A 133,135-nucleotide genomic window follows, 5' to 3' on the forward strand; every position below is an offset into this window, starting at 1 on the left:
TTAATGTCTTGTTTAAAAATGCTAACATTGCAGAGACTGTCTCTTCCTATTATCATAAACTTCTTATAAAATATTTTACTGTCTGTCCAATGAGTCTTTTGGTGCTTATGCTATAGATTACATAGTGATTCACTGCCTGCTGTTAGTCTTGTCTGTTTGTTTAATTCTTGGTATTTCTACAATTCTCCCAAAACAAACAAACAAACAAACAAGCAAGCAAGGAAAACCAAAGTTCTCTGTGGATAAAAATGGCTTTCTTTGCTCCTCTTTCCTACATTTTCTTCTCTCCATTCTTTCCTTGAAGATTATTTTTACAAGTTCTTGTTTGAGACGTGTTATTCCTGGTTAAAATGGAAGTAACGCTTTTTAAAGATTCTAATGCATACTGTCATTTTCTTTTAAAAAAGTAAATATAAAGTATTTGTCTTAGGGTTTCATTGCTGTGAAGAGATACCATGACCAAGACGACTCTGAAAAAGGCAAACATTTAATTGAGGCAGGCTTACTAATCCAGAGGTTCAGTCCATAATCATTATGGTGAGAAGCATTGCAATGTGCAAGCAGACTTGATGATGGAGGAGCCAAGAGTTCTACATCTTTGTCCAAAGGCAACCAAGAGGAGAGTCTCTTCTGCACTGTGGGGAGCCTGAGTATAGAATCTCAAAGCCCACTCCCACGGTGACACACTTCATCCAAGAAGGCTACACCTCCTAATAGTGCCACTTCCTGTGGGGCAAGCTTATTCACACCACCACAGTATTACATTCTTATTAGCAGCATATCTGAATAGGCTGTAAAAGTAAAGCTGTAATACAGAAATTTTTTCCTTTCTTCTTTTTTAATTTGTCATGTTCTTTTTGAGCATATAATTACATAAGCTGCTATCTTGTCACAGGTGAGACAAAACAAACATTTTTATTTATATACAATTTGAAAAGTTGGTCTTTGGGGGTTATCTACTAGTAGCCAGCTTAACCTGACAGTTTTGAGAAAGTTGTCAGCCTTTCTCCCTTTACAACTTTGTAAAATGACAAATTAAGCCAGGTGGCTTGTGAAATTTTACGTATATCAGATGAAGGTGTGAAAAGTCCCCACCCTCCTTTTCTCTGTCTTTGTCTCTGTTTCTCTGTCTGTCTGTCTGACTGCCTGTCTATTTGTCTCTGTTTCTGTGTCTCTATCTCTGTCTCTGTTTCTGTCGTTGTCTCTTTCTTTGTCTGTCTGCCTGTCTGCCTGCCTGTCTTTCTGCCTGTCTGTCTGTCTCTGTTTGTATATATGTTTGTGTCTGATATGTATCTGAAAACATACTTCATTGTCAGAATGGTGTCTGAGCTATATTTTGTGAGGCTGTGTAATCATCATATGATAGTTTTAAAATAGGCACAAAGTACCTCAGTTACCTGACACCAACAGAAAAAGATAATGGAAGAAATAGGACAAAATAGTCACAGTCTTCTAAACAAAACAATTTTAATTCCCCCCCAATGAAAGATGTATTAATTTTAAACTTTTGCCTATAAGGCTACCTTATTTCTAAATTTTCTGGTATCCCAGAAATATTCTGCCCATTTCTTTTCAGTGTAAACATTTTTCTCATCCCCATCAGGCATCATGCTAGGGTCTTTCATTTGCCTTTTCCTATAAAGTATGTAGTCAGCAGTGGGCTTGCTTTTCTGTATGCTGTATGTAGGACAGTGGTCTATGACATTTAGTTCTACTGTTGGTGCCTTTGGCTAAGTATGCACCTGGATGAACATTTTTGGGAACCTTCCCAGTTACAGCACAAAGTAGGTAGATAGGTCCATATTACATTGTCCCTGCCAATCTTTATCCCCCTATTAATGGCAACTGAGGCAGGGAGACCTTAAGAGACTTTCAGTTCTTGAAAGAAACAAAGACTAGCAATGTCCAGGCAAAGGCTGACCCCAGTGACTACAGGTGACAGCAAATTTACCTCCTCCACTTGCCATAGATGAGATGAATCAGCAGCCCTCCTTGGAAGAAACACTGTAATGCAACAGAAGAGGTACACAAGCATATGATGGTAAAGAAAACAGGAGTGTGTGCAAAACTTAAGAAGATAAGCTTGCCTGTGAGACAGATGTAAATATGAATTTCACTACAAAGTATTGGGTAAATTGTTTAATTTCTTTAATCAACTGAACCATCTATAAAATGAGTATAAAATGCATTTATGTGTTCATATAAATGCTCAGTTTGTAATGTATACACAACTAATGTCACCTTTTCTTATTATGTCAAGCTATTATTTATTAAAAGAGTAATTTGAGATTTATTTGCATTTAAATAGACATTGACATTATTTTATATAATATTTATATGTAATTGCCCTAGTACTTCTGGCTTTATACTTAGTCTCAGATTTTATTTTCTACTACATTTTAGGGTCTTTAGATTTACCTTCACAACATAAATCTTTGTCCCTAAAATTATCTTTCAATCTCTAGCTCTGTATCATATCAGATGTAGCAAATAAAGTTTTATGAGGCAGTAACCTGGAGGAGCCTTGTCAATCTATGTTGTCTCGGGCGACCATGGGAAGACAAAGACAAGACTTTGTTATTAAAGAGAGTATGCTACCATTCTATAGGGTTAAAAATACAACTCAAGTCAAGAGCTTCAACATATTTAAAAATTCACCATTTCACCTATTCCCCAGGATGTACAGCTAGTGCATAGATGAGTGGCAACTGACCTTCTTCTCTAGATGAATGTGATGTTTATAGGGGGAAAAATAGAATGAAGGTCATGTCCATTTAAAATCCAAGCGATTATAAACTTCAGACATGAAAATCTTCCTGCCTCCTGTCTTTTAATGCATTAATTATAGGTGATGAATTTTGAACAGAATCAAGTCAATCAGAGCCCATGGTGACTCTCTACAAAGCTTTAGAGAGTAGCTGTTTGATATTGAAGAATTTAGGGAACAGTTTAATTAATATTTAGATTAGCTAATATGTAAATATATTTATCATATTGTATTACAACCAGACATATTAATAATATGTGCAATTTAATAAATAAATATTAACAAATTTATTTCCATATGTGGCATGAAATACTACATGAAAAGCACCTTTTATTTCTCAGGTCCTTCATCTCATGGCAACATATTGGACAACTAAAGGAAAATATTTTTATAAAGTATTCAGCTGGTTTCTATGGCAAAGGTCAGACAGTAATAAACTGAGAATTTGACTTCCATTGGACTAAAAGCTAAGGAAATGAATTGCTATCTCCATTACCGTAAATCTACAGAGGTGCTAGCCCCAGAACCTAAAACAAATGACTACTTTCCATGGCCCACGTCAAGCATGGATTGTTCACAGGTGGCTGCAGCAGACATTTGTTTCTTGCTTCTATTAATACTCAAAGAGGGCCCCAGTTTTTTCTCAAGCCTACTTGTCCCCATGGGTTTACTATTTGACTCTTTTATAGATTTCTTGAATGCGATCAAATGACAGTTTGATGAATAACTTAAACAAACCTCTCAGTCTAAATCTTATAAGTCAATTGCAGGGTTCCCACAGCATGAGATTTCTTTTTTTGTTGTTGTTGTTAATATATCACTCAAAATGGAAAAATAAAATCGTACATGATTTATATTTTGTGGCTGCTCCTGATTGCAGTCGTACTTAAGAATGCCTGGATTTAGAATCACCCAAGACCCATGCTGGGAAGTCAAAATCTCCTTCCCTCTAGGTTGAGAGGTTTTTATTCTTGAATGGAACTAAAAATTTGAACTTTAGCAAGTAGTCAAGAAAACGTTTTTCCTTGGATGACGTGAGCCATGTCTTCCATTGTTTACACTGATGTCTAGAAGAAAGACAGTTGAAAGTTGGTCACGTTTCTAGGTCAGCACAAGCACTGGGTTCCTGTCTGCCAAACTTCTTGTGTTAGTTTTGATGAAAGCATCCTACACGTGCACAGTGGTGCCCAGATGCTTAACAAATCAGCAACCTCATCGCAAATGCCTGTCTGAAGTATAGAGAATTTAAGGAAATGAATGCCTTTTCTTTTCAAATATACCTATGCATAAAAATTACTTGACTTTCCAGATTGTTTCCTCTGAAACAAAAGCATGGTCAGTAAAATTTTGAAAATTTCTAATCAGAACTATGCAAGAGGTCAGTCTGGCTACTCTCTTTCCTTCAATTCTAGAGAATAAATTATATGATATTTAAAATTGAGCCAAGATTGCATTTAAAATTTTCCAAGTTTGTATTTACTCAAAGTAAGGAAATTAAAAAAAAATTTTTTTTTTCACTTTAATCCTATTGCAAGCCATTTTCCATCCTGTTTATCTCCTATTCCATCTATTCTTCCTCTTCCTTCTTATGTTCCTTCCTTTAATACTTGTGTTCTCTTTGTATTTGTGGTCTCATCTTCTTTTATCTTTTCCTCCAGTTTATATACCCATATGGTGTCAACCAGTTAACCAGCCAGAGACCAGCATTCAGTCTGAAGATAATTCCGTGTTCACAGGGACACTGCTATAAAATCTCCAGGAAGTCTGGTCTGGGTGATTCTTCCAATTAACTAATAGTGTAAATGAATGCAGATCTCTCCGCTTTCCTTTTATCTCCTCTAAGTTCAAGTCAGGGTCATTCCTTCCGACTTCTTCTTATCTGTCACTCAGCCACAGCTCTGTGCCCTCCTAGACCTGATCTGGTCTCTCTGGAAGGACTGGGTGATGGGTGGTCCTGTGCTATTCTGATACTGAAATTCATGTCTCCATTCTTTCCAATGTATGAACAACCCCACCTGCCATCATTCAGCATAGTTTTCCCTTCAGGTACACATAAAATTATCTCCTTATGGAAAAAGCAGCTAATCCTTGCAAACCAGATGCTGTGTGTCATCTTTTGTCACGCTACACTGACCTTGCTTGGTATGGGATTTTTTATGCCAACTCAAAGTGTTTCTTCTTTTCCATACTGTTAAGTGTTGAAATTCTTTAAAGATGCAGATAAATACTGGATTGACAGCTGAACTGATTTAATGTCTTCATCATGGGGTGCAAAATGCTTCTTTGTTATACAGAATCCATGCTAAATGGCCTGTCCTATAAAAGAAAAAATATATTCGTGAGGGAAGCGGATGATTCTAAAAATCACGCAGCAATCACCATGCAGACCCTTTGGAAGTCATCCTGCAGGAAGTACAATAGCACAAAGCTGAGTCAGCATCACGTTCAAAGGTGAACAGAAGGGACCATCACTCGTCTGCCTTCATTGCTAAAAAGATGGCTAGCAGATAAAGAATTTCTAATACTACACTTAGAAGTTAAAGTAAGGACATATTCAATAATTTAATTATGAAGTTAACTATACACTTTAAAAAACTGTTCTAACATTCTTTTTTGAATCATAAATAGAAATACACTGTGTAAATCAATAAAATAGTTATTTATTTTTATTATCAACTATTATGAAAATTCTGTTCTTTCATGCGTGCCACCTTGAAAGTTTCAAAGCCAGGCACTGGAGAGTCTTAAGAACTGCCTTTAGCTAACTAACATCTAAATTGGTGAACGCGTCTAAGCTGTTTATATGGATCATAAAGTGCTTTATGGATGGATGGGCTGATATGCTACAGAGGAGGCCATGTTTGCTGTTGAATATTTTGCCTATTCATCGTTTTTTATAAGTCTTCAGACACTAACTCTTAGAGTTAAAAGACATGAGTTACAGAGGGCTATAAAGTTACCCAGCTGTTCTCAGAAATGTTTTATGCATGGTGGGTATTTATTTCTTTAATCGCGTAGGAAAAGTTGTCATTGTAAGAGGTCAGCCAGCTTTTCTTTGTCTCCCTTATGACAGGCTATTGAGCTGATGAAGACTTTTGGATGATTACATATTAATTTACTGTTTGGTGAGCAATACTAGGGTTTGGTTCCTGAAAAAATATCTGTACACATATTTAACATGTCCTGTTGTAACAGTTTTAACACCATCTTTTCTTGGATGAACCACAGCATATGTTTCTTCTAAATTCCAGGACACAAAATTTAGTTCAATTCCTTTTCTGTATTATACATGTATAAGAAAATGAAGCAGCATTTATTGTCATACTTTGTACAACTAGATCCCATTTCTCTATTTAAATGGGTTACCTTCTGTTTTATCTTATTTTAAAATTGGTTATTTTATTTATTTACATTTCAAATGTTATTTCCCTTTCCAGTTTCCCCTCTGCAAACATCCATCCAATCACTCCACTCCCTTTTTCTATGAGGGTGCTATCCCATCCATCCACCCACTCCCACTTAACTGCCCTAGCATTCCCCTATCTCGAGGCATTGAGACTTCACAGGACCAAGGGCCCCTCCTCCCATTGATGCCAGATAAGGCCATCTCCTGCTACATATGCAGCTGGAGCCATGGGTCCCTCTGTGTGTACTCTTTGGTTGGTGGTTTATCTTTTTTAAAAGAATATTTTCAAATAATGGGTTACCTCTGTTTTGTCTTCTTAATATTTTCAGTTTCTCAAATCTTTCTGATGCCTTCCTTTAAAAAGACACATGCAATCTGACTTTTGGTTTTCTGAAAATATCTTAACCTGAAACTCAACAGATGCTGTGTGTATTAAGCATTAGTAAACTTGTGTCTTCCACATCTAAATTACAGTGCATTAATTCAAACACAGAGTAGCCGGCATCTGTAGCTAACATTTATATTTTAGATCTTTAAGCCAAAGGTTATGCAGAAAGTCACATAATTAAATTACAATTCTTTAGGACAAGGAAAAACAAATATATACTAGCATTAACAATGTCATAAAACTGCAAGGAACAAAGACGGTGTAGAGGTCAAGGGCAATAGGTTATAGGCCATGGGAAATAGAACCCCCAGGGAAACATAGTTTACTTTGAGGAAGACCACTCACAGACATGGTTACTGTTAACTCTTAGTTTATGCTTCACTCATGACCCGGGCAGAGGAACACTGTACGTGATGACACTCATGCCTCTGCTCCTTTTCAGGACTTTCCCTATTCATCCGTCCTCTGATGTCAAGTGTTTTAGGAGCAGTCAGACGGCCACTCTGATGACCCTTCTAAATCTTCCAAAAGGAGTGGCTAACATTTTTTTTCTCCTTTTGTGAACACAGAAGCTGGATAGGAAGGAGCCAAAGGAAGAAGAAGCAATTGAGTGACTCCATGTCAGGAATGGGTCAGTGCTTGTGTTCATTCTTTCTACTCTGAGAAGACTTCAATCCTGTCTCCTTCCTGGCACTCTTTCAGCACCTCTAGGTCTCAAGTCATGCTGCTTCCTTGAAATAGATTTTTAGGATGTATTTTTTCCCCAACAAAAATGATTTGCCAGGTGTCCTGTCTGTCAGGAGAATTCTGTAGGAAATCTGTAATATGACAGTTGGCCAAATTGTTGTTACTGTATCGTTCATCTGTCCTCAGAAAGGTGTTCTTCAAATGAACATCTTTCCAGAAACACACCACTGCATACTACATCAAGTACTCCTGTTCCCTTCCTCCTGCCCACTGAGAACCAACTTGTGATATCTTCTTGATTTAAGGATCTCCTGGCCTAATCCCCATCAAAATTCCAACTCAATTCTTCACAGAGTTAGAAAGGACAATTTGCAAATTCATCTGGAATAACAAAAAACCTAGAATAGCATAAACTATTCTCAACAACAAATGTACCTCTGGTGGAATCACCATCCCTGACCTCAAGCTCTACTACAGAGCAATTGTGCTAAAAACCGCTTGGTAGTGGTACAATGACAGACAGGTAGATCAATGGAATAGAATTGAAGACCCAGAAATGAACCCACACATCTATGGTCACTTGATCCTTGACAAAGGAGCTAAAACCACTCAGGAGAAAGAAGATAGCATTTTCAACAAATGGTGCTGGCTCAAGTGGCAGTTAGCATGTAGAAGAGTGCAAATTGCTCCATTCTTCTCTCCTTGCACAAAGCTCAAGTCTAAGTGGCTCAAGGAACTCCACATAAAACCAGAGACACTGAAACTTATGAGGAGAAAGTGGGGAAGAGCCTCAAGGTATGGGCACAGGGAAAAATTCCTGAACAGAACAGCAATGGTTTGTGATGTAAGAACAAGAATTGACAAATGGGATCTCATAAAATTGCAAAGCTTCTATAAGGCAAAGGACACTGTCAATGAGACAAAAAGGCAACCAACCAACTGGGAAAAGATCTTTACCAATCCTAAATCTGAAAGGCAGCTAATATCTTATATATATATATATATATATATATATATATATATATAAACACAAGAAGTTGGATCCCAGAAAACCAAATAACCATGCTAAAAATGAGGTACGGAGCTAAACAAAGCATTCTTAACTGAGGAATACTGAATGGTTGAGATGCACCTAAAAAATGTTCAACATCCTTAGTCATCAGGGAAATGCAAATCAAAATCACCCTGAGATTCCACTTCACACAAGTCAGAATGGCTAAGATCAAAAACTCGGGTGACAGCAGATGCTGGCAAGGATGTGGAGAAAGAGGAATAATCCCCCATTGCTGGGGGATTGCAAGCTATCACTACCACTCTGGAAATCAGTTTGGCAGTTCCTCAGAAAATTGGACATAGTACTACCAGAAAATCCAGCAATACCTTTCCTGGGCATATACCCATAAGATGCTCCAACTTGAAATAAGGACACATGCTCCACTATGTTCATAGCAGCCTTATTTATAATCACCAGACACTGGAAAGAACCCAGATGTCCCTCATCAGAGTAATGGATACAGAAAATATGCTACATTTACACAATGGAGTACTATACAGCTATTAAAACAATGAATTTATGAAATTCTTAGACAAATGGATGGACCTAGAGGGCATCATCCTGAGTGAGGTAACCCAATCACAAAAGAACACACATGATATGCACTCACTGATCAGTGGATATTAGCCCAGAAACTTAGAATACCCAAGATCCAATTTGCAAAACATCAAACTCAAGAAGAAGGAAGACCAAAGTGTGGATACTTTTTGATCCTTCTTAGAAGGGGGAACAAAATACCCATGGAAGGAGTTGCAGAGACAAAGTTCGAAGCAGAGACTGAAGGAATGACCATCCAGAAACTGCCCCACCTGGGGATCCATCCCATAAACGACCACCAAACCCAGACACTATGGCAGATGCCAACAAGAGCTTGCTGACAGGAGACTGATATAGCTGTCTCCTGAGAGGCTCTGCCAGTGCCTGACTAATACAGAAGTAGATACTCACAGTCAACCATTGGACAGAGCACGGGGTCTGCATTGAAGGATTTAGAGAAAGTACCCAAGGAGCTGAAGGGGTTTGCAGCCCTATAGGAGGAACAACAATATGAACTAACCAGAAACCCCACCCCCCCCCCCCACCCCCGGGACTAAACCACCAATCAAAGAAAACACACAGCAGGACTTGTGGCTCTAGCTGCATATGTAGCAGAGGATGGTCTAGTTTGCCATCGATGGAAGGAGAGACCCTTGGTCCTGTGAAGGTTCTATGCCCCAGTATAGGGGAATATCTGGGCCAGAAAGGGGGAGTGAGTGTGTTGGGGAGCAGGAATAGCGGGGAGAGGATAGGGAATTTTCGGAGGGGAAAATAGCAAAGGGGATAATATTTGAAATGTAAATAAAGAAAATATAATAATAATAATGATGATGATGATGATGATGATGATGATGATGATGATTAATAATAATAATAGTAGTAGTAGGTCAGAGAATTATACTCTTAAAAAAATTTCCTGGCCTGATGGACAAAGATTCTTAGGGTTAAAAGTAGAATTTTGAGTTAATCATATGTAAATTATTATTTTATTTACTCGACGGGATAAGATAAAAGCCCTACCCTAACAGTGTGGATACATTACATTGCTGGGGCTGAGCGTAGAGCATTTTTTTTTCTTTGTTGGAACTATCCTAATGTTTAAGCCTTGAAGCTTCTAGCTTCCTTACAATCTAATCTTCCAAGTTGATTGATTCGATCCAGCTTCTCTCAGCTTCTCACTGAATTGCTCTACTCAGCCTCATACTAGCATTAGCATTATGTTCTAAACTTTACTTGACCTCATACTAACAAGAAATAAGTTCTAATTATCTGGCTTCCTCTCATTCTCTGGCTTGTCTTATCTTCACCCATGTCTAGCTTGCTCTCCCTGCCACTTGTCTTTGTAAAACTGCCTTGCTCAAACTGCCACACACCTATTCTCAAGCAGCCTCTTCTTCCTGTCTGTTCTCATGAGAATTGCACATACCCCATCTCTGACTTACTCTGTCAAATCTTTCTCTGATTTGCCACTGTTTTCCCCTCAATTAGATGTCACTTTCAAACATGGCTGCTTCCTTCTACGAACTAACTTTACCTGCATTGTTAGGGATCGAGGTGTGTATTAAGGGTGTGACTGCATTCCAGCCAGATCACATAACTTAGAAGGCCTTTGGACCCTTGCCTGAGCAGTTGTGCTGCTGCATTAAAATTCCTCTACAATCAGAACAACTTCTGTGACATTCCTTAATGTATTTGCCCCCAAATTAACACTATACCCTGTTCCAATGGTACATAACAATGTTACCCAGATGAATCATGCATGATATGGCCTGAGTCATGGAACAAGTGAAAAAGAATTCTTTTGTGCTCCATTTGCAAATAGAAAGAGCTCAGAGCAGGCAGAAGAAGAGGTGCGAAGCTTGCAATGTATCAGATCTGACCTTTAGGCCTAGTTCTTTTACTTCCTAATTTATGTGCCCTTTTATTTATATCATAAAACCTCCTGGACTGTCCAAATATCTGTGAGCATATATTAAGACTAAATGGTATTTGGTATTCCAATGAAGGCCTCTTCATTCTCAATAATACCAGCCCACTAGTAATAGTAATAAATAATAATAACTAAATAATAATAGCAATAGGACCTACATGTCCGTATCACATATAAGGTAGAAAGGTACTCGTTACACTGGTAAATGATTCAAGTGGGGACCACAGGATGCAGAGTGGGAACATCACCATGAAGTTTTAATAAGCAGTCTTATCACTGGGCTCTGAACAGGATCTTTTGATGGTGTTACTAGAGCCCAGAGCTGAGTGGGTTTCTCATTTTCAAGACGGGCAGGGATTAGACAGGTGTACAGATAGACGAGGCTTTCTTTTCATTTAATCTGCAAAGGTGTCATTTCCAGATCAAAGGACAGGATGACACACATGAAAAAGTTATTTCAGATGAGAGAAGAGTTTAAAAAAAATCTGTATGAATAAAGTCTCAGGTTTTCAAATGCTTAAAACACTTGCAGTCTCCCTGCTTATCCACAATGGTGCAGAATTCACAATCTTACATTGAGCAATTTGGTGCTCATGAGATCCAGTTGTAGAAGGAACATGAAAACACAGAATAAGGACAGAATCCTTAATATTCCCAGAAACTCTTTTTAAGACTTGGCATTAGAGGTGAAAACAAAATCCTTCTTCATAGAAAAATTCAAGCCAAAAGATATTTTGAAGTTGTTAAAATAACTACATGAGCAGTAAACATCAACATGGTTTCCCTATACTGGAAAAATATGCTGAGTAGGTTAGATACAATTTTGTATTGAGGACTAGGGAATTTGCGGTGAGTGACTAGGGCCTATTCAGCAGGGAAAGAGGCATAGAGAAAGGGACCTATGGGCTTCAGCATCAATTCTGACTGTGTTGAGGGTGTCCTGGAAGAGGAGGGTGACAGTCCTAGCTGCCAGCTGGTCCTACAGGTTAGTGACCACATAAAAGATGTCCTTATGTCACTCTTATGGCCTTCTTATATGGGTGACATCATTTTCTGTATGAACAGAGGGAGGAAAACAAATGGTCTTCAATGGATTTAGAGAAAGGAGAAAGAGAATTTAAACCTGGCTTGACATCAGCTTGTTAAAATGTTGTTTCGAAGACCATTAATTACACCCGTTTTGTGAGCACCATTTAGAAGATTTTAAGTATTGGTTTTCCTAATTACATTAGGCCTTACAGACTTTGAAGACAGTATTTAGTTCTGAGTTCTTTCCACCCATCCAGTAACCTAATAAAACAACAAACATAATGGAAACCCCCTTCTCTCCTTCCTTCCCTCTCAGTAGTACAATTACTACTTCATTTTCTTGGGTCCATGTGGTATTAAAAATGAAGATGTAAATAGAGAATTGCTATAATCTAAAAGGAATTAGGTGGAATTTACACAACCCAAATCCTTATATCTGAATTTAGAGCTCTGTAGTAAATATTTATTATGTACTAAATGTTACATAAAAGTGGGCTAATTAACACAAGACTGTATTTTCCAAAGGTCGGAAGGCATTCTTTCAGATCCATGCAGCTGATGTTCCGTTTCATTTAACTGTCTGCTCGGGGTCTGCTGATTTAGGGATTTATGTAATTCTTTAATTGGAATCAAATCCATCTTTCTTTAGTTCCTCTAATGACTTTCTGTTCCCAACTACTAATTTGCTGCTAGTGTAGAGTGATTTTTGTTATTTCTTTCTTTTCCTCAGTTTGTATAGAGTTCTGTTTTTGCTCTCATTAAAGGGCATTTTTTAAAATTGATTTAAATGATGTAGGTTGCTTCCACTTTCTTTTTCTGTTGAAACTGTGGATGTGTTTATCATAAAACTCATATCAATTGTTGATCACTTCCGACATGCTGTAGGAGAGACAATGCTGAGCCCTGCACTTGCTTATGTTACCTCCATTCATCTTCCCACTGACCTTGGCTGTGCTGTTGTGATTGTTCTCATTTTATAGGCAGAGGAAAGAGCTATGCTAACTTGCAAAACCAGGATTCATTCCACCCCCACTCCCACTCCTGGGCTCTTCTCTAACGTTAAGAAGCTTTCTGCTTAAGTTCTTTGTGCTTCCTCGGTTATCATGATCTTTGATAGGGATACAAAGCTAAGGATTGAACCCAGTGTTTCGAATGTGCTAAGCAAGTACCCAAGGACTGGACTGTATATAGCCCACACCCCAGCCCATGTTTGGGGTTTTTGCTTCAGATAGGAATTATGTGATTCTAAGCCATGATTTGTTGAACCTGAAGTTCTCTGAAACTCCAGCATCACACCTGCATTCTTTTGGTTGATGCTCCCGTGGAAATGGAGGAGGCAGAACTGTTGCTTCCTAGTGCTCCATAGTGAATTTCTGTCAGTCTTTCTCCTCCCTTGTCAATATCTTAGTATTTCTCCTAGTTCCTCAAAGCAAACTCATTGGTCTTTTAAAATTCCCTGTTCTCTCTCAGATCCATGGCCAATCAGTCAGCAAGTACAAGCTTTCCTTGTTCAAATAGCTTCTCTTTTAATCAGACCCATATTACCATTTAATATAGGATTTCTTTGTGTTTTTTCAATTTAAGACAGGAGGCTTCAAATACACCTAAGTTCTATTTCTTTCCCTCAAATATGTCACAACAATAATAATAGTGATGCTCTACAATTATGATTACATTATGATTATACCTCCACAGTGGGTTTCTATGACACTTAGGCCAGAATCCCTTTTTCATCATGTTCTCTTCTGTATTATTCTTACCATCCAGATCTTAGGCCCAGTAGCATTCCTTAGTAACATCATCACTCCTAATTCAGTGACAAGCAAGTCCCCATATCACCTATAGAAGCCGTGTCCCTTGATAATTTGCTTTACATTTATTTATTTTTGATCTTTTTGCTACAATATAGATGCCACGGAACAAACATGCAGCCCATTGAAAAGGCACGACGTTTTTGTTGTCCTTTTTCATTCAGTACAAGAGTGGGGCTGATGCTTCTGTAGCACAGACAAGATAGCCACAGAAAAGCAACAGAAGTATTTTTAAAACTGTATCCCCTATGTGGTAATACAAGCCTGTAATCCCTGGACTGGGGAAACTGAGGCCAGCTGATTGTTAGTTTTAGGTCAGCCTGGATCACAACAAAACTTTGTCTCATAAAACAAGTAACAAAGAACCAAAGAACCCAAACAAATGGTTTTGTTGTTGTTGTTTTGTTTTTTTGTGGCATTGGAGTTCAGAAATAAAGAACTAAAGTCTTAGACAAGGTCTTCTCTTTTTGTGCTCAGATGTGCTGAAGAATGAATGGGCAGATGTGACTGGACATCCAATCACATGATAGGAAGAAGCAGAAGAAAGGCTTTCCACTAAGGTCTTTCGTTCAGATTCTCTTTGGTCTTTCTTGTTCCATCCTCTGAGCTGTGGGACCAGTCCTCTCTAAAATTCAGACCTTCAAGACTGAATCCTGTGACTTGCTGTGGAGAACAGTGATTCTAGGTTTTAGGACTTGCCTTGAAGAAAAAAAAATAATCTGCTTGTTGTGGTTCTCAGGGGAGAAAGAAGACAGACAATCAAAGTAAAAGAAGACCTAAGAGACCTTGTTCCAGGAGTGTTTCCAGTGTTTGCCAGCTGATGATCCTCTGGATACCAAGTCTTCATGCTTTGGGGAATAATGAGCTGATTTCCAGGGCCAGTTTGCTTATTTCTGTACTTCAGTACCATATATATCTTAATAAATAAAACAGAATCCTACATTTCAAAATTTAATCTCTTAACCAGCATTGCCAATTATAAACATATTTGTTTTCATGCTTTGTTAGCAGTAAGTTTCTAGGCTCAGCTGGGAAGGTGCTTGCCTGGGATGCATGAAGCCAGTGCTGATCTTAGTACATTAACCAGGCACGATGGTGTATGCCTGTAATCCCAACACTCAGGAGGTATAGGATATAAAGAGATACATTTCTAGAAGAGAAATTACTAGAACAAATGGAAACCATATTTTATATGTTTATAGATATTGTGGAATTGACTTCTAAAAATTGCAACATCTACCAACAGTGGAGGAGACTTTCTGTCCTTCTGTTTCCTTGACCTGAGTGGATATTTTAAAGTTTTCCCTACTTTTGCTAGTCCCCAAAGTGAAACATGGTATTTTTGTAACCTCTAAATCTGCACTCATTCATTACTGTGAGCTAGAACATAATTTCAGAATTTATTGCGATTATCTTCTTTCCTTCTACGAAGTGCCCTTTCATACTCTGAGGCCTGTGTGTATAATATAGACATTTAAATGTTTATCCAGTGATTTTTAAGCTTTTAAAATGCTACTGCCCCTTTCTTAAGTCTTATGCACAAAGGGAATCTCCCTTTCCAACATTTTAAGGAGATTAACTGGTATTTTTGTCTTTTGTCTTTTAGATGTTTAGTTTTTAGTATTCTGAATCATTTTGTGCTGGGGTGCATGAGGTAGGGAATAGTCCACTTCATATTATTGTTTTTAGGATTAGTTTTCTTGCTGTTTTTTTCTTTTTTTACCTCTTACTAACTAATTCTTTTTTCTCTACTTCTTTTCCCATAGTCACATAGGCACATATGATTGAATACTACGATCCTATTTGTACCAGTTTGAGAAGGATTAGGAGGTGTGACCTGATTGGAAGAGTGTGCCACTCAGAGTGGGCACTGAACGTTCAAAAGACTTCCACCATTTACAGTGCATTCCATGCTTCCTGCTTGAGGCCGGAGATATAAGTTCTCAGCTGTCCCTGCTGCCTTGACTGTGCTCCACCAGTTTGGAGGGTGGCCCTCTAGAATCATAAGCCCAATTAAATATTTTATTTTATGAATTTCCCTGGTCACAGTATTTTATCATTGCAATAGAAGAGTAGTTAATGCACACGCCATTAGAGAATAAAGCACATTGTTTGCTTTTGTGTTTTTTAGAAATTATTTAAAACTTTTTATTGGATATTTTCTTTATTTACATTTCAAATGTTACCCCTTTGTCTGGTTTCCCTTCCAAAAAACACCCACCCCCTATCCTGTCCCCACTCCTCCTGCTTACCAACCCACCCACTCCTGCTTCCTGGCCCTGGCATTCCCCAACACTGGGGCATAGGGCTTTCATAGGACAAAGGACCTCTTTTCCCATTGATGACCAACTAGGCCATCCTCTGCTACATATGCAGCTAGAGCCATGAGTCCCACCATGTGTACTCTTTGGTTGATGGTTTAGTCCCAGGGAGTTCTGAGGGTACCAGCTAGGTCATATTGTTCCTCTTATGGAGCTGCAAACCCCTTCAGCTCCTTGGGTCCTTTCTCTAACTCCTCCATTGGGGATCCTATGTTCAGTCCAATGGATGGCTGTGACTATCCACTTCTGTATTTGTTAGGCACTGGCAGAGCTTCTCACGAGACAGCTATGTCAGGCCTCTGTCAGCAGGCTCTTGTTGGCATCCACAACAATGTCTGGATTTGGTGATTGTTTATGGGATGGATCACCAGGTGAGTCAGTCTCTGAATAGTCATTTCTTCAGTCTCTACTCCAAACTTTGTCTCTATAACTCCTTCCATGGGTGTTTTGTTCCCCCCTTCTAAGATGGATTGAAGTATCCACACTATGGTCTTTGTTCTTCTTGAGTTTCATGCGTTTAGCAAATTGTATCTTATATTTTGGGTATCCTAAGTTTCTGGGCTAATATCTACTTATCAGTGAGTACCCAAGTACATAAATAGTGGAGAAGAGCCTTGAACATATGGGCACAAGGGAAAAATTCCTGAACAGAATATCAATGGCTTGTGATTTAAGACAAATGGGACCTCATAAAATTGCAAAGCTTCTGTAAGGCAAAGGACACTGTCAATAAGACAAAAAAGCCACCAACAGATTGGGAAAAGATCTTCACCAATCCTACATCCCATAAAGGGCTAATGTCCAATATATACAAAGAACTCATGAAGTTAGACTCCAGAGAACCAAATAACACTATTAAAAATGGGGTACAAAGCTAAACAAAGAATTCTCAACTGAGGAATACTGAATGGTCGAGAAGCACCTGAAAAAATGTTCAACATCCTTAATCATCAGGGAAATGCAAATCAAAACTACCCTGAGATTTCACCTCACACCAGTCAGAATGGCTAAGATCAAAATCTCAGTGACAGCAGATGCTGGCAAGGATGTGGAGAAAGAGGAACACTCCTCCATTGCAAGTGGAATTGCAAGCTGGTATAACCCCTCTGGAAATGAGCTTGGTGGTTCCTCAGAAAATTGGACATAGTACTACCTGAGGATCCAGCAATATCACTCCTGGGTATATACCCAGAATATGCTCCAACATGTAATAACATGTAATATGCTCCAACATGTAATATGCTCCAACATGCTCCACTATGTTCTTTTTGTGTTTTTATCTTTTTCAAAGTATGAGAAATCTAATTCTGTTCTCACCACATAGAAAATTCCACTTAAGTTAACAGGGAAAGTGATTTAAATTTTTTTTCTGTGCTTCTGTAAGGACCTAATTTTATGTTTTTAATTTAGTTTTGTTTTTTGTTTTTCTATTTTATTCCTTTTATTTACAGTTAAAAAAAACCTTTGTATTGATTCTTTGTAAGTTTCACATTATGCACCCCAATCACGCTCATCTCTCCATTCCTTTGTATCTGCCTATGATCTTGTAACCCCCCCCAAAACCACCAAAAAACAAAACACTAAAAACTAAACCATAGAAAAAATATCATCATGAGAGTTGTAGTGTGTCACAGTGCATCCCACAGTATATCCTTTTGTCTATATATTGTTACTTGCAAATGCTCATTGCATTGAGTCATTGGTCTAATTTAAGACCTCTGGTTTCTTTTCCACCATCAGTACTGGTTCCTCACCAGGACTCCTCTCAGAAATCCTGTTGTTGCCAGGTGTCATGGAAATTCTGCAGCTTTAAATATGAAGGAGTGGCTCCTTCACATGATCCACCAGTTCATAGATGAGTTAGATTTTCTGATGGGCCAACTGAAAGCCCTGGAAGACTTGGTCAGCCTACCAACTCTTTTGGGCAAACACTCCTGCACTGCTCCAGCAAGCTCACCCAAAGGTGCATCCAGCAGAAGGCAGGGTCAGCTCTCTTGCTCTTATGCCCTCAGGACTGGCTCATCTGCACCTCCCCACAGTACCAGAGCCAGCTCTACTGTGCTGCTCAGGTAAGGTTGCGAGCCTGTGTTCCCTGGTGCTGCAGGAGGGGGAGGGCAGGTTCAGCTCTCCAGCTCTTATGACCTCAGGGACAGCTCACCCAACTACCATAGGTGGATGGGAACACCACCACCTATGGGCAAGGGGCCAGATGAGGAGGACATCACCTCTGTGCCTATACTACTTCATGTCAAATGAGTGATGGGGCCAGTTATCCTCTGATCACATTCTCATGGCTGGTACACCTACAAACATACCACCAGGGCCAGTTCCACTGTGCTACCCAGGTGAAGTGCAAGACCTAATCTCCTGAGTCCTGCAGCCAGTGTGGGGCAGGGACTACTCTGCATAGCCCTTACACATCAACATGATCCCAGAAGGCAACCTAGGCCAGGGTTTTGTCTTAAAAAAAAAAAAAAAAACTACCTCATGGCCTTTGGTGGTAATATGAGCCATGGATATCAACAAAGAACCCTGTTGATACATGGTCATGGACCCTGACATGGCTCTCAGTGACAGCATGGACTAAGACTTCAACATGACCTCTTGGTGAGGCAAGCAAGCTACTTACATTAGGCTATTCATCTCTACCCTCATGTCTCCAGTTTCATCTTTCTTCATAATGCCAAAAGCTACATTGCTTACTCTCCCATCTGTCCACCACATACTTGCTCATTGTAGTGACTAGCAATGTGGGTAGTCCCCATGTTTTCTGGGTCTCTGTGTTTTCTCCTTTGCCCATGTCTTATGACATCCAGTAGACAGACCTCTGGATGTCTCCCTATTCCTATGCTGCATTGCATAATGGCATACAGAACGTTGGGTGTCTTCTCCCACCTGTGCCAAGTGACATGGTGGCAGGTAGCCTTTCTGTTTCTATAGTTTGCCAGTGATGTGTGGTGGTAGGCAGGTCTCTGAGAGTACTCTTGCTTAAGTTTAAAGTACCAAGTTCTTGGGATAGAGGTAAGGTTGGGGGAGTGCTTATTTAACATGCATGATGTTTTGAGTCTAAAACACAATACTACACCAACCAGACATATATATGTTATCAATCTTTATTGGATGTTTTATTTATTTACATTTCAAATGTTATCCTCTTTCCCAATTTCCCCTCCAGAAACCCCCATTCAGTCCTCCCTCCCTGCTTCTATGAGGGTGCTCCCCCTCTCACCAACCCACTCCTGCTTCTCTGCCCTGGCATTCCCCTACTCTGGGACATTGAGCTTTCACAGGACCAAGGACCTCTTCTCCCATTGATGTCCCACAAAGCCATCCTCTGCTGCATATGCGGCTGGAGCCATGGGTCTCTTCATGTGTACTCTTTGGTTGGTGATTTAACCCCTAGGAGCTCTAGGGGGTCTATTTGGTTGATATTGTTGTTCTTCCTATGGTTTGCAAAACCCTTCAGCTCCTTCAGTGCTTTCTCTAACTCCTCATTGTGAACCTCATGCTCAGTCCAATGGTTGGCTGCAAGCATATGCCTCTGTATTTGTCAGGCTTTGGAAGAGCCTCTCAGGAGACAGTTATATTAAGGCTCCTGTCAGCAAGTACTTCTTGGCATCCGCAATAGTGTATAAGTTTGGTGTCTGTATAATGGGATGGACCCTCAAGTGGGGCAGTCTCTGAATGGCCTTTCTTTCAGTCTCTCCTCCACAGTTTGGCTCTGTATTTCCTCCACTGAGTATTTTCTTTCCCCTTCTAAGAAGAACTGAAACATTGATACTTTGATCTTCCTTCTTCTTGAGCTTCATGGGGTCTGTGAATAGTATCTTGGGTATTCTGAGCTTTTGAGCTAATATCTACTTATCAGTGAGTGCAAACCATATATGTTCTTTTGTGACTGGGTTATCTCAGTCAGGATGATACTTTCTAGTTCCATCCATTTGCCTAATGTATCCATTCCTCTGTTGAGAGACATCTGGGTTCTTTCCAGCTCCTGACTATTATAAATAAGGAATCTATGAACATAGTGGAGCATGTGTCCTTGTTATATGTTGGAGCATCTTTTGGGTATATGCCCAGGAGAGGTATTGCTGGGTCCTCAGGTAGTACTATGTTCAATTTTCTGAGGGAACACCAAACTGATTTCCAGAGTGGTTGTACCAGCTTGCAGTCCCATCAGCAATGGAGGAGTGTTCCTCTTTCTCCACATCCCTGACAGCATCTGCTGTCACCTGAGTTTTTTATCTTAGCCATTCTGACTGGTGTGAGGTGGAATCACAGGGTTGTTTTGATTTGTATTTCCCTGATGATTATGGATGTTGAACATTTCTTCAGGTGCTTCTCGCCCATTCAGTATTCCTCAGCTGAGAATACTTTGTTTAGCTCTGTACCCCATTTTTAAAAATAGTGTTATTTGGTTCTCTGGAGTCTAACTTCATGAGTTCTTTGTATATATTGGATATTAGCCCTTTATGGGATGTAGGGTTGGTAAAGAATTTTTCCCAATCTGTTGGTTACCGTTTTTTCCTATTGACAGTGTCCTTTGCCTTACAGAAGCTTTGCAATTTTATGAGGTTCCATTTGTTGATTTTTGATCTTAGGGTATAAGTCATTTGTGTTCTGTTCAGGAAAATTTTCCTTGTGCCTATGTGTACAAGGCTCTTCACTACTTTGTCTTTTATTAGTTTCAGTGTATCTGATTTTATGTGGAAGTCCTTGATCCACTTGGATTTGAGCTTTCCTCATGGAGATAAGAATGGAACAAGTTGGATTTGCATTCTTCTGCATGCTGACCTCCAGGTGGTGGTTGAAAATGCTGTCCCCCCACCCCACTGAATGGTATTAGCTCCTTTGTCAAAGATCAAGTGACCATAGGTGTGTGGGTTCATTTCTGGATCTTCAATTCTATTCCATTGTCCTACCTGCCTGTCTCTGTACCAATACCATGTAGTTTTTATCACTATTGCTTTGTAATAAAGCTTGAGATCAGAGATATTGATTCCCTCAGACGAACTTTTATTGTTGAGAATAGTTTTTGCTATCTTGTGTTTTTTGTTATTCCAGATGAATTTGCAAATTGCTCTTCCTAACTCTATGAAGAATTGAGTTGGAATTTTCATAGGATAGGTATCTTATAGATGATGGTTTTTTGTTTGTTTGTTTGTTTGTTTTGTTTTTCTCTGTGTAGCCCTGGCTGTCCTGGAACTCACTTTGTAGACCAGGCTGGACTTGAACTCAGAAATCTGCCTGCCTCTGCCTCCTGAGTGCTGGGATTAAAGGCGTGTGCCACCACGCCCGGCCTATAGGTAATGTTTTAATGCTGAGATGAAAACAGTAATTGATTACATATAGCACATTTAAAATATTGCCTAGTTTCTGTAATTTACACACACACACACACACACACACACACACACACACACACACACTCCTAACAGCTCAGGAAAGTGACATAGTCTTTTCCAAAATGTGAACTTAATTCAGTTAAGATTTTACTTTAGTTGTCTATGATCTACAGAATGCCACTCATTTATGATCTAAAAATCTTTGAGTCCTATTTTTAATTGCTTACTTACTTGATTGTAAATACACCAGTCTGAACTGAATGGCATCTCCAGACAGAGATGGAGAATACCATCCAGTGTAGAGAGTATATCTTGTGTATTTTATGGATGCATCACCTTTCAATTAAAAAGCCTATGGCTTAGGCAGGAAATTGAGGTGGGACATCTGGAAGAGAGAAAGGATTCTGGGATAGAGCCAGGTGGGAGATTTGGCATGAAGATATGATGAGATAGATGCATGGTACCTGCACATTGATAACCAGCTACTTGGCAGAATGTAGGCTAGAATAAATAGGATATTTTTCTTATGTATAGTCAGAAAAGAGCATAGCCAAGGTATTTTCAGTCTGAGTCTTATTTCTGGGAGCATGGGGCTGGGAGGAAGAATCAGGTCCTAACTTCAGCAGTCTAGTGTGGTAGAAAGTATGCTGAATCAGAGTCAGAAGCCCTGGACTCTAGTCTTTCAATGATCTTTGTAAGAGGATGGGCATGGAAAGTCACTCTAAGTGGAGATTCATCTGTTTTATTGCCTTCTAATGAGACTTAATGGGATCAATAGGTTTAAAGAGGTTTTCATGAGTTATAATGATATTGTGAACTGAATGAGAAATGCCTACCCACACCATACAGTTTTGTATTTGCAATCTTTGTCCCCTATGGGTTGTGCTGCTTGGGGTGGAAGTCTTTAGAAGGTAAAGCTGGGCTGGAGGAAGTGTATCACTGGGAGGTGGGCTCTCAAGAATGACAGCATTGCCCTGCTTCCTGCTCTCCCTCTCTGCTTCTTGTGTGTGTGACAGACAAAGGATCTTACTGCTTCCTGTTCTATTGCCATACCTTCCCCATCATCATAGATTTCTTCTTCCTAGAACTGTACGCCAAAATAAACCTTTGTTTCAAAGTCACTTTTGGTCATATATTTTATTACAACAACAAAAGTAATGAGACAGATTCTTCCCCGAGAATTTATAGTGTGCTAACATGAGTTCACCGGATTCTGACCACTAGAGCGAAATCCTTTAATATTTAGTAAAAGTCAAGGTTTCCCCCCCTCTTTTGCTAAATCTTTGTCTGTGCTTTGTTTTGTTTAGTATCTTGAACTTTAGACAGACTCATACTTTGGTGTAGGCAGGCAACATTCGTCAAGGGCCCTACTGATGAAAGAGAAGGAGGCCCAGGAAAGGCCAACCAAGAAGTGGCTGTACTTCAGGAGTCAGCAGGAAAGCAGATGTTAATGATATTGACAGATCTCTAATTAGTCAGGTGACAGAGTTGGCTGTATCATCTTCACCCACTTCTTTGATGAAATGCCACAGTGTTCTTATTAAACACAAGTAACATTTGCTTTGATCTTGGCAGTGGGTAAAGAGTCAGATTTTGAATGAAAATGAGGACTTTTTGAAGATCACACTCGCTTTAGGAATCCCGATGCTTAGAAATAAATTTTGATTTCATTAAGTTTGGACTATTTAAAGTTAATTTGATTTAATACTGAAAATCATTACTAGATTTTAACTTGATATTTAAAGTCAATGGTAAATAATCAAGAAGAACAATGATCCATTTACCTAACAGCAGTGTTAAAGTACTTGAACACATCCTATTGGGAAGCAGGAAGCACGGAAATCCAAAAGGATGGCTTGTTTCCCTAAGATTGAAAGCCACAGGGTTTTTGATGTTGTGTATGTGTTCTGATATTGGAGAGAAGATGAAAATTCAACCTTTCACCTAGTTTACTTGTCATGAAGAAAGATAAGAGGCATTACATTAACGCCTTTCTCCTTTATAGCTTACCAGAAAAGAATGCTGCCTAGGCAAGTGAAATGCTATACGAATATTTCACTTGCTTCCCATACTCACTGATCCTTCAGTTAAATTCTCATTTAATTTAATTTCAATTTAAATTCAAAAAAGGAAATCCCACCTTCTAAATTATTATAGAAATGTAATATAAAAAAACGTGATGCCATTTTTAACCAAATTTGTACATCAGCAGCGTATTATTTTGCATGTTGTAATGACATATGAGTAGAAAAATACAGGACTCAAAAATACATTAGGGCATTCTAAAATTGTGACACAAACATTTGCAGCAAATTTATTAATACTTCTTAAAATTTTTAAGGAAGGGTCTCACTAAGTAGCTTTTGGCTGATCTTCAGTTCACTGCATACACCAAACTGACCCTGAACTCATAGAAAGCCACTTTCATACTGCATGTTAGGACTCAAGGTATTCACTTTCATTTCCAGCTCAAGATATTTAAAAAATACATATTTCTAAAAATCTAATAATCTTTACATTTTTCATTTGATACATACTTTTGAATGCTATATTTTATATGTTAGGTACTATAGAAGATGCTAGGAATATAATGATAATTAGTTAGAATTTATATAAGTAATAAATAATCTAAACAGTTTCAACTTTTAACTAGGGCTGGGAAGGGAAGGAAATCAGCAAAGGAATGGATTGTGGGCAGGCAGAGAACTATTTTTCTACTTCATTTTAGAGACAAAGGTGTTGAAAGAAAGCAGTTAACCACATGCTGATGGCCCCTGGCCAGCTGTGGCCAGCTGTGATTAACCCAGGATATCAGAACTAAAGCTTATGTAACATTACAGTACATAATGTCGCCAAAAAGTCCCTGAAGGCTTTCTTAGTAAATAGTAGGAACTAAATATTTCATTTAGGGAATTTAGTTAGGTTAAATACTTTTGTCAAGTTTCATGTTATTATTTAGAAAAACTCATTATTCCTGTGAGCTCATAGATGATAGTGTATCAATAAAACAGAAACAGAGCCCAGAAACAAGCTTGTTGTGTGAGTTTGATATATACCCTTCACAAGCAATCACAAAAGAACTAAATATACAGCGAATAGTGCTGGACAGTTAATTATTCACATAGGGGAAAAAAACGACCCCAAACTGGAATCCTATGAAACGATAAGTCCCCAAAGTGTAAAGGACATTGTCGTCTTCCTGCAGCTGTGATCAACTCTCTTGACATAAGCAACTCAGGGGAGGATAGTTGTGGTAGCTCATAACTCACAGTTACAGTCCATCATGGTGGGGAAGTCAAGGTGGCAAGGGCATTCAAGGGGCTTTGAAGTCAGAGAGAAGACGACAGTGAGTGTGGATGCGTAACTTTCTTTCCCCCTCAAAATTAAAGGTCTAATTTTCTTGAGAATTTTATTCAGGAGTAGTATATTTATAGCTGTGTAGCATATATAAATATGTGAATATTTAATATATTTGTTATATCATTAATATAATTTATATTATTTTATATGTTTAGGATATATATATATATATATATATATATATATATATATATATATATATTTAAGTGAGTACTGTATTTATATCACTTCTAGACCTCTATCTCCCATTTTGATTTTTCCTTTTGCCTCCTTTCTCATTCTCAAATTCCTGGTCTCTTCAATTATATATAGATGTATGTGTATGTGTCCATATGCATCTCTGTCTGTCTGTCTCTGTCTCTCTGACTCTGTGATAGTTTGTATATGCTTGGTCCATGGAGTGGCACTATTTGGAGGAGTGGCCTTGTTGGACTAGGTGTCACTGTGGGTGTGGACTTTAAGACTCTTCTCCTAGCTGCCTGGAAGCCAGTATTCTGCTAGCAGCCTTTAGACGAAGATGTAGAACTCTCAGCTCTGCCTGTGTCATGCCTGCCTAGATGCTGGCCTTCTCCATCATCTTCTGATGATGATAGACTGAACCTCTGAACCTGTAAGCCAGCCCAATTAAATGTTTTCCTTTATAAGACCTGCCTTGGTCATGGTGTCTGTTCACAGCAGTAAAACCTTAACTAAGACAGTCTCTCTCTCTCTCTCTCTCTCTCTCTCTCTCTCTCTCTCTCTCCCTCCCTCTTTCTTCCCCCTCTCTCCTCTCTCTCTCTGTCTCTCCCTCCCTCCTTCCCTCTCTCCTGCCTTCTCTCTGTGTGTGTCTCTCTCTCTCTTTCTCTGTGTGTGCAGATGCATGCATATATCTACAACCCACTGAGTCCATTTAGAGTTACTTACATGTACATGTACTTAGAGATGACAACTTGGGACTGGAACGTCATCCATAGAGAAGACTGATTTACCTTCTCTCAGCACTGATTACCTGTAATTTTCCATTCATGATGGGGAGCTTTGTGAAATCTCCCCTATCCAACTTCACATGTCATCTGGGGCCTTATTTAGGCAGCCAATTTTTTTTTTTTTTTTGAGATTTCATGGGTGCAGCTTCCCAGTTATATACAGAAGACACACTCTCATGAGATGTTCTTGTCCTCTGGTTATTAGCAATCTTTTGAGCCCCTTTTCTATAAATTTAGCTGAGTTGTAAGTGTAGCAGTTGTGTTATAAATGTATTAATTATATCTGAGCACCCCATGGTCACCTGTTCTCAGTTTGGCCAGTTAGACCTTTCTGCAATGGCCTCCATCTGCTGCAAAAAGTTTGAGGGATGAGAGCTAAAATTATCTGTAGGACAATAAGAAGTACTAATAATATCTTTAGAAATTATACTGACTTAGGAAAGAGGCAGCGATAGGTTCTCCTGTATGACCTGACCTGCCACAGGAAGTTGGTTATGGTTAGAGTGCCAGCCATAAATCCCGCTGAGAAGGCTTTAAGCTCTATTTAACAGCTATTTGCTACCTGTAAGGTGAAGGTGCCACTGTTGTACTGTTGGTGATGTCTTGTCAGGCTGGTCATTGGTGTGGCTCACAGTCTTTGTGTTAGTTACCTGTGTCAACTCAGCATAAACCAGAGTCGTTTAGGAAGAGGAATTCTCAGGTAAGAAAATGCATTCATAAGATTGACCCAAGTCTGTGGGCCATTTTCTTAAGAAGTGTTTGATGTGAGAGGGTCTAGATCCCTAAGGGGTATCACCCCTGACCCAGTGCTCCTGGGATTTATAAGAAAAGGGGCTGAGCCAAATATAAGGTACAAGCTACTAAGAAACATTATTCCATGGCCTCTGATTTAGTCCCTGATTCCAAGACCTTGCCTCTAGGTTACTACCCTGACTTCCCTCAGTGATAGAGTGTGAACTGACATCTACTGGCTAAAGTAAACCCTTCCCCCCACCTACATCGCTTTGGTCATGGTGTTTGTCACAGGAATAGAGACCCTAAAGCAGTCTTTTTTTTTAAATTTACTGGATATTTTATTTATTTACATTTCAAATATTATCCCTTTTCTTAGTTTTCCCTCTGGAAACCCCCTATTCCCTCTCTCCTCTCCCCGCATCTATGAGGGTGCTCACCCACGCACCCACTCCTGCCTCCCTGCCCTCGAATTCCCTTATACTGGGGCATCGAGCCTTCACAGGACCAAGGGCCTTTCCTCCTATTGATGTCCGACAAGTCCATCCTCTACTACATATGCTGCTGGATCCATGGGTTGTTCCATGTGTACTCTTTGGTTGTTTAGTCCCTGAGAGCTCTGGGTGGGGGGTCTGGTTGGTTGATATTGTTGTTCTTCCTATGGGGTTGCAAACCCCTTCAGCTCCTTCAGTCCTTTTCTCTAATTGCTCCATTGGGGATCCTGGGCTCAGTCAAATGGTTGGCTGCAAGCTTATGCCTCTGTATTTGTCAGGCTCTGACAGACTTTATAGCTGAGTAGACCTATTGATTGCCTTTATTTTTAAAGCAGCATCCATGGCACCTTTAGATACTGTGAAACTTGTCCTTAGGGAGGTGGCTTCTTGGGCAGTTCTAGTTCGATTCTTTTAAGTCCTGTGTTAAAAGTGTGTGGTGTCTTCAATGAAGGGCTCTGCATCTTCAGGGAGGCAATTAAGGACAACAGCAATAGCTTATATTGTTTTGGGGTCTTTTTGAGGCTTAACAATGCATGGAACTGGGGATTTTGTTACATAGTCGATGGTTCTTGGATGGAGCATTAATATTCCTTAACTCTCAAGGCATAATTCCACTTAAACCATCTCTATCTATCTATCTATCTATCTATCTATCTATCTATCTATCTATCTATCTATCCATCTAAATATATTCAAGTATGTTATATATGTATATTTAAGTAAAAATAAAACAATATGTTTGTCCGTGGCTTTTTCAAATGACCTCAGTGTTGTTTATCCTTTCTTCTGACCTTCTCTCTATGTAACTACCCCTTCTCTTCTTCATTTGTAACCCCTAAACCATTTTTGCAATTTCCTTTCCTGGTTTCTAGGTAACCACATCTCTAAGCTCTCTTCTAAGTATCCGCAGCCAGAGAAATAAGAGAAACCAAGTGACATTTGCCTTTCTGGGTCTGAGTTACCCTACTCAGAACAATATTTTCTAATTCCATCATTTACCCGTAGGTGATGGCTTTTATTGACTGTCAAGTTAGCTACATCCAGAATTAACTAAAATTTAAATGGCTAGACACATTGGTAAGAGATCTTTTTTCTTAATTTGGGAAAGCCTACTTCTAACCTGGATCTTTGAGGTTAGAAGATCTACCTTTAATCTGGCTACAACTTTTTGCTGAAAGTCTATGTAGAGGCCCTGGAAGAAGGAAGCTTGCTCTCTCTTTGCCTGTTTTCCCTCAATCTCTCAAGCAAGTAAATTCCTTCCCTGGGATAAGAGCTTGCTTCTTAGAGATTCAGGAGTATACTGAAGACCAGTTGAAACATCCAGCCTCCTGGACTGGACAGCTGCTGGATTCTTAGAACTTTCAATAGTAGACAGCCATTGTTGGACTAGCTGGACCAGAGGCTATAAGCCATCCTAATACATTTCCTTTCTCTGTATATATATATAGATTCCTGACTAATACATTGCAAGTTTTGTGATTTCATTTTCTTTACAACTGAATATATTGTATATCTGCATCACATTGTCATTATCCATTCGTCAGTTGAGAAACATTTAGTTTTTTTTTCCCCACATCCTAGCTACTGTGGAAAGAGCAGCAATGAACATCGCTGAACAGATATCTATTGAGTCCTTGGGGTATATGTGGCAGAGGGGTAGAGCTAGTAATAATCCTTCTTTACTTTTAACTTTCTGAGTGTCCTCCAGAGTGGCTGTTCCAGTTTGCAATTTCACCAACAGTAACTGAGGGTTCCCTTGTCCCAACATACTCACCAGCATTTTTTTTAATCAGTTATATTCTTGATCTTAGAAACTATATTATCTTCAACAAATAGGGATGAAAAAACAGTCTCTACATTGAGAAGAATGTCTTTAGACTGATGGCTGTTACCCTGCTGAAAAATCAGCTTCAAATGTAACAACGACCCTAATGTGAAACCAGAAATGCTGAAACATCTAGAAGAAAGCATAGGCAATACCTTCCAAGATAGAGAGGCAGGAACTGAGTTGCTGAATCAGAATTAATCTATTAGTTCACTCCGAAGCTAAGCCCATTAATTGACAAATCAGGCTTATGAAACAAGAAGGCTCCGTATAGCAAAAGAAACATCCAACCAAGTAGAGCCGAAGTCCACAGACTTGGAACGAGTCTGCCAGCTGCATCTTTGATTGAGAATTTTGGACTACTAAAAATCTCATAAAACAAAGAATCGATAAAATAAATGACCTAGTTAAAATGGGCCATGAATCCATGTAAAAGAAAAGAGAGGAAAAGTAAAGTAAAGAAAAGAAAAGAAGAAAAGAAAAGAAAAGAAAAGAAAAGAAAAGAAAAGAAAAGAAAAGAAAAGAAAAGAAAAGAAAAGAAAAAAAGAAAAAAAAACCCAAACAAAATACTTTGAGGTTTCATCGCATTCCCTTTCTTATTCAGTGTAGGATCCAAGCTCTGGTTAACAGTGTTATATAAAGTGAGTGAGTCATTCCTCCTCAAGCAACCTTTTAAAGATATTTCCTAGACATCCAGTGGCTTTTCTCCCAAGTTCTCATCAACTTCACAGCTATTCACAAGAATAAATGCCAATTTCAGTATCAATATTTTAGGGAAAACATGTTCTATCTTGACCTTTAACAGAGTAACATGTCTCGAGACCCTCCCCACCTCCAAATGATGAGGGAAAGTATTTATTCTATGATTATATCAAGAGTTTTTTATTAAATGGTGTAGTCATTTATTTTTACATATATAAGTACACTGTAGCTGTCATCAAACATACCAGAAGAGGGCATCTGAGCCCATTACAGAGGGTTGTCAGCCACTATGTGGTTGCTGGGAATTGAACTCAGAACCTCTGGAAGAGCAGTCAGTACTCTTGACTACTGAGCATCTCTCTAGCCCCTGGCTCAAGAGTTTTTCTGTTTGTTTGTTTGTCTATTGATTTCATTGTGTGTGTGATTATGTGTATGATTGTGTGAGTGTGTATGTGTGTATTTGTGTGTGAGCTTATACACCAAGGTATATGCAGTTTACACTTTGCAGAAATCAGTTCTCTCCTTCTATCATGAGTCCCATAGATCAAATTTGGGTTGTAAGGCTTGGAGACTAATACTTTTATCCACCAAGTCATATCTTGGGCCCTGGATCAATGATTTAAAAAAAATCAAGTTATAGACTGGTATTTAATATTTATAATACTTACAAGTGAATTAAGTCAGAATCTAAAATTGGTAAAGCATTCTCACAAAGAGGGGAAAGAGTCCGCCCTGAAGAAACAGTGACAGATTGATGTTACAAAACACGCTTGACTTCACTAGTCAGGGAAATGAAAACTCAAGTCACAGAGAGATAGATTGTGAACCATCATATTGAAAAGAAACCTGGAAACATTAAGATTGTGAAGTCACAGAGAAACAAACTTGTTGAGATGCATTATTCTATCCATCAGAATAAGCTTTGAAGTATTTTAGAGAGCCATTTGGTAATATCTTGTAAGACTGACCAAGCATCATAAACGACAGCAGTTAAACACACAGCCTCATTCTGCAGGGACTCAGAAGCAACAATTAGGCCCCTGAGCTTCCAATTTTCACCAAGGAAGGTTTTCTATCTTCTGCATTAATTGATCACTGGCTCTGAGTATGGTGTGGGCAGAGGGTAGTTTATCATAGTTTCTTTGGCACACATGTATGTATATGTATTCTTATATAACATTGTATTTTATAATGGGACATTAGAAACAAATCCCATCAATGAAATAGCAGGATTGGAGAGATGCTGCAGAAGTGAGAGCTCCTCAGATCAAATCCTGTTAACACATGAAATCCCAGAACACCCAGGAAGAACCCTAGAAGCTTTCAGGCTGGAGCACCTTGCCTGGTATATGCAGAAGCAAACATTGAAAAGATCTTGGCTCACACAAGATAGAAGTTGTGAGCTAACATCCTAATTTGTACTCTGACCCCACACACTTGCATACACGGAAGTACACATACACACATATATCATACATACTCACACACAAATAGGGAGGAGAAAGAATGACTAAATTAGAGGTATTTATAAATGAATAGCTAGTCACAGATGCCAATATGGTTTAATTTGAAAAGATAAGTTTAAAGAAAACAAGTCTACCTTTATCTAAATTTATATTCAGATGAAAAAAAACCTTTCCTTTTAATAAAATTTAGTGATTTTTAGTCTATTTATGTACATACAAGAATTCATCTAGGCCATATATGTATGGCCATAAGTGTATGCTGTTAAAAGACAGTAAACTATTCACATTATTTTCCTAGATAGGCATAGTCTTACTTGGAGTTTTTTCTGATGATAATGTGATCAAGAAACTTAGAAAAAATGTTGAAAATTGTAATTGTAGCACCGCACACAGACATGGGCAAGAGATGAAGAAAAACCTCTTTTTTTATATTTATTTTTTATTAGGTATTTTCTTCATTTATATTTCAAATACTATCCCAAAAGTCTCCCATACCCCCTACTCTTCTATCCCCCCACTCCCACTTCTTGGCCCTGGTATTCCCCTGTACTGGGGCATATAAAGTTTGCAAGACCAAGGGGCCTCTCTTCCCAATGATGGCCAATTAGGCCATCTTCTGCTACATATGCAGCTAGAGACACGAGCTCTGGGGGTACTGGTTAGTTCATATTGTTGTTTCACCTATAGGGTTGCAGACCCCTTTAGCTCCTTGGGTACTTCCTCTAGCTCCTCCATTGGGAACCCTGTGATCCATCCAATAGCCGACTGTGAGCATCCACTTCTGTGTTTGCCAGGCACCGGCATAGCCTCACAAGAGACAGCTATATCAGGGTCCTTTCAGCAAAATCTTGCTGGCATATGCAATGGTGTCATCATTTGGAGGCTGATTATGGGATGGATTCCCTGGTGTGGCAGTCTCTAGATGGTCCATCCTTTCGTTTCAGCTCCAAACTTTGTCTCTGTAACTCCTTCCATGGGTGTTTTGTTCCCAATTCTAAGAAGGGGCAAAGTGACCACACTTTGGTCTTCGGAAGAAAGACCTCTTTACTACTTCTTTTTTACTATGCCATATATTGGGTAAAATTCATGTCTTTTAACATAACTACTAAGCATTTTGATACAAGGCAGCATCAATGAAAAAAAAATTAGACCAAAAGGCTACAGCTTTTCAAATGTTACACATTACAATAAAAGCCATAAAAAAGCTATCAATTAGGTGTCCTAATTACTGAAAAAATATTTGGGAAAAACCATTTGAATTTGTATTTACAGTAAAAGAGCTAGTGATGTGTTTTTGTGACTGATGCTTATTAAGTAAGGTATAAGCTGAAGACAGTCCATTTTTGCATAAAATTCTAAAGACCATGATTTTACCCCAAATATCTTTGAAGTAATGGAATTATTTGGAATTGTTACTGAAATGTGATTGTGGTAGTTTTAGATTTCACATAATATTGAGCTATTAGCTTTTTTTTTTAAAGATTTATTTATTTATTATATGTAAGTACACTGTAGCTGTCTTCAGACACTCCAGAAGAGGGCGCCAGATCTCGTTACGGATGGTTGTGAGCCACCATGTGGTTGCTGGGATTTGAACTCTGGACCTTCAGAAGAGCAGTCGGGTGCTCTTACCCACTGAGCCATCTCACCAGCCCGAGCTTTTAGCTTTGACATTCAAGTTTTTTTTTTCCATTTCTAATGATGAGAGGGCAGCCAAATGTTTGTTCAGAAATGATTCCAACTAGGCTGTAGGTCATGGTGCTGCCTCCAAGGCTAACCCACTTTATTCGAAAAGGGAAGTCTGGCAAAACAATCATGTTCTGCAAGGAGCTAAGAGTTCCAAGCCATGTGCTATTCAATTTCCACTGGGGAGAGGCAATGTTTACTCCTGAGAGCAAAGAGAATATAAAATACCCACAGGGTAAGATGTAACATAAGCCAAAGTTTATGTTAGCATAAACCAAAGGTAGAGTGACCATAGTTCCCAGTCACATGTGATATCACATTGAAAAGGAAGGGTGTGGCAGAACTGCTCTGGTGAAGTAGACCAGGATAAGAGGATTCACAGGAGAATGAAATAAAGCAGGGCTCCAAGGCTCAAGGATTCAAGATAAAAAACGCAAGACTGAACTTCAAAACTAGACAAAATCTGACAGGACTTTTCAGACTTTGTTTTGCATAAAAATTTGCTTGACAACACAGACATTATTATATATCCTTTACTGTGATGCGACGAACTCAAAATCCTCAGCATGGGATGAGGTTTCTGTATCTCTTTAAAAAAAATGGGCTGCAAGCAATTCTAATACAAAGAAAAGTTTGTCAAATTTAGGTTGGGGTTGGATAGGCAAAGATATGGCTAAGCAGGTAAAGGACTCTGCAACCAAACCTGATGCTCTGATTTGATCTCCAGAACTCTCATGTTGGACAGACAGAGCTCAGTCCCACAAGTTGTCCCCTGTGCCATGCACCAGGATACACACACTCCCACCTTCACATACAAATAAATAAATGTAAAATAATATGACAAGCTTGGCTCGTCAGAACTCTCAGTTGTTTTATATTAGTAAAGCCTTCATCTAAGAAGTAAGCAATGTCTTTACCAAGTATGTCATAGCACACAGATAATGAAGTTCTGCTCAGAGGATTCTGGGAGGCATGTAAGCTTATATAGTGGGGTGTTCTACAAGTAGTGAAGGTAGCATCAATTAATTGGCATGCTTGCTTTCATTGATTAAGCCCTGTATTGTTTCCAAGGTTTGAGTTGGACTTAATGTGATTAGAAGCTTGGTGTTGAATGTCCTTCTATATTAACTGGTTGGTTTTTTATTACAGACAAGTCATTTAACAATTTAAGCCTATGATTTACCCTCACTTCTATTAATGAGATAAAACCATTTCCTCCTCGCTTTCTTTTCAGTGGGAGAGATTCCTTTGACAAACCATAAGTATAGAAGTTTACACTTAAAAGCTTAAATCTTTGCAGAAGTAAAAGAAAATATGTAGTTGAATTTGACATTACTTTAACCTAAGTTCTCTAGAAATAATCTCTTTCTTGCATTCCAGTATAGTTAGTTGCTCCCAAGTTTTTGTATATTATGTTTTGTATATTTTAATAGTCACTTTTGTGAAAATTCTGCATTGTTCTCTCTTATCCCCTCAGTTCTGAATATCTTAATAGGAGAAATGTTAATGCAGTGTGGGCTGCTGCTCAGGAGGTGTCTTCTCTGAGCTATACAATTTACTGGGAGTGTACTACTATTAGGCAGTCTCCTGCATCTCATGGTCTATACTGGCAGCTGCATTTGTTGAGATATAAATTGTCTGATACTGTTATATTGTACTTGTTCTGATGTAGGCATGAGTTCCTTAAAACTGTCCTCAGCCTCCTTAGCCTTTGATACCCTGGTGTTCTTGCTCTTAGAGGCAGCCAACTAAGCATGGAGTGTTTTAGATCCAAGAAATTAAATTGAAGTTGGGATTTGTATGTACATAATTTTAGGAAAGCACTATCTAGAGAGATTGATAAAAAGTTAGGATATGGGTATGGGTCGAGGGGAGCAAGGATTCAACATCTCAGCCTGCTTTTGCTGGACTTCAGGAGCAGAATCTATAGTGCTGAATTTTGGCTTGATGCCACAGAAGAACTCTTCTTTCATTTCTCCCTCATTGTTGGTGAGGCAGGGGTTAGAAGAGAATGATTAGTCATAAAGCCCTTTGCATTTCCAGAATCTAGATGACTACCAACCTTCTGTAAAACCCAAAGACTCAGCGTTCAGTAGAACATTAGAAGCTAGGGTGTAGATGCCAAGGGCTAATGACGCATGGTAAGATTTGGGCTCTAGCCATCAGATTTCATGATGCTTCATTTTGTACTAATTTTTTTATGAACTTCAAGACTTTTTTCAAAATCTTAATTGTATATTCTTTTCCCAGAAGAATTTCCAAGAGCTTCAGTGTGACAAGTTTTAATCCTTGCTGCCAACATGTCTGAAGTCCCAAACCAATTTTGACAAGTTCTCTCCTCAAACTTCAATTTTAAAGTTACCTTTATCTGGTATTTCAGTTAATAGTCAGATAGAGAGAAGTGGACAACTGTTTAAGGAATGGCCACTGCATATTTATGATTGCTCTAAGAGTTCAATGTTAGGAAAATTGTAAATATATATATTAGCTATTGTAAACCCACACATGCACGCACACTCGCATGCACACGCACAAAGATTATTCTCCTTTTACCCAAGTGGCCTTTCCTTTAAAAATGAAGTTAGTTTAGCCTGTCCCCCCTGCTGTAGTTGATTCCTTCTTTGGTGTTAAAAGCCTGGTATTTCCAGGCTTCCAAAAGAGACAGAGCACCAGTGACTCTCCAGGAAACTCCCATATCTTCTATGCCAGATTGGAAAAACTGAGGCGTCTACCCTTTTAGACTGAGCAACTACTGTGTGCCTCTCTAGAGTGAGACAGTCATTGTGGGGCTACTTCCTAATGTGGCAGTACACAGCTTCAAAGACTCCATGACTACTGGGGTCTTAGCCCCTGAGATATGTATGAGAAAGCTTTGCTACTATTTCAACCATATTGTATAAGCTGATTTAATAAATCCATTTATGTAAAATATATGTGACTTACATATGACATATATAAATATATACATATATATGTATATGTGTATTTGTGTATATACACATACATAATACACACATTATGTTAGGCATGGAGATTTCATATTTCATTTCCACACATATATCCACTTTCCAAGCCTTATTCTCTCTTACTCTATTCTGTGCCAAGTCAAGTCCTGTATTTTCACATCAATTCACATGGATCATTGTTATTTTACAACTGAAAGGCCAAGAACCATTAAAGAAACGTCAAATCTAGCTCAGAGAGCCTTTTCTCAGAAGTTAAGCCCTCAGTTAGAACACTTTATCCTCATATCAGCATATTTTCCCTTAAGGTTCATGCCAGGGCACACTCTTTGAGTTTATGTTGATATGAATTGAACAGGCCCTAAAGGCAGTTTGTTCTGGAATCTTCCTCCAGTAGGCTAGCTCTTTTTCATATGGGCCATCTTTACAAGAAAAGGATGACTATACTCTTGATGAGCTCAAAGTGTTCTGATAAATTTGGGACTCCATGGTTTTCATTGCATCTACCACATAACTCCCACCGTTGGTTCCCATCACTACCCTACTAGGGAGCAAACACAATAGTAAAAGACAAGGAGATTGTAATTTCCTTTTTTGGCCTTATCCATAATCATAGTTGGTGCTTATCTTGGGTGCATCTTGGATACACCTTGGATGCTTTCTTAAGTCCACCTTTTTCTCTAAGGTAGTAATGGGATAAGTATAGAATCTCATTTTCTTTGTCAATGTTACTTAGCAACAATAATTTCAAAATCTTCACAGGTCCTCTTTCCCTTATGTCTCCCAAATGCTAAACAATTTATTTACCAAAGTCAGTACATTCCTTTCTAGCTTTTTATCTTCTTATTAACCACAGATGTCCATATTGTTGCAACATGACCAGAACTTGTCATGGCTTTCCTGGTCACGTACCACTAGGATATGTCACTTATTCCTTTCTATCCTGCATGCAGTCTCATATATAAGATCCATTCATAGCTTCTCGATGGAGAACCGCTTCATAGCTTCATATATCAACTGTCTTAGTTTTCCCGGAAGTGCACCTCAAGCCAAAGGTTGTAGCATACGTGATTTATTAAGAATAGTGCTCCCAGGAGAGAGCAATAAGGGAGCAGACTAGTTCTACTGAAGGAGGAGATAAAATACTCTATAATTTCTGTGATGCTCCAGGCTTAGATGATCCTATGGGTCATATAAACTTCCCCTGGGAATTTGTTTTGTATCCAGAAACTTTTCTGCTGACTAGAATCACTATGTCCTAGCTTCTCTGAAGAAAATGTACAGTTCCCGACACCCTTGCCTCATCACAGATGCAACTCACTGAAGAAGGAAAGACACAGACTGCTGCACATGGAGTCTGGGCACAGTGGAATGAGACAGAGAGTATAGAGGTGTGGCCTCAAGGACACTCACCGTGGGGCATCAGTCAGTATAGCAGAGAAGTAGGGTTCCTGAACACAGTACCTTTGGACTTTCTCAAACCAAATTGACTGTGCCAGGATTTCTCTACTTTTACGTTCAACCATGAGTTTGGAAAGAAGCTAGTATTAGACATCACCATGCTCCAACAAAACCTTTGCCCTTATTGTATTTCTCTCTTCTTACCCCCCATAACCAAAATGGCTCTTCATTTCCTCTTAGAAATTAGTTTTTGTCTACTGTTGTATATTGTCTTCCATATCCTCTAACATAGAAAGGATCTGTGACCATAACTCCTCATGGCATGATGTTATATTTTCAAGATGTTCTCCCTTGTATTTAAAACCAATTTCCCTTTCAGGAAATTCCATCTCTAGAAAAATCAAAACCTAAATGCTTATCTCAACCGGATTCCTCACATTATCCTAAAATATTTTCTTTTCAAACTCAAGCCAAGAACTGACCTTTCTGAACTTAGAGAATATTAGTGCACTGTGAAGCAATGGATGACATTGGTGGGAAAGGTAGTATTGCTCGGGGCACAGTGAGATGGACAAAACATTGTTTTTCATCTTAATAATGTCATCTTTGTCGGGCACATTATTGTAGTATTATAGAGCTTTCTCAATGCTTCTAGGATATGCACCATTCCTATAAATATTTCTATGACGTACACTGTTTCTCTTCCCTGTTCACTCAGGCAGAAGGATTGCCTTTCCTCTGCCCACCCTTTTCCGTGTGCTTCCAGAATCTCTGCCTAACTCTCCATCCCTACTCAGCTCTCTCTTAATTTTGTGACCTAATGTTTGAGCCTTCAATTCATGTATGGTTTGTCCATGTATGTTCAACACACACATAGGTATGTATGTGTTGGCCTGGGCCAATTTAATTAATTTGGATACTGTTTAAAAAGATGATTGTGTTAAAGTTATCACAAGTAGAATCTTTCACAAGAGGGACAATTTTATTCCAAGGATAATAATGTTATCAAGATTGCTCTATGTTTTATTTATTAAAAGGATTTAGGAAAACCCTAGTACTTGCCAGGCCATTTTAATCGAAAGACCTGTAAGTTGTTTTCTATGGCTCTAAAGGTTTCTATGTGCTATGGAAAATAAGCTTGGGCAGAGAATTAGGGAATATGAAAGTTACCAGAAACAAGAAGCAATGTTCACATTAACAGGCCATGTGTGAAGTTCATTGACTTTGTGGGATCTATAGCTTTCAATTAACCAAGCCACACTGGGACATCTGGTGCTTCGAGCGTGTTACTTCACTGCATGCCTTTCTACATGGGGCACTGCTTTTTCTTAGAGATCTCCTTGGAGAGAGCCTTTCAGAGTCACTACTAAGATCAACCTTGCCAAAGTTTTAGCAGGCTCATCTATTTTTTCCTCCATTCATGTGAGAGAAACTATTATTTTTACACTGAATTGACTCCCCTGACTCCTATGCACATTTAGGTAATGGATAGAGCAGAATATGTTTAGATAGTTATATGTCTACAGGAGTCATGACAGTGGGTGCTGACGTCTCTTTAAATATGTGATGTGTGTGTGTGTGTGTGTGTGTGTGTGTGTGTGTGTGTGTGTGTGAGAGAGAGAGAGAGAGAGAGAGAGAGAGAGAGAGAGAGAGAGAGAGAGAGAGATATTTCTGCACTATATGTCATAAGGCTTCATGGTAGTCTCACTTCACTGGTAGCAGGAGTGCCCTTAAGAGGACTGCCTAGGAGTTCCTGCAGGTTCTTACAGATTATTGATATTTCCGTTGGTTGGTTGGCCATGGTTGTCAGAAACCCTCTTTCTTCGGGGAGAAGGATCAGCCCCCTCTCTCCTTCCTGCTTCTGCACTTCTCCTCTTTGCTTCTAGCTGTGAGCTGAACCAGCTGAAGATGAGATTTTTTTCCCACTCCGTGCTTCCACTATTTAAAGATGTCAATGATGTCTTTGTTACCATGAATGAAAAATCCAAGACACCAATGAAGGATGTTCCCACAGACCCTCATTATTTGCTTCTGACATACCAACTCATCTTAATCTCTTCTGCAGGTTTGGAGGTTAGGTTCTAGAGAGAAGGTGGCATGAGGCACAATTTCCCTTTACTGTTTTTCCGGTCAATTATCTATGGGATTGAAAGTACAGGGACAGGAGAATATTGATGTTTCTAGAGAGGCTTTCATGGTTCAGCCCAAAGGCTTGAAAAACAAAGCATATTTTAATGGGAGATCTAAGCATTCAGTATGAGAGATGTTTAAGATTGGTAGTGTGTATTGCTATTAATGTGGGCATTAAAGCATTTATTTTGGTTGTATTTCAGAATGAAAAGCTGGTTTACCCTTATTTGTTTTTGAAAGTGTGGTGGGTTAGGAAATGCTTTCGTCTTCACAGAAGGAGCCATGCAGAGATGAAGTACCTGTCTGACAGAGTCCAACCAGGAAGTAGATTAGTAGAATTCCACCCACTTTGCAACTTTTGTTTGCTGTAAGGGCTCAGCAAAAACAGATGCATGCCCCGTCCCACCTTCATGCTGAGATCTAAAGGCATTAAATGTGAAGGAGATGGCACAGCAACACAAGCTTAATGGTGCACCTCTGAGGAGAAGCTGAGTAGTGGGTCACTGAGTTCAGTCTGCTGAGAGTGAGCTGAGCTGGAGAGGCTGGGGTGAGCAAGTAGGAAATGCTGTAGCAAGGGATGTTTGGACACACCCTCTGTGAGTGATACAGATCATTCACTTCACTGAAGCAGCAATCCTTCCGTCTCTTGTCTGATGCATCCAGAGACTTTGAGACTTCTTTTAGCAGCCACACACAGCTTTCCCCATCCACAACTACATTTTCCTTCCTCTTTCCATCTATGTTCTTTCTGTTTCTTCTGCTGCTTTTGTAATTTTCCACTGTGGAGTCTCTTACTCTGTCTTTTTTTTTTTTTCCCTTCCAGTTTCTGGTTGGGAAAGACGTTTCTGTTAGAAGGGAAAGACAATTTAGTTCTTCTGAAGGGTTGAGATGGATCTGCTACATTAGCACAATCGCAGGACATGCGTGTAGAGGAAATGAGCACCTCTACGCTTGATGATCCATGACGATAGAAGCAGGAAACCTTGGAAAGCGTTCAGAACTGTGTCGCAGGAGTGAAGCCCGGGGTCCATTCTCTTAGATTTACTCAGGTATTGTTGGAAAATAAAGATCAGGTTTCCTGAAGTTCATGTTGTTTGAAGGAATAAGTCATGGGCTATCTTCACATCGTCAGTGTGGGTGTACTTTGCTGGTTGCTGAAGAATAGCCTCTCTTTCATACATCCCAGCGGCTTGTCGCCACAATTATCACTGGGATACATCCTTTTGTCTTTGCACTACTGGTTCAAGATTTTTCCTTATCAGGTTTAAGAGGATTGATTTTTTTTTAGTTCCATGGTGTAATGCTCAGCACTGTGGACTTTAAAAGACTTATTTGTACTTTGTGTGTATGAGTGTTTGTCTGCCTGTGTATATGTATATTGTATGTGGGCCTGATGTCCACACAGGACTGGAGATGACATTAGATCCCTTACAGACAATTGTGAGCCACTTTGTGGATGCTGGGAAATAACTGGGTTCTTTTCAACAATAGCAACTTGATGAACTTGCTCTTAACTCCCAAGCCCATCTCTCCAGCACCAGGTTCGAGCTTTTCAGCTCTGTCACTCACGTGTATTTGCTTAGTTCTCTGTCTGAATTGCAGGTCTCACTTTGAACATTTCCCAGTCCAGAACTAACCTACCTTTCACTGGTTGGGTTTCTTCAATCTAGAGAAATTTTATTTGGGCAAGTAGAAAACAATAATTATCATTTAAATGCACAGTAGATGAAAGGGTTGAGAATAAGTTACTGTTGAGTCCTCATCCCTAAGTGAGACATTTATATCCACCACGGCAAGGCTCGGGAAACATTGCAGCACAGTGGGCAGAAGGAATGCAAGAGCCAGAGGATGAGGAGGCAAGTTGCCCTTGGATGTGACGTGACTAATGCATTCATGAACTCACTGTAGTCAAGACCTGCATGAGATCAAGCCAACAAGATCAGGCAACATTACAGCAGACAGCGCTAACTAGATTCAGTGGTGAGATAGATGATCGATCTATAGATAGATAGATAGATAGATAGATAGATAGATAGATAGACAGATGGTGGTGGGAGGGGATTTATTGGGGCTGTCTGGGGTGCTGGGAGGGAGTGGATAGGATCTAGATACATTGAACACATATGAAATTGTCAAAGAATAAACAGAAGATGTTTTTACAAAAAAAATAAGGAAAGTATCTATTATAGTGGTAATTAGAAGAGGACAGAGGCTATAGGTGTTAAAAGCGGGTGCACATCCATCCCATGCTGGTACAGTATTGCATAATCTTACAAAGTGAAGGCACAGAGGGAGTTTTAAAGGAAACTGTAATCTCTAGACATCAGCGTTCTTGTTGCAAGTAGCATTTCCAGAGTGCTAGCTTGTCACAAGACACACTGTTGGGAGAAGCTCAGCTTGGAAGGACTTTCCAGCCTTCTCATCTGTAATCTGGATAGCCCCTCTCTCTGCCTCAGGAGAAAAAGGAGATGGACTCAAGCCTGCCAAGACAGTAAAAGCCTTTTCAGGACTGTGATCTGTTAGATAAACAATGTTCCTTCTTTCCTCCATCCCATAAATAACATGCTGACTCTGGCTTATTTCTGAGTGTATCTCAGAATATAAAATCTTTTATTAACCTCAAAAGTAATGAGGCCTATTCATCTAATTGATTGCCTTTCCACAGGACAAATACTGGAACATTTAGGTAAGGAAAGGCTGGCAGAACTGAGAAAAGATGAGTGGAGGCCCTGGGTTGATTAAATCAGTCAAACACCATTATATTTGCATTTGCAAATAACATCTGCATTGTGATTAAAACACTAAAATATTAGTAGAAGAGCTGATAATGAAAATTAGTGTTTTGAATTTTGGTGTTATTAAGAGTACCCTGAATGTTTTTAAACCCTAAGATTTTTACCTATATTTAACTGAGGCCAAGGAAAAGGGGTCCAGAGGGGAAGAAACAAGAGATCTAAGGAGTACACATTAGCAAAACAAGCAGGTAGACTGGGCTGGCACTAATTCGTTCTCATTTTATAATCCCATTTTTAAAAAGTTGCAAATAAATAAAAGCAACTTACACTAAAACTATAACCAAAATTAGCGTTTATGCAATTCAACAAACTTCGATGCATTTATCACAGGGGTTTAGAATCAAAGCTATGGAGCTTTGGATTAAATTCTATGCTTTCACTATCAAATATATTTTAAGTATGCATCTACTAGCAAGATCAATAATAAATAAATAAGTAGATCAAGAAATCCACATGAGTTAGAATTAGAGAAACAATTAGCTATGTGTCCCCTTTCATAACTCCTATCCACCATCTGTAGGCAGTCTTTCCTAGTTCCTAGTAATTATATTTGCATGTATTATTGGTCAGGTTACACACAAGAGAGAAAATGCTCTTTATTTCCTTCTGAGATTGTGAGTCCTCATTAAATATTATTAATATTATACATTTTAGGTCCACTCCTTCTCCTGCAATGTTTAAACTTCAGTTTTCTTTGAGCTGAATATTTCACTATCTACCAAGGCTTCATTTCTTCCTCATTTGTTGATGGACAACATGGGGGTACTTTGGTAGGGTGTGGAGCTCTCTGGCTATAAGCCAGAGACTGAAAAAACCAGGACATGTAATAGTTCTAATTTTATTTTTTTGTGTTGAAATCTAGACTGTAATCATTTTTCAGTTAATAAATGAAACAATAATAATGGTTTAGAACTATAAATTGTTCCTTCTAAGAAGGAAAATCATGGAAAGTAATAATTTTAAAAATGTCAACCTTTGTAGAGCAGAAAGAGGAAAACCTATTGGGAACGACCAGAAAAAAGAATGTCAAACAAATTCAAAACCTCACTGAATTCAACAAGACAAACCTACACTGACATAATACTTATACAGTTATTATACAGTTAATTAGTCTAGGCCACCATTGAACACTGTTGTGGACACTCATCAAAACCTGGCTTGATCTGTTTCAGTAAATATGGTCACATTGGGACTGAGTCCCTGTCATTTATCTGTGTTTCCTTTACTGTTGCTTTTGTTCTGAAATAGCAGAGCTCAGTAGTCAGTATAAAAACAGTATGGCCTCAATACCTACAACACTTACCATCTGGCTTTTGACAAGAAAAGCCTGTTGACCTCCAATTTAGACTTAAACTAAAAGGAAAGCCAAATTATTAGATAAAATGAACCTACTCAGTTTTCAGAATCATTTCCCACATCCCATTTGTGAAAAACAAACAAACAAACAAACAAACAAACATTTCCTGTTGATGAAAGAACACTGTAAATGCCGCAGGATCACCATCAACAAAGATAGAAGATAGATAGATAGATAGATAGATAGATAGATAGATAGATAGATAAATAGATGATTGATAGATGATAGACAGATAAAAGATAATAGATCCATAAATATATAACAAAGACAGACAGACATATGATGGATAGATAGATGGATAGATAAATCAATACACAGGTAGATGACAGATGGATACACACATAGATGGGTAGATGATAGATAGGTAGATAGACAGATGATAGACAGATGATAGGTAGTTAGGTAGATAGATGGATAACAGAAGACAGAAAGTTAATAGATGATAGGTAACAGAAGACAAACAGATGATAGATAGATGGTAAGCAGATGATAGAGGATAAAGAGATAGATGAACAGGTGATAGACTTTTGTCACAAAAATAGGATGGTTAGACATTTCAGATTTGTGCTTTAACAAAAGCACTGCTGTATGAGACACAGAGAATGGGTCAGCTGGCTTCCTTCATGTTAAAATATGAGTGTTCCCATCCATCCATGTCAGATCTTTGGAATTTTCACTTATTCTTGCCATTATCCTTAAGAAGATGCTGTTTCATTCGGCTTCATAAATCACCCAAGGAAAATACACTCAAGCAAAAGGCTTGCATTATGGACTCATTCAATTAGACATTCTGGAGGGCATGATTGCTTTAGGCCTGAAAGTAGAACAGCATCTCAGTAGAAATTAAAAACATAAAGGAATGTGTTCAGGTAATTGCTTATTAAATTTTCAAACCCCAATGACAATAACAAGTTTAAATTGATTGCTCAATATGTTTAAACTACATGATGTGGAATATATAACCAGACTGCACCAGCGAGTCCTAGAGTAAACCTTATTGAATAGTTAAGTACAGCAATATCTTCTTGCCTCTGGGACTTGGAAAGAATTCAATAAGGCTGGCTGGGATAGTGCAAATTAGATTGTTACTAGCAAGTACAACTCTTTCTAGTTTGTAGTGACCCTAGCTCACAGGGTATCAAATCAGCTTTTTGGCCTCAGTAATAGGAAGCAAAGATACTGTCCCTGTTTCTGGAGTACAGCCAGTATCAGTTGGAATTTCCCTCAGGAATCTGCCTGGCTTCCCACTTGTTCGCCTCACTACCCATGCATATGCTGGAAACCTACCTGAGTTTCATCATGTAATGATGTTTTCTGGTCTTTGAACACCTAATCAGGCACATGTATTGCCTTCAGGGGAGCTGCAAGATATTATCAGAATTTCTTCCACAAATATTCCACTTAGAATTTGGGAAATTCCTATGTCAATTAAAATGTAAAATGCTTCACTTAACTAGAATTTTTAAACATAAAACTCCCCATTTTTATCATGAATTCAATCAATGTGCTCTGTAGTCTGTAAATGATAGACAGATTTTAATATCTGAATTTTTAATTTTCATTCTGCTAAGAATGTCAGAAATTAAATGGTCAGAAAATCTCTTACGTTTCTTCTCACTGTGTCTGTTCATGTCTCATAGTATTTAATAGTGTATGGAAATGTGATCTGAGGACTTTTGATCAAATATTTAAACAATATATTACAGTACATATTCACTGAAATCTACAACATAAAGTTGGGAAGTTAAAAAATGAGTTCATATCAGCTCTAGAAAGCAAGAGCTGATGAGAACTAAGTTCCCAAAGCATTGCTCCCCTTGGTTAACCTGGGACTTAGTCCTATAGAGTTTTCTCTCTTATTTTTATACCCAGGAGAGACTGGAAATTAAACCGTGATATATAGGGAAGGCTGCCGTGTATATAGTCTCTGTGATGGGGAAGTTTATTGCACACTCCCAGAGACTCTTAAAAACTGAGCAGTGAAAACATATCACAGGGAAAAGGAATGAGGGCTGGGCTGGAGAACAGTCATTAGGAGGAAGGGACAATAGAAAAGAAAGGACTGGCCCAAATTTTACATCAAAACTGTATTTGTTGTAATCTTTATATATATATATGTTCTGATCCTGACTACAAATGAAATATAAGTGAAATTCATGATTTTCTTGGTAAAGAGCTTAGTTTTTTACTACTTTTCTTGCAGACTTTTACGAGTGTTCAACAGTAATCAGTGGTTTAATTAGGCCTTTTTTTACCCATACACCCCTCTCTTGGAAGCTGCACGTCATACCATTTATATGTTGGTTAGACAGTCTTATTGTGCAGTGGCAATAAGCAACTTCCAAAAATAAGTGATAAAGTCACGAAGGTTTGTTTCCTTCTGGGGCATAGGTCAGTTGGTACTCTGCCTGGGATCCATGCTATTTAACACAGCATCTATCTGGACCTTGTTGGCATGTTACACTCTGCCTCTGTAGATTCAAATTTTCCCCAAACCTACTTTTAATAAGGGTTCTCAAACTCCTGCACTGGCTCCATTCTAGTCTACTATCCAAAAGCAGGGGAGAAAAGATGGCAAATAGGACAAGGTGATTTGGACTACTTAGAAGTAGTCTTTGGGGCAATTCCAATCTGTGTCAGGACCCCAGCTGTCCAGTTCAGTAGTGTCAGGATACCAACACAAATCAGCAGTGGTGACATGATCTGAAACAGCCAGGACTCTGCAAAATTGGCACAAATCAACCAGAACCAATGGGACACTAGGAGAAGTTCTCTGCTATACCTCTCTCAATGAAGTGAATATCGGCTAAGAGTTGAAGATGTGGGACCAACAAAGTATTGCAAGGCTATCAATGCCAGCACCCAATTGCTGTCCACTGAGTTCTATTTATGCTGTCTTCAAACATCACATGTCTTGTTACAGGTCTTGCCTAAGGAAAACACCATGTGAGTGTTGATCATGTGACACAAGCAGAAACTTTTACTTCATGACTCTTAAAACTAACCAACTAACTAACCAACCAACCAACCAACCAACCAACCAACCAACCAACCAAAAGCACCTCTTTTCATACTTTAATTGTCATAGCTCGTATATGGTCATGTCAAAATAACAGAGAGACATTGAGTTGCACTTGGTATTCTACTCAGTCTGAAATGTTTGATGGTGAATAGAATTAACTGTTCCATTTACTAGCCCTTTACTAAAGGCACTAGGGAAGGACCTCACTTTTGATTGGCTTATGACTCACATCAGCTGATGAAAAGAACTTATATGAAAATAACAGTGTGGTGAAGTTAGTAAAATTGAAACATCTCAAAGAAATCCCCAGAAGGATTTGGTATAATGAAGTGATTAATGGTTTGAACCCACTATGTCCCTTCTACTTAATAGTTGCATGGAAATATTCATAGGAAACTTACCTATATGGGTGAATCAATGTTTTTATTCCAAAGAGGGGTGACCTATAAAGATTTCCAAGTCACACATATGCAAGATAATGTGTAAACCGTTTTCAAATCATATTTTTTATTAATGAGAGTAAACTATTGATTCATAGAGTTATCACAAAGGATCTTGCATGACAATGATTTGCAGAGTAAGGTGATTTGACTGCTGAATGTGTTTAGCAAATAGGAATTGAGAAGAAAGTGAATGGAGTCTAAGATCCAGGCTGTGACTATAGAGGGGTGGTTGAAGGAAGAGAAGAAAACCTGGTGGTTATACCAGGGGGTTGTGGAAAATCCTTGTCTTAGGACAATCCAGTATCCCATGGAAGATTTTACACATGAGACTTCAAGGTAGAATATAGGAAAATCAAGTTGACAGAAGTGTGTGTGAAACATCGGGATGCTACAGGTTAGAAAGTGAACTATGTGTGTAACAAGAGGAAATGGTGGGAGAAAGAACAGAAGATCTAGAGGATGCTTTACCTAAATAGGAAAACATGAAATCTATTTAAGTGTGGTTAGCTGATTGTAAGGTAATGAGGAGAGATGCTGAGGTAGAAAAGAGTTGTGAGGACACAGCTATCTAGTATTTTATGCTTCAATACTTAAACACAACACAGCATGCTAAAGCTGACTGGTTACTCTAAGTTAATTTCCTGTCCTCAGCTGATATATCAGCCCCACATAGTGCCCAGATGCAGTTCTCCCTGTTCCTTCATCCTATTCAAAAGTCAGAAGGAGCGCATTAAATCATGTTTCTTGTCTATTCCTTGAAGAAAATGCCAAGTAAGTAGCCATTCAATACATATAACCAAAGCTATGAATGAAATAAAAACTAGTGTATTCAGTAAAGCTGATCAGCTGGGAGTGAAGAACCGATGTGAAGACAGTTGCTACAGCAGTGATTACTCCATGGTTGTGAACATAATAATAACCGGGCTCACTGGCAGGCAGTTGAGCTATCGCTGCTGTATTTAAAGCTGCTTTCAATTAGAATGTAAAGTTTAAACATGGATTCCTGGAACATTTTAATGGCAGACTAACCTGTGTAGTCACAGGATGCCTTTCAACTAAATTACAGATTAATTTAGGGAATAAAAGGTGCTAGAGCCTGCCTTGGTCAACAAGGACTGAAGACAAAGTCTAGTCACTATACTTCTAGAAAACCCATGATGGTTGAACTAACGAGTTCCTAAGTGAATATGAAAGAAAGAGGTACACTTTTTTTTTGAAGCTTCATGCCTATAAGAAAAAGAACACTCTGGTTTGGTGATTATTTAAGAGCCCTAAACAGATTTTCTTTATGAGAGAAACAAGTTGACATCTCTCTGTTTTGTTTCTCTTTGATAAAGGAAGCTCTCTTGAGATTATTTTCTTGCTTTTAAAGCTGACAAACTGAAGGTCAGTTTGATGACTCCACTAGTTAAGATTTGCATAAGTAGTTCCAGAAAATAGTCTGATACTTTTATGAAGGCTGAGAGAATATATATAATCAATGATTTGTACGAATTAAAGAATATCTAAGTGCGTCTGAAAGCCTAGGCTCTTCAGCTGGAGAGAACAGTTGCTAATTCCTTAGTGTTTACTTGATTTTTGAATGTTTCTGCTTCTTAAGCTTCTTTTATTATTATTTTTTATTTTTATAAATGGAGAATTTTAAATTCTCTATTAAACACAAGTGGTTCTTTGCTCTCTTCTCCTTGCTTTGATGTATGATCTGAGAAAACAACATTGTTTAGTGTTCTCTAACCTCCCAGACTCCTGGAGCAGCATGATCCTTTGTCCTTTAAAAAAAAAATGAAGACAGTTCCTTGTCAATGACCTAACCCTGCTTGGGTTTCTCTCTTCTGTGGTGCACACAGCAGAATCAGAGCTGTCTTCTCCAACAGGTTCCTCTTGTTCTTAGAGGCACATATTTAAATTTCCACTTGACTTCATGCTCTTGTTTCTGCATTCCATTTAAACGAAGAGAGGTGCTGTAATTTTTGTGATCTTAAGCTCATCCATTTAGTGTAGTCTGTCTCTTTCACAGTACTTGGGGCAACATGCATTGACCTCATGGGAACAGTTTTTGCTCAGTCGTCAATATCAGTTTAATTGTTTATTGCCTAATGTACTCATTTCTCTTTCTCATTCTCTCTCACCCTTCTTCCCCTTTCTCTTGCTGCTCTCTCCCACACTCTATCCCTCTCTCCTTCTCCCTCTCCTCCCTGTTCCCCTCCCTTTCCCTTAGCCCCACCTGCCTCTCTCAGAAGTGCTCCATATATACAGGTGACCTTGTAGTTTTCATTCTGTTGCCTCTACTCCTCCAGTGCTGGGGTTCTAGGATATGCCACCATGCCCAGTTTATAGGGAACTGAGAACTAAACCCAGGACTTTATGGATCCTAGGCAAGTACAATACCATTTGCATTATATCCACAGCCCCTTATACCTTTTAAATGGTGGTACCATATAATTAAGCATGCAGATGGGAACACATCGACAGAACAAGTGAATATGCGCAAAAACTATGTATATACACACATATATGTAATAATATACAAATATGCATCCATTATTTGAATTTTTAATATTAAAATATAACTAAGAATTGCAATGAAGTACAAACCTGTAATCCATCTACTTGAGAGGATGAGTTAGATGGATAAAAATCCCAAGGCCAGCCTGGGCAATTTAGTGAGATCTTGTCTCATATTAAAATGTAAGAATTAGGACAGATAGTTCAAAGATGCAGAACTAGACAGGCATGTTTAAGGCCCTAGGTCAAGTCTCCATAAATATAAGAACAAAGAAAATAAAAACCAACAATATAAAGTAAAGGACAAAATGTGTGACTCCAAGACTATTTCAATGGAGGAGTGGAGATAAATGACTCCTTAGCAGTCCTAGAGTTCAGTGTCATTTTCTAGGATACAGCAGAATGCAGATTAACCACTTAACCATTCAGTGTTTTCAGTTTGTTATTTGAAGTTTATCTACATGGTGTATACCAGATTCATCTGGACCTATGTTTATATATATGTTGCATATGTATATGTAATATATATATATGATGTATATTTTATGTATATGTATGTTCAATACAGAAATATATGTATATATGTGAGTGTATATATATATGTATATATATATATACATATATGTGTGTGTATATATATATATATATATATATATATATATATATATATATCCACCAAAGGAATCAGGAGGCTTGAGTTACAGGATAGTACAGTCTCTCAATAGCAACCTTCCAGAAGTGGTACATTCTAAACGCAACTGCATCTCTTTGTGATATGTAGTATGTGACGTATAGAATGGCCCCCAAAGTCTCTGTGAGAAAGTAATCGTGTTCCCCAAATTACTGGGACCCTTCCCTTCAGCAACTGAGAAGATAAAAAAAAGAAATATATTAAACAAAACAGGATGTTGCTGAAGTGCTAATGAACTGTCATTTTAAGGTGTCTGTCCTTTAGGATAAAATCCAGGGGAGAGTTTGTTCCTTCTATGTGTGGCATATTCTATCAATTTTTTTTTCTTTTTGCTTATACTTTTTTGACATGTTTCTTTTTTTCCCCCAGAGCCATTTTTACAAGTGAAATGTGAAATTTTGGTCCCAATATGCACAGCAATTGTACAAATCCATCATTTCCCTAAGAGAAGTAGCTTCAACAAATATTTAAGGGTAAACACCAATTACAGTGGAAAAATGCTTAGTGGAAAGATTCCTTTCGTCTGGATTCCTCCTAAGTCTGCATTCTGGGTGCAGAGGCAGGTGAGCTTTGCAATACACTCACAGTTAATTTATGTCTTCTCTGCTTAATGTGAAAGATGTTTTCTTAACATGAGTCCAAACCCTAAGACACAGGCCAAAATAAATACTGTCAGTATTCCTTAAGCAAAACTAAATTGTGTCCTTTGGTCTTGTGCTTTGGTCTTGATTGGCTTCATTCTTTTCTGATATAACAACACAAGTTCCCTGTCTGCAAACAGACTGGATGGTGGTTGAAAAGGATGGCCAGGCAGGCTATACAAAGCAGGATCTGGTAAAGATGCGAGGAGAATCAAAGTAGGGTAGAGAGTAACCCCACTTGCCTGAAACCTCATGGATAGCAGGTCAGATAGTATTTTGCATCCTCCCACCAAGATAACTCTGGTCTACAGAGTTCCCTCACTATTCTCTACTGTTTGTCATATGCTATCATGACCATCACATCAGAAAGCAACCTCTGTTGAACAGAAGACTTCCCCCCACATGTGCCTGCCTATGCACTATTATATGGTCAATTTGTTTCTGTCACCCAGAGATGAAAACTTAACTTATATATCTGCATAGGGAAAAGGGATAGATAGAATTCCCAGTGGACATAAAAGGAAATTGGTTCTCCAGACATTCTAGTGGCCTACAGTTTCAAAATGGCAGTATATGGTTAAATTAGCTTTTGCTTGTTTTAAAAACAGAATGAGAAAACTCCCCACCAGGAGTCCCAAAAGCTCTCAATTGCCATCGTAGGGTTTCTCATTGCAGGCAGCAGCAGGAGGGTCACCCCATGCCAGGCCCACAAGGAGATGACAGTCAGAAACAAAGGAAGAGAAAAATGGAAACTCTGTTGCAGTTTTGAACACATTATACACATACTGCTCTGGGTTTGGAATCTCTCTCTCTCTCTCTCTCTCTCTCTCTCTCTCTCTCTCTCTCTCTCTCTCTCTCTCTCTCTCTCCCTCCCTCCTTCCCTCCCTCCCTCCCTCCCTCTCTCTCTCTCTCTCTCTCTCTCTCTCTCTCTCTCCCTCTCTCTCTCTCTCTCTTCATGATCTAAAGAATCTGCTTTTAAAACTATTCTAAAATATATTTCCATTAGTTTTGTTTGAAAAGCTCAGTGCTTTAGACTTCATATAAATTTCTGGCTACAATAGGCAGAGGGCTGAAAATACCTGCTCTGTATCCTGACTGGCCCCATCTGTTCAAGCTTGGCAGGTCTGAAGCCATGTTTCTGCTTTGTTATTACCCCACAGGAGGGGATGGCTAGAGAGTAGCAGACAGATAGGATCTGGCCACACAGAGGCCCAGCCCTTTCATATGTAAGTCTCTATTTGTTTATTTCTTCTCACTGTTCATGGTTGTTCTTTTCTCAGTCTGGTAAAAAGAAACTATTTCTTCCGTCTGTTTGGGACCATTAAAATGTGAAATTGAACTCCCCCAAGGAGGGATCAGACACAGCAGACAGTGTGAACTGTAAGCCCCACCACAGGCTTAGACGGAATGAGATCAAGTATCTTTGACATATGGTGGGAGGATTTTCTGGTCCTGATATTAGACATGTTAGCAAGGGGGTGTGTGGGGACAGGAAAGAGGAGAAGGATGCAGGAAGGAGGTTTTTTGGTTACAGACAATTTGTCACTCATGTATCTGAGCTTCAAAATTTCTTTTATAAAGTACATTAAAAAGTATATGGCATTTGATTAAGATCCATGGGACAAGGGAAGAAACAATGTCAGAAATTACGAAAGCAATTCAGTTGTGTGTTTTAAAACTTAGAGAGAAAATGACACATGAAGAAAGGGAAAGCCAGACAGATTAACTGGAGAAATGAGCAAGGTGGATGGTGTGAGCTGCCACTGTGCATCCAGGAATGGGAGGAGACTGACTAAGTACACATTAGCAACCCTAAGGAGTGGATAGTAAGATGTTGAAAACATGTCATCCTAACCCTAACCCTAACCCTAACCCTAACCCTAACCCTAACCCTAACCCTAACCCTAACCCTAACCCTAACCCTAACCCTAACCCTAACTATGATCACTTAGGACTTAATTAGGCATAAAGAGAGGCACATCAAATACCAGTACAGCCACATCAGGACAGAGCCTACATTGACTCATTCTGTTAAGTGAGTGTGCCTGCACAATTGTCAAGGAATCTCACAGATGTTACAGAGTGCACCCCCTTCCCATGTGTGCATGCAACAATCAGGAGCACGTGCATGCATACACATGTACACATGAACACACACACACACATGCACACACACACACATGCATGCACACATCTTTTTTGTTGTGGCTTGGCTTTTGGATTATACTTTAAAAAGAAATACACAAAAAGTAAAGATTTAAGATTTAGACCCCCCCATGGCAAGTTTTTCACAACATTTTAAACACATGTAGAAATTAGCCTCCCCCACACCTAAGATTTCCATAAAATTCTTAAGACAAGTAGAGACAATGATGTAAAACTACAAATCTGCAAACTCATTTTACAAAATAAGTAGCTGCATATGAATAGATATCAACATTTTTCTAAATCCAAATATCTTGATGAAACTTCTAAGAAGTGGTTATTAGAATACACATGGTGCATTGCAATTTCTCATCTGTCCAAGCAAGGCAGTGAATGTCTAATAATAATATGTTAGAGATAACTTTTCTCAAGCTAGGCCTGTGGCTTCTGTTGATGACAGTAGCAATTCTTTTCTATTGTTTCCAGTTCTATAGATTTTTTAGACTTTAATTAAACTAAGCTGTTTTTTTTCCTCTCTAATTTTCATGTTCATGATAAAAACTTTCATAATGAGATGCTGATATTTTCCCCCTTTGGGGGTGGGCATTAGGACTCAAGGATTTGAAACTTAAATTGGGCTTTTAGAACAATTACTTTGTCTATTGTAATAAACCCTACTGATTTCATGCCTTCTTTCATCGAAATCATGTATATTAGGAAGGAAACAGGATCATCTTTCAATATAACACAACCTCATGATGACAACTAGACCATTTTCTAGGTCTGACCTTTCAAGGGTCACAGTTAGTATGGTGCTCATGAGTGATATTTAAGAGATTTAATAGCCAATTCAGCAAAAGGTCTAACCAATCAGAGAACACCATCACCTAGTGTAGAAGCTGTTGGGTCACTGACATAGCAGGTATTAACTCATAAGCTGCTACAATGACTGTGGTATACCAGCCTTTTGAAGAGGCCCCAGCTAGTCAGCAGGGTTACTAAAGCACATGGCTATTCCTCTCTTTCTCTCTCTTTTTTTTGGGGGGAGGGAGGGTGGTTTAAGACAGGGTTTCTCTGTATAGTCCTGGCTGTCCTGGAACTCACTCTTTGGACCAGGCTGGCCTTGGATTCAGAAATCTACCTGGCCTCTGCCTCCCAAGCACTGGGATTAAAGGTGTGCCCCACCACTGCCTGGTGGACATGGGTATTTCTCAATCACTCTTCATGCATTATTTCAAAATTGAAGTGAATTAAAGGCTGATGTATGTCATCCTTGATATCTCCTGAGAGATCTTTTCTTTCCTTGTAGGAGGCCACAGATTATGAGTGATTTATCTCCTAGTTTTCCTAGTGTGAATTTTTTTTTCTGACCAATAACATCACACCATCACTTGGAAATTCTTAAATAGACATATTCTCGGCACCATCTCAGATCCACAAAACCCCAAACTGCATTTTAACAGGATCTTCTGGTGAGGCCTGTGTAATTAGAGTTTAAGAAAGTTGGATAGCACCTATATTCTGTCTGGCCAAGGGGTAGATAAGAGTGGCATTAGAAGTGTTTAGGTCAGACTACAAATTAAAAAGCACTTTAGAAATATATAAGACTAGAGTTTGTCTTATATGAATCTGCTTTAATCAGTTTGTAGTGGGACTCAGGTAGTACCAGCATCCTTTAAAACCTCATTTGGTGACTATTTTATGCATACAAGGATAATTTACATCTCCACCTGTTATAATCAGAATAAGTATATATATATATAAACATATATATATATATATATATATATATATATATATATATATATGTGTGTGTGTGTGTGTGTGTGTGTGTGTGTGTGTGTGTGTGTATTTTTCTCATTGCAAATGGATAGACACACCTGGAAACTACCTATTAGGAAAGCTGAGTAACTAGCAGACAGGACTCTTATGAACAGATATTTATAAGTTGTGATTTTATGCCAATTTTTTTACAACCACAAAAGCCTATGAAATACATAGAGATCTGCTATCACTTTAATCTGATAGTGCCAGTAATGAAGGGTTTCTTTTATAATGAATATCTGACTTATGTTGGACTTTCATCATATGCCATTAGAGCCCATCCATTCATTCTTCATTCATTCATTTAATATTCCGTTCAGTACATGCACATCTGTTGCCATCAGCATGACTGGCGAGAAGGATCTGATTCAGTGACTACAGTAAAGTCTGTAGTCTGCTGTTTTCCACTCTCAGGAAGAAAACGTGACAGTTCCTTCTCTGTTCAAGCTGAAAAGGTAGGCTGCGCAAATTATAGCACAATGTGTATATATTCTTTAATAACAGAGAAACTTATCATGCATCAAAGTGAAATTCTTACATAGCATAGATCTTTGTCCTGTTTACCTAAGCATTTCTCTGTCAGCTTTCTGAGATGAGATACAGAGAAAATCTGCCCAGCAGGCTGTCGGTCACACTCTATACTTCTCAGCTGCTGGAACCTTCCACTGTCTATAGGGGAAGAAAAAAAGAAATGTGTTTTTGCCAACACTAAGGAATCAACCAGCAAAAACAATTCACCTTAGATGTGAATTTCTGAGGCTCTGCACACAGTGTGTGGTCCCCAAAGAGGGAGCTGTCATACACGTGCAGATGGTGTCCAATTCTCTGAACTCCACACAGGCATGCATTCTGCAGACTTTTATTGGGAGTCTAAAGTGTGGGATGAATTTTGGGAAATTCAGTGAAGTCAATCAAGAACTGTTTCTTACTTTCATGGCTTTAGAGCTGAGAACACTTCTATGAAAATTTTAGTGCAATATATTGTAATTAAATCTTTGTTTGTCTTTATTTCATCAACCAGGCTACAAATCTGAGAGCAAAGATAGTCTTACCAAGGTTTCCTATCCAAGTTGGTTCTCAGTTCCTTGGAGTTCCAAAGACCCTATTTTCCATACAGATACAGTTGCCATTGGTAACTATGAACTAGTCAGAGATACCTAGAATCACTGCTTGATCTCAGCATGGGATTAATTCACACTGATAACATTTTCTCATATGGATCGTGGATTGTGTCTCTTAATATACAAAAAAAAAAAAAATCTATCAGTAATCCAGAAAAAAGAAAACCCAGCAACTCTATTGTGGGAAGAGGACTGAAGTTGGCACATGTGGGGGTTGGGGTTGGGGTGTTGGGAGAAGCAATGGAGTCATGTGATGAATCCCAGTAATCAGACCAGAATCAGGGTGCAGATCTGAATTTATTGTGCAGTGTGTAAGATTAGATACAGTGTTTGAGCCGAGCCCAAACCCCTAAATGCTTGGCCAGTTGTATCTCACTCCACTATTACAGTGCCCCCAATGAAAGCCCTGTGGTGGGGGTGAGGGAGGTGAGCATTGTCATCTGTTAGGACTTCTGTGAAGATAGGGGAAGCAACCAGCTCCATGGTTGCCTTTTTCCATCTCACTGGCATCCCAGGAGCCATCTTAGATCTCATGTCGTGAGCAGAAGCTGGTCAGGACTCTGAGGAGTGGCAGTAGCCTGTGGCACCTCTCTCTCCATCCCACTTTGCCCTTCACAATGTTGAACTTCACGGCCCTTACATTCTATTTCCTTGAAGAACATCTAATTTTCTTTCTCATATTCATAAGATGACACCCAAATACCGAAAACTCCTATAAAATGACCATCTGATAAACTCATCCAGCCTTTCTTTTCTTTCTTTTTTTTTTTTTTTTTTTTTTGGTCCTCTTCCAACATGATCTTCAGTTATTGATTACACTAGTTCCAATAAAAGGTGTGAACCTTTACTTTAGCTATATTTACTGAGGACACTGAAGCTATCTGTGCTTATACAATGAAATTTAATCCCTAAAATACCTGTAAGGGCTTGCTATAGAAGCTCCTGTTTTGCATATGTTCAGAGACTATCTACACATTCCCAGATACTCTTAAATGACAGAACTGGTATTCAGGGTTTTTGTTGTGGCTGTGTAAGGAACAGTGGGCTAGCCTTTATTCAAAAAATTGTTAGTATGGATATTTAGTCTGCCAGTTTTTCTATCTATTAAGTTTGCAGAAGAAATGTAAGAACTGTAGCCTAGTTATTCTTTTCTTCCTATCAAGAAAGTTCAAGACATACATACAGAAATGTACAGATTGAAAGGCCATGTGTTTGTGGAAGCAAACTTACCTCAGAAGTCTAGAGTTTGTTTTAAGTACTCAGATGCTGTAAATGTCAGCTCTTTGGAGCAGAGGGGTGGGGGATGGATCTTCAGTGCCTATCCTGTCCCTTACTCACGCTGTCACTCAGAAGCAAATTAGTTCCTTTTTGGGCCTCAGTAGGGATATAGTAAAATGCATCTGAATGTGCTTCATAAATGTTAATGGCCTATGCATCCTAAGACTTGGGGTAACTTTTTCAGGACAGGTAATTTGAATATATACATTTGGGTTCTTTGCAAACACACTAAGCATCCATTCCAAACTCGGAAAGCTGGTGTGGAAATAAGAGCTATCTTAGCACCTCCTTCACTTTACCCTCAGTGAGCAGCCCACTCAAAGTTGTATTGATTTTAATCTCCAAATCGCTCATTTTGCCCAGTGCTCTTCATATGTACTGTCAGTGGCTGCTTCAACCTGTGACCTGCTGTATAGACTCCAGCAGTAGTTTCTTAGGCAACGCCCTGCCAACAACTTGTTTCACATTATCTAGGCTTCAGACTATAGCCAGAGTGAGATTTTTCCAATGATAAATGTTGAGATGACCCTACTTCCATCATCACATAAGAAGTTTGAAGGACATGCCATCGCCTTTGAGCTCTGTGGGGCATTGTCCCTATCTGTGATGCTCTACTCTCCCTTAGCTCCTTCCCAGTCCCTTATCCCTCATCCTTGAAAATGATGCGTCATAAACCTGTATCCCTGTGTCCTTCTGGCCTGGAAGATTCTCCTTGCCCTCTCTTGTTGGTTAACTCTTCCCTCATGAATCCCCACTTCAAAGTTCCCCGTTGGCCCCAGAGTTGCTTCTTAATGTTTTACTCTCTCTGCTTCACAGCTCCACATCTCTACATGGGAGTTTTGGAATTGGCATCTACTTGGGGCTTTTTGCTTATCTTTGCATTTCCTCGAAAGGTGACTAACTACTTAAATAAATGTTTCTTGGCTGACTGAATATAGAAATAAATGTAATGGATGTATGAGCCTGTTTCTCAACAGTCTTAACAAAGAAAAGACATAGGTGTAAATAAATACTCAAACTTTAATAATGAAATAGCTATAGGTGACATTTATTTCATATTTACTGTGTTTATGGCATTGTGATAAATAAGCCCTACAGAGCTATCTTACTTAATCTGAGACATAGATATTTTTATGTTACACACTTATCATTGAGCAGTATCTTGGTCTATTTTCTGTTGTTATAACAACATGTTGGAAGTTAGAGTTTATAAACAACAGTGGTTTACTTAGCTTACATTTTTAGAAGCTGGAATGCCAATGACCACAGATACATGGAGGTTGAGGTGCCAACATGCAGAAACTCTATGTGCCAAACAAGCCACCCCTCAAGTGTGCCATTCTTCAAGCTGTTGGTAACTTCAAGGGCCTCTAGGATGTCAGACTTGGGCAAGCTGATTAACAGCTGCCAGAGTTTACAGCTAAGAGACAAACCTCAACATTACGGAAGCTTAAAGAATAATGCCATGACACTCAGTGACTTTTCCATAACCTTCCTGTCTTCATGAAATCCTCTTCTATGGAAGGTCACAGCAGGGGAATACCTTACCGAAGCCGGAGCCATCTATTTAAGGGCAGCCTTCATTAAGCAATGGGCCTTTAAAGGAATGTACTGTGCAAAGACAAAGAAGGCCTCTTAGGCAAGGTTTTAGGGTCTAGATTATCCTAAGGCATTTGTGCAGGGTCAGTTTAATCCTGATGAAGAACAAAAAGATCTTCCTATGCCTGAATATACAAAAGCCTCAACATCTTCTCACACCTGTATCTTAGAAAGTGCTATGAAGCAAATGAGCATTAGTGTAGCCCGGGCATGAACTCAGCTGAAAGAGAAGTTAATAAATAGATTTCGCAATTCAGATCGAGATTTTTTTTTTCTTTGAGCAGAGGCTGTTCTTACTTTCGTATGTAGGGAAAGTCATCTCTCACTTCTAATACAGCTTAGAGCCTCACCCCTAGTAAACCATCAACACCACTAGATTTTAGGAAAGCAGCCATACAAAGGCTGCTTTCTGACATCTGAATCACACAGGACTTGGCATGTTTCCTAAGTTTAAGTCTGCTGTTTGACAGCGGCCGATGTTTCTGGTTACACCCAGCATGTGCTCTCTAGGGAACCTGGCTTTTCTTCAGCCTGGGCTTATCTGAATGTACTTTTCTACTCAGTACTTGCATCTTTGCAGTCTTTCCTGTCTTCGGTCAGCTCATCCAACCTGGGATGGTACACAGCCCAGTGACTGAGAAAAAAGAAGGAGTAGAAGAAGACGCTTAGACCAGTGATTGAGCAATGAACATTTCTTTTCCCTTGGTTTTGATTACTTTTCAATGGCATGCTACAAGGTAGGTATCCCAAAGATGTTTGGTGTAGAGTTGGGGAAGCCGGGGAACAGTGGAGGGGGGGTCTGTTCCTCCTGATCTGTTATTTCCATCTCTGCCTTAGAATCAATCATTTCTCAGCCAGATCAACCTAGGCTTGGATCAAGGACCATATCTGCACCTCCTGCACGTCTTGTCCCTGTGCCTGTTTCAAAAGAAGTATCCATGTAAACAGGTCCGGAGCCAGGAGGTTGAAGACTGTGAATTGCATGAATCACACCTAAAGTTTCACAGTGGTTTCTCTTTGTTGTTGTTGTTGCTGTTTTTCTGGTTTTGTCTTTTTTTTTTTAAACCAGTTCTCAGTTTTATCAGTTACCAGTACTTCCATACTTGTAGTGTGTTATTTCTCTGTTTTTACTATATTCATTCATCTTCATAGCCCTCTATGGTAATGACACAGTGCTAGACACCGTACACTGCTAGGCTACAGGTGGGAAGCACTGGCTCTAAGGCCAGCTCCCATGCCCTGGATGCTCTCACCCTGCCTCCTATTAATGGCACTTACATCTCAACAGCTTAAGAATTTTGAAAGTTTAATTTTGACGTGTCCTTTGTCAACTGATACACATTCTGTTCAGAGATGATGTTGTTGAAGATAATTCTTAATTAAACCTTACATATCATTTATGATTGGTTATTTAAAAGTTAGATTTGATGTCTATTCTAGTTTTTTTTTAAAGAGTTTTAAAAAGTGTGTATGGGTGTTTTGCCTGCACACACACACACACACACACACACACACACACACACACACACACACACACACTGTGTGTGTGTGCCCAGTGTGTATGGAAGCCAAAAGAGGGTATCAAACCCCCTAGAACTGGAGTTATAGATAACTGGGTGCTGAGAATCAAATGCAGTGTCCTCTGAAATAACAAGTGGTTTTAGTCACCGAGTCATCTCTCCATCCATCCTCAAACTCTGCTTTTTTTTTTTTTAAGACAAGTCCTATTTTAGGTTTAAGACTGATTGTTCAGCTATTCCACAGACTTTTTTCCCCAAGGACTTATCTTATCTGTTCTCCTAGTATCTCCAGACCTACAGTGCATTCTTTTCCTGATTATACTATAGTTATTCATCTTTACAGCCCTATACGGTAATGACTCGGTGCTATAGTACAGTGCTAGCCTACAGGTGGCAAGAACTGGCTCTAAGGCCAGATTGCATGCCCTGGACGATCTCACCAGGCCTCATGCCTACAGCCTGCTCACTTAAAAAGCAGCAGCATCGGTCATTCAAACCTCCGGCACCTCCCAGCCCTAACATTTAATAGGCTGCCGGAAAGAAAACATTTAGTGCACATTTTCAAGAGGGGAACAAGTCCTTCACATGTTTAATCTTTTAATCCGTATAACAAACCTGTGGGGTTGGTATTGTTGCACCCATTTTTAATTAATGAGTAAGTATGCTCAAAGGGATTACACTAGCTGCCCTGTAGCACAGAACTAAACTGTTCTGGGCTTTGATCTAAATAAAAGACAGTTGAAGCATTATGCTTTCTAGAAAACCTCGCTTGATCTTTTAGTCTGGCCTGAATTCCCACCCCAATGCTATAATAGAATTTAGTTCGTTACATTGAAGTTAACCATATACAGTCTGATAGTCTTTGCTAATAATACACTTTTCCCTGGTGTAATGACAGTATTTTCACCCATATTTATAACATCAAAACTAGTGACTGGTTCATGGGAGGCATTACTGAAGTTTTTAATCTGAACTAAGCTCATTATATCTTTCTCTAAATTATTGTTATTAAGATGAATATCTTACTTCCATAGGACCTGGCTATTTTATTCATCAAGTACTTTCACCATCTCCTGTGTTGTGATTCTTTAGGAAAATACATGATGCCCAATTGATTGTTTTTCCTTTTCTGAAACTGGCATCTTCTCTGGGTACTTTTTATATTGGGCTGCTTCACTTTGCTGACAAATGCCTCTCAATTTCTCCACATACTTCTTAGCATGTTTCAGAGAACTTGGATATTAGATTGGGTCCTTTTAATCCAGAAGCAGTCTTGCTCTTTCTGAGAAAGAAGGCAAATTTGGCTTCCAGAATCCCCTTCCCCTGTAAGCATTTCATGCCTGTGGCTGTCTTTGCTGCAGCCATGGTGTGAGTGTAAAACTGTTAACTTGAAAGACAAGAATCACCTGGGAGATGGGCCTCAAGGCCTGGATATGGGGAATTAGCTTGACTGTATTAATTGATGTGGGAGGACTTATATTAATTGTGCTTGGGAACATTCCCTGGACAGAGGAACCTGGATTGCATAAATTGAAGAAAACAAGCTGAGTATTAGGATTCATGTACCCAAGGCTCATGATTAATGGGACCAGATGCGTGTTGTCTTGGCTTCTCCACTGTGATGTTTCATGAACTGTCAACTATAGCGCCAACCCTTTCTCCCTTAAGTTGCCTCTGTCAAGTATTTTATCACCACACAAGTAGCCAAGATGGCCAAGATGGCTCCATCTGATGTTATAGCACCTTGCTGGCATTCACCATGTGCTTGCTTTTCTTACGGAAAAGAGGCAACCCGTGATGTCTGGCTCTTTGATGTAGGTCAGAGCAGGGTCCACTGGGTAATTGTAGAGGTTGTCTGTGTGGATCAGAGCTTCAGTTGCATTTCTGTGCATATTTTTTTTTCCACTTAAAGACGGAAGCTTCACAGAAAGAGAGACTGACCTTCAAGCGGGATAAGATGACCTAGCATTGGCTGCACACACAAACTGAATGATCACACTGCTGTTTTGCTGACATTCAAACAATAACAGTACTGTTCTGCGGATTACCTTTCTACAGAGTATTTTAATAGCAGTCACAGGGGGAAAAAAAAAGAAATACTGATAAACTTGTATAATTTGAAGAAAAGAAGCCCAAGGATATCTCAAATGCTGCCACGGAAAGGGCCTTTATTTGTCAGATTGCTGCCTGCTGAGAAATCTTTTTCAGTCTTTCTAGGTGCATTATGAAGAAGTTAATTACATTCCTGAACAAATGCCCAACCTTTAACCAGAAGCATTACCTCTCTTTTGTGGCTGTTTGTTTATATTCAGTCTGAATTTTAATATTGACATGGAAGTGATGTTTTCTCACAGCAGAATGTGCTGACGTAAAGGACAATCTTACCCCTCCCTCCCTCCTTTGTATAGACCACCACACTCCCAGGGAATCTAGAAGAGCTTTTCTCTCCGGGATAGGGAAGCATGGAGAACTTCACCTTACTTCCTGTGCCTGTTTAGTGTGGAAATGACTTGAATGATGAGCGATGTGGCTTTGCCGGAAACTATGTCCTTGGTTACTGAAGTTTCATAGATCCCCACAGCATAGGAGGATGTGGTGTTTTATAAAAGGCTAAGAGTCAGATTCAGTGATCCACTGCCTCCTTTTAGCCGCAGGCGTTCATAAGTCCGAACTCCTAGGCACAAGCCCTTCAACCCCTGCTAAAGCATGGACAAGTGTACAATTACTATTCTAATTTCCTCTATAGGCAAACTCCATTTGCTTAATAGCAGTAGGGTCTTTGTTCACTGATATTATCAGCAATTACATGGTGGACAAGGAAGTGGAAATAGATACTGAAAAGATACATTACCAGTGGTCAGATTTGGTCATTTGCACTTGCTAATGATTTTTATTTATTTCACTATTTTAGAACGTATGTAATAATCTAGTCCTCTTTAAGACATTTGTTGCTTAATGAATAAGCACCTAATATTTTGTTGTTAGGTTTCTAGTTTCCCATTATTATCTGTAGTAATAATAACCCCACCAAATAATAGAAAAAAATGCTTTCTTTAAAGAATGCCATTCCAAACCCAACACTTTTTGTGGTTACTCATTTGCTCTTTTAACAACATCTTTTATTGACTTTTGTATGACTCACTTTTGTTTTAATTAGGTTTTATTCTTTTTTCTTTTTTTGGTTTGTTTAGTAATATCGGGGGCTCAACACTGCTTAGAGCCAATAATGTGACATTTTTTTATCCAAATTAAAACAAACTTAGTGACAGATAAATCTTTAAAAATTAGAGCTGTATTAAGGACATAGCTCAGTCCTTCGAATTGATCAAAAATGTGAACCAGTGTGGTAAGGTCTATGAACGCTACTATGTGTGCTTGCACCTGAAGGCAAGATGTTATTCTGAGCCCCCTTCCAATCATAACGTCTGTCATGAACCCAGCACACTCTGGAGAATAGGGTACCACCCACATGGACAATTCATTCCTTATGTGTGGACTCCTCTGTACCCTTTCTATCCCTGGACATCCCAAATTCCACTGTTCCACTTGGTATCCCACTAATGTCCAGCAGCATGATCACAACCCATGTATGAATCAGAGAAAGAATTTATTTTTAACTGGTCAGTCCTAAATCAAAAGGTTTATTTGATGTCAGAAATTCTGGCCATGGCCTCGTGCATAATTAGTTGCCTCATCCCTCAGCACTAATGGGATAGGTTTGAGACCACAGAGAGATTGTTTATAAGAAATATTTCCTGCCTAGGTCCTTCACCAAAAGCTATCTTTCTTGTCAGGGTAATTGTCAGGGTAATTTCTTCTCAGGTCTTTCATAGAAAAGGAAATATTAAATTGATGAGAGAGAACCACCTTATGCTTAATCAGTGTTGGCTGCTTTGAAAACCTTCCTGGTGTTATTGGCCAGGAAACAGAGAGGAGGGTGAGGATAGAAGAATATAAATAAAGACGCTCTCCTAATTCTTTCAAAAAATGTACAATAAATTAATGCGGTAGCATGGTGATCGGAAATTGTGCATAACTGAGCTGAGTGATGTCTTTGCTAGTCCCACTGAACAAGGCAGCCCTCGATTTCCCATGAGTCCCCTTGCCTGCTTTCTTCCAAATCAGATTCATCTTATTCCTAGAGGCCGCTGTTTATAATGAAGTGGAAACAACCTTCTGAAGCTGATTACTTAAATCAAGCTCAAGTTCTTTAGGTCTCTTCCGTGATTCCCCTTTGATAGTAAATATAATCAAAACTTCAAAGGATAGCCTAGGGAAGAGAGAAAATTATCTGGGAATGTGTGCGGTGTAAACCAGGGAAGTCATCAGACATCAGTCAATTAAGTTTGAGATACAAAACAAAGGAATCAAAAATCTCTTCCTCCTGTGTCTGGTTCTAAAATAAACATACATCTATCCCTAACAAATTTAGACTGTTTGAAATGTCCAAGCTATGAAATGAGAGTTTTATTTCACAGCTCACTTGCCTACTGCTTTGCTATTGCCAGTCTTTACAGTGATAGGCTTCTCTTAACTCTCTTGTGCCTAGGTGCCTCCTGTCAACGGTCCCGTGGAGATCTCCATGGCCCTACTTCTACTAGTAAGGAAAATTCTTTCTTCTCAGGGAGTGTCTGCTTCCCTCAGGATTACTCATTGCAGATGGCTATCCCTTGGCTCTGAGGGACAGATGTCATATTTTTACTTACCCTACTCTTCAAATCTCTTCATGTGCCCTGCCTCATGGATAAATAAATATGTACCTACAGATGTTCTTGCCTTCCTTGGACCTCAACTTTGTTTATGGTCCAACTCTTTTCATGCTGAAAGGTGTAACCTAAGACCTTAGCTGAAAACCACACTAGTGATGCCTTACCTCTTTCCTTTGTGATATTGTTATAAGCATCTATAGACTCTGTAGTCCCCATCTCTTGAGATGTTATATATGTAGCTACGTCTGTGCCTGACTGTGGTAGTAAGTGGCCCTCAGAGTTACTTTAATTTCTCTTTACTTGGAATTTACATTTGGTACTTCAGGACTCCCCAAACAGTCTATTGTTTGTTCATCTCTGCATAGAATGAGTGTAGATAATAAGGAGTTCTTTTTCCACAGGCTTTGTGAATGATAGTCCCTGAACTAAAACACATGCATTTTGCATGTGTTCTTGATCAACATATCTACAAGTGTGATCTTCTTCTGTTTCTAGTCTGCAACTACAGCTTTACTTTTTAATAATGAGATGAGGAAATCATATCAAGATGTCAACCTACACACTGTTTCCTTCCTTGAGACAAGAAGAAGAAGAAAAAAAGAAGGAGGAGGAGGGAGAGGAGGGGGAGGAGAAGGAGGAGGAGGAGGAAAAGAAGAAAAAGAAGAAGACAATGATGAAGAAGACAAAGATGAAGACAAAGACAATGAAAAAGAAGAAGGAGGAAGGGGGGAGGAGGAGGAGGAGGAGGAAGAGGCAGGGACAGTGGTTCTAGATAGCTTTAATTCCAGTACTCAAGATGTAGAGTCTGGCCACTCTCTGAGTTTGAGGTCAAACTGATCTACAGGGCAAGTTCTAGGACAGCTAGGGATACACAGAGAAACCCTGTCTGGAAACTAAAATGTGTAGATGCATCTATAGTAGTTTGAAATCTGTCTGATCCTTGCTTTTAATATCTTACCATCTTAAGTTTTATATCAAGATAACAATATGAGACAAATTATATATGTCTGAGCATGTAATCAGACATATAAAATTCATTATTCTGTGTTAAATAAATAAAAATGGTAGGAGAATTATTCTCCACTTTACTGTAAAACATGAAAGCCTTGTAATATATTAAAGCATAAAAGTGCATTATTATGGGCTGTTATTCAATTTATCATTTAAGTGAGCCCAGCTCTTTGCTGTGGTAAGTCAGACCAGAAATTCTGCTTTTGGATGTACATTGCTGTTTGAAGGAGATGAAATGGATTTTTTTTTCTCATCTGATGTTTTCATCTGCGTGCTTATTTCTTTCTGTTCTGACATTGTTCAAGTCATATTAAGAGCACTGTCAGAATAAGATCCTGGAGACTAATTTGGCTTACTAACAGAAGCCATTTTGTATAATTCTCAAATTATCTAATATTTGAACTGAAAATACCATGTCAAGTCTCTGGATACAAATGACCTACTTTTTCTACCATTGCCTTTGTGTGGTGTTTCTAATGCAGCTGGCATGGATGACTGACTCTAAAGGAAAAGCCACAAAGTTTCTTGGCTGGATGTGAGTGAAGAATTCTCTCCTATCCTCTACCCTCATTCTTACAGCTTTAGATTACACATCTGTCAACTTGAGGGTGCCCAGCACACACCTCTATAACATTCATGCCAGGCTAGAAGAGTACAGAAGCCACTATTTCTTTCTTTAAAGAACACTCATGTCAGGTACCACCCTGAGTGTGCCTGATCGCAGAAGCCAAGGAGCAGTGGGCCTGGCTGGTATGTGAATGTGATATCACTCTCATTCTTTAGCCCCATTCTTCACCTGCATGCTGATGTCTGCAAATACCATTTCTTTTCTCAATCCATCTAGAGTCACTGCCCAGTTATTATTATTTTTTTCTTAACTACTGTGTCTGGTTATTTTCTTCCAAATATTGCTAGGGTGTTTTATTTTATTTGCTTATTATGTGTCCCTTTCTGGATGTACTGGCTGGTTTTGTTTGTCAACTTGACACAAACTGGAGTTATCATTGAGAAAGGAGCCTCCCTTGAGGAATGGCATCCATGAGATCCAGTTGTAAGGCATTTTCTCCATTAGTGATCAAGGGTGGCAGGGCCCATTGTGGGTGGTGCCATCCCTGGGCTGGTAGTCTTGGCTTCTATAAGAAAGCAAGCTGAGCAAGCCAGGGGAAGCAAGCCAGCAAGTAACATCCTTCCATGGACTCTGTATCTGCTCCTGCTTCCTGCCCTGTGTGAGTTCTTGTCCTTTGTTGATGAACAGCAATGTTGAAGTGCAAGCTGAATAAGTCCTTTCCTTCCCAGGTTGCTTCTTGGTCATGATGTTTGTACAGGAATAGAAACCCTGACCAAGACACTGGATAATATAAATTTGATGAGGTCCGTGAAGATAAATGTCTTTGTGCTATAGCTCAGAGACTATCTCGATGCCTGCAATATGTTAGATGTTAATGTATACTTTCTGTATACATGAGGGAGATGGTAGTTTGGTGTTTTAGGAAGAGTCTAAGACAACTTAAAATGGGCTGGAGAGATGGCTTAGAGGTTAGGAGCACTGACTGCTCTTCCAAAGGTCATGAGTTCAATTCCCAGCAATTACATGGTGGCTCACAACTATCTGTAATGAGAAACAAATAAAGAACCTATGGGCCTGGAGGGAATGGGGCCAGAGCAAGAGGGAAAAAGGAAAGGGGAGAAAAAAAAAAAAGATGACAACATGGCTGAAGAAAAGTAGCAAATGTTTTGAAAATCCTTTTTATTACCTGCATCAATAGTGGGATCATCATCTTTCTGTGGTCTCAATAGTTAATACTGACCTAGAAATTAGCTTCAGATGTGTCTCTGAATTTCTCAAAGCCACATGCTTATTTATTTGGTGTTTATGACATGGTCGTTTATTATGGAGCACATTCTCTCTCCTCTAAACTACGACATATCTAAAGCCGCCCCCCCCCCTTTTTTACATCTTCTGGCATTTAAAATTTACCAAAAAATTTGAATATATGAATTGTTCAAAAGTTTGAGGCAAATTGTAAGGCAGAGCTTTTATGTGCATTGTATGAGAATGAATCATCTCTTTAAGGGAGGCGAATGCTTGTCTAATGCAGTCTTAGTGATTGCAAATAGTTAAAGATCATACAGGAAGTAGCAATCAAATCAAGAAATGCAAAAGCTATCATTTTGTGATTTCAGATAAAAATTTTAATGAATTTTGTCATTTTTTTTCAGGAAACACCTTTTGGCATCAAATGTTTAGGGGAGAAGCAAATCACTGTATTATCGGTTATTTCTAAAGATTATTTAGAATCCTTAACTAAGCGACCTCAAATGAGATTGGGCATTCTGCTATGTCTGACTCAGTTCACAGTCCTACTTTGTAAAAAGGAGTAAAAAGAGAAGCTTTGAGCTTTGAAAGCTACAAAATAGTTCAAGATGGAATCCAGGTTGCATCAAAGTAGATTTTTCAGGGCAGTGCAAGCTGGGACACTGAGATCCAGCATCCATTACTAACCTACCAGAAGGTGCAGAGACATAATGATCAGATGTTTATGATACTTTCCACATTGAGCTGAAGATTTAATACAATTACAAGATGATGATGATGATGACGTGTGTGTGTGTGTGCGTGTGTGCAGGCATGTGTACACACATGAGCGCATATGTGTAGAAGCTGAAAAATTCACTCTAAAATGTGTGCCTCACTCTAAGGACTGAGAATTTGCAAAGTTGCAAAGCGTTTTTTTACAAGGTGTAACTAAGGATAAACGCTGGAAGGACTGAAGAAGCTGAAGGCATTTGCAACCCCATAAGAAGAACAACAATATCAACCAACCAGGAACCTCCCCCCCCCCCCAGAGCTCTCAGGGACTAAACCATCAACCAAAGAGTACACATGGAGCAACCCATAGCTCCAGCTGTATATGTAGCAGAGGATGGCCTTGTCAGGCATCAATGGGAGGAGAGGCCCTTGGTACTGTGAAGGCTCTATGCCCCAGTGTAGGGGAATGCCAGGGCAGGGAAGCAGGAGTGGGTGGGTGGGGGATCACCCTCACAGAAGCCGGGGGGGGGGGTTCTGGAGGGGAAACTGGGAAAGGGGATAACATTTGAAATGTAAATAAAGAAAATATCCAATAAAAAAGAAAAGTAATGTTTCTTTAATTCAGGATCATAAGGTCATGGTTATCAAAGAGTTATGCCAACATAATAATAAATGATGACCCAGATAAATGAAATAGAATATAGAATTCAGAAAAGGGATCTACATTCAGCAAGTAAGTCTTTAATGAATGCAACAGAGAAAAATCAATTGTGCAAGAAGTACCTTTTTTCACAAAGGATGCTGGTTTATCTAGACAAAAATAATGGAGTTTTAGTCCTTACGGCTCACTATGAAGAACAATTTGGTATGAATCATGAGCTTAAAACAAAAGGTGATAATCATAGAAAAATATATAATTATATAAAATTATATTAAAAAGGTGAGAATTATAGAAAAATATAGAGAACATTTTTTAAAATTTTGCATGAACAATGTTTCTTAGAACAAATAATAACAAACCTAAGGGGGAAAATTGGTGTGTTAAAATCCATTAAAATATAAATGTTTTACCCATAAAATACATAATTCAGAAAATGAGTTGACCACCTACAGACTTAAAGAATATATTTGTAGAACATACAGTTCTGGAAATTATTGGTGTTCTGGGTATTAACCTATCTAAAATTCATAACAAAAGGACAATTGACTCAAAAAAATAAACAAAAATGAGATATGTGAATATGTCCATTACCAGGAAATGTGTCCAGATTTTTTAAATTACATAAAAAGATCAACCATTGTTAATCTTCAGGGATATTTGCAAACTCAAACCATAATGAAAACAAAATTTAAAAGGCTGATTTTTTTTGGACAATATCAGACAAAATTGGGAGAAAATAGAATCTTATGTGTTATTGTTGAGTGTAACATGACAGCAAAGCTTTGTAAAATGTCCTGACAGCATATTCTTACCTAAAATATCTCCTCTTGAGTAGTTTCCCCAGAGAATGAAAGCTCATCTCCACAAAACAATTGCTCTTGGGATATTTGAGCAATGTTATTCAAAACAACCTGAAATTGTTAACAGCCCAGTGGCTTATCATAGTGGGCTGGATAGGCAAGCCTGGCTTATTCATATGGGAAGACATGGATCAGCAATCGAGAAGAGTACATTCTTGATAAAGACAGGGGAAATGTCTGAATCTCAAACTTACTGTGATGAGAGAAAACCTAACATAAAATAGGCATGTTACATGGTTTCATTTGTGTGGAGCTGTGTTCAACACCATTCCAGTCTCAGTAAGGAAAGAGTTGGAGCTGTAACTGCCTCTGCTAGAAGCATGGGGGTGGGCAATAATAGGGTCATCTAGGACTTGGACTGTAGGAGAAATTGTGAGGAATTTTTTTCTGGTGTCGTAACATTGTTTTGAAAGAAATCGTGTTACTTATGAGTATGCATTCATCAAAACTAGAGAAATAATCAGCATATAATTGTCAGCATGCAGTGCACAACCTTATGTGAAACAAATTTTCTTAATGAAATATATGAGATTATATTTTCAGAAGAATACGATAGCACTGCATGCTTCTAGCTGAGCTCCATGGAGCAGTAGGTGGGTCTCAGTGCATCAGTGTGTCCTTTGATACTCTCCCATTTTATAAAAGAGAATCCAGAATGTTTAGTTATTCAGGGGAGCTCTTATCTCTCTGGCCTCTCAAACAAATGTGAAGAAACCCAAGTGTAGAATTCTCCAGGAGATAAATAAAATGCTTCATGGATTAATTATAAGCATGAAACATTTTTACATGGAAATTTATTAAAAATAAATTTTCTCTACATGTTTTGGATTTTTTAAAAAAGGTCTAATTATAATGATTAACAAACTAATCTTTGATGAGTACCTATTATACTCCCTGATGTAAATTATAATGGCCGTGGCATGGGTACCCATACCTGGGAATGTACTTCATGCTTTTTGTGGTAAGAATCATTAAAACATCAATTAGTACTTTGTAAAGATTTAGGTAGCTGTTAAACAATGTGGTACTTCTAACTGAAGGACACTACGTTTCTGACAACTCCTTCTTAAGCTTACATGCCAGCTTCTATCTTTTAGTGATAAGTTTGGTACCCATTTACACACTAGGAAGAGCTCTACTTAGAATTCAAAGATAGGGCATTTTGGTTTCCACAATGCAAGTGGCATGTTTCAATTCAAACAAGACATACAGCTAGTAATGGGGAAGCTTAATCACTAACGAAATGACTATTCTTCCTGCATTTTGTGAAATAGGTACTCTCAATATTTCAAAGAAATGAATATCAATCGGAAGCAGACAAGAGAAAAGGTATCTGTATCCATTACTGAAAATGGTTACAAGTTTGAAGTATTTTATTCTAGAAAATTATGTGTAATCAGTTATGGTTAATGTCCAAATATGCATCTAGATCTTTTTTTTTTGATGCTGATCATGTGTTGTACAGTAAAGATACATGGCCAGCTCTATACTGCTTTTCATAAAGGGCAAAATCAGGCAGACTTTATATCTCATTTCCTATTGCATTAAAACTATGGCCATGACTTTCACTGGAGCGCCATATTTGATTTTAATAATAACACGATTTTAAAGGTCAGCTTTAGCTGTGGTCACAAAATGTAAAACAAACAGGGTTTGATTGAGTTCAATTCTCATTTGATTTAAAAAAATACTTCATAAATCATGCAAAAACATATCATTTGTTATTCTTTCTCCCCAAATTTGAGTTCTTACGAAATTCCAGTTGCCTTTGCAGAACTAATATGTGTATGATGGATGAGTCTTAACTCACTATCACCTGCACCGGGAACAGTTGAGTACAATTCAGGCACAGAGTTCTGTAGAGAGGGAAGGACAAGTCCTCAGGAAGTGAGTGTTCACAATAGACCCTGAATTTTCAAAAGTGTTGGCACTCCTGATGCCTTGTCTTTCAAGATGCAGGGCCAGGAAACGGGAGTGGGTGGGTTGGGGAGCAGGGCAGGGGGAGGGTATAGAGGACTTTTGGGATAGCATTTAAAATGTAAATGAAGAAAATATCTAATAAAAATCGAATTATTCAATTAAAAACATTAAAAGTGGTTGCTTATAAAAGCAAGGATTGCTGTCATCTTTTCTAACTTTCTGTGTGAGGTAATATGCCTTATTTCTTTATGACTTAGTGCTACCTTTCCCAGACTTGAAGGATATATATGGTCATTGTCATAGTTTCAGTGCATAGAAATGTGTTACAAAACAGCATGGAAAATATGGCCCCGCTAGACATAGGAAACCGTTTGTACACAATATACGCAGAAGCGAGTGATATCAGCTGACAGGTTCCAACCTGATGGCTTCTGATGTCAATGGTTATTCTGAATCAGCCTAAGCAGCACGTAGGCCGGTGGTCGTGAAATTCATCAACATCCCTCATCACAGGAAAACTACACTGTTTGTCTCTTAATCGGGTATGGGAATATCATAGCAACAGCTTGGCCTGGCAACCGGAACTCCTTGGAAATAAGTAGTCATGAGAAGGGGATAGTTTATTTCTGACTGCAGTTGTTTATTAGGTATTTTTAGGAGGGTCACAGTACATTTTCAATTTTCTCTGAAGAAGACAGCTGAGGTTCTTATGGAGTTCTTGGTTGTTTTTAAATCTCTCTTTTAATTTTATTTTAGCGTCTACACAGGGCAGTTGGAAGGGATCTCTGGTATGTGTGCACTCGGCAGCTGAGTTATGGAGAAAAAAGTGAACATTGCTTGATCACACTCCTACTGCTGTCATTAAACTTACAACTCTTCTGTAATCCAATTATCAGTCTAAAATTTGTCAGGATAACTGGCTGTTTCCTCTAACCCATTTAAAGAGATATTTTAATGCAATTGGCTTTTATGTTTTTCTAGCTATAGAAAGATACTTCCCATATTCCATCTAGAAAAAAAATGTTGAACTGTGCCCTACCCCTCCATTCCTACCTATTTTCATCCTTGTAAATTTGTCATGGAATGGAGTAGGGCAATATCTTAGCTACTGTTTGTGATCCCCACTTCTTTGTTCTTACTGACACGGGATTATCTTGTTTTTCTCTTGAAAATACTAGAGATTTACTGTCTAGATGGAAACTAGTTTAGATAATTTTAATGGCAGAAAAATTTGCACTTGCTATTTTAAGGAAGGTAAAAGAGATTGAGAGTGATTTTGGGAAAAACAAGGGTTAGACTTCATATCGGTTGTTGATTCATTAGAGGAGTGAGGAAGACAGTGGAGTAAAGGACAGAATTTGGGTTTCTCTATTGGATGCCCTTCCAGTTCTCAAGACTGGGGATCCAGGTGGCTTAAAGTGAAGTTGAGAAGTAGACTTCTAGTGTGTCAGATGTTTTAGGATCATGTGAAGCACTCACACTTTCTTCAAGAGTAGAGTTTTATTTTTTAAAGAGATTTGTTCAAAAAGACAATACTACGAATACAAGAAAGCTTTTGATGAAGATATACTTATGTAAATATACTTCATATAAAGGTATATATAAGATATGAATGTATAGTCTATTCTTTCATTTCCTCTCTTTACTTTTTTTTTACCAACAGACCTACATCCTAAAAGATTGGGAGGTGGCGTGTGGACAGAAAGCAGGTTCTTCCCAGATTATGAGAGGAGAGTCATAAGTCAATTGTTGAGACATCAGCTCTCTAATCTCTGTTCTGCCAAATATTTACAGCACAGTTTTGAATAATTTGATATTTCTAGGGCTGTTTTATCTGTAAATCCATGTTGTGCAGTTACTCTCTAAATTCTTCTAGCTGTATTTTCTGATTCCAGGAGGAAGGAAAGTGCAGAATAGATGGGAAAGGCCAATCAAATAGGACACAGGCCAAGGGCTCCTGAGCTCAAGTTCTGTCATGTGCTTTGTACAGCTTCAATGGAATAGCCAAACTACAGAGTGAAATCATAATTTTTGAATCACAAATGGGTTAAGGATGGCAGGCGCCTGGAGTTGGGGTGATTGGGATGATGGGGCTGGAGACAGAAGTTGAGAGCTGTGTAGCAGCAATTGCCTGATTTATTATTTTGCTTACATAAAGAAGCGTGAGAGTCCTTGCAGTGATTCAGTCCCTTGAGGTGACAGAGGTAAGTAACCCTGTAGATGGAAAGAAAATGCCTTACAATATTCACCTTTATTTTTTACTCTCTACAATACAACCCTGCTCCAAGTCATATTTTCTTCAAGTGATCTGCAAGAGCATAATTCATTTCAGTGAAGATTAATATATATATATACATATACATATGCATATTCATATATATATATATATATATATAATTTCATCTCACAGTCAATATATGTATATATTGGCTGTGAGATGAAAAAATAGCTAGAACAAAAGTAGCTTAAGTGTGCTAGAAGTGATTTTTGAGTCCATTGTGGAACGTGGTTGGCACACCAGCTGTGTCCCATCCTCCTTCTCTAATAGTGCACACTACTCCCAGGACACTCCTACTCCTACACTGCCCCACCCACCCACCCATCCCCACTCCTCCCAGTAGAATTTAGTTGCAGACAGCTAGCTCAAACAGAAGTTGACCTATGTGGTGTTTATAGTAGTCATCACATGCTTGCTAAAATGTCTGGATTCTATTAATAAAAGTAAAAAGGAGATAAAGATAGTAGGGACAACTGGCAGTTTCTGTCAAATTCCAATCCTCCAAAATATTCAGGGAGGGCTGGGTGCCTTAAAACATTACTGCAGCCACTGTGCACATACGTATTACCAATTAAACGTAATTCTTAGTTTGGGTTCTTTTAAATATCATTTTTCTAAGGATACAATTTTTAAGTCAAAATAAGGAATTAAATTTAAAGAAAACAACTAAAGGAAAAGTCTACTCTTTATAAACAGAAATAGCTATCATTATTTGCTAAAATATTTAAAAAAATATTGGTTTACAGCCTTGCTGTAGACCTTGGAGTTTAAAGCAGCTAATTCTGTGTTTAGCTTTTGACGTTCAGCTTTTGTAAATCCTAATTCTTCCCACTGACAGGATTGACTTGCAGTCTAGTTACCATCATCAAGCTCTCTTTTCCCATACAAAATTTTAGAAACAAAATATTAATCGCTTCTAACTTAAGATGTTTATTAATTTCCTAGATAATAGCCACACTTCCTACAGTAACAGAAAGAGACGATGGCTCTCCCACCCACTAGCTGTGCCTATTCTTGCTTAATTGTCCTGTGACTCATGCCCATGAATACATATGAAAGGGTTATAAAGAAATGAATATGATACGACTCTCCCGGTTGTTGTCCTGCTGTTGTTAGCATAACACCAAATGATGTAACTGTAAGCATTGAGGGTGTTTTATCTGCCCATGTTGCTGAACTGCCTTCAATATACATCTTTGATATTAAAATTCATTTTCTATGAAATTGCTTTTCTTAAGGGGCCTTGCTTGAGAGGTTTGGACAGAGATCGTCTTGTGTCTGGTTGTGTTCCGTCTGAGTGTTGCTGCGAAGCTTCTGCAGCACAGCATTTCATGTATCCCCTGTATTTTATGGCCTAGGATGCAATGCTGGCTGTGAAGCTGTTTACAAGAGATTTGTCTTGATTTTCTGTATTACTGCCTTGATACTGGAATAGTGGCTACTTGAAATTGGAATACTGGATACTTGCAACCTTAACCTGAAAGAAGTCAAGGAAGTTAAAGAAAGAGGTAATAAAATAAATAAGATACATGTGACAAGATCCCAGGAAGAGTCTCTAGATTTTAGGCTTGGAGAGGACCATTTTTCTGACAATTGTCTTGTTATTGGCTTTTTGTCCTGTTATTTTATTGGAAAACTTGATAACACATCAAGATGCTCATACTCCCTTCTCCTTGAACTAATACAGAGACCTCATTCTGGAAGATGATCTTGGCTTGATTGCCATCTTCTACATTGGATTTTCCCAGCATGCTGTGGCTCTAATCCTAAATAAGTGTGCTGCCCTGTTCAGAGCCAGCTTGTATTATAGCTATTGTAATGGCACAATCTTCTTTACTCCATAAAATTTCTAAACCTATGTCAGAAAGATAGAATGTGTAGCATAAGAAAAATGCATTTGTTCCCTAAGCTATTGAAAGATACGCAAAGGGGTAATTCACAGCACTCCTAAAATGTTGATAGAAAAACTGATAACCACCTTTGCTATATTCTCTCTGTACCTGATTTCAAATGGATTTACCTGATTCCAGCTAATTGCATGGGAACAAAGAACAAAGCAGCTAGGAGAAAAAAAAAATCTTATCAGCTGTTGTAACCACTCTAAGCAAGGAAATGCAATTTCCTGATTGACAGGAAAGAGCCGGGGTAAATCTAGGTGGTGTATTATGTATCCTTGCCAAGGAAATGTGCTTTAGCAATTTAACTGCTGATAGCCTGATCATGGCTCCAGTACAGTGTCACTGACTCAGAAGTCTCTCTTTGTTCAGGATGTCAAGAAGATTTCAGAAAGCTAAACTTGCTTCAACTACTATGTGTTTTCTTGTTGAAAAAAAAAAATATATATATATATATATATATATTTTGGTTTTACGAGACAGGGTTTCTCTGTGTAGCCCTGGCTGTCCTGGAGCTCACTTTGTAGACCAGGCTGGCCTCGAACTCAGAAATCCACCTGCCTCTGCCTCCCGAGTGCTGGGATTAAAGGCGTGCGCCACCTTGAGATCATAGCCGTTTTTCTGGATGCTATTTTAACAGAAGGGAGTGTGCTGGGTGGGAGAAAAATGATAATCTCTATTCACCACTGAGTTAAGAAAAACCACTGATCTAGGTTCCAAAAGAAAGATTTCAGAATAGATGCGTGCATCGCTGAGGAGTGTGCAATGTGTGATGTGAGGGCCCTCAGTTGTTGTGACTGCAGATCTACGTGGTTGGTTGTTTTCTCCCCTGGGTTACAGTTGAAAATCTACATCTCTAAATGTCATTTTCTGTTTATTTAAATTGTTTCTACCAGTCCCTGAAGTGTGTTGTGAAGATTAAATGGAACAGTCCCAATGAGATTCCCTCATGGTAGACCTGAGAAAATGCTGCCTAGTTACCAAGCACACCTCTCAAATCATGGCATGTGTGTGGCTGCTGCAGTTGAATTTTTATAACCAGCATAATCAGTTATACAACAAACATAATTGGCTATTTGAAATGCAAGGATGCTTGCTTCTAGGGATAATGTGGAGATTTTCATTTTAGAAAAGTTGAGGGAGAGCGATTGCCAAGCCTGATCTCATGTAGCCAGATTATTTTATGAAGAAGTCATGGGAATGTCAATGCTGCACACAAAACATGCTGGCCATCAGAACATCTCCATCCATCTGGTCGAGGATGAGGATGCTGAAAAACCACTGTGCCTACTTAGACTGTCTTTAACATACACATAATCTATTCATTTCAAATAGTACTTTTGGCTTTGCTCTAAAATATATACATTTGAATCTGATTATTTATTACTTATAATGTATATATTGATGTTTCTGGGTTTCTAAAAGTGCTTTTACACATTTTGTAAACTGGTAAATTCAACTCTGTTAGCTTTTCAGTCTATTTTAACATGTTAGTAGATAAACTGTTCTTTACAGTGGCTTCTAATTTCTAGAATTTTAACCAAGTGCACAGTTGATGCACTTGTTCATCATTTCTTGTTCTTCTTATTTGTACTTCATTACTTCTGTTGTTGGATGTCTATTATTTCATCCAATCTATATAATCTTGAGATAGATAGATAGATAAATAGATAGATAGATAGATAGATAGATAGATAGATAGATAGATAGATAGATAGATAGAGATGATTGATACATGTGTATATTTTATTTTCATCAATGATATTGCACTACAAATCTCATTCTTTCACCAATTTCTTTTTGACTTAATGTAATGTTTTGACCATATATTCTTATTCATAAGAAAAGCTCCTTCACGTTTTTACTGACTTGTGGAATGTTATATTGTGTACATCAACCTCCCTTCAATCTGTCTCTCAGTTACTGTAGCAAATACCTGGGAAAATCAGCTGCTGATAAGAGGGAAGGTTTACATTGTCTCAAGGTTTTTGAGATTTCAGTTCATAGCTGGTGTCGATGCTTATGGTCCTGAGACAACATAGCATATTATATGGCAGGAAGACTTGATGGAAGGAGTTTGTTCCTCTTGATATGGGAGCCAGAAAGAGAAGGAAGAGAAGATGATACAGTCTCAAGATACCTCCCAAGGGCATGCTCCCAGCGACTTGAAGGCTTCCCACTAGCTCCCACTATTACTTCTACCACATTCCATTTGGGATGTGGTGAGGATTCAGTCAGTTCTTGTTACCTGGGCTATTTGGGTGTTCACTCTGAAAAGCATAGCGACCTACATTCACCATAACCCAGAAACAAAAGCATTGATGCATGTACGTTTATAGCACTGAGAACATTCTCTCTGTGTATTCAGGAGGAGAATGGGAGAATAAGGAATAGAGAGAATGCAGAGTTGCACCATGTTTCACTAAACTGATTCTCAGTCAAGTTTTACCAGTTTGGCTTTCAACAGGACACAGAAATTGATAGTCTGCTTTCCTGTGTCGCCTCTGGGTTACCTGGAAACCAACAGCAGATCAGCAGTTTAGTATAGGAGTCCCAGTCTCTGTTCTTTGGAGTGAGAAATAGTGAGATCTGGTACCAGTGCTATGGTTCTCCTACTCCTGTGTACCCGGACTGTTATGATCTTGAACACCGTGTGGCTTCAGAAGGACCTCACCAGCCAAACAGTTTCACATGAGGTTTATTGGGAGAGAGAAGAGCAAGGTGGTGGCAGAAAGAAAAGGGGGTTAGAGAGAGAGAGAGAGAGAGAGAGAGAGAGAGAGAGAGAGAGAGAGAGATTAGGGAGGTCTTTCTTTATATATGGTAGTGATGTTACACAGGAAAAGGTGGAAGGTGAGCTAAGTGGATTCTGGGAATATAGTAGATGTCACAGGTTTCAGAGGTCCTGATATCAACATACCTCCTTTCTTGTTATTTTAAAGAGAATGAATAAAAGGGGGGAGGGGAAGCCGATGGTGAAAATGGAACAAGGATGTTGTGTACCTTAAGCTGCTTCCTGCTGTCTAGGGGCATCTTCAATTTTGGTGACTTTCACCATTGGGATCCACTTGATAAAACATTTGCATCAGGTTCCTCTGTGAAGAGAGGCTCTTCTGTGGGCAGTGGCTGGTAAACCTGTAACAGGAACTGATTAATAGTTTGGTTAGAAATTGTTTTTGTATTTGCCATTGAAGAAGTGTAGAAAAAGATTAATGAGGCAGGCAGCAAATAATACCAGGAGGGTGACTAGAAACGGCATTAAAAATGGGAGTATCCACTTCCATATAGGATTTTTGAAAATCCCAGAACTGGAGGTCTCATGTTCCCTCAAATTCTTTATGTCTGACTGTAGCTCCTGGATTTTATTTCTCACTGTCCTAGATTGGTTGATGTAGAAACAGCATTCTTCTTGGAGGAACAGGCAAAGACCACCTTCTTTAGCTGTCAGGACATCTAGCCCTGGTTCTGAAGCACCATGGCTGCCAAAGAATTGATCTGTTTCTGGGTAGTAAGCACAGTTTCAATCATTTTTGAAGATCATTTTTAAACTGGGAAGTGAATGTATTATATTGGGTCATGGAAGACCTTATTCCTGCCATTTCAGTACCAGCACCTATGGCTATTCCCATAGTGGTCAAGAGTGGCATGACCTGAACTGCCCTCTCATGTTGGGCAGCTATCATATCTACAACTGGAATTGGCAGGGGCTCATATCCCTAGAACACTCCCAGTTCAGGGAAAAGAAATACCAACATGCAAACTCCTGACCAGCTGGTGGGTAGGCGATGATATGCGTGAGTGCCACAAAGAATGGATGTGTTCTGGACCACAGAGCATTGTGGCAGAGATGATATATCAAAGGTTATGGTTCTATTGTAGTCCAGGGAACTTAGTGTTCCTACAGGATGTGTCCCAGAGGCCTTAAGACAGTTTGCCACATCAAAGAGAGGGCTAGAGGTAAGGTCATGGCAACATTGGACTCAGGGCAGCTGACAAAGAGTGAGGTGAGGTTACTTGGCAGTATCACCAGAGACACTGTAAGTGACGATTGTGAGTTAGTTCCAGGGGTACACCTAACCATCAATCTGTGTGTCCAGACCTGGTGACATTAAGGAGTCATTATGTGGAGATTAAGGTCTGAAGCAAAAGGCAAAATGACAAGTTAGTGTCATTTATGAGGGGAGATGTCAAAGAGGTAAGGACCTCCAGAGGAGTGTTTGATTATCTCCCCTACTTTCCGATATCTAGGAGTTGGGCAATTGAGACATATTTTCTCTGGATATTGATAGTACTTCCTGGGGCCCTGGGCTGATTTTTATTGTAGAGCTTACCAACAACTCCTGTCTCCTACCTAGAACCCCATGGGTCTTGTATGTAGAAAAGGCGTGTCTTCTGTTGTTGATATAAGAAATGATTGGTCCGTGATCCTAGCATATGTATCTGACAAGACCAGTATGGGAGCCCCCATATTCGTCTGGCCATTTTCTACAATAATCTTTTGTCTGTTCAAAGAGAAAACAAGTATAGAAATCATAATATTTAGATGGGATAACAATATAGGGATGATAGCAATTTGGATCAGTTCCTGGCATCCAGCTATGGAGCAGTTTCCTGACCCTATTTAGAAAGACTGTTATCTGTGGGGGTTTTTTGAACCTTGAAGTTCCAGATGTAAGGGCTGCCCTGGATGGAAATGAACAGCAGAGGGAAGACGAGAAACTCATGTCTAATTCAGTGATGTTGAATACAGCTGCCAGAGTGGAGTTTCATTTTCTGGAATTGGGGACAAGGTGGGCAGTCTTGACGTCTTCTGGAGCTTAACAGAGCATGGTCCTATTAGGGTTGATGTGTATGAAGAGTCATTTTTAGTTGGAGGAATGAAAGGTTTGAGGTGAGACACATGGACCCAATGAGAGAGTCCCTTGAGTTTAGCAGCTGTAGGGGTCACGAGGATTACCTTAAAAGGCCCCTGCCATTTAGGAGAAAGGGGTGAGGGCTGATGGTCTGGAGGGGATAGAAGGACCTGGTCTCTAATATTAACAGGCAGTGGACAGGAGACAGTATGTGGCCACGGTAGATGGTGTTCAGCAAAGTTCCATAGGAGAGAATGGAGGTGGCAAAGTAATGGGGTGAGTAGATGCTTTGGGAGGGAAGAGCATTTAGGTGAAAGACCGGGAGTTAGGACTGGATGTCCATACACGAGTTCAAAGGGCAAGATGAGGAAAGGTCACTTGGGGAGAGCTTATAGCCTGAACAGAGCCAGAGTTTTACCCAATCAAGGCGAAGTTCCTGTGTCAGCTTTTAGCAAGAGTGGTTTTTAAAGAGCAGTTGGTTCTTTCTACTTTACCTGAAGACTGGGGGTGGGAGGGAATATGAAAATGCCAGGGGATGTCTAGGTCCTTAGAATTTGAGAAATTTGGGAAGTAAATTCGGGACCATTGTCTGATTGGAGGGAAGCTGGTAAAGGAAATAACATGGTAGTGTTAGTAGGTTGGCTAGCTAGAAGAAGGAGCAGAGGAGCTGCTGGTGAGCTTGGGTTTAGGCTAGTGGGGGGGGGGAGCAAAGGAAATAGAGGCTCCCAGCCTTGCTAGGAGATCCCTTCCCAATAAGGGGACAGGACATGTTGACACTACCAAAAAGGAATGGGTGAGAGGTACACCCCTAAAAATGCAACTAAGTGGTGGGGTCTGGTGAGGGAAGTAAGGTTGTCCTCTTACCCCTAACAATAGGAAAATGAGAAGGAGAAATGGGTCTGCAAAACTCCATCAGGACAGAGTAAGTGACCCCAGTGTCCAAGAGGAAGGAGATGGGCCGCTCACATAACACAATGTCTACCCAGGGATCCCTGCTAGTGATGGCAGTGGTTGGGGTCAGGGGAGCTCAGGCCTCCTCAGTCGGTCATAGCCGAGTGGGAGTGATGTCCCTCTGTTCTGTGTAACATGAGGGCAATTGACAACCCAGTGTCCCTCTTGAGGGCACCCAGGGCATGGCCGTTTTGGCTTGTGGAAGTTAGGGTAGATTTTTACCAAATGATCTTGTTGACCACATTTGTAACAAGTACCTGGTGGTCTCTGAGTCTTAGAAGAACAGGAGTCCAGGGCAGTGACTGGGGCTGGTTGGACAGCTTTTGCCAGCCTATGATATTTTTGTTTGTGGGCTTCCTCATCTCTCTCATGGTACACTTTGAAGGTTAGTACTAAAACTTTTGCTTGTGGAGTTAGGAGTTCCCTCTCCAGCTTTTTAAGTTTAGCTTTTATGTCAGGGTAGCTCTGGGAAAAGAAGTAGGCCATCAGAAGTTGCTTACCATCTGGGTTTTCAGGGTCCAGATTGGTATGCTGCAATAAAGCCTTTGTGAGGTGTTCAAAAATTGAGATGGATTTTCCTGCTTGTCCTGGACAACCTCTTGGAGTTTTTCAAATTTTACTGGGTTTAAGGCTGCCTTTCATAGGCAGGCCAAAAGGCATGTTATAAACCTGTCTCTGGCGAAAATACCACCTGCAGAATTATAATTCCATGGAGGATCTTGGTCCGGCATAGCTTCTGATCCAATTGGATGTACTCTATCTGTTTGATGAATTTCATCTGTATGTGTTCTCGCTTGCTCCCATACCCACCTGCGTTCCTCAAGAAGAAAGTTGTTAGTAAGTATCATATGTACATCCTGGAAAGTCAAGCTGTAAGACTGAGTAATAGACTGAAACTCTTTCATAAAGGTAGAGGAGTTAGAGGTATAGGAACCCAGTTTTCTCTCTATTTGAGAAAGTTCACTCAGTGAGAAAAGAACATGTACTCTGACAAGGCCATCTACTCCAGCAACTTCTCTTAGAGGATGCTGGGTCTGGTGTCCCTGGAGGAGAAGAACTTGGGGGTTTGGCTGTGGCCTTAGTGTGAGTGATAGGAGGGGTGAAGGTAGGTGCCAATGTAGAGTGTTTGGAGAGACCTGCAGCTGGTACAGAAGGAAGGGAGGTGTCTGGAGAGGTCAAGCTAGTAGGCTCTGGGGTATTCTGGTGAGAAGGAGAAACTGAGGCAGCAGTTTGGGTTTTTGACCGCATGGAAACAGGTCTGCGGCAGAAACGAGGTGGTTTGTTAGCTGGACCTAACATTGTAGCATCATCTGGGGAAGGTTGTGTAGGTTTCATAGCTAAGAAAAGTTGGCTTAGGAAACAAGAGGAGCACATGGAAGGATTAGAGGGAAGATAGATAAATGCTTGGACATAGGGGACCTCTTTCCATTTACCAGTTTGCCGGCAGTATGTATTAAAATAATTGGATCTAGAGTGCCAATAATTTGGAACTATTATCTACCTGGTACTGAATCTAGACCTTTTTGCAGAGGTATATTAATTTTGATGCCTTCAGGTCAGGCATTAGCTTCAAAGATTTGAAAATTTCCAGGAGACATCCCAGTGGGGTGGCTGAAGGTACATTTGGAAACATTGCAGCACCCATTGGGGGTTTACTGGATTATTCAAACCAGCGTTCTGAGAATAATTCAACAACCAAAAAGAAATCAACCAGGCTAGAGGCCCAAGTCACCACTAGAGCCCTCTAAAGGCCACACAGTAAGTGTAGGACTTACTAGAAAGGGCTCTACCCTGGGCCCAGGGGTTCCATAAAGAGCTCATGGGGGAAGGGAATGAGAGCTGCTTTAGAGAAATATGGTCACCCAAGTGGTTGATACCCTAACTGGTATATCAGCTGGGAAGCATAGCTGTAAAATGCCAACCCCTTAGTCCCCAGGAAAAGCTGGCCAGACCGTATCTGTGAATTTAGGGGCCCTCCTGCTGCTGACTAAACCTACCAACCAATATGCTGGTGTCTGTGCAAGAATTCTAGCGAACTGGTAAATAGAAATGTGAAACTGTATTAATTGATGTGGACATGGCAGAAAGTTAGTCTCACAGGGTGGACCAGGGCGTCACAGCTCATGTGGTAGAAGTTTGTGAGTCTTGCAGCAGCAGCAGCAGCAGCAGCAGCAGCAGCAGCAGCAGCAGCAGCAGCAGCAGCAGCAGCGGTGGAAATCCACATGGTAGATAATGGCAGGTACCAACAGATGGAGTCTACATGGGGTAGCAGTGGCTGCAGGCAGTGATGGCTGTCCACTTGGCCATCTACTGGGACAGTGGCAGCTTCACCATTGTCGAGCTGGGTGGTGAAGGCCACCTGGGCTCCATGGTTTTCCTATGTAATGATTCTCGGGTTTTGGCACCAATGTTATGATCTTGAATGTTGTGTGGCTTCAGAAGGACTACACCAGGTCAAACAGTTCCACATGTGGTTTATTGGGAGCGAGAGAGGAGCAAGGTGGCAGTAGAAAGAAAAGCGGGGGAAGACACAGAGAGAGAACAGGGGTGGGGGCTTTTCTTTATATATGGGCGATGATGTAGCACAAGTAAAGGTGGGAGGTGAGCCAAGAGGATTCTGGGAATATGGTGGTTGTTGCCTTGGCAACAAGTGTTCTGGTCCCGCCTATGTGATGTCACTGGTTTCAGAGGTCCTGATACCAACACAGACACTGCTAGAGACTGTTGTAGTTTGGTCTAATGCTTGAATTATGTTAATAAGTTTCCTCAAATTGCATGAGACTCTGCATGTAAGAAGGTGAGGGTCCTTACCCCCAGTTGGTAAATAAAGTTGTTGGCAGCCAATGGCTGAGCAGGTAGATAGATATAGGACTTTTAAGATTCCTGGGAAAGGGACAAAGGAGGAAGAAGGAGGAAGGAGATAGCCACCATGCCAGGAAAGGAGTAGCTGCCACATTTGAGATGTGCAGAGCAGAGAGACAGCCAACATGTAAGAGCTGGGTATCATGGCCCAGAAGGGCTGCAGGTTTGGGTAGGGGCAGCAAGATGGAATATAGGTTTTAGTATGTGATAAGTTGGGATTATCCAAAAGGACATCAGCCATGTGGAGATTAGGAAGTGGTCTAGCCATTGAGCTTTTTAAGGCATATTAAAATATAAGTGTGTGTGTGTGTGTGTGTGTGTGTATGTGTGTGTGTGTCTTTAATTCAAGAACCCAGAACATTGGGGCAGGTAGTGAGAAATGTCTCTGTTGCCAGCCAATTTGAATAGAGTTGATTGGGTCTAATAAGAGGCTGTGAGGAACTGGGAACAGGGGTCTTCCAGTGTGCACTGAGCCTGGGTCAGGGTAGAAGCTGGCTTAGCTCCTAGTGAGAGTAAAATGTGTGGCGAGGCTGCAAGAAGGGCCTTCTACTGGGAAATCTAGGTGCAGCTCTTTATGACAAAGACCTCCCGACATGGCGATCCTTGATGAAGGAGATGGTCCTTCTTTGTCCAAGCTGTTTTATTCCTGGTGGCTGAGAATGCATACATCTTACTCAGGGTGAACCAGAGATTAAATACGTTTTGCAGGAAAGGATGCCCAGTAAGGAAAGTTCATTGGCCAAATACTCAGAGACTATCTAGATACCTCATTAGCATGGAGAATGCTAGATTTTTATGCTATATGATGGGTTATTATGGGTCTTCTTATTGGGATGTCATGGTCACGTGTTCTAGGACAGGTAGTCTGGCTGGGAGCTTACTATAACTTACCATTTTCGATTATGAGATTTTACCAGGGTTTGTTTTTTTTTTTTAATTATTATCTGCTTTGACCTTACCAGTTCTGTCTAGTGGCACTGTTCCACTTGTTCCTCAAGAAATCTTCGTTACAACTCCCTTTACATTTAAACTTCCATTACTTTTTTTGTTTTGAGTCCCTTTTACATTTAAGCTTCCTTTACTTTTTTGTTTTGAATAACTGATGGAACAAACGAGTAACTGATGGAACAAAGGAAGGTGTGGCTATTTATTTTACAGTTCTGTTAGAAAAAAAACCAAAACAGACATCGTGGTTACTATTTTACTATAAGCTTCTGTGGTTCCTGGCAATATGGACACATGATATAAAAGTATTCTCAGAATACAAAACCATTAACAATTTGAGATACTAATGTACCAAAAAGTACTTTTTAAAAATTTATCTTTGAAAATTGCAAACTTTGATATTTATCGTTTATATAATGACAGTACACTTGAAAGAGAATTTTTAAGACAATTGAACCACTGGTTGGGTGCCAATATCTGCATCTGACTCTCTAGCTGCCTGTTGGGTCTTTCAGAGGGTAGTCATGATAGATACCTTTTTTTTTGAGCACTCTATAGCCTCAGTAATAGTGTTACTATTACAAGCCTTTGGACCTCCCCTGAGGTGGATCTCACTTTAGGCCTGTGGCTGGGCCTTCTTTTCCTCAGGTTCCTCTCCATTTCCATCCCTGCAGTTCTTTCAGACAGGAACAAATATGGGTCAGAGTTTTGACTGTGTGATGGCAACCCCATCCATCACTTGATGCCCTCTCCTTCTGCAGGAGGTGGGCTCTGTAAGTTCCCTCTCCCTACTGTCTGGCATTTCATCTAAGATCCCTCCCTTTGAGTCCTGAGAGTCTCTCACATCCCAGGTCTTTGGTGCATTCTGGAGGGTCTCCCCAACCTTCTACCTCTCAAGGTTGCTTGTTTTCATTCTTTCTGCTGGCCCTCAGGGCTTCAATCCTTTTCCCTCACCCAGTACCAGATCAGGTTCCCCCCAACCCCTGTCCACTTTTCCTCCCAGGTCCCTGCTAGACACCTCCCAGGTCCCTCCCAGGTCACACACACACACACACTTGTAATTGCTTTCTTCTCCCTCCCAAGTGAGACTGAGGCATCATCACTTGGGCCCTTCAGCATGTTGACCTTTTTGAGTTGTGTGAATTGTATGTTGGGTATTCTGTACTTTTTTTTTGGCTAATATTCACTTATTAGTGAGTACATACCATGCATGTCCTTTTGGGTCTGAGTTAACTCACTCAGGATGATATTTTCTAGTTCCATCAATTTGCCTGCAAAATTCAGGATGTCCTTCTTAATAGCTGAGTAGTATTCCATTGTGTGAAGGAACCACATTTTCTATAACCATTCTTCTGTTGTGGGAAATCTGGGTTGTTTCCAGCTTGGGCCTATAACAAATAAGGCTGCTATGAACATAGTGGAACACATGCCCCTGTGGTATGGTGGGGCATCTTTTGGGTATATTCCCAAGAGTGGTATTGCTGGGTCTTCAGATAGATCTATTTCAGAAGCTGGTGACCCCTGTGGTTGAATTAGGGAAAGGCTGGAAGAAGCTGAGGAGGAGGGCAACTCTGTAGGAGGACCAATAGTTTCAATTAAACTGGACTCCCGAGACCTCTCAAACACTGGAATACTAACCAGGCAGCATACACCAGCTGATATGAAGCCCCCAGCAGAGGACTGCCGGGTATGGGTTCAGTCAGCGAAGATGCACCTAATCCTCAAGAGACTGGAGGCCCCAGGGAGTTTAGAGGTCTGGTTGGGTGGGTAGTGGGTAGTGGGGACATCCTTGTGGAGATAAGGGCTTGGGGAGGAGGAATGGGATGTGGAACAGTCAGAGGGTGGGGGAAATAAAATCTGGAGTGTAAATAAAGAAAAGAAAAAAGAAATTAGATAGGAATAGCAGTGGAATAAAGGGGAGAAACTGGTAAGGGAAGAGGGTGGATTTGATCAAAACCTATTACATGCATGTATGAAATTCTTAAAAAATATATATACTATCATAAATTTTAAAAAAGACAATTGAACAAAATAAAGGAGGATATCTCTGTAACTTTGTAAGCAGTTCCAGAAATGGTGTCTAAAGAGAAACCAGATCATTTCGTGAATTCATGGGGCACTTTGAGGGGGGAAATGCATGTCCTTTTACCCAATTATTGCCAACATAATTAATGCTGTTTTGCTTTTGTGTGCAGCTATAATTGCATTGTTACCTGAGTAAAATTTTAGTTTGTATTCATTTGCATTGGAGATTTGGGGATCTGAGATTTCCGGAGGGAATTACAAATTATATCAAAGCAGGGTGTGCGGTTTAAGTGAAAACATCCGAGCTTCTGGCTCCTCTTGTGCTTTCAATGTCTTTTCATCTGCATGACACGTTACGAATATCTGGCCTTTGTTCTGCGTCCTTGTCAACTTCTTCTGAACACATAGAATCCATCTCTCTCTACACCATGGGGCTAAAACTGCCGTCAAACCAGGTCAGTTCATTTCTGAGCATAAAAATGTTTCTAAGGCCTTCTATTTTTAAGATCTTTTACATTTTTTATTTTAAGATTAATAGTGTCTTCTATTTCAAAATATGTCTCACCTAAGTTTTTGGTTCTTTCTTTATCAAGACTTTTCTTTCTTCATGTCACCTGTCCATTTCCTTTGCTTGTCCCACTTCAGTGTTTCTGTTGTGTCCCACTTCTTTTCTTTTCAAACATTTGAGGTATTCAGGGAAGAGGTTTTGTAGCTTTGTAAAATCTACAGGTTTAAGGGGGCCACTGGGCCTCACACCTTTGGTGGTTGTTATGAGTCAGATGTGGTTTTGACTTTGTCCTCACAAGTTCATGTTTTGTAAACTTGGTTCAGGATAAGGTAGTTGTACTGGCTAGTTTTATGTCAACTTGACACAGCTGGAGTTATCACAGAGAAAGAGGCTTCAGTTGAGGAAATGCTTCCATGAGATCCAACTGTAAGGCATTTTCTCAATTAGTGATCAAGGGGGAAAGGCCCCTTGTGGGTGGGACCATCTCTGGGCTGGTAGTCTTGGTTCTATAAGAGAGCAGGCTGAGCAAGCCAGGGGAAGCAAGCCAGTAAAGTACATCCCTCCATGGCCTCTGCATCAGCTCCTGCTCCCTGACCTGCTTGAGTTCCAGTCCTGACTTCTTTCAGTGATGAACAGCAATGTGGAAGTGTAAGCTGAATAAACCCTTTCCCCCCCAACCGCTTCTTGGTCATGATGTTTGTGCAGGAATGGAAACCCTGACTAAGAGAGTAGTGTTGGAAGTAGCGTGGAACCTTTGTGAGACTGGGTCTAGTGGAATGTCATTAGGTCAATTAGAGTACGTCCTTAAAAATAATCAAGGCCCTTACCCTACAAACTGTTACATGTTTTCATATAAAGGGAACTCTGGTCTCTTACGTTTTCCATCATCCATAATCCTTCCTCAGTGTCTCAGTCTCTTGTAGTTTTTGACTTTCAAGTTAGAGGTAAATAAACAGCTTTTAGTTTACAAAGTTATCTAACCTTTTGTTCCACTGCTAATTTCTGAAACAAACTCCATGCCTCGTTAGGGCTTAGTTTAGTTCCTTAGCATTGGTTTAGTGCTAATGTAACAGCAAATCGAGTTCTATAATCCAGAATGGCATCTGCTTTCTTACAAAAATAACCCAAACTATCTCATTCTTTTCTATGAACTGTCTTAAGTAAGGAAATAAAACACAACAATTCAATTCTTTTCTGCAATACATCTCATTAATAATCTGAAGAATCAAAGTTTCAGTTGAGACAGAAATGGCACCATGTCAATGCAAAGGCACTGGAGCTGACCCTTGTTACTTCTACGGTCTATATTTGCATATTCCTTTACTAAAATTATGTGTAGCCCCAAATCACATTCCTTTCACAGTTACTCATGGGCACATGTGGAATGAGGACAAGATGAGTTGCCTCAGATTTCTATAGATCATACAAAGCAACAATCTCCTACTTTGAATTTCATGTTATGACTAAATGTTCTTTGTAATCTACTTAATGGTACATTTTGTGTTTTTTTTTCTGGCGATTTAAGTGTATAAAACAACCATTATATACAATGTTGAAATTCTGTCTAGTGATCCTAAACTCATTAAGACCACGAGCTACCTTGGGGAGGTAGATGTACAAAACTCCCAAAAGTTGTCTTTTGACCTCCACACATGTGCCATTGTATCTCTTGCCCCTCCACCCACAAGCAAAATAAATAAGCAATAAATAAATGCTGAACATTAAAACAAAGAAAAGAACAGGAAGAAAACTAATTTTGTATTTCTTAGAAACAAGGTTTAAGTATAAAGTAGGTTACTTTAGAGAATACAGTTACTATAGATAGCAAAAATCGGCTACATTCTTTAATGTATGCCAAATAATTCATAAATATGGAAAGGGGTAATTGGCTTTGCCCCACTTCTCCCATTAGTGAAAAGTATCATGTGAAGCAAGGGAGTAGGAAATTGTAGGCATACCTCTTTTAGAATGTGTGTGTGTGAGAGAGAGAGAAAGAGAGAGAGAGAGACAGAGAGAGAGAGCTCAAGGATGCTTTTGCCAAAGTGTACAAGTGGGGGGAGAGAATAGCTTTCTAGATGTGATTCTCAGCTTCCACCTTTGTGTTGAAGCAGAGGGTCTCTTGATTATACATGGTATACTGTATGTTCCAGGCTTGTTGGCCCATTAACTTCCTGTAAGTTCTCTCATTTCTGCTTCTCTTCTCACTGAAAGCATGCTAGAATCATATATACATCTCAACCTTCATCAGGCTTTTCATTTGAGTTCCCCGTTTCTGAACTCAGGTCATCAGTCTTGAGTGACAAATACTGTCCCGAGCTATCGTTCTCGCCAGCAAGAACACACTCGGACAACTGGATTCTTCTGCAGCAAAAGGCTTTATTGCTTCTTCAGGAGGGAAGACCTAGACCCCGGAAAATGGCTTTGCTTATATAGCCCTCAGCCATGGCATTTCAGCACCTGATGTGGCATGTCAGCTCCTGATTCGTTGCTCGCCCATCACCCCATTACTACGCCCCGAGATGAGCAGTGACTAGGCTTGAGTTCACTCTCACACCTGCATACAAGGCTTGTTTACTAGTTAGGCACAGCGGAGGCCAGCACCATCTTATAATGGCGATTGCTCCCGGCACAGCTCTCCACAAAACACTTTTACCCACTGAGACATCTCCCCATCTCTCTACCTTGGTTTTTGAGACAGGGTTCCTCATTAGCTCGCAGAATTCACCAATTAGTCTAGTCTGGCTGGCCAGTGAGCCCCAGGGAACCTTCTATCTCTGTCTCTGTTGCAGTGGTTAGGTTACACCTGTCTACCTCCACACTCATCTTTTTAAATTTGGGTTCTGAGGGATTGAGTTTAAGTCATGATGCTTGCAGGACATGTTCTTTACATACTGAGCTACTTCTCTAGTCTAGTCGCCACTGTTGTGACAGTCAGATGCAATGGAGACAACTGAGAAAACAGGTACTGCACTAAATAATGTATAACCTATGATACTACAAGAACTTTACTAGAATTAACAAGAGAAAAATAAGGGGGCAATGGGAGCCAGGAGAAAGAATGGGGAGAAGGAGGAGAAGGGGGTTATAGCAGAGTAGATGTGAACCAGTATGGGGGGGAGGCATGACTACAGGTCTATTAAATTTTAGAGTATTGAACGGTCAGACTTAATCAAGCACACTATTGTCTCCATGATGTTTTGTCTTCCAAGAAGCTCCCAGCAATGGAGCAAAGATGAGCATAGACTTAAGTCTAGATTGTGATGAGCCCACTAAACCTATCATCCTTTAAAGTTGTTCTCTCAGACACTTTCTATTGTAATTCTCTAATAAAGTGCGTTAGTTCAGACTCTTTTTCCATACCTGATATATGCTGATCTTTCCAGCAATATGGTAGGAAAACAGAAGCCTTTGACAGAAGGAACATGAGGTGGGAAGAGGAGAAGGAGGAGGAGGAGGAGTGTCGAGTCCACTCTCGACCAGCAAGAACGACAGGACCACCAGTCCTTCTAACAGCAGTTTATTCAGTCCTGTTTCTTCTTGTTTATATCTCCCCCTGAGCCCTGGGCCTCTCACTCTTAAATACTCTCAGTTCTCATCCATGCATAGCAGGCCACGCCACCTCACCAGGCACACAGCTTCAGCTAATCAGGGCAGCAGGGGCATATCTCCATCAAAATGGATTTACGGGTATCCTGGTACACCTGCGCAGCTCTCAAGATGTTTGTGGTTTATATGAGGAAGTCAGGTGCAAGTCATACGACTTAGCTGCAGTCCCTGGCGCCTTTGGGACTGCTGCCACACCCGCTCCCCACAGAGGAGGAGGAGGAGGAGGAGGAAGAGGTGATGGTGGTAGGGGTGCTGGTAATGGTTGTGGTGGAACTTGACATAGGTGTATAGGGACTATAGAATGGTGTCTGGATTGTCTCTTGATTTCATAGGGAGAGACCTACTGAATAAGAACAAGACAAGGTACGGGGAGAATGAAGGAGTTAAGTCAGCTTGTAAAGCCTCCTGGGACAATAGGAAGTTGGCATATGGAATCTTTTCTCTTATGCTTTCTCTCCTAAACCACACCAGTGACATTGGACCAGGAGTTTTAGACCAGTGAGAGCTTTCTGTGGGCCTGGAGTTGTATTTGCTTGCTAAGAACAGAAGAGTCTTGGCTCTCCTCTTGCCCACTCCTCCCCCACTCTCTTTCAATCCAACCCTTATCCTATTATATGTTTTTGACAATGGAAGCATTGGAGTGAGAAACAGGCCTGTGTAAGGGTGGTCTCCTTTCATAGCTGTAGCACTGTACCCTTGAACCTAAATGGTTTCTATTAAGTTGAACTTGTGGTGTCGGCACCATCTGACATAAAGGGCCATTGTGATTGTTCAGGTGTGTGAGACTCTTACTTACAGAAAGATTGGCATAACAACTTTTTCATTAATAATTAGTTTTCATACAATGGATTGAATGCAGAAAATAATACTTTATGTTCGTTGAACTCTAACATAATGTTGAGAATTAACATAGGTAGAATGGCCTTGGAAATGTTCACTCTGAGACGTTACTAAAAGGGTGAGAGAACCTTTCTAGATCTGGCCCTGTTACAAATTTCTGTTACACATTTATGCATTCAGTCAGGCGTCTTTGTTCTGCAAAAGCAGGCATTCAGAAATCTCAGAGAACCACTTTCTACCAAAGAGAATGGGGTCTTCAAGGTTAGTTAAGGGTTTCAAAGCCCAGGGCTTTCAAAGCTGCAGGGGTGAGGTGAGAGGCTGGGAGAAATTGGGCAGCTCTAACCTTTCAACTTTTAGTTGTTGTGAATAAGAATGGCATCTAGAATCCCCTCATATGTTTTGCTTCTTTCCTAACCTACTGCTTTCTGAGAGTGGATAAGAGAATGGTTACTTAATATCACAGCACTCAAATGATTGTTGATCTTCAAGACTTATAAGCATACAACTTGGAGACTTCTGTGCTTGTCAGCTTGACTGGGGAAGTATTTATGAATGTCTCAAAACTAGTTAACAGTTGGTTAAGGTTTTAAATGGCAACAGCAGGTGTAAGACCTAGCCCTCTGCAAGGAAGCCAGTGATATGTCATGTGAGAGGAATGGACCGGAGCACCAATCATGGTTGGTTTATAAATGACATGAAACTAGTATGGACATAGTGTCTGGAACTGGGTATTGTGACCTTCATCATGAACTCATTCTTGGCTCAATACCTGATACAAAGATAGCAGCCACCATTCTATTTTAAAGTGCCAACTAATTCCTAGAAAGAATGGACAGCTGTAGGAATTATTTGAACGCATATGTTTGTTGTGTTTTTTTATTCAGTACAGGATAAAAGTTTGTCATACATAATATCAGATATCTGGTGTTAATGATACCACACTGCATTCAAGAGCCCTCTCATTTTCTCTTTCAGAGTTATGAGCTACAACTATTCCTCATAAAGGAGTGATTCCTTGGCATGTAATTCACTGAGAATTCTCTTAATTTGCAATATTGTCTTCTTGATCAAAATATATTTTCAATATGAATCTACCTGAAATGTCACTTTTTTCCAACCTCGATACTTGGTTCCTGATAAAGAACCATTGATGAGTTCTTAAACAGAAAAATAAGCACGAATCATATGGCTCCAAATCAATGATTGGCTAAAACTCTACTCAGTTCCCAAAAGATAAAGTGTGAAGAAGTTGTAGCAGCTCTGAAAAAATGACGTCAACCACTTACTCCGCTGTTCATCTTACAGAAGACCAGAAGATATTCTCTGTTGATGTGACTGCTGAGGTTTTGCTTGTTTAGCTTTGTTTTTTGCTTCTATTTTGTTTTTTAGTTTGAGATTCTGTATAGATTTGGGCTAGATGTGCTATTGTTTCTTTCTCTTTCTGTAAGAGGAGAATACAGGTATACTGACACACACACACACACACACACACGTATATGAATGATTCCAAATAAATGAGTTTCCTGCAATTTTTGTCATTGTTTAACAGGGTCTTTATTCCAACTGTAATGTTTGTTTTTAGTCTAATTGGCATATTTAGATACTTATGCCAACAACATTTTAGTAAGTATTCTTTTGCATGATGAAATTCATTGCAGTTTTACTCTGCACGCTTTCGGAGAACCTCTCATTTGCTCAGAAAACTGCCTGGGAATTGGGTGATCAAAGTTCCTGTCTTGATGAGTATTCTAGGAAGCAAGTATAAAATTAAAACCCAATTGCAAGCAGCCTTTCCCCTTTGTGAAATAGGTTTTCAGTTCTCCCCTACATAGTTACACTGAACTCTGAAGGGTTGAGTTTCTGGAATTTTGTTCTCCCTAAGGCATGGAATTGGGAGAAAGATGGCATGGTTGAAAAATTCCTATCCATGTGGTCTAAAAAATAAGCAGCTCTTTAAAAGAATAAAACAACAATTGGCGTAAGATAGGTACTGCTGTTGAATGTGAATCACACGCCCTCAGCACATCTCTCTCCTTCCATGTTCCTGCTACTACATACCAAGGCTGCCTTGGTAAAGCAGGAAGGTGATGCAGATAAGTCTTGTTGAAAAATATCGGGTTTGTTTTGATTTGCTGCATTCTATAGGAATAGATCTGAGAGATCATTCACAGAAGAATACCTGATAGCATCCTGTGTGATAACAAGGCATCATGCATACACACATGTTGATAAAACCTTCACCCCCTAGCTTAGCTTTCTACTTTCCTTCCCTCTAAATATAATGGGGACACAGCAGTCACTTTCAGTTTCATCTTTCTTCCCACTCCTCACAAATCATAAGTTTATATTCTCGTGGGCATGGAGCTGCCCACCTGCACAGCCTACAATCTGATGGTGGCTATCGATACATTTCTTCATGGGGTGTGATGCTTTAGTGTAACATTGCCAGCTGTAGAGGAGCCAAGTCAATAACATCCATTGTTCATGTAGCACCATTGGAAGGATTGTTTTCACTTCTGAAAGAAAACACACTCTTAATATTAAACAACGACAACAACAAAGCTCAAGTATACTGTGTAGCTAACAGCCTCACTGTTTTGTAGGAAATAATATGTAGTGTTCAGCTTTAATAAAACAGAGTTCAATATTCAAAGCAAAATACATAATGACTTGCTAATGCTACTATGTTCTTTGTATAAGCATTATGCAGGGGATAGACATTCTGGGTTCTTCTTATTGATAGTGGTCACCAAGAATATATAGGGGTTTTTAAAATCTCTTGTGCTTTTTAAATATTTTGATGGACGATCATTTTATTGACACATACTTAAGTCTTAAGCCAAACCCTCAAAGCAGAGACCATTTCAAGTCAAAAGCATATAGTCTCATTGTCTCCCATGTTTCTCACATTGTCTGTGAAAGTTATTTTTAAGCACTTAAATACAAATGTGAACTCTCTGCACTGCTAAATATCACCCAAACATTAGCCAACTCATCAGCAGCATAACTAAAACACAGGGAAGGAGGCCGTAGTCACCCCCATCCTTGTTCCAATTGACAGCACTCCATTGCTTCTCTGTGTCTGGTGATTACTGCTGGATTTTAAATAGCTGGATTCAAACTGAACTTTATTTTCCTAATCATTGGTAAAAGTTTAGCCTGGTATGATTAACTTGCTGCCTCACAAGGTCCATAATTTCCTGTTTTAGGTGGGCATATCACCGAGTGTGCTCAAATATGATTTCTCCACTTACTCATTTCCCAATTAATTATTCAGCCACTGACTTATCTTTAGTGTGATAGCTGTGGTTGTGATCACACTATGTGTATTTTTCTTATATTATTTTTAGGATGGTACTTTATTAATGCTTTGAGAATTTCATCAATGTCTTTTGATCATATTCATAGTCTAACTCCTTCCACTAACTCATCCCACTTCCAATCCTATCTCTTCATTCCTCCATATGGACTCTGGTCCATTTTATTTAATAATAAATTTATATTTAGTAATAGCCCTGTGGGTCCAACTTTTGTTGGTCATATACTTCTGCATGTGCCATCCACTTCAGTTTGATTGACTTATCCGGGGTTACATCCTTAAGAAGCTGATACTCCCAATCCCTGAAGGTATAAATGTATTGCTTAAAAACTTATATTTAAACTTATATTTAAAATTTGAATTCTAAAATCACATATTTTTTTAAAAAAATAATACCTTTTGGAAATAAACAATTCAAAAAAGTATATGGATAAATGAATATCATGGTACATGTCTATAGTCTTAGCACTCTGCTGAAGGACTGCCATAAATTTGACGCCTGACTGGGGGCACGTAATGATACCTTCTCTTTAATGTGTGTGTGTGTGTGTGTGTGTGTGTGTGTCTGTGTATTTAGAAGAAATAAGCAAAATGTCAAAACAATAACAATAAAATAGCTATATACCTATAAGTTAGCATTATTTAATATCTGAATATAGACTTGATCTTTTAAATATATTCTAATAAAGCTCAAAAAGTATATTTTAATATTTGTAATACACAATTATAATTAATTATATTTTTGTTAATTTGTAATAAAATTATTACATTATAATCTTATATATAATATGTATATTACATTATGTACCTATTATATAGGAGATATAATTATATCTTATTTTTTTTTAATATTTTTATTACATATTTTCCTCAATTACATTTCCAATACTATCCCAAAAGTCCCCCATAGCGCCCCCCACTTCCCTACCCACCCATTCCCATTCTTTTGGCCCTGGCATTCCCCTATATTGGGGCATATAAAGTTTGCAAGTCCAATGGGCCTCTCTTTCCATTGATGGCCGACTAGGCCATCTTTCGATACATATGCAGCTAGAGACAAGAGCTCCAGGGTTCTGGTTAGTACATCATGTTGTTCCAACAATAGGGTTGCAGATCCCTTTAGCTCCTTGGGTACTTTCTCTAGCTTCTCCATTGGGAGCCCTGTGATACATCCAATAGCTGACTGTGAACATCCACTCCTGTGTTTGCTAGGCCCCAGCATTGTCTCACAAGAGACAGCTATATTTGGGTCCTTTCAGCAAGATCTTACTAGTGTATGCAATGGTGTCAGCGTTTAGAAGCTGATTATGGGACGGGTCCCTGGATACAGCAGTCTCTAAATGGTCCATCCTTTCATCACAGCTATGAACTTTGTCTCTGTAACTCCTTCCCTGGGTGTTTTGTTCCCAATTCTAAGAAGGTGCACAGTGTCCACACTTTGGTCTTCATTCTTCTTGAGTTTCATGCGTTTAGCAAATTGTATCTTATATCTTGGGTATCCTAAGTTTTGGGCTAATATCCACTTATCAATGAATACATATTGTGTGAGTTCTTTTGTGATTGTGTTACTTCACTCAAGATGATGCCCTCCAGGTCCATCCATTTGGCTAGGAATTTCATAAATTCATTCTTTTTAATAGCTGAGTAGTACTCCATTGTGTAAATGTACCATAATTTCTGTATCCATTCCTCTGTTGAGGGACATCTTGGTTCTTTCCAGCTTCTGGCTATTATAAATAGGGCTGCTATGAACATAGTGGAGCATGTGTCCTTTTTACCGGTTGGGACATCTTCTGGATATATGCCCAGGAGAGGTATTGCTGGATCCTCCGGTAGTACTATGTCCAATTTTCTGAGGAACCGCCAGACTGATTTCCAGAGTGGTTGTACAAGCTTGCAATCCCACCAACAATGGAGGAGTGTTCCACTTTCTCCACATCCTCGCCAGCATCTGCTGTCACCTGAATTTTTGATCTTAGCCATTCTGACTGGTGTGAGGTGGAATCTCAGGGTTGTTTTGATTTGCATTTCCCTGATGATTAAGGATGTTGAACATTTTTTCAGGTGCTTCTCTGCCATTTGGTATTCCTCAGGTGAGAATTCTTTGTTCAGTTCTGAGCCCCATTTTTTAATGGGGTTATTTGACTTTCTGGAGTCCACCTTCTTGAGTTCTTTATATATATTGGATATTAGTCCCTTATCTGATTTAGGATAGGTGATGATCCTTTCCCAATCTGTTGGTGGTTTTTTTGTCTTATTGATGGTGTCTTTAGCCTTGCAGAAGCTTTGTAGTTTCATGAGGTCCCACTTGTCAATTCTCGATCTTACAGCACAAGCCATTACTGTTCTATTCAGGAATTTTTCCCCTGTGCCCATATCTTCAAGGCTTTTCCCCACTTTCTCCTCTATAAGTTTCAGTGTCTCTGGTTTTATGTGAAGTTCCTTGATCCACTTAGACTTGACCTTAGTACAAGGAGATAGGAATGGATCGATTCGCATTCTTCTACATGTTAACAACCAGTTGTGCCAGCACCATTTGTTGAAAATGCTGTCTTTCTTCCACTGGATGTTTTTAGCTCCCTTGTCGAAGATCAAGTGACCATAGGTGTGTGGGTTCATTTCTGGGTCTTCAATTCTATTCCATTGGTCTATTTGTCTGTCACTATACCAGTACCATGCAGTTTTTATCACAATTGCTCTGTAGTAGAGCTTTAGGTCCGGCATGGTGATTCCACCAGAGGTTCTTTTATCCTTGAGAAGAGTTTTTGCTATCCTAGGTTTTTTGTTATTCCAGATGAATTTGCAGATTGCACTTTCTAATTCGTTGAAGAATTGATTTGGAATTTTGATGGGGATTGCATTGAATCTGTAGATTGCTTTTGGCAAGATAGCCATTTTTACAATGTTGATCCTGCCAATCCATGAGCATGGGAGATCTTTCCATCTTCTGAGATCTTCTAGAATTTCTTTCTTCAGAGACTTGAAGTTTTTATTATACAGATCTTTCACTTCCTTAGTTAGAGTCACGCCAAGATATTTTATATTATTTGTGACTATTGAGAAGGGTGTTGTTTCCCTAATTTCTTTCTCAGCCTGTTTATTCTTTGTGTAGAGAAGGGCCATTGATTTGTTTGAGTTAATTTTATATCCAGCTACTTCACCGAAGCTGTTTATCAGGCTTAGGAGTTCTCTGGTGGAATTTTTAGGGTCACTTATATATACTATCATATCATCTGCAAAGAGTGATATTTTGACTTCATCTTTTCCAATTTGTATCCCTTTGATCTCCTTTTGTTGTCGAATTGCTCTGGCTAGGACTTCAAGTACAATGTTGAATAGGTATGGAGAAAGTGGACAGCCTTGTCTGGTCCCTGATTTTAGAGGGATTGCTTCAAGCTTCTCACCATTTACTTTGATGTTGGCTACTGGTTTGCTGTAGATTGCTTTTATCATGTTTAGGTATGGGCCTTGAATTCCTGATCTTTCCAAGACTTTTATCATGAATGGGTGTTGGATCTTGTCAAATGCTTTTTCCGCATCTAAGGAGATGACCATGTGGTTTTTGTCTTTGAGTTTGTTTATATACTGGATTACGTTGATGGATTTCCGTATATTGAACCATCCCTGCATCCCTGGGATGAAACCTACTTGGTCAGGATGGATGATTGTTTTGATGTGTTCTTGGATTCGGTTAGCAAGAACTTTATTGAGGATTTTTGCATCAATATTCATAAGGGATATTGGTCTGAAGTTTTCTATCTTTGTTGGGTCTTTTTGTGGTTTAGGTATCAGAGTAATTGTGGCTTCATAGAATGAGTTGGGTAGAGTACCTTCTGTTTCTATTTTGTGGAATAGTTTGTGAAGAACTGGGATTAGATCTTCTTTGAAGGTCTGATAGAACTCTGCACTAAACCCATCTGGTCCTGGGCTTTTTTTAGTTGGGAGACTATTAATGACTGCTTCTATTTCTTTGGGGGATATAGGGCTGTTTAGATCATTAACCTGATCTTGATTCAACTTTGGTACCTGGTATCTGTCTAGGAACTTGTCCATTTCATCCAGGTTCTCCAGTTTTGTTGAGTATAGCCTTTGGTAGAAGGATCTGATGGTGTTTTGGATGTCTTCAGGATCTGTTGTTATGTCTCCTTTTTCATTTCTGATTTTGTTAATTAGGATGCTTTCCCTGTGCCCTCTAGTGAGTCTGGCTAAGGGTTTATCTATCTTGTTGATTTTCTCAAAGAACCAGCTCCTTGATTGGTTGATTCTTTGAATAGTTTTTCTTGTTTCCACTTGGTTGATTTTGCCCCTAAGTTTGATTATTTCCTGCCGTCTACTCCTCTTGGGTGAATTTGCTTCCTTTTGTTCTAGTGCTTTTAGGTGTGTTGTCAAGCTGCTAATGTGTGCTCTCTCTAGTTTCCTTTTGGAGGCACTCAGAGCTATGAGTTTTCCTCTTAGAAATGCTTTCATTGCGTCCCATAAGTTTGGGTATGTTGTGGCTTCATTTTCATTGAACTCTAAAAAGTCCTTAATTTCTTTCTTTATTCCTTCCTTGACCAAGTATCATTGAGAAGAGTGTTGTTCAGTTTCCACGTGAAGGTTGGCTTTCTATTATTTATTTTGTTATGGAAGATCAGCCTTAGTCCATGGTGATCTGATAGGATGCATGGGACAATTTCAATATTTTTGTATCTGTTGTGGCCTGTTTTGTGACCAATTATTTGGTCAATTTTGGAGAAGGTACCATGAGGTGCTGAGAAGAAGGTATATCCTTTTGTTTTAGGATAGAATGTTCTGTAGATATCTGCCAGATCCATTTGATTCATAATTTCTCTTAGTTTCTCTGTGTCCCTGTTTAGTTTCTGTTTCCATGATCTGTCCATTGGTGAAAGTGGTGTGTTGAAGTCTCCCACTATTATTGTATGAGGTGCAATGTGTGCTTTGAGATTTACTAAAGTTTCTTTAATGAATGTGGCTGCCTTTGTATTTGGAGCATAGATATTCAGGATTGATAGTTCCTCTTGGAGGATTTTACCTTTGATGAGTATGAAGTGTCCCTCCCTGTCTTTTTTAATGACTTTGGGTTGGAAGTCAATCTTATCAGATATTAGAATGGCTACTCCAGCTTGTTTCTTCATGCCATTTGCTTGGAAAATTGTTTTCCAGCCTTTCATTCTGAGGTAGTGTCTATCTTTTTCTCTGAGATGAGTTTCCTGTAAGCAGGAACTCATCTTGATGTTAAAGTTGGCATTTTGTTCTTGTGGCTGTCTTCTTTTAGGTTTGTTGAGGGATTACCTTCTTGTTGTTTCTAGGGCGTGGTTCCTGTCCTTGTATTGGTTTTTTTCTGTTATTATCCTTTGAAGGGCTGGATTCGTGGAGAGATAATGTGTGAATTTGGTTTTGTAGTGGAATACTTTGGTTTCTCCATCTATGTTAATTGAGAGTTTGGCTGGGTATAGTAGCCTGGGCTGGAATTTGTGTTCTTTTAGTGTCTGTATAACATCCGTCCAGGATCTTCTGGCTTTCATAGTCTCTGGTGAAAAGTCTGGTGTAATTCTGATAGGCTTGCCTTTATATGTTACTTGGCCTTTTTCTCTTACTGCTTTTAGTATTCTATCTTTATTTAGAGCATTTGTTGCTCTGATTATTATGTGTCAGGAGGTATTTCTTTTCTGGTCCAGTCTATTTGGAGTTCTGTAGGCTTCTTGTATGTTCATGGGCATCTCTTTCTTTAGATTTGGGAAGTTTTCTTCTATAATTTTGTTGAAGATGTTTGCTGGTCCTTTGAGTTGAAAATCTTCATTCTCATCCACTCCTATTATCCGTAGGTTTGGTCTTCTCATTATGTCCTGTATTTCTTGGATGTTTTGAGTTAGGATCTTTTTGCATTTTACATTTTCCTTGATTGTTGTGCCTATGTTCTCTATGGAATCTTCTGCACCTGAGATTCTCTCTTCCATCTCTTGTATTCTGTTGCTGATGCTCGTATCTATCGTTCCAGATTTCTTTCCTAGGTTTTCTATCTCAAGTGTTGCCTCATTTTGGGTTTTCTTTATTGTGTCTACTTCCCTTTTTAGGTCTAGTATGGTTTTGTTCATTTCCATCATCTGTTTGGATGTGTTTTCCTGTTTTTCTGTAAGGACTTCTACCTGTTTGATTATGTTATCATGTTTTTCTTTAAGGATTTGTAACTCTTTAGCAGTGTTCTCCTGCAATTCTTTAAGGGATTTTTGTGCTTCCTCTTTATTGTCTTCTGCCTTTTTAGCAGTGTTCTCCTGCATTTCTTTAAGTGTGTTATTAAAGTCCTTCTTGAAGTCCTCTATCATCATCAGGAGATATGCTTTTAAATCCGTGTCTAGCTTTTCCAGTGTGTTGGGGTGCCCTGGACTGGGCGAAGTGGGGGTGCTGGGTTCTGATGATGGTGAGTGGTCTTGGTTTCTGTTAGTAAGATTATTACGTTTACCTTTCGCCATCTGGTAATCTCTGGGGTTAGTTGTTATCGTTGTCACTTTTTAAAGATTGGAGCAGAAGCTGTGTTCCACTCACCAGCAGTCTCTAAATCCTGTGGCGGGGGTCGTGGGTAGCTGACGGTACCCTGGTGCTGGTCCCGCTGGAAGAGGCCTGTGGTCCTACTCAGGCCGTTTTTCTGCTTCCCTAACTAATGCAGTCTCTGGTCCCGCGTGCAATTGGATTGGAGCAGAAGCTGTGTTCCACTCTCCAGAAGTCTTAAGATCCTGTGGCGGGTGTTGTGGGTAGCTGGTGAGTGTCAGCCGACCCTGCACCCCAGCTGCCCTGGTGCTTTTCTGACCGGAAGAGGGTTGTGGCCCTATGTAGGCCGGATTTCTCTCTCCCCAACCAGAGCAGTCTCAGGTCCCGCGTGATTGGACTGGAGCAGAAGCTGTGTTCCACTCACCAGCAGTCCCAAAATCCTGCGGCGGGGGTCGTGGGTAGCTGGCGGGTGTCAGGCAACCCTGCGCTCCCGCTACCCCGGCGCTGATCCGGCCGGATGAGGCCTGTGGTCCTACTCAGGCCGGTTTTCTGCTTCCCTAACTAATGCAGTCTCAGGTCCCGCGCAATTGGATTGGAGCAGAAGCTGTGTTCCACTCACCAGCAGTCCCAAAATCCTGCGGAGGGGGTCGTGGGTAGCTGGCGGGTGTCAGGCAACCCTGCGCTCCCGCTACCCTGGAGCTGATCCAGCCGGATGAGGTCTGTGGCCCTACTCAGGCCGGTTTCTGCTTCCCTAACTAATGCAGTCTCAGGTCCCGCGCAATTGGATTGGAGCAGAAGCTGTGCTCCACTCACCAGAAGTCTTAAGATCCTGTGGCGGGTGTTGTGGGTAGCTGGTGAGTGTCAGCCGACCCTGCACCCCAGCTGCCCCGGTGCTTTTCTGACCGGAAGAGGGTTGTGGCCCTATGTAGGCCGGATTTCTCTCTCCCCAACCAGAGCAGTCTCAGGTCCCGCGTGATTGGACTGGAGCAGAAGCTGTGTTCCACTCACCAGCAGTCCCAAAATCCTGCGGCGGGGGTCGTGGGTAGCTGGCGGGTGTCAGGCAACCCTGCGCTCCCGCTACCCCGGCGCTGATCTGGCCGGATGAGGCCTGTGGTCCTACTCAGGCCGGTTTTCTGCTTCCCTAACTAATGCAGTCTCAGGTCCTGCGCAATTGGATTGGAGCAGAAGCTGTGTTCCACACACCAGCAGTCCCAAAATCCTGCGGCGGGGGCTATATCTTATTTATATTTGAGATATACTTATACCTTACTTTAAATATTGGGAAAAACCAAAGGAAGAAACTGTAGGAATTACTAAACATTAGGCATTCCCAATGAAGCTTTCTGAGACATTAATGATAACTCCACAGAGTTTGAAAGAAACGTGAACATTGAGTCTTCTGTTTAGATTTTTAAGCTTTACATTTGATCTTTAGAGAATTGTGACTGAATTTAGTATGCAGAGCTAAACATTAGAACCTCAAACGGTGTTCTTACTTCCTTTCCTCTGCACATTTTTCAGATTTATTATAGTTTTAACATACTATTTGTATTTGGTTGTAATAAAGATAATTCATGTAACTTTTATTTCTTGCAGCTTCCTGTTTAATAATAATTAAAATTTGCTGCTGTAACTGTGTTTGTATTCTTTCACTCCCAATCAGTGCTAGAATTTAGCTTTCAGTCTTTTTAGAAAGATTTCAAGGTTTTATATGTTTGAGTTTTACGTACTAAAGCTGGTTTTTTTAATTTACTTATTTTTTTTTCATATTACAGTCCAATATCACCCTTTTCTTGCTTCCCAGTAACCCTCACTCAAGTCCTCCGCCACCCTTCCACCTTCTCCTCTTATAAGAAGGGGAGGCCTCCCTCTGGGTGTCAACCTCCCCACTAGCTCTCCCTCCATATCAAGTTGTTGTATGCCAACTAGGCCCATTCTCTCTCATTAAGGCCAAACAAGGGAGTCCATTTAGGGGCAGAAGATCCATACACAGTCGGACAACAGGCTCAAGGACAGCCCCTGCTCCAGGGGCTTAGGTTCAGCCTATGCTTACTCTTTGGTTGGTGATTCAGACTCTGGAAGCCCCAAGGGTCCAGGTTAGTTAACTCTGTTGGTCTTCTGTGGAGTCTCCGTCTTCTTCAGGTCCCTCAATTCTTCTCTCAACTCTTCCATAAGACTCTACAGGCTCCATCTAATGTTTAGCTGTGCGTCTTTGCATCTCCTTCCATGACTGCTGGGCGGAGTCTCTTAGAGGATATTTATGCTAGGCTCCTTTCTGTAAACATAACAGAACATTATTAATAATGTCAGGGGTTGGTTCTTGCCCATGAGATGGGTCTCAATTTGGATAGTCACTTGTTTATCACTTGAGTAGAGGAGAGGGATACTGACTTCTTTGAGTAAATTTTGTATCCAGCCACTTTACTGAAAATGCTTATCAGTTGTAGGAGTTCTCTAGTAGAATTTTAGGGTCACTTATGTATACTATAATATCACCTGCAAATAGTGGTAGATTGATTTCTTCCATTCCAGTTTGTATCCCCTTCAACTCCTTTACTTGCCTTATTGCTATAGGTAAAACTTCAAGTACTATGCTGAAGAGATAGGGAATAGCCTTGTCTTGTCCCTGATTTTAGTGGAAAGGCTTTAAGTTGTCCTCCATTTAATTTTATGTTGGCTATTGTCTTTCTGATTATTGCCTTTATTGTGTTTAGTTATCTACCTTGTTTCTGTGTTCTCTCCAAGATTTTATTATGAAAGGGTGTTGTATTTTGTCAAATAATTTTCCAGTAACTATTAAGATGGTCATGTGTTTTTTTTTTCTTTCAGTTTGTTTACCTGGTGGAATGCCTAGATGGGTTCTCATATATTAAACTATCCCTGCCTCGCTGGGATGAAACCTACTTGATCATGGTGGGTGATGTCTATGGTATGCTCTTGGATTCTGCTTGCGAGTATTTTAGTGAGTATTTCTGCATCAGTGTTCATAAGGGAAATTTGTCTGAAATTCCCTTTCTTTGCTGAGTCTTTGCGAGGTCTAGGTGTCAGGGTGACTATGGCCTCATAGAGTGAGTTTGACAGTGATCCTTCTGTTTCTATTTTGTGGAAGACTTTGGGGAGTGTGTTGGTATTAGCTTTTCTTTTAAGTTCTGGTATAATTCTGGAGTTCTGCACTAAAACCTCCTGTTCCAGAGCTTTTATTTTATTTTATTTATTTATTTGAGGGGGGCTGGAAGACCTCTAATGATTACTCATATTTCCTTAGGAGTATAGGACTCTTGAGATAGTTAGTTTACCTGGTCCTGATTTAGCTTTGATAAAGACTATCTGTCTAGAAAATCATCCACTCTCTTTAAATTTTTCAGTTTTGTACAGTATAAGTGTTTGAAGTAAGATCTAATAATTACTTGAATTTCCTCAGTGTCTGTTGTTATGTCTCCCTTTTCATTTTTGATTTCATTATTTGGGTGTTGTCTCCCTTCTTTTTAGTTACTTTGGCTAAGTGTTTGTCTTCCTTGTTGATTTTCTCAAAGAACTAGCTCTTGGCTTCATTGATTGTGTTGTTCTTTGTTTCTAATTGATTGATTTCAGCCCTGAGTGTTTGATTATTTGCTGCTATCTACTACTCCTGGGTGTATGAGAGTGTGTGTGTGTCTGTGTGTGTGTGTGTTTTAATTTTCTAGAGACTCCAAATGTTCATTAAATTCATTAGTATGAGAACTCTCCAATTTCTTCATGAGGGCATTTGGTGCTATGAACTTTCCTTTTTGCACTGCTTGCATAGTGTCCCATAAGTTTGGGTATGCTGTACCCTCATTATCATCCAAATTTCCTGAATGTTTTATGTCATGAACTCTTTAGAATTTGCACTTTCTTTGATTTCTTCGATCATATTTCCTACACCTGAGATTCTCTCTTCCAGCTCCTGTATTCTGTTGGTGATGCTTGTGGCTGTCGTTCCTGTTCTCTTTCCTGTGTTTTTCATCTTCAGGATTGCGCCAGTTTGTGCTTTCTTTATTGTTTCTATTTCCTTTTTCAGGTCTTGGACAGTTTTACTAATATCTTTCACCTGTTTGATTGTATTTTCCTGTATTTCCTTAAGGGATGTGTTCATGTCCTCTCTTGAGGCCTCTATCACTTTTGTAAGATTGAATTTAAGATCATCTTCTTGTGATTCAGTTTCATTAAGTTATCCAGTGTTTGTTGTAGCAGAATAGCTGCATTCTGGTAATGCTGTATTGCCCTGGGTCTTGATGATTGTGACCTTTAGGCATCTGGTTTTAAACCTGATGGCAGCAGGACTTCTCAGGAATGTGGAGTGAGCTGTGGGCTGGACAGTGGAGGTCAGGATACCCAACTCTGCTGGCTGTGCCTCAGGTAGACCCCACTCTTCAGAATGAGTTACAGACGGACCCAACTGACATGGTGGATAGACCTGACTGGATGGGGTTGGTGGAGCAGAGTTGCATGCTGGCTAGTTTTGGCTCCCCCTTGAAGGTTTCCAAGGAGAGGCAATATGCTCTTGTGGCACCTCAAGGGTCCTCCAGACCAAAGAGCAAGTCCAGAAAATGGGGCTCTGGGGACTGCATGCAATTCACCTCTGCAGGATGTCCCAGGTGGATCTGGGTGGATCTGACTAGGATGGGATTGGTCAGGCAGGATTCTAAGCTGGTTAGTTTTAGGGTCCCCGAAGTTTTCCATGAAGAAGCAAGACACTCTTGGTAGCCAGCAAGGGTCCTCCAGATGAAAGAGCTAGATAATGGGGCTCAAAGGTCCACATGCAACACACTTCTGTCAGGAGTTTTTAAATACTTATTTTATTTCCATGCTTGCATGTGTGTATGAGTACATGTGTGTGTTTGTGTGAGCTTATATATCCTGGATCTGGATTAGCAGACCATTTTGTGCCCCCATGTGGGTGATGGAAACTGCAGGGCCCTCTGCAAAAGTAATGAGTGCTCTTAACTGTTTAGCTCTCTCTTCTATATCAAAGGGTTTCTAAGTATTTCTGTAAAACCTGATCAGTACCTCGGTTGAGTAGTACCTTTTAATTGTCAACTTGTCAACATAGAAACACTTGGAAAGAGAGTCTCAATGAGGAATTATTTAGATCAGGCTGTCTTGTGGGCAAGTCTGTGGGAGATGTGCATTTGGTCTGGACTGTATACACATAAAATAAAGGCTGATCTCTAAGCATGCACATATTCATTCTTTTTGCTCTTGACAATGGATATGACTAGCTGCTTTAAGTCCAGTGTTGACTTCCCCTTAAAGGTGGACTGTAATCTGTAATTGTGAGCCTGATAAAAACTCTCTCCATTAAAATTGCTCTAATCAGGGTATTTTATCCCAACAGAAATGAAGCTAGGATAATACTATAATACCCTTGTTTGATGAGGCAATTCTGTCTATTTTCTGTTATTAATAATTATTCTGCAGGAAGCTTCAGATCCTGTCCTAATTCTTTTTTATTAATTCATTTTATTTTCTATTTAGTTATTTGTAGTGATCCTTCATATGTGTTTATGCATGTATGTGAGATTATTTACCATCCTTTTTTGAAATAGGAATATATTGAAGTTATCCTAATTGACTAGTGAATAGTAACATGATTTATACACATGCATAGAAGTTTATGTAGTCAGAAAGATACCTAAGAAGATATTTATGTACTAATTTAAAAAGACTTCTGGGAAATGTGTTAAACAGAAGTTTCAGTGTGGTATTTGGACAGTTAATACAAGTGTCATGGAACAATGTTTCTGTCAATTATGGGGCACATGTCTAGGTCCCCTACAGACTAGAGGGGTACTAATCTGTAAGTGCCTTTTAGATATTGGAAACAACAAACCCACCAAACAGTAGGACAGGTGATAAGCAAAATAGGTGGTTTATTTTTATGGAATTAGGTAAAGAGCTCTTTGGAGAATGCTTAAGAACTTAAGAAAGGACTCATCTGTGACGGGGTGAGCCATGGCAGATGGCGATAGGACTGCCTGTCAGACTTTGTTTTATTGAGAACCATTTTATGTTATTTTGATGTTTGAGCCACGTTAAAACAAAATAGTAAAAACCACTGCATTTAAAAATACCAACCACATTGGCTGTACAGGAACTGGAATTTGGTTTCGTTCTGAACATTTTGGAACTGGTTCCATATTCTGATTTCTATGCACAAGTCTTAATGACAGGTTCTCTGGAAATACCATCCATTTTAAGAGCTTGTTCTCCAGCAGGAAGTCATCAGCGACCACTCTCCACTCACTCATTCCCCACTCAACTCCGTTGTTTCTTCCTATAGTTTCTAAACCTCATGGGCTTGCGAATCCGATGCAGATTATTTATGTTCTGTGAGGAATTACTAAATGTGAATCATCCCCCCCCCCCATGACTCTGCAGACTCCTTATGCATTTCCAGTCAGTGTCAATTGTCAGCTTGGCTCTAGTCTTGTTAACAACAAATAGAATGGATTAGGTGTAGCTCTCATAAAACAAAGTTAGCTCTGTGATGACCCACAGCTGTTTTAAAAATATCTTTAATTTAGAAGAAAGTGGTAGATCAGTATTAGGAATACAGAACTCTAGTATTCCAAAGTAAACAATGGAGTTCATAAAGGATTTATCTGGTAGCCTTATGTCTAGAATTACCTCTTCTTTCTATGGGAAACAAGGAATCTCATAGCGAGCAAAGATAGGGTATTAAATAAGAATGGGATTTCATCTATGCCATTAAGAATCTTCCAATAAATTTAAGGGCAGATATTTTAACCACAATTTAGTAAATATGTTTACTTATCTAAAATAGTATAATTATTTAGAAAAGTGTATACTTTTATGAATGGTATAAATAGGCATAAGTGGTCACACTTAATGATTTGGCTTTATGCAACTTTCATCTCTATATTCACTATATTGAGATAATTCTAAGGTGATGGGGGCTGAGTGGTACCTGTGCTCTGGGAGGGATGTAGTATCTTAGGTATCATAGAATCAAAGATGGAAATGCAAAAAAAAAAATGTATGTTTCTAGCTTACTTTTATATTTTTTAAAAGACAAGGGCCATAGATTATTCCATTATCCTTACAATAAATATTCCAACAAATTTATAGGATCTTACCTGATGCTACTTAGTAAAATAAAAGCTTATGAGATAAGATGACAAGGCATGATTTAAGCATCTTCTTGCCTAGTGGTGAGCTAAGAATATAATAAAATGATTTCTCCAGGTGGCTGAAAAGCTCTGTTAGTGCTTGGCTCTTGTTTTCCTGGCACACTGAGTATTGATTTTACTGACTGAACTCTTCATGCCTCTAGTGAGTAGAACATCTATGGAACAATGCCAAACCTTCATTACAAAGACTCTCTCTTTCTCTCAATGGCAACCAAAAGGAAAGAGGCATAGTAATGTTTCTCTTTTGCCATGGAATTGGATGGTAGAAGAAACTATTGGGATGGGGATGGGAGTGTGGTGAGGCTTGGCTAGGGAGTAGGCATTATGCCTACGATGCCTAAGGCATGTTGATTTTTATAGGTGGAGGTTTCTGGACCATTTGCTGATGGCCAGAAGCTCAAGCAAGATCAGTCTCTGTGCCCTAGCTGTTGCCAGGGACAACAAAGAAGATCTGAGCTGCCCAAAGGAGAACAAAGAAAAGGAATGCACAGTTTTGAAAAAAAGATGATGGAGGTATGTTTTAGTCAGAGTTTCTATTCCTGGACAAAACATCATGACCAAGAAACAAGTTGGGGAGGAAAGGGTTTATTCAGCTTTCACTTCCAAATTGTCTTTCATCACCAAAGGAAGCCAGGACTGGAACTCAAGCAGGTCAGGAAGCAGGAGCTGATGCAAAGGCCATGGAGGGATGTTCTTTACTGGCTTGCTCAGCTTACTTTCTTATAGAACTAAGACTACCAGCCCAGAGATGGCACCACCCACAAGGGGACTCCCCCCCACCCCCTTGATCACTAATTGAGAAAATGCCTTACAGCTGGATCTCGTGGAGGCATTTCCCCAACTGAAACTCCTTTCTCTGTGATAACTCCAGCTGTGTCAAGTTGACACAAATCTAGCCAGTACAAGGTCTCTTACTGTTTCAGTCCTCCATGATTTCATCATGGAGTTTGAACGGGGCCAGTGACTTGGTTTCAGAATGGTGTTACTACTCAGACTCTTTAGGTTTCTTCTTACTAGAAGACATGGGAACCATATTACTATTTTTAAAAACCAGGAAAAACCACATCCATTTTCTGAATGAAGTCCTTTGGTTGGAAGCATCATTTCTTTGTGTTGTGTTAGATGTTATGACATGATTCTAGTTGTGGTTGTGGAGTGTGGAGTGTGGTGTGTGTGTGTGTGTGTGTGTGTGTGTATTATGTGTATGTGTTGTGATTGCAGGCATGTATGTGCCACACATGTAGAGGTCAGAGGACAGTTTTCAGGAGTTGGCTCTCATCTTCCACTTAGTCATGAGGCAGGGTCTTTCTTGACTTTTGTTTCTGCCATTTCGTTACATACCCCAGGTCAGGTGACTGGAACTTGTGCATACGTTTCTTGTCTCTGCCCGCTTCCCTTAGGAATGCAGGGATTCCAAATGATGTTGCCATGCATGGTTGTGTGGGCTTTTGTTTGTTGGTTTGCTTGTTTGTGTTTAACATGGTCTCCCAAAATCTGAACGCAGTTCATCAGGCTTTATCCTTTACCTACTGAGCCATTTTTCCTGTTCCTACAAAATCTTTTAAAACATGAGGATTTCTGGGAGAAAAAAAACCTAACATTTCCAATGCTATAAGTTTAGAAGCTATTTATGTATTTATATAATTATAATGACTAATGTGGTAGTCATGAAACATGTGTGGGCAATCAAATAAATATTCAATTCTATAGTTACAGGCACATATCTACTTTAGGGAAGCCATAGTGGCTAGTTGTAATGATATTGAATGGCAAACATTTAGAATAACCCAGACATCTATAGGACAGTACCAAATATGAATAATGTTTTAATAGACTACAGTTTATCAAAATATTCTTAAAATCTATGCATCCCTTTTCTCTCTCCTTATATTTTCATTATCACAGTAAACAACAAATATAATAATTAAAACTATAATTAGTTAATGGACAGAATAGTATGAAAGTCCTCTTTTCCTTCCCTTCCCTGAGTCCCTTTCTGCCATGCCTCTGACAGGGCTGCCCACTTCTGTCATTCTAAATAACACACTGCCCACGTAGATCCGTTAATGCCACATGGTGTCTGTTGTATCCCTGAGGAAGAACTCTATGTTCGCTCATCGTTCCCCAAATTGGTTTCCAAACTTCATACATCCATTTTTAAATTTTCACTTGTACTAGTTGTAGCATAGAGCAACCCATCATTCTAAAACAGGGTGAATTCCTAGGCTCTGCTTATGGTGAGACTTTGACCCACTCCACCAACCTCCTTTCAATACATTCTTTTGCGGGGGAGTGGGTTGAGAGGGGGGGCTTCTGTGGCTTTTATTTTTGCATATAAACCACTGGGGGGTCTTGATGGTGGGCACCCTAGCGATTATAGTGGAGTTCCGAGGGCTCCAGACACTAACTGGGAAGTCAGGTGACAGAAACAATGATTTAGACCAATCACATGATTACAAAGCTGGGTTTTCCTGGTGGTCAGGTGTGGACATCTAAGTAACAGGTGACATGGGAAGGGCATGCACTGGGCCAGCCTTGAGACACCTGGATGACATCTACAGAGGACCTAGCAGCTGGTAGCTCCAGAGATCTCCAGTTCACTTTTTACTTAGCCAGGGATTTTCTGGAGGACCTGCCAGCAAACTTGGCTTTGCTACCCAGCTCTTCCTTGACTATTTTTCTTTTAATTAGATATTTTCTTTATTTACATTTCAAATGCTATCCCAAAAGTTCCCTATACCCTCCCTCCCACCCTGCTTCCCTACCCACCCACTCCCACTTCTTGGCCCTGTACTGGGGCATATAAAGTTTGCAAGACCTAGGGGCCTCTCTTCCCAATGATGGCCAACTAGGCCATCTTCTGCTACATATGCAGCTAGAGACATGAGCTCTGGGGGTACTGGTTAGTTCATATTGTTGTTCCTCCTATAGGGTTGCAGACCCCTTCAGCTCCCTGGGTACTTTCTCTAGCTCCTCCATTGGGGGCCCTGTGCTCCATCCAATAGATGACTGTTAGCATCCACTTCTGTATTTGCCAGGTACTGGCATAGTCTCACAGGAGATAGCTATATCAGGATCCTGTCAGCAAAATCTTGCTGGCATATGCAATAGTGTTTGCGTTTGGTGACTGATTATGAGATGGATCCCCCCCGGGTGGGGTAATCTGACTGTACTTGGCCAGGCACTCCATCAGGTCAGTGATGAAAGTGTCCTCAGCCTCCCCAGATCAGTGGGACACCATGACACTCCAGCCAGTGGACAGGGCCAGCTGCAGAGACTCAGTCACAGAGCCGATCTGATTCACTTTGAGTAGGAGGCAGTTGCAAGACTTCTTGCCTGAGGCCTTGGCAATCCACTTAGAGATGGTCACTGTGAGGTCATCACCTACCACCTGGATACCCACACTAGCCATGAACTTCTGCCAAGCATCCCAGTCGTCCTTGATGGATACCACTGGGTAGTCTGGATGAAGGACTTGTACAGGTCAGCCAGCTGGTCGGGTGTGATGTACCTGCTGGGGTCATCCAGAGACTCGAAGTCCAGGTCATACTTACCAGACCTGTAGAACTCAGAGGCAGCCACATCCATGCCTATGACAACCTGGTCAGTGTAGTCGGCCTTTGAAATTGCAGTCTTGAGCAGCAACAGTGCTTCTTTGTTCTCTAGGATGTTAGGCGTAAAGCTGCCCTCATCACCCACATTAGTGGCATCCTTCCAGTATTTCTCCTTGATGACATTCTTTAGGTTATGGTAAACCTCTGCTCCAATGAACATGGCTTCCCAGAAACCGGATGCCTCCACAGGCAGGATCATGAACTCTTGCATGGTCAGCTTGTTGTCAGCATAAGAACCACTGTTGATCACATTGAAAGCTGGGACCAGCAGGACGACTTCAGGGTTGCCGGCCCAGTCAGCAATATGATGGTAAAGAGGCACCACCTTTTCCCTGGCACCAGATTTGCAGACAGCCAGGGACACTCCCAGGATGGCATTTGCACCAAAATTATATTTCTTCTCAGTGCGGTCCATCTCAATCGTCACCTGTTCACTCTTCTCTTGCTCCACAACATTCACTGTCTTGCTAACCAGAGCAGGTGCAACAGTGTTATGGATGCGCTCAAAAGTCCGTAAGTCACCCTTCCCCATGAAGTGGGTCTTATTATTGTCTCGGAGTTCTAGGGCCTCGTAGATACCAGTGGACGCACCGCAGCTCAGAAGAGACCTTTTGCTGTGTACAGATCCACCTCAACAGTGGGATTCCCACGGGAGTCTAAGATCTCTCTCTCTCTCTCTCTCTCTCTCTCTCTCTCTCTCTGGTATGGATCCTGAGAATAGACATGGTGAACTTCTGGCAGTAGGTTCGCTGAGAAGGAAGGTAAGAAGGTGCAGTAGACACCGAAGTAAACGTTAAGGACCTCAATACATTCTTAATCAATCTTTCCCCTCATTCTTGAAAACAATTTACAACCGTGAAACACATACACTCATGCAAAATTTAGCTTGACACATCCATTGTTTACATTTAAAAGTAAAACAGAGAGACAATAGTTACAATTCTTTAACAATGTGGATATTAATCACAGAACAAATTCTTTGAATGCCTTTTAGGTGATTGGCATATGTTCCTTGGTTATTGATCTACTCCTACTAATGGAGAAGATGATTAATGTGAGTTTTAGGAGCATCTTTACTACACAGTATGCTATTCTAGCTTATCTATGATGTTGCAACTTTATTTGCTGATGCATAACTCATATTTTTATTATTAATATTTAATTACAAAGTAATGGGTTATTATCATTTTTTTATTTGTTCATGGGACTATTTTCTTTAATTTTAAAATTAATCCCATGTCTTACTCTTTGGATTGTTTCTCATTTCTCTGCCCATACTCTTTCAGAAAGATTTTTTTTAAGTGTTAAGTTTTCTGAATATATAAATATCCATATATATGTGTGTATATATATACATATATATATATACATATATACACACATATATATAGTAGTTTTTGCACCACATATAGATTAGATATGAGTGAGAAAGGGGAATTCTAGATGTATAGAATTTTTACAAGAACTTACATGTTTTTTGTCTTTTCTTCCATCTGACTTTATTACTGGCCCTAAAATTCCAGAACCCATAAGATTACTGTCCCTACAGCTAAGGTGATATTCAACATTTATCACTTTCTCATTTGGTAAATCCAGCCCTGTGGTAACCACCTTGACTATTGATGTGAATCTCTTGAGGAAGACAGACCTGAGAGATGATGTCCTTTGTGTGCTGTTGTGGTACTCTCACTTGTCAAGTCTACAGCGGATCCTGAAGGCATGAGGAACATGTCAAGTGCTAAAGTGAGGAGAGAGAGCCTCTCTGGAGTCCTCAGCAGTGATTTACTTTCCTGGGTGTTTTCTGGATGTCTCCATTGTCTCCCCATACAGGATTCCTTTAAAATGTGTGCGACATAAAATAGTTCAGTTTCTGCAAGATAAGAGAGATGAGCTCTCCTTGAATTTACAATAAGAAAAAAAAAGTGTCTGTCTTCTGGGAAAGATGCCCTGATAAATGAATTTTGGAGGAAAGAATTTTTAACAATAACTTCATTATATAATCAGAGGAAGGGGGTTTAAGACATGAGCATTTTGTCTGTCTATTCTGTTATTTCAGCCAAGACTGTCCCAAAGCATTTTTGTAAGCTGTCTTTTGGATATACCTACGATTCTAAGTGAAGGGAAGCAAATGGTTTCTTTTGATAGGTCATATCATTTAGCTCAAACATACCTCTTTTATATCCTTTAGAATTTTGTGTAAGGCAATGAATAATAAAAATCTAGGCAAATGGAACTTTTCCAAATTATATGCACGGAAAAATTCACAGTTGGCCAGAGAAAATGAGCATTTAATATTTTGTTGCAGGGAGTCATTTAAATGAGAAAGTCAAATTCAGTTTTGGTTCCTGTGAAAAGAAGAAGCTAAGGAGAACAACGGGGTAAAAAAATGGTAATTTCAGTGAGAAAAATATGAAAAGGGAAGTCAGCTCACTAAATTAGACTGTGCAGAAGTTAATGTGGTAGTTAGAATAGTAAGCACACTGTTACATGTTCTGAGAAATACCTGTAATTTCCTGTATATTCATGTAGACAGGTGGTGAACATAACTTAGTCACCTGGGAAATAGAGACAGGCAATGAAGGTACTTACCTCTCAGACCAACTGTGATTATCAGTACCTTACACTTAGCCCAGAGTTTTCCAAGACATTTATTTTGATTCTACCACAAGCTTGTTAGTGGGTCAGGGCAGAATACAATTATGACCTTTTAAAGGAGGCTAATTGACTAGCTCAAGGTTAAATAGCTTGTCAGTGAAGACTCATATTAGAAACCTTATTATTTTGAAACTAATTCATGATTTTATTGTAATTTTATTGTTGCTGTACCAACCCTAACTCAATGGGAAGGGAAGGGAAGGGGAGGGGAGGGGAGGGGAGGGGAAGGGGAAAGGAAGGGAAGGGAAGGGAAGGGAAGGGAAGGGAAGGGAAGGGAAGGGAAGGGAAGGGAAGGGAAGGGAAGGGAAGGGAAGGGAAGGGAAGGAAGGGGAAAAATGGTTAAATGAAATATTGACCAGACAGTTAGTACTCAGCTTTGTAGCAGTGTTAACACAGTAAATTGGCAGATCGTAGGACTGGCTTGTACAGCTGGAGGAGGTGTGCAAGGAGAGGGTAGGACTTGCATAGGCTGCATTGCTCCGCTTAGAGCATGCCATTAGCCTATGGGAATTCTGTAGTCACAACCTCTACAGATTCTGTGAGCTTCTGATAATTTCTAGTTTGTGGCTTTGTTGTTGTTGGAGGATTTGGTGTTGTTAACATATATTGCCATATTGTTGTATATTTTAATTACTGATATCCTACATTAATCATTAATGTAGAAATGTGAGAGTTACATTGAGTGGCCACTCTGCTGCACTTCTGAGAAAAAGCTTCATAATGTTCATCAAGGAAGAATTTTTTAAACACAATAAAAGATCATATGAGTAATTCAATAAGATAGCAGTTTGATATTACTGTATAATCAAGAGATATTTAAAAAATGATAATTGATTTGGAAAAACAATTTTTAGTGGGTATTATGACAACATGAAGACCATCATAGATGTTTAACAACAGTATCATGGTACCCTGGCTACCTGATTTAGGTGAATGAGTGAAGCCTGCATGACACAACTACTGACCAGCACCCCATTCTCCACTCCTAACGTGACAAGCATCTCCAAAGGGCTTTTGTCACAGAGTTGCTCCTCCTTGAGCATAACATATGCTTTTCTTATTCATAACAAAGAAGAAGAGGAAAAGGAGGAGGAGGAAGAAGAGAGGAAGGAGGAGGAAGAGTGAAGAGGAGGAGGAGGAGAGGAGGAGGAAGAGGAGGAAGAAGAGGAGGAGGAGGAGAAGAGGAGGAGAGGAGGAGGAAGAGGAGGAGGAAGAGGAGAGGAGAGGAGGAGGGGAGGGTGAGTACTGGAGGAGGAGGAGAAGGCGAGGAAGAGGAGGAGGAGGAAGAGGAGAGGAGGAGAAAGAGGAGGGGGAGGAAAAGAAGGGGGGAGGAGGATGACTATGATGATGACAACGATGACGAGGAGGAGAAAGACCAACTTCAATCATCCTTTTCATCCTGACCATTGCATGCCCTGGGTTTAACCTTATGTGTGACTTTATCTGTGAGAGGACCTGGTGAATATTTCTATCAGGAAGACTCTGTGAAGAGCACAAATCTATGAATGAGCACCTGGTTGTTCTCAGCAGTGGGTTGTCTCTTTCTGATTGTTTAGAACATGCCCTTTGACTCTCCTCATCTTCCACTTTAAGCCTCAATGCTATCTCTCTCCCATGGTTTGGGTGTAAATCCTAATGCTTCCTTTTGCTACTCACTGCACAGAAGAGACTACGGGTACCAGGCAAGCGAGAGTTTCATTTCACATTTCTGAGCAAAATTTAAAGTCACTTCTAGAACAAGGTTCGGAAGAAGCTTTTACTTAGCTTTCCGAGGACATTTACATAATTGAACATAAAAAAATCACCATGAGGCAAACAAACTCCTCTCCAGGGAGGCAGAATTACCTGGAGGTTACTTTGTAGACTCTATACTTGGACTTTTCAGCTTAGCCTCTAACAAACTGTGACACTTTTCCACAAGTTGCTTAATCAAGTTAAACTTCAATTACCTCAGCTATAAAATGGGGATTATAGTAGAAACTCCCTCAATGAGTTGTTGTGAGAACTGAATGAGTTGTCAAGCAGTTAGCAGTGGTCTGGGCGCATGTTATGCATTCAGTAAATGTTAATTATTATTTGTTTGAAGGTTTAAGGAATTTTAGCACAGCATGGTATGACACTGGCCATTTTCATGCTCTCAGTCGCTGGAGCACAGTCGCGCATTCCAACTCTAATACTGACATTGAACAAGGAACACTTTCATACATGAGAGGGATGATGTCTCACAATTAAAGCAGCACATCTAATGTAAATCTCTTTCTTCAAAAAAATATGCAGAATCCTAATCATTTTGATTATTTTTTAATAGGAATGTGAAATTCTACATTTATTGCCCAGTAGAACTCCTGAAAGGCATTGTGCAACTCCAAAAGAGCCTGGGCTGCTCAATAGGACCTATAAACCTGATCGCAACAGATTGAAAACAAGATGTGACAAGCAGTTTGACACTGGCCCTCCGCTAATTTCCGTTCCTTGCAAAGAGGCACCTCTGAATGGAAATAGCTCTGGAGAATGGATCATCACTATGGTTGGGGCCATGTCAGTCCACACATAAAACTGCAGTAAAGGGGAAAATAAGCGGTCATTGATTTCCTGGCAGTCCACCATCACCAAAGGCTGGGGAAAATGTCCAAGATGGGGCACCAGCTGCTCTCTGCTGGAATTTCTTTGTGGAAGGCATAAGGAGTGAGAGAAAGCTACCAAAAGCTGGGCATATAAAAAGACACACACACACACCCCCCACACACACTAGGATAGAAGAGGTGGTGTCAACTGCTGAGCCATGCTTCATTCTTCAAACTAAGCATGCTTCTTTTGCAGAAAATGGAGGAGGTGGGAGGGACGCTTCAACAAACCCGACCTTTATTTATGCAACACATTGGGAACCTTTCCAATGGGAATTTCTCATGCTCTTTCCCTCTCTCTGAATTCTGTTGGTGGTGAGACCTTGTTTTCTTTAAACTGCTCTGATCTAATAAGTATTTGCCTCAAAACTGGAACAAATACCCAGTGCAATTGTGAGTCCTCATTTACATAATTGCATTATGACAGCAATTTGGGGAGGATAATAAATGGAGATTACTGTGATGTTTGTTGGCTGTGATGTCCAAAACACTCCCAGATTTCTTTCTGAGTACCCCTGTGACAGTTTTGCTGAGTAAATAAGACTTAAAATTCCTTTCAAGTTTTGGTAGTGGGCAGTCATTCTTTGTTTCTCACTGGGCCATTGTGAGCAATGTGTCTGACAGAGGAATCAAATATTCACAAGATCATCCAAGAGAGCATGGGGTGCTAAGTTTCAGGTTTGGCAGGGCTGCTTCTACATGAATGTTAGCTACAAACACGGCTGTACAGAGAGGATGAGCAGGATTAAAATACAACTTTTTTTTCTTCATTTTCCCAAAACAGCACTGGTTATTGGCCTAAAGATTTGTTGGAAAATATTACATTTTAATGGGTTACAATTGAAAAATAAATGTATGTCATTAAAGAAATTAGATGGTCTTTAAATAGATATCTTATAAAAGCATATACCAGCTCTGCGAGCTTTTCTTCCTGCTCTCTATTTTCCTCTGTAAGTGTATGCAGATAACTTACTTAAAATATTTGGCTAGTGAAGGTGAGAGCATTGTAGTTTAAAAAATGGATTTGTGTAGTTTAAGCATATATTTGTCTAGCATAAGAAAATAGCTTAAGTAGTTTAGTAAATGATCTATAAATCCTTTTATTTTCTTGTTTAAAATTTTGTTTTAAAGTATATGAGTGTACATAGAGATGTATAGACAGCAGAGAGAGCCATTGAGCCTGGCTTAGATTTTTGAAAACCTCAATGCTTACCCCCAGTGACACACTTTCTCCAACAAAGCCATGACTATTCCAACAAGAGCATATCTCCTAATTCTTTAAAATAGCACCACTCCCTGGTCTCTAAGCATTTAAATATATCAGCCTATGGGGGCCATTGTTTCTCAAACATTCCACTCCTTGGCCCAATTAGGCCTATAGACATATTTTAATGCATTCAGTCCAATTTCAAAAGGCCCCACGTTCTGTCATAGTTTCAACACTGTTCAAAAGTCCAAAGTTGAAAGTCTTGGTTGTTTCTCAAGGCAATCTTTTAACTATAACCCCTGATTAAAATAAAATAATAATAAATCAAAGTAAAAAACCGAATCAAACCAAACCAAACTAAACCAAACCAAACCCAAACCCCAAACCAAAACCAAAACCAAAACCAAAACCAAAAAACCAACCAACCAAACAAACAAACAAAAAAACCCATGAAAACAGATCACATACTTTTAAAGTATAATGGAACAAATATACATTATGGTCAAAAGGGAAGGAAAGAAAGCACAGTGAGGAAATGCTGGACCAAAGCAAGACTGAAAACCTGCAGGGATCACTCCAAATTCTGCATTTCCATGTCTGAAACCAAAATACTCTTCAGATCTCCAATTCCGTAGGGCTTTGTTGACTGTAGCATACTTCATTCACTTGGGCTGGTTCCGCACCTGATCTCTAGCTTTTCTTGTCAGGGATCCTACAGTATGGGCCTCTCTAACATCTTAGGGTCTTAGCTTTGCTTGTCAGGCATCCTGCAGTTCAGACATCTCTAACATCTTAGGGTCTTCATCACAATCCAAGCTTTACCTTTATAGCTCCATGAAATAGTCGCTCTGAGCCTCGATGCAGGGACAACCCTGACACACTGCTGGCCTCAGCTGCTTTTCTTAGCCTCCGGTAGAGACAATCCCTTTCTTGTATCCTTGACTCTAAAGCCAGAATTATGTGACTGAAACTGCCAAGTTCTGCATACTGGGGCTGGAAAGTGTTCCTTGGTTCAATTACATCTGAATCAGCTTTCTGTTGTTGACGGTCTCTTTCACTGTTTAAACTTTTTTCTTTTTAAATTCTTTCTCACAAATTGGAAGATTAGCTGAGTTAGGTCTTGCCCTGAGGTCACTACTCCCTTTATTCCATTTAGCATCAGGCTTTTCTTTAAATATTTTATCTCCTTGAGCACTGGACTTATGCTCATTTGTTTTTTGTTTGTTTTTTTGCTCAACTTTGTAATTCTCAATATAGATCTCCATAAAAGTAGACACTAGTAACCACACAACTGAGTCAGTGCTAAGTCTGGAAATCTGCTCTGCCAACACCATTATTCCAAAACTCTTCAATTTTGCCTCAGGTAGACGTTTTGGATAAGTGCAGAAAGCAGTCATATTCTTTTCCAAAATATTACAAGAACGATCTTGAGGCAACTTATTACTATTCTGCTCTGAAACCTCTTGACCTGGACCATCATAATTGGTCATAGCACCACTGTCCTCCACACCCCTACTCGTGTGGCCCATTAAGCTCCCGTTAATGCATTCAACCCCTTTCCTAATTCAAAGCCTCATAGTCCACATTCCACAAGAAGCAGCATGGTAAGCCTGTTACAGCCATACTCCATTTCCTGGTACCAACTTCTGTCTTGGTCTGTTCTATTGCTGTGAAGAGACAACATGGCCATAGCAACTTTTATAAAGGAAGGCATTTAATATTTGCTTTTTTATTCTTCCAGAGTTTTTTTCTCATTGTATCATGGTGGGAAGCATGAAAGAACACAGGGAGATATGGTGCTAGAAAAATAGCTGAGAGTTCTATATCCAGATTTGCAAGCAGCAAGAAGAGAGATCTACTGGCCAATAGCTAGACTTTTGAAAACCTCAATGGCTACTCCCAGTGACACATTTTCTCCAACAGTGTCACACCTATTCCAGCAACCCTAAACCTTCTATTCCTTTCAAATGGTGTCACTTCCTAGTGACCAACCATTCAAATATAAGAGCTTAGAAGACCATGCTTATCCAAAACATCATATTGACCTTTGACATCTTACAGGCTAATGCTGGAATATTTTCTTCACAAATAAGCCTTCCTTTTGACAGCCAATTTCATTCTATATTTAGAAAGTAATAAGGGCACTTCTATTTTAAAAATTCATAATTTCAAAGTTCCTCGAGATCATGAGTGTTTTCTTATGCAACTTATGCATTAGAGTGACTTTTGTCAATGAGTGAGTAGTCTCTCTGGAAATACCTGGAGCATGATGATACCTTTCTTCTCTCAGATAACTGTATTGTTCTCTGATCAATTTCCTAACCCTGTCCTTGTTGTCTTTGTTCTATAATATGGCTGCCCATCATCCAGGGGTGGACTTGTCTTCCATCACTACTTTTCCAAGGCCTGAGACAGGTCAGCAGCACTTAGTGATGTAGGGAAACCATACAATGTGGGGAAAAAATGCAGCCTGCTAATGGCTCCTATATTCAGAATGTGGAGTAGTACTTCAAGGGTATTACTGGATCTTAGAAACCACAGGTTGTAGCTGATAAGCAGAGATTATATTTGAGCAAATTATACTATAACCTAAACAAAATCAAAGTTATCATCTTGTAGTTCCTGACTTGACATACTGTAAGAGATTTTTTCATTCAAATTCTAGTACTTTACATTATTGTGTTTAAGATCCTCTATGTTTCTCACCGGGCGTGGTGGTGCACACCTTTAATCCCAGCACTCGGGAGGCAGAGGCAGGCAGATTTCTGATTTTGAGGCGAGCCTGGTCTACAGAGTGAGTTCCAGGACAGCCAGGGCTATACAGAGAAACCCTGTCTCAAAAAACCAAAAAAAAAAAAAAAATCCTCTATGTTCAAAATTAATGTACAGCTTTAGCCTGTAGAACATATAATCACTTAGAAATTCAATTCTAAGGTGTTCAAGGACGTTTAGGTTGCACACAGCAGAAATGTGTGGTTTGTCTTTAACATAAATAAGATTGAATTAAGCAAATCTTCATCAAATTCCATGGAAAATAGAGACAGCATTATTCAGAGTCATCAGAAATAAGTCAACAATGTAATTAACCTAGAATTAATGATGTATTCCAAAACTACAGTTTTTACTGGCCAATTTTCTCAAGAATAACTCCAAATTCATACCTAGCCTGATTTTCTTTTCTTAAGGTGCCTCTATGTTTGCTATTTGCACTCTACCTGAAAGTGTTCCTTCAATATTGCCTTTATATTTGTAGGACTCCTGGGCACAGACTATGTCACATGATCTTGGTCTCAAATATCATTTCTCTATCTTCATTGCTTATAGAAATTTGCTTGCATAAAAATATAACAGTTATTTTGTGAGTTCATGTGCTTATAATATTATTCCACTGTCTTCTGACTTTAATTGTTTTCTGTAAAGAAGTAAGACATTTCATTATTAAAAGAATCCTTTTTCATTATTAAAAGAATGCTTTTCCCATACTGGTAATTTAAAGATGGACACAGGAATGCTGCTAAAAGTTATTTTAGGGTCTGCTTGGCTCTGTGGAGTCATAGAATTTCCTGAAAGTGAAAATATATCTTTGTACTAGTGTCAGAGAGCATGGGATGCTCTCAGACAATTTTCTTTTAAAAAGATAATTTTTTGCTACATTCATTAACATTTTTTCTAGGAGTTAAACTTTAAAAATTTTACATGTCAGTAATATCTTTGTCTTGCCTCTTGAGTTCTCAAGACATTTCATAATTTTAGCTCTCTGGTCTTTATTCTGAATAGTATCTTGTGACGATCTTCCAATTACTTGATACTCCTTTTAACCATATCTAGTCTACTGTTAAACTAAATTCATTATGCTTTCAAGCTTTCAAAAGTTGATTACCAAAAGTTTAAACTTCTTCCTTTTTACTTATTTTTATGTTTTTGAAAAACCCTATATAAGAAGTATATCTATATTACTCTTAACTCTTACCCCCTCAACTTTTCCCATGTTCCCCCTACCTGTAACTTTATTTTTTTCAAGCCTTATTTTTAATGATGGTTCTTAAATGCCCAACACCCATCAGAGGTAGTGGGAAAGAAAGGATAAGTGTGTGTGTGTGGGGGGGGGGTTGGGGGGGATGGAGAGTGGACCTGTTTAGAAAGGTTCTCTGGAGCAACCCCTGTCTTTGCTGTCTGGAAATCGGCTGTTCAGTTCACAGGTTAGCAGCAGATGGATCTACTAGCAAATGTTTCATGGACACACCAGCAGTCCAGTTTAGTAGAGATGGGCTAGCAGCAGTGGTGACCTGATCTAGGATCTAGCAGAGACAGCCAGGCTTCAGCCTCAGCAGGAGTCATCAGGTGAGACAAGGAGAAATGCCAGGACTCATTTTCTTCTGTGCCTCTCTCAGTGAAACAAAGATCAATGATGATGTGAGGCCCACAAGCACTGCCCAACTAGCTCTATAAGCAAGCGAAGCTCGAGTCCTATGTATACCCTCCAACCATCACGTATCCTCCACAAGTTTTGCCTCAGCACAAGAGTCTGCCACAGATGATATCACTCTGCCAATCAGCCAGAGTTCATGGAAATGGCAAGAAGCCACAGCACACTACCGGAGGTTTTTTGGTGAGTTTCTCTCTATGGAGTCCCAACAGATGCAGCTCAACTACGAAATGTAAGACGGACCAATACATGTGTCTGGTTAGCGAAGCATCCTTTATCACATGTCCTTTCACGTGCTTGCTTTAGCAGAACATCCTTTTGCCTGTGTCTGCTTCGGTGAAATGTTCCTTCATGAGTCTGCTTTAGTCTTTCACCTATGTCCACTTCAGGAAACCATTCCTTCACATGTTTGCCCCAGCAAAATGCCATCCAACTGACTTTCCAAAGAACCCTTAAGTTTCCACTTAAACTACCCAAATTTATATCCTCTTCTTTTTAAAATTATTATCGATACACACCTGCACACACCCCTACAAACACCCACATGCATGCCGACACACATACATACAGTCTACTGAGTTCATTTAATGTTGCTTATATATACGTAAACAAACATCTTTTATTATCTCCATCATAAGAATAAATTATTTTAACGTCTATCAGCTAATTTTTAAATTTATAGCTGTAGCAGTATTAACTGCTATATTTCCTGAACTTTTCATTTTCATGTGTGTTTTTAAAATCTCTTGGTACCCACTTTTATTTTTAAATCATATATATAATTAATTTGACCAGGAAGCAATGTCATCTACTATAAAAGTGATTATATTGTTTTGTTTCTGTGAGTTAGGTATAAATTTCACATTCACAGATTATCCTAAACGAAATGAATTTTTATTAAAGACTGGAGTCAATTAACTTGAGCAAGCAACTCTGTTACTTGAAAACACCTGTTTAATATAGGTTTAATTTCATGTTTGTGAAAAATAATTTTATTCGTATTCTTTTTATATTGGTACTTTTTTTTGCCCTTGGTGGTACTTGACATGACTGTCTTTCTTCCTGGTCCTTTATAGCTACAGTTCTGAAAATTGCCATCTGGCAATTGTAGTATCTCAGAACTAAGGGGGGGGTGCAGATAACCTTGAAATAACTGTATATGCCATGGGCTGGAATTCTACCCTGGAGCTGGCCATTAAATGTTTGCAATCTTGGAAGCTTCCTCAAACCTTAATGAAGTTGTGAGTAGTCTCCCCTGCTTCTTTTGAGATAGAGTTTCACCATATAAAGTAGAATGGCCTTGAACTTGCCGTCCGTCCTCAAGCTTCAGCCTCCTACACAGTAGATTTACAGGCATGGTGCCACAATGCCTAGTATACACACACTGAATATGCCTAGTATGTACACACTGAATACATAAATGAATGTTTAAGAAATAAGTTATAAGAGAAGGTATAGTGTATGCTTCCACTAATATCAAAGTGAAAACTGGACTAAACTGGATAATAAATTATAAAAGACAATGTGATCACCCAAGAAGAAGTTCAACAAGGGGTGCATGATTTCAGACTATAAACAGAGTGTGATGCTTGAGGTTCACACTTACAATGAAGATTGTATTCAAATACTTGGGGAGTGGCTATTCTTTTACAGACATGTAAGACAGGAGACCCCAAAAGTTGTCAGGAGGGATAGCTCTCTTTTTTTTTTTTTTTTTTTTAAGATTTATTTAGAGACTGCATTAGTTAGGGAAGCAGAAACCGGCCTGAGTAGGGCCACAGGCCACATCCAGCCGGATCAGGAGCGCAGGGTTGCCTGACACCCGCCAGCTACCCACGACCCCCGCCTCAGGATTTTGGGACTGCTGGTGAGTGGAACACAGCTTCTGCTCCAATCCAATTGCGCGGGACCTGAGACTGCATTAGTTAGGGAAGCAGAAACCGGCCTGAGTAGGGCCACAGGCCTCATCCGGCCTGATCAGCACCGGGGTAGCGGGAGCGCAGGGGTGCCTGACACCCGCCAGCTACCCACGACCCCCGCCGCAGGATTTTGGGACTGCTGGTGAGTGGAACACAGCTTCTGCTCCAATCCAATTGCGCGGGACCTGAGACTGCATTAGTTAGGGAAGCAGAAACCGGCCTGAGTAGGGCCACAGGCCTCATCCGGCCGGATCAGCGCCGGGGTAGCGGGAGCGCAGGGTTGCCTGACACCCGCCAGCTACCCACTACCCCGCCGCAGAATTTTGGGACTGCTGGTGAGTGGAACACAGCTTCTGTTCCAGTCCAATCACGCGGGACCTGAGACTGCTCTGGTTGGGGAGAGAGAAATCCGGCCTACATAGGGCCACAACCCTCTTCCTGTCAGAAAAGCACTGGGGCAGCTGGGGCGCAGGGTCGGCTGACACTCACCAGCTACCCACAACACCCACCACAGGATCTTAAGACTTCTGGAGAGTGGAACACAGCTTCTGCTCCAATCCAATTGCACGCGGGACCAGAGACTGCATTAGTTAGGGAAGCAGAAAAACGGCCTGTGTAGGACCACAGGCCTCTTCCAGCTGGACCAGCACCGGGGTACCGTCAGCTACCCACGACCCCCGCCGCAGGATTTAGAGACTGCTGGTGAGTGGAACACAGCTTCTGCTCCAATCTTTAAACAGTGACAACGATAACAACTAACCCCAGAGATTACCAGATGGCGAAAGGTAAACGTAATAATCTTACTAACAGAAACCAAGACCACTCACCATCATCAGAACCCAGCACTCCCACTTCGCCCAGTCCAGGGCACCCCAACACACCGGAAAAGCTAGACACGGATCTAAAAGCATATCTCCTGATGATGATAGAGGACTTCAAGAAGGACTTTAATAACACACTTAAAGAAATGCAGGAGAACACTGCTAAACAGGCAGAAGACAATAAAGAGAAAGCACAAAAATCCCTTAAAGAATTACAGGAGAACACTGCTAAAGAGTTACAAATCCTTAAAGAAAAACACGATAACATAATCAAACAGGTAGAAGTCCTTACAGAAAAACAGGAAAACACATCCAAACAGATGATGGAAATGAACAAAACCATACTAGACCTAAAAAGGGAAGTAGACACAATAAAGAAAACCCAAAATGAGGCAACACTGGAGATAGAAACCCTAGGAAAGAAATCTGGAACCATAGATACGAGCATCAGCAACAGAATACAAGAGATGGAAGAGAGAATCTCAGGTGCAGAAGATTCCATAGAGAACATCGGCACAACAATCAAGGAAAATGTAAAATGCAAAAAGATCCTAACTCAAAACATCCAAGAAATACAGGACACAATGAGAAGACCAAACCTACGGATAATAGGAGTGGATGAGAAGGAAGATTTTCAACTCAAAGGACCAGCAAACATCTTCAACAAAATTATAGAAGAAAACTTCCCAAATCTAAAGAAAGAGATGCCCATGAACATACAAGAAGCCTACAGAACTCCAAATAGACTGGACCAGAAAAGAAATACCTCCCGACACATAATAATCAGAGCAACAAATGCTCTAAATAAAGATAGAATACTAAAAGCAGTAAGAGAAAAAGGCCAAGTAACATATAAAGGCAAGCCTATCAGAATTACACCAGATTTTTCACCAGAGACTATGCAAGCCAGAAGATCCTGGACGGATGTTATACAGACACTAAAAGAACACAAATTCCAGCCCAGGCTACTATACCCAGCCAAACTCTCAATTAACATAGATGGAGAAACCAAAGTATTCCACGACAAAACCAAATTCACACATTATCTCTCCACGAATCCAGCCCTTCAAAGGATAATAACAGAAAAAAAAACAATACAAGGACAGGAACCACGCCCTAGAAACAACAAGAAGGTAATCCCTCAACAAACCTAAAAGAAGACAGCCACAAGAACAGAATGCCAACTTTAACAACAAAAATAACAGGAAACAACAATTACTTTTCCTTAATATCTCTTAATATCAATGGACTCAACTCCCCGATAAAAAGACATAGACTAACAAACTGGCTACACAAACAAGACCCAACATTTTGCTGCTTACAGGAAACTCATCTCAGAGAAAAGGATAGACACTACCTCAGAATGAAAGGATGGAAAACAATTTTCCAAGCAAATGGCATGAAGAAACAAGCTGGAGTAGCCATTCTAATATCTGATAAGATTGACTTCCAACCCAAAGTCATTAAAAAAGACAGGGAGGGACACTTCATACTCATCAAAGGTAAAATCCTCCAAGAGGAACTATCAATCCTGAATATCTATGCTCCAAATACAAAGGCAGCCACATTCATTAAAGAAACTTTAGTAAAGCTCAAAGCACACATTGCACCTCATACAATAATAGTGGGAGACTTCAACACACCACTTTCACCAATGGACAGATCATGGAAACAGAAACTAAACAGGGACACAGTGAAACTAAGAGAAATTATGAATCAAATGGATCTGGCAGATATCTACAGAACATTCTATCCTAAAACAAAAGGATATACTTTCTTCTCAGCACCTCATGGTACCTTCTCCAAAATTGACCACATAATTGGTCACAAAGCAGGCCTCAACAGATATAAAAATATTGAAATTGTCCCATGCATCCTATCAGATCACCATGGCCTAAGGCTGATCTTCAATAACAAAATAAATAATAGAAAGCCAACCTTCACGTGGAAACTGAACAACACTCTTCTCAATGATACCTTGGTCAAGGAAGGAATAAAGAAAGAAATTAAGGACTTTTTAGAGTTCAATGAAAATGAAGCCACAACATACCCAAACTTATGGGACCCAATGAAAGCATTTCTAAGAGGAAAACTCATAGCTCTGAGTGCCTCCAAAAGGAAACTAGAGAGAGCACACATTAGCAGCTTGACAACACACCTAAAAGCACTAGAACAAAAGGAAGCAAATTCACCCAAGAGGAGTAGACGGCAGGAAATAATCAAACTCAGGGGTGAAATCAACCAAGTGGAAACAAGAAAAACTATTCAAAGAATCAACCAATCAAGGAGCTGGTTCTTTGAGAAAATCAACAAGATAGATAAACCCTTAGCCAGACTCACTAGAGGGCACAGGGAAAGCATCCTAATTAACAAAATCAGAAATGAAAAAGGAGACATAACAACAGATCCTGAAGACATCCAAAACACCATCAGATCCTTCTACCAAAGGCTATACTCAACAAAACTGGAGAACCTGGATGAAATGGACAAGTTCCTAGACAGATACCAGGTACCAAAGCTGAATCAAGATCAGGTTAATGATCTAAACAGCCCTATATCCCCCAAAGAAATAGAAGCAGTCATTAATAGTCTCCCAACTAAAAAAAGCCCAGGACCAGATGGGTTTAGTGCAGAGTTCTATCAGACCTTCAAAGAAGATCTAATCCCAGTTCTTCACAAACTATTCCACAAAATAGAAACAGAAGGTACTCTACCCAACTCATTCTATGAAGCCACAATTACTCTGATACCTAAACCACAAAAAGACCCAACAAAGATAGAAAACTTCAGACCAATATCCCTTATGAATATTGATGCAAAAATCCTCAATAAAGTTCTTGCTAACCGAATCCAAGAACACATCAAAACAATCATCCATCCTGACCAAGTAGGTTTCATCCCAGGGATGCAGGGATGGTTCAATATACGGAAATCCATCAACGTAATCCAGTATATAAACAAACTCAAAGACAAAAACCACATGGTCATCTCCTTAGATGCGGAAAAAGCATTTGACAAGATCCAACACCCATTCATGATAAAAGTCTTGGAAAGATCAGGAATTCAAGGCCCATACCTAAACATGATAAAAGCAATCTACAGCAAACCAGTAGCCAACATCAAAGTAAATGGTGAGAAGCTTGAAGCAATCCCTCTAAAATCAGGGACTAGACAAGGCTGTCCACTTTCTCCATACCTATTCAACATTGTACTTGAAGTCCTAGCCAGAGCAATTCGACAACAAAAGGAGATCAAAGGGATACAAATTGGAAAAGATGAAGTCAAAATATCACTTTTTGCAGATGATATGATAGTATATATAAGTGACCCTAAAAATTCCACCAGAGAACTCCTAAGCCTGATAAACAGCTTCGGTGAAGTAGCTGGATATAAAATTAACTCAAACAAATCAATGGCCTTTCTCTACACAAAGAATAAACAGGCTGAGAAAGAAATTAGGGAAACAACACCCTTCTCAATAGTCACAAATAATATAAAATATCTTGGCGTGACTCTAACTAAGGAAGTGAAAGATCTGTATAATAAAAACTTCAAGTCTCTGAAGAAAGAAATTATAGAAGATCTCAGAAGATGGAAAGATCTCCCATGCTCATGGATTGGCAGGATCAACATTGTAAAAATGGCTATCTTGCCAAAAGCAATCTACAGATTCAATGCAATCCCCATCAAAATTCCAAATCAATTCTTCAACGAATTAGAAAGTGCAATCTGCAAATTCATCTGGAATAACAAAAAACCTAGGATAGCAAAAACTCTCCTCAAGGATAAAAGAACCTCTGGTGGAATCACCATGCCGGACCTAAAGCTCTACTACAGAGCAATTGTGATAAAAACTGCATGGTACTGGTATAGTGACAGACAAATAGACCAATGGAATAGAATTGAAGACCCAGAAATGAATCCACACACCTATGGTCACTTGATCTTCGACAAGGGAGCTAAAAACATCCAGTGGAAGAAAGACAGCATTTTCAACAAATGGTGCTGGCACAACTGGTTGTTAACATGTAGAAGAATGCGAATCGATCCATTCCTATCTCCTTGTACTAAGGTCAAGTCTAAGTGGATCAAGGAACTTCACATAAAACCAGAGACACTGAAACTTATAGAGGAGAAAGTGGGGAAAAGCCTTGAAGATATGGGCACAGGGGAAAAATTCCTGAATAGAACAGTAATGGCTTGTGCTGTAAGATCGAGAATTGACAAGTGGGACCTCATGAAACTACAAAGCTTCTGCAAGGCTAAAGACACCATCAATAAGACAAAAAAACCACCAACAGATTGGGAAAGGATCTTCACCTATCCTAAATCAGATAAGGGACTAATATCCAATATATATAAAGAACTCAAGAAGGTGGACTCCAGAAAGTCAAATAACCCCATTAAAAAATGGGGCTCAGAACTGAACAAAGAATTCTCACCTGCGGAATACCGAATGGCAGAGAAGCACCTGAAAAAATGTTCAACATCCTTAATCATCAGGGAAATGCAAATCAAAACAACCCTGAGATTCCACCTCACACCAGTCAGAATGGCTAAGATCAAAAATTCAGGTGACAGCAGATGCTGGCGAGGATGTGGAGAAAGAGGAACACTCCTCCATTGTTGGTGGGATTGCAAGCTTGTACAACCACTCTGGAAATCAGTCTGGCGGTTCCTCAGAAAATTGGACATAGTACTACCGGAGGATCCAGCAATACCTCTCCTGGGCATATTTCCAGAAGATGTCCCAACCGGTAAAAAGGACACATGCTCCACTATGTTCATAGCAGCCCTATTTATAATAGCCAGAAGCTGGAAAGAACCCAGATGTCCCTCAACAGAGGAATGGATACAGAAATTATGGTACATTTACACAATGGAGTACTACTCAGCTATTAAAAAGAATGAATTTATGAAATTCCTAGCCAAATGGATGGACCTGGAGGGCATCATCTTGAGTGAAGTAACACAATCACAAAAGAACTCACACAATATGTATTCATTGATAAGTGGATATTAGCCCAAAACTTAGGATACCCAAGATATAAGATACAATTTGATAAACGCATGAAACTCAAGAAGAATGAAGACCAAAGTGTGGACACTGTGCACCTTCTTAGAATTGGGAACAAAACACCCAGGGAAGGAGTTACAGAGACAAAGTTCGTAGCTGTGATGAAAGGATGGACCATTTAGAGACTGCTGTATCCAGGGATCCGTCCCATAATCAGCTTCTAAACGCTGACACCATTGCATACACTAGCAAGATTTTGCTGAAAGGACCCAAATATAGCTGTCTCTTGTGAGACTATGCAGGGGCCTAGCAAACACAGGAGTGGATGTTCACAGTCAGCTATTGGATGTATCACAGGGCTCCCAATGGAGAAGCTAGAGAAAGTACCCAAGGAGCTAAAGGGATCTGCAACCCTATTGTTGGAACAACATGATGTACTAACCAGAACCCTGGAGCTCTTGTCTCTAGCTGCATATGTATCGAAAGATGGCCTAGTCGGCCATCACTGGAAAGAGAGGCCCATTGGACTTGCAAACTTTATATGCCCCAATATAGGGGAATGCCAGGGCCAAAAGAATGGGAATGGGTGGGTAGGGAAGTGGGGGGCGCTATGGGGGACTTTTGGGATAGTATTGGAAATATAATTGAGGAAAATATGTAATAAAAATATAAAAAAAAAAAAGATTTATTTATTATATGTAAGTACACTGTAGCTATACTTCAGACACCCCAGAAGAGGGCGCCAGATCTCGTTACGGATGGTTGTGAGCCACCATGTGGTTGCTGGGATTTGAACTCTGGACCTTCGGAAGAGCAGTCGGGTGCTCTTACCCACTGAGCCATCTCACCAGCCCCCGGGATAGCTCTCTTATTCTCTGCTACCATGTCATTAGTATGGGATCATTTAGAAAGTGCGAGGGAAATTTAATGTGCTATCACGGAACAAGACAAATACAACCTATGCAAGATTGCTCTGTCAGTACTATGGCCTCCTTTGTTATCCCAAGATGTTAACTAGGATTTAGTTTGTGTAGCAGAATCCCCTTAAAACTAGCATTAAACGAGTCTGTTCTTTTACTTGACAAATATGTATGTATCTACAGTATGACCTGTTGTATTATGAACTCAATTATAAACGTCACTCCAAAATAATTAAAAAGGAGCTTTCACTGTAAAAGTGACCTCTTCATCACACTTGAAATTACATTTTCATGAATTCACTGTAGTGCACTTGCTACCCAAACTGCAGCTAATTTGCTAGCTGAGACTGAATCCACGGGCACCCCCCTGTCCTCCACATTAGTGATCAGTCATTGTCATTTGTCTTCCATTGGTTCTCTTCTTAGTCTTCCCGTAATTTTCTTCAGACATCTAAGATTGTAGTCTTCATTATTAGTTATTTTCCAACTGTTCTGTACAATGGATACCACAAAGGAATAGCTGAAATACTATTTAATTATTGCTATTCACATTAAAATAAAACT

General features: G+C 39.7%; 1 pseudogene; it reads right to left on the reverse strand.

Moving 5' to 3' along the window:
- Window positions 1–51,097: 51,097 nt before the first annotated feature.
- On the reverse strand, window positions 51,098–113,761 carry LOC110284533 (alpha-enolase-like; annotated as a pseudogene).
- Window positions 113,762–133,135: the final 19,374 nt, after the last annotated feature.

Source organism: Mus caroli, unplaced genomic scaffold (genome assembly GCF_978045245.1).
Source record: "Mus caroli unplaced genomic scaffold, Mus_caroli_1 scaffold_19, whole genome shotgun sequence".
Taxonomy (NCBI): Eukaryota; Metazoa; Chordata; class Mammalia; order Rodentia; family Muridae; genus Mus; species Mus caroli.